Source organism: Martes martes (assembly GCF_963455335.1).
Source record: "Martes martes genome assembly, chromosome: 1".
Taxonomy (NCBI): domain Eukaryota; kingdom Metazoa; phylum Chordata; class Mammalia; order Carnivora; family Mustelidae; genus Martes; species Martes martes.
The window spans coordinates 116,725,218-116,865,639 of record NC_137888.1 but is presented as its reverse complement, the minus strand read 5'-3'; the positions used below and the strand labels follow the sequence as shown (position 1 = coordinate 116,865,639).

Below are 140,422 nucleotides of genomic sequence, written 5' to 3'. Positions count from 1 at the left end.
ATGTGTTGGTGCTGACACAGGAGGAGTTTGGGCAAGGAACTGCAGGAAGGACTGAACTGCAAATTTTAGCTTTTATTCTTAGAACACTGGAAAGCCATCGAAGAGTTCTAGTCAGAGGAGTGACTCAGCTGGTTAAAATGTCAGTGTGTACTTTCCAGAGAATAAATAGAGTAAAGCAAGAGTAGAAGCAGTGGGATCTTCTAGATCTAGAGGGTTGGCTGTAGTGACTCAAGAGAGAAATTATGTTGATAATTTCAACATAATTGAGGGTTGTGGAATATTTTCATCACTGTCCGCTCATTACCCCAGACCTCTGAAAACAAGACGCATTCCAAATGTTCTACAATGACTCAGGCATTTTAAATCAGTGAACGAAAGGCTGAGGATCAAGAGATTGGAAAGATACTGGGAGAAATGACAGAACCCATGAAAATTAGCAACTAAGTCTCAGAAAGCACAGAGACCAGGACAACCCTAGGAACCTCTGCTGCAGGATTTGCAAACTACTTGAGCCTGGCTGCCTGTGAGGCAGGCCAAAGGGTAACGACTGTGCTGGGGACTCACTCCTGAGTATTAGGACACACCCCAAAGAAAGGGGAGCTGTGAGTTGGGGAGTCATCCACTGGGGCCTTGACTATGTTATTCATCAATCCCTGTGGCCCCAGGAGTGTGTACGTTTGCTCTATCCTCTGATGGTATAGAATAGGCATAGTTTTTATCGCATTTTGGTTAAAGTGAGGCCCAAGCCTGCTTCCTTTTTCCTATGAACTTCTGGCTTAGAGTACGGGGAAAAGGGATCACTCTGCCCATCCCATCCTGCTGACTCTTCTGCCCTGGTCAGCTACTGTCTTCTCCCATATTCTGTCTCCAGGATATCCAACTGCTTGCTTAAAATATTAGGGATAGCAGCTGCCAGATGGCCTACGCTTACCCATTGCAAGCTTGATGTTCTCAGGATCAAAGATGAATGTGAGTAACAAGGAAAGAGAATCTGCTTAGCACTACTTTAGGAGTATGGAGAACATGAGGCTGTGTTTTACCTTTACCCTTGCCTCCTTCTTTTCTGTGAACTACTTCTGGAGGCTTTGGAGGGACATCAGAGACTTAGTCATTAATTTTCCATGGATTCTGTCATTTATCCCAATATCATGACCGTGTCTTCATACCAGACCAGCGAGGTGAGGGTTAGTAGGTTAAAATAAGTCTTGAGTGGTGGGAGGGCTCTTAGGTAGGTGGGAGTTTTAGGGATCAGCCTTCTGAGGGGCTGCGGCAGGCCAGTAAGATGCAAGACTGCGACCCAGCAGTGCAGCCCAGATGACCTAGAATCTTTTGGCCACTTTGTCACTGTAGGTCCATCCTGTCATTTTTTCTCACTGCCCTGGGGATATCTCACTTGTTTTCCTTTTAAACAGTGATGCTTGTAGTTCTCGACTTGCTTTATCTCCCCACTGGCCCACGGCAGGAACAGAAGCTAGCCTCCCAGCTTCTCCCCCAAACCCCTGTTTCCACAGCCAGCCCCCAACGGCGGGGGTTGGGGGGACAAGCAAGTAGAAGGTTCTTTCTCTCCTTTCCCTCCTTACCTCCTAGCCTTTGCCACTTAAAATCTGAGGAAAGAAATTCAGCCTAGATGCCAGCCATAGGTCTCCCTGTGCCATGGACTGAAAGAAGATTTGTAATCTCTGCCTTAACCACTGGAAACCCCACAACCACAGATCTACCTAAAAGAAAGTCCTGACACAGAGAAAAGCAGGAATGAGCCTACAGAGGAAAAGGGAATGAAAGAGAGCTGCTTCTCTCTCTTTCTCTTTTGTTTGTTCAATAGTTATTTAATTTCCAATACATTCACATGCTTAAAGTACACAAAAAAGTATACAGTGAAAAGCCTCCCATGTCTGTAGCCATCCATGTGCCCAGTTTTTGCCTCACCCCCTTTAGTAGCCCCTCATTACTTTTCCATTTATTCTTAGGGAGTTTCTTTATGGAAAAATAAGCAAATAATATATTCTTTTTATTCTGGGGCTCCTGGGTGGCTCAGTTAGTTAAGCGTCCGACTCTTGTTTTCGGCCCAGGTTATGATCTCAGGATGCTGAGATCAAGCCCCATGTTGGGCTCTGTGCTCAGTGGGGAGTCTGCTTGAAGATTCTCTCCCTCTGCCCCTCCCCCTAATAAATAAATCTTTTAAAACCCCAAAATATATACTTTTTAAAAAAAGTTTTATTTATTTGAGAGAAAGAGAATGAGGGAGAGAGAGCATGAGTGAAGTTGGGGGAGGGAAGGGGGGGAAGAGGGAGAGGGAGAAGCAGACTTCTGGCTGAGCAGGGATCCAGGCTTGGGGCTTGATCCCAGAACCCTGACATCATGGCCTGAGCTGAAGGCAGACACTTAACTGACTGAGCCACCCAGGTGCCCCCAAAATATATACTCCTTAATCTTCACCCTTTAAAAAAAATTGGCCTATTATATATACATTTAGGTACCTTGCTTTTTTTAAAAACAGTATCTTAAATAATTTTCTGTATGAGTACCTGAAGAGGTTTCACAACTATGCCTTGATCCTTCTTCCTTTGAAGAGCTAATTCAGCTATATCCTGGCTTTCTCTGATTTATTCTCTACCCATCCTCCGAGAGCCCTTAGCACTCTCTCTGGGCCTCTGTTAGAACCCTTCTCATGCGGTCTTGTCATTTAGCATTTTCTCTAAGAGCACAACAGACAAGTGAATGAACAGGATGAATGCATGAATGGCCAGGTGGCCATCGGAATGTAAGGAACTGCCTGTTCTACATGGGAACAAGAATGGTCAGAAGTACACTGTGGGACAAAGGACAGGAATGTTCTGACTTTGCCTCTGACTACCACCCCTCTTAGCTCTTTTATTTCTTTCCGTGGGACCAAATCTTTGCGGTGGTTACTTTCCTAAATCTTAAAGTGATTAAAAATAAACTCATCTCCCTTCTCTTCCCTCAGCTGCTTTGCAACTGTTCATGTGTTGTTTTGTCCAGCAGCCATTATCAGGGAACATAACATTCCAAATGCCCTTTACTCACCTTATTATTAAACAGCCAGCCTTTCCTTGCCAGGAACTAAACTGGGAGACAGGATGATATTTAGATGCCCTAAAAACACTCTAGGGATTTAAAAATCTTCATGTCTACACGGTAAGCTGAGAGAATGATAAAGCCACATGAAAAACTACTGAAGCTGTTAAAATGTCCAAACATTTTCCACCTAGAGATAGAAAAATAGCTTATAGTACAAAATCTTACTTGTTCTAAGAAGCATAGTTTATTGTTACAAAGTAGTTGTGGTTCACACAAAGTCAAAGCCTGATTCCCAGCAAGTTCTCAAGCTTCTCTTCTCAACATTTAACTTAGACTTGAGATCTGCATAGGCTAAGCTCAAGAACACTGTTCAAAAGGTGGGGGGAACACCAGACCAGCAACCAACCAACCAACCAACCATCCATCCATCCATCCATCATGCTGGACATGGAGCCTGCTGGAGACTCTCTCTCTTTCCCTCTGCCCCTCACCGCCCACTCCCAACCCCACTTGCACTCTCTTTCTCTCTCTCTCTCAAAAAAAAAAAAAAAAAAAAAAAAATGGCAATAGAAAAGAGCAAGTTTACAATGGAGAAACCTAGCCAATACTACCTTAACTGATTGAGGTTAATACCACCAGTGACATCATATGGATATTATGCATAATGTGAGGGTAAGGGCACATCACTTCTACGGTATTCTTTCCCAAAACCCATAACCTCAATCTAGTCATGAGGGAAACATAAGACAAAGCCAATTTGAATACTTTCTACAAAATAGCTGACCTGTACTCCTCAAAACTGGCAAGGTCAGGAAAAACAAGACTGAGAAACTGCTGCACACCAGAAGAGCCTAAGGAGACATGATTAAATACGGTGTTCCGTCCTGAATTAGATCCTGGAACAGGAAAAGGACATTAGCAGTAAAACTGGTTAAATCTGAGTAAAATCTGAAGTTTGATTAAATGTAATGTAAAAATGTTGGTTTCTTAGTGTTAAAAAATGTAAGATGGTAACATTAGCGAAAACAGAAATTTTCAAGAACTCTCACGCTATCTTTGAAACCTTCCTGTAAGTCTAAAATTATTCAAAAATAAATTCATATATAAAAAATATATATATAAGGAGGCAGGTGGTGTATGGAAGTATTGAATCACTAAATTGTACACGTGAAACAAATATTACACTGTTAACTAACTGGAATTTGAATAAAATTTAAAATATATATATATATATATCATTATTACAACTATGAAAAAATATCCCTGGAAGGAAAAAATACATAAAGGAAGAGAAGGAAAGAAATAAAAAAAATACTAAAATAAATGAGTTTCTATTGAAATGATGGGATTATGCAGTAATTTTTTCCCTCTTTGTGTACATATTGAAATATTCGCAAAGTGGTCATTTTATGTTTTAGGATGTAAAGAGCTAATTTGGGTTTGGTTTGGTTTGATTTTAAGTAAAAAAAAATTCTTTCCTGTGAAATGCAAAGGGAATGTACAAAAAGTTTATAGATATTAAAGGGCAGTGAAGACAGCTATTGCTTTAAAATACTGCCTAAACATTCTTTAGCACAGGATAGGGTGACCCAAATTGGCCCAGAAAATATCCAGGCCTCCTCCTTTCTTGATCTTCCAGCCTCTTGCCCAGTCCCTCTGAGAACTGGTGTCTCTCTCTAGGCTTTCTGACACGAGAGCACACCAGGAAGAGGACACCTTGGAGTTTCCAAAAACGATTTGCACATCCAGACTTAGAAATCTTGGTTTCTATCCTTGATAGTTTGTAGAGTACCCATCATTACCTTAATCCTGGAGGAACTTTGGCTTCTGGGTTCATTCCAACTAATTAGGGTCCCTGTGAAGGCTGGGACAGGATGAGGTAGGGGCAGAGACAGGACTAGTGGGATGCAAGAAAAGTTCCCCTTACTGCCAAGTTTTAGAGGGGAAGGCCTGGGCAATTACATAACCAGTTTTCCACAGACTTCTCAGATTCTAGCTATTTCAGACTACAAACAGCACTATTTGACTCTGGCATGGGGCTCCCATCATAAGCAGAAACTAATATGGGCAGAAACTACTCCTTCATTTGCACTTACTTGCCCTTACCATGCCCCCTTTGGACTCCAACAGAAGTAAAATCTTTAAACTCAGGATGAAGAGTTTACCAGTCAAACAAATATTTATGCAGTCTGCGTTCTTTCCACAACATACCAGTCAACTCAGGAGCCCCAGAGAAAAGCTAGACAGAGCAAGTCTTCTTTTTAATCCTTAGTTAATGTCTCTCCCCACAAAAACCTTACCAGATTTTTGTTTTTAACCCTCTGACCAAGGGGTGGGTACCTGGATCAATCTGGATTGCCTGAACGCTTTCCCTAGACTATGAACCTTAACAAGTTAACCAAAGACCAAAAAAATGGTGGGCACTTATTCAGTCTAGCATGACCATGAGACTGTCTGCCTGCCTCTCAAACTCGGGGGCTGCCAGGTTCTTATCCTGTTCTGAGTCTAGTTCTTTAGCCTTCCCTTCAAATCTTTTTAGTATATTTCTTTGTTTCTTAAGTTAGCAGGAATAGGCTTCTGTTTCTGACCAAGAATCCTGGTATTGACAATGAACAGGTGAAAGAGAAGGCAATGATAGGAATAATCCACAAATTATGCAATCAAATGCTGACTTTGTCTGATTTAAACTGTTCCAAATCGAAGATGGTGGAGAAGTAGCAGGCTGAGACGACATTAGGTAGCAGGAGATCAGCTAGACAGCTTATCAAACCATTCCAAACACCTACAAATCCAACAGGAGATCGAAGAGAAGAAGAGCAACAATTCTAGAAACAGAAAATCTACCACTTTCTGAAAGGTAGGATCGGCGGAGAAGTGAATCCAAAGCGACGGGAAGACAGACCGCGGAGTGGGGGAGGTGGGCGGCTCCTGGCAAGTGGCACAACGGAGCACAAAATCAGGACTTTTAAAAGTCTGCTCCACTGAGGGACATCGCTCCAGAGGCTAAACTGGGGTGAAGCGCATGTGGGGTCAGCCTGGCCCCAGGTCCCGCAGGGTCACCTTGTCGGCTCCCTGCCCAGCAGGAAGCCTGCTTCTCCCTCTCCCACTCCCCAGGCTTATGTTCCCTCTCTCACTGTCTCTCTCTGTCAATTAAATAAATAAAATCTTTAAAAAAAAAATAGGACTGCAAATGAAACCATTGGATATGGAATATTTACTATGTTTGAGAACTCTGCTGAGTTCTTTATATGTATGACCCATTTCATCCTCCCAACCACCCTATAAAGTCAATACCATCAGCATTTCCATTGGGAGAAGTAATCAAGGCACAAAGAGTTTGTTGGGTCCCCCAATAATGGGTCCGTGATTTAAGGAGTGAGACTGATACAAAGCGAAAGTCAAGCAAAGCTTTATTTCGTGCCAAGCATCAAGAATCAAACCAACCATCAAACAGACCGGTTGGGACCACTCCTTACAGAGAGGGCAATCCCTCCCTGCTTTCCAGACTAACTTTTATAGAGCAAAGGCCATGTGGTTGGGCCTGGCCACACACAGGTGGCCAATGAAATTATAACAGACAGAGAAAACTGCACAGTCATGCTAGGTGACCAATTGAATTACAATTTACCCTAGTAGACATTTGAACCAGCCTATCACCTAGTTCAGAATTGGCACCCAAAAGGTGCCCAAAGGGCAGGGCCCATACTCCTTGGTAGCTAGGAGACAGTATGTGCCCCCACTGATTGAATACCACCACCTGGCCTGACCCACCCTTGTACTTGGACTTTTTACCTGGGACTGGTTTCCGGGACTTGTTTTTAAGTAAGTTCCACTGGGGGGAGGTGTCAATTTAAGTTTTACTGCAAAAACAACAAAATGGCAGTTCAACCGGGGTGGGGCCACTCTGGCTAAATAGGCCCTTACAAGTTTAAGTAACCTGCTCAAAGTGACACTGTTAGCAAACAGTGGAGATGGAGCCCAAATACAGGCAGCCTGGCTTCATAAATCCCACTCTTCACCACTCCCTTACGCTGCAATGAACGATCATGATGGAGTTCTGGAAGGTCAGAAAGGGGGAGATGAATGTGGCCAGAGTGACTAGGGGAGGCCTCGAGGACTTCTTGGTTCTGGAGCTGACTCCCTTAGGCTGAGTGGGATTTCATGTTAAGAGGAGAGGGAAGAGCCTCTTGGGGAAGAGAGGAGTCAGCACAGCAGGAGCGAAAACACAGAGCTGGGACTAAAAATAGCCTTTAGACAACTAGGAAAGTACAGAGAGAGGTTCCTTTGTTAATTGTTCAAGGAACAATTGGATAATGATGGGAGGGGGTCAGATCATCAACGGTCTTGAATGACCTGTAAACCATTACGACTTTACCCTGCAGCGTTTATAGGGAGTGACAGCAAACAACTTTTTTTTTATGATAGAAAATTGCAAACATGCACAAAGATATTGAGAGTAGTATACTAAACCCCTGTGTGCCTGTTATCCAGATTTAGCAATTGTCAAGATACAATTGTATTTCATCTATATCCCTAACCACTACTCCTACCAAGGTTATTTTGAAGCAAATCTCAGACATCATATTACTTCATCTGTACATATTTCAGTGTTATGTAGAAAATTCCAAGAAATCTATTTTTAAAACCCTGTTAGAAATAATAAGTGAGTTAGTTTAAGGGCCCTGGGTGGCTCAGTTGGTTAAGTGTCTGCCTTTGGCTCAGGTCATCTTCCTAGGGTCCTGGGATTGAGCCCCACATCAGACTTCCTGCTCAGCGGGGAGCCTGCTCTCCCTACCCCTGCTCTTGTCCGCTTCCTCTCTCTCCCCTTCTCAAATAAATTTTAAAAAAATAAAAGAAAGAAAAGTAGTAATAAGTGAGTTTAGCAATATTGCAGGATATAAAATAATCATACAAAACCCAATTGCCTTTCTATATTCTAGCAATGAACATGAAAATTACAAATTTATAACCACACACAAAAAAAACAAACCACTTGCGTGTAGATCAAACAAAATATGTACAGGATTGGGGTGCCTGGGTGGCTCAGTCATTAAGCATCTGCCTTTGGCTCAGGTCATGATCCCAGGGTCCCACATCGGGTTCCCTCTCCCACTTCCCCTGCTTGTGTTCCCTCTCTTGCTGTGTCTATAAATGTTTACAAATAAATAAACTTTTAAAAAATATATACAGGATTTGTATGCTGCAAGTACAAATTGCTGATGAAAGAAAGATCTAAATGAATGGAAAGATATATTATGTTTGTGGATTGGAAGACTCAACATTGTGAAGATGTCAGTTCTCTCCAAATTTATATACAGATTTGAGGCAACTCCAATCAAAACGCCAGCAAGATTTTTTGTCTATATGAACAAGACTATACGAAATTTTATATGAAAAGACAGAGAAACAAGAATAACTAAAATAATTTTGAAAAAGAATAAAGTAGGAATCAGTCTATCCATTTCAAGACTTATTATGTAGCTATAGTAATCAAGGACTGTGTGGTATTGTTGGAGGGACAGACACGTAGAATTAATGGAACAGAATAGAGAACCCAGAAATAGACCCACACAATTCTGCCTACCTGATTTTTGACAAAGATGCCAAAGCAATTCAATGGAAGAAAGATAGTCTTTTCATAAATGGTGCTGAAGCAATTGGAAATCCATAGGCCAAAACAATGAACCTTGACTTCACACCTATACAAAAATTAATTGAAAATAGATCACATACTTAGATGTAAAATTATAAAACTTTTAGGAAAAAAAATCTCAGGATCTCTGGTTAGGCAAAGAATTCTTATATTTGACACCAAAAGCACGATTTATAAAGGGAAAAACTGATAAACTGGACTTCATCAAAATAAAAACTTTTTTTTTTAAAGACTTTATTTATTTATTTGACAGACAGAGATCACAAGTAGGCAGAGAGGCAGGCAGAGAGAGAGGAGGAAGCAGGCTCCCCGCTGAGCAGAAAGCCCGATGGGGGATCGATCCCAGGACCCTGGGATCATGACCTGAGCCGAAGGCAGATGCTTTAACCCACTGAGCCACCCAGGCGCCCCCAAAATAAAAACTTTTGATCTACAAAAGACCTTGTTAAAAAGGATGAAAAAGCAAAGCTACAAATCGGGAGAAAATATTTGCAAACGACACATTGGACAAAGAGCTGCTATCTAGAAAGTACTCTCAAAACTCCACAGTAAATGTTGTATGTCCATTACATCTCCATGGCAAAAGAATTAAAGATAAAACTCAACATAATAAAATAAACAATCCAATTAGAATATAAACAAAAGATAAGAAGAAACATTTCACTGGAAAAGGTATACAGATGACAAAAACAAGCACATGGAAAGATAGGCAATATAATTAATCATTAGGGAAATGAAAATTTAAGCCACAAGATATCACTGCATATCTATCAGAATCACTAAAATAGAAAATAATAAAAATTCCAAAGGTTGGCAAGGATGCAAACTATCACTCATTCATTGCTGGTGGGAATATAAAATAGTATAGCCAATCTGGAAAACATTTTGTCAGTTTCTTGTAAGACTAAATGCGCAACTATTACACAACCCACCAATTTCAAACTTGCACATTTATCCCAAAGAAGCAAAAGCATATATTCACTCAAAAACATGTGCGTGAATGCTGATGGTGACATTATTAGTCAAAAACTGGAAACAACCCAGACATCCTTTTATAGCAGAATGGTAAAACAAACTATACTATTATCGATATTTCAGAATACTACTTAGAATTAAAAGGAATACATTACTGATACACACAACAACTGGATGAATCTCCAGAGAATTATTATGCTGAGGGAAAAAAGCCAATCCCAGGAGCGCCTAGGTGGCTCAGTTGGTTGAACAACCACCTCTTGATTTCAGCTCAGGTCATGATCTCGGGGTCCTGGGATCAAGCTCCCGTGGGGCTCCTTCCTCAAGGGTGAGTCTGCTCAAGGATTCTCTCTATCCCTCTGCCCCTCCTCCTCCTTACACATGCTCTTTCTTTCTAAAATAAATAAATAAATCTTTAAAAGAAAATAAAGGAAAAAAAACAATTTCCAAAGGTTACATTCTACAGGAGTCCATTTATATAACATTCTTGAAAATGACAAAATTATAGAAATGGAGAACAGATTAGTGGTTGCCAGAGGTTAAGGAGAGGTGGGGGTAGGAGGGAAGTGAATGTGGCTATAAAAGGACATGCAGGATCTTTGCCATGGCAATGCTCAGTTAATATCCTGTTTGTGCTATTGTATTAAAATTTTCACAAGATGTTATCCTTGAGGAAACTAGGTAAAAGTATGTGGACTGTCTCTGTATTCTTTCTTAACAATTACATGTACATTTATAATAATCTCAAAATAAAAAAATTAATTGAAGAAAATTAACATTATAAATGACTATGAGAAAGAATCAGCAGATGCAGTGGGAAAATTCGTACCCCAGCTACGGAGAATAGAGCAATATGAAAGAGAATTCAAAATTAATTTACATGCAAGTGTAAAGAACCAAAATTAGCCAAGGAAATTCCAATAAGTTGCTGTAACAGATATCAAAATGTATTCTAAACCTATCATGGGGCGCCTGGGTGGCTCAGTGGGTTAAAGCCTCCACAGCCACTTTGGAGAACAGTGTGGAGATTCCTCAAGAAATTAAAAATAGAGCTTCCCTATGACCCTGCAATTGCACTACTGGGTATTTATCCCAAAGATACAGTTGTAGTGAAAAGAAGGGCCATCTGTACCCCAATATTTATAGCAGCAATGGCCACGGTTGCCAAACTGTGGAAAGAACCAAGATGACCTTCAACGGACGAATGGATAAGGAAGATGTGGTCCATATACACTATGGAGTATTATGCCGCCATCAGAAAGGACGAATACCCAACTTTTGTAGCAACATGGACGGGACTGGAAGAGATTATGCTAAGTGAAATAAGTCAAGCAGAGAGAGTCAAGTATCATATGGTTTCACTTATTTGTGGAGCATAACAAATAACATGGAGGACATAGGGAGATGGAGAGGAGAAGGGAGTTGAGGGAAATTGGAAGGGGAGGTGAACCATGAGAGACTATGGACTCTGAAAAACAATCTGAGGGTTTTGAAGGGGCGGGGAGTGGGAGGTTGGGGGAGCCAGGTGGTGGGTATTAAGGAGGACACGTATTGCATGGAGCACTGGGTGTGGTGCTAAAACAATGAATTCTGTTACGCTGAAAAGAAAGAAAAAAAAAAAAAAGCCTCTGCCTTCAGCTCAGGTCGTGATCTCGGGATCCTGGGATCAAGCCCCACATCCAGCTCTCTGCTCAGGAGGGAGTCTGCTTCCCTGCCCCCCTGCCTGCATCTCTGCCTACTTGTGATCTCTCTCTGTCAAATAAATAAATAAAATCTTTAAAAAAAATAAACCTATTGTAATTAAGATAGTGTGGCACTTGTACAGGGAAGACAAATTAGAACAATGAAACACAATGGAAAGTTCGTAAGTGGATCCATACATGTAAGGAAATTTGATATATGACAAAGGTGGTATCACAAATTAATGGGAAAGGGATGCGTTATTTGGTACATGACTGTGTCATGCTGGTTACGCATATGAAAAAATTATTTTAGATCCATACCTCAAATCAACACAAAAGTTAATTCTAGACAGATTAAAGACCTAAATTTGGAAAATAAAATTTTAATACTGGTGTGGCTTAAACTGTGTCCCCCAGAAAGGTATTTGAGCTCAAGTCCTAACCCCTGGTATCTATGAATATGATCTTTTTGAGAACAGGGTTTTTGCAGATACAGTCCAATTGAGTTTGCACTAGAGTGGAGTGGGCCCTAAGTCCAATATGACAGATATCCTTATGAGAAGAGAAGAGCCAGAGACCCACCAGGAGAACCCCATGTGACAGCAGAAGCAGAAACTGGAATGATGAACCTGTAAACCGTGGAAGGCCAGGGACAGCCACCAACCAGGAAGAGGCAAAGAAGGATCTTTCCCTAGAAACTTCAGACAGTTTGGCCCTCTCAGGACCTGATTTCAGACTGGAACTTCCAGAACTGAGAGAACATAGTTTTCTTGTTCTCAGCCATCCAACTTTGTGGTAATTTGTTACAGCAGCTTTAGGTAATGAATACAAATACTTTTATTTATTTATTTATTTATTTATTTAAAGTAATTCTTTTTTTAAAAGATTTTATTTATTTATTTATTTATTTATTTATTTATTTTTGAGAGAGAGTTAGAGAGAGACAGGTAGTGACAGAGACAGCAAGAGAGAGCACAAGGGGGGAGGAGAGGGAGAAGCAGGCTCCCCACTGAGCAGGGAGCCCGACATGGAGCTCGATCCCAGGACCCTGAGATCATGACCCAGCCGAAGGCAGACACTTAAATGACTGAGCCACCCAGGCACCCCTACAAATACTTTTAGTAGAAAGCACAGTTTTATAAACAAAAATTAGAGGTAAAGAAAGTTTTTTTTTTTTTCACTAAGAACACTTTTAATAATGCACATAAAAGTAAAAGTCTTCATCTTACAGATTTTCTGCACTCCAAAAAAACAATAGCTTGGGAAAGAACATTGAGAAAACAAAAGCCAGTGTCAAAAGATGGTTTGAAAAAACTAAAACCGTACAGGTTTTATGTAACCGATTTTATATTTTTCCTACTGTATCATCAATGTCAGAAGTCTGTTCCTTCAGCGGGCTCCATTGCTTGGGGTTTAAAGAAATACCTTTTCCTCCAGGTTTCATTTCACCTTCTGGATCCATCCAATATTCTCTCCTGTCAATCAGGACTCTCCCTCTAAAGTCCCGATCACTGATGTCCCTTATTTCCCCCGATTGGAAGCATGCTGGCATCGCCATTGCTGTTGCTCTTCTCAGGGAACGACAGGGTCCTTGAAGTTTCACCAATCTCTTGCTTCTTCACAGGTTTTTCTGGAACTTGCTTTTTCCTCTTTTTTGTCCGCCCCACCGTCAGAATGGCTCTCAGAATAGCTTGAAGGAACAGCGTCCCTTGATCGAGGCACCGGCCCGCTTTTGCCTTCAAGGGGCCTTCTGCTCGCTTGCTTGCCCCTGACGGAGAACCAAAGGGATGGAAGCCTTCGAGACAAAGATTTCTTAAAACAACTCGCAGAAAGCACAAGCCACAAAAGAAAAGACTGATAGATTGGCCTTCAGTTAAAATATAAAGCTTCTGCATGGCAAAGAAACAAGAGGAAAAGGCAAGCCAGACACAGGGAGGAAGATATTTACAACACCTTTAACCTGCTGAGGGCTAGTAACTGGAATTTATGGAAGAGTTTCTTACCCTCTGTAAGAAAAAGATAGCCTCATAAAACTCATAAAAACAAAGTGATAGAAATGAGCAAAGGCTACAGATAGACAATTTGAAGAAGAGACACCTCGATGGTCAGTAATCTCAAACTTGGTAGTAGTCATGGGAATGCAAATTAAGGCTAGAATTAGTTGCGATGTCACACCCATCCGATTGCAGGGAGGGGAAGTGAGATTATCAAGTGTTGATGACAATATAGAGAAGAGCAACAAGAAATTCTTCTGCACTGCCTGTGGGAGATAGAGCCTTGTAACCACTTGGAAGATCTTTGATCGCATTTAGGTATTGAAGACGTGTACCCGCTATGACTGAACAATTCCATTTCTAGATGGTGGAGGAGAGGAAATGTCTAGGAATGTTTATAGCATCATTGCTTATAATTATGGAAAACTGGAACCAGACCAAATGTCTATCAATAACAGAATGGCTAAATGTTGAAAACTCATAATGCAGAGTCACGTGGGTGGCTCAGTCAGGTAAGTGTCTGACTCGTGGTTTTGGCCGAGGTGGTGATAATGGGTTCATGAGATCAAGTCCTGTGTTGGGCTCTGTGCTAGGCATGAGTCTGCTGGAGATGCTCTCTCTCCATCTCCCTTTGCCCCTCCCCCCAGTCACTCTATCTCTAAAATAAATAAAATCTTAAAAAAAACCCCTCATAACGCAATAGATTTTATTGTGATAACATATACGTAACAAAAAATTCTATTTTATTCATTATGTTTTAATTGAAATATGTTGGCATACAATATCATATTGGTTTCAAGCCTACAACATAATGATTCAACATGTATATACATGACAAAATGCTCACCACAATTAAGTTTAGTCACCATCTGTCGCCTTCAACACATTTGACTATATTCCCTGTGCTAAGTATATTCACGTTGTTCTGGAGCCTTCATCACTATCCATTCCTGGAACTTTGTCATCACGCCATACTGAAACCCTGTACCCACTAAACAGTAGCTCTCTGTTCCCTTGCCCCCAGCCCCTCATAACTGTGGCTCTACCTTCTTTCTCATTAATTTGACCATTCCTTGTACCTCATGTAAGTGGAGTCATACAGTATTTGTCTTTTTGTATGTGGTTATTTCACATAGCATGTCTTCTTTTTCTTTTAGTTGTCATATCTTTTATTTTATTTTTAATTTAAATTCATGTAATTAACATATAGTGTGTTATTAGTTTCAGAAGTAGAGTTCAGTGATTCATTAGTTGCTTCTAACACCCAGTACTTGTTATATCACATGCCCTCCTTAATGCTCATCACTCAGTTACCCCACCCCTCTACCCCCTGACCCCCCAGCAACCCTCAGTTTGTTTTCTATGAATAAGAGTCCCTTATGGTTTGTATCCCTCTCTGGTTTTGTCTTGTTTTATTTTTTTCTTCTCTTCCTCTATGATCTGGTTTTGTTTCTTAAATTCCATATATGAGTGAAATCATATAACTGTCTTCTCTGACTGACTTATTTTGCTTAGCATGATATCCTCTAGTCTCATCCATGTCATTTCAAATGGCAAGATTTCTTTTTTTTGATAGCTGAGTAATATTCCATTGTATATATATACCACACCATCTTTATCCATTCATCTGTTGATGGACATCTAGGTTCTTTCCATAGTTTGGCTATTGTGGACATTGCTGCTATAAACATTCAGGTGCACGTGCCCCTTCTGATCCCTACATTTGTATCTTTAGGGTAAATACCCAGTAGTGTGATTGCTGGGTCATAGGGTAGCTCTATTTTCAACTTTTTGAGGAACCTCCATACTCTTTTCCAGAGTGGCTACACCATCTTGCATTCCCACCAACAGTGTAGAAGGATTCCCTTCTCTGCATCCTCGCCAACATCTGTAGTTTCCTGACTTGTTAATTTTAGCCGTTCTGACTGGTGTGAGGTGGTATCTCACTGTGGTTTTGATTTGTGCTTTCCTGATAGCGTGATGTTTTCAAGGTCCATCCGTGTCGTAGTATGCATCAGAATTTCCATCCTTTTTAAGACTGATCCACTGTGTGCAACTAGCACATTTTGTTTATTCAGTCACTATTGATGAATATTTGGCTATTGTGAATGATGCTGTTGTGAGCATTATTGTACAAATATCTGTTCGAGTCCCTGCCTTCCATTCTTATGGTATAGACTTAAAAGTGAAATTGCATCATATGGTAATTCTATTTTTATTTTTTGAAAAACCACAGTATTGTTTTGTACCATGGCTGTACTATTTTACATTCCTCTCATAATGCCATTCTGTAAAGTAACCGAAATGAATGATAAGAATTAATTATATAGCATGAATTCTTCTACACACATCATTCCCTCTGCTTAGAATGTTCTCCCTTTCTGTTCAGAGCTCCACCTGAATAAATCCTAGTCGTCTTCTGAGTTTTGGGATAAGCAGTATCCTAAGGTAGTCTTTGCAGCACCCTCCCTTCCATCCCCACTTCCCAGGCCCCCTTAGGTCCTCCTCCTCTGCTTCTCCCTCTCACGGTAATGTTGTGTTGTAATTGCCCATTTGTGTGTCTCTTACCACTAGGCCGCTGAAGCTTCTTGAAGGCAGAACCATGTCTGTCTTGTTCATTGTTGGATCCTCAGTGTCGGCTGAGTATAGGTGTTTAAACAGTACTATTAAATCAACTGACGAGTTTTAAGAATATGACGAAGTGACAGCATTTAGAGTACTGAGAACTCTAGAGACTTTCTGTGTTCCCTGCAGCAACTATTCGGAGGCTGGTAGAAAGGGAAGTGGTGTTCTCCATTTCCCAGCGTCCAGAATCTCTAAGATGGAAGGAACTTCTGCCGGGCATTGTATCTGGCCTCCCACCAGGGCCAGTCTCCACCAGACCTTCCCTTCCAGCCTGGTCTGAGCTCTTCTAAAGATGATAACTACATGGTTATGCTTTCAGTTACGTGTTACAGAAACTCCAGCTAAGAGTGACCGGCAAATGGAGGGTTATCGTCCTCAAATACCAAGAAGCCCTGAGGTCGGCAGTGGCTGACTCTGGCTCGGGGTTATCTTTGGGGCCCAGGCTTCTTCCATCCACAGCATGTTGCCTTTTCATCCTGGTGCAACTGTTGTCTCATGACTGTGCAATGGCCTCACATGCCACTGGGGACAGGCAGAAGCGAGAGGGGGAGCGCCAGCAAGTTCCCTTGCCCCTTTTGTAAGAAAGCTAAGCTCCGGAAGTTCTCCAGCATATTTCCGTCTCTGTCTACGTCTTACTGGCCAAAACTAGATCACTGATGACCAAGGGAAGGGAGGTTTGGAAAGTAAGATGTAAACGTTCCTGTCCCTACAGTGCAAGGTGACAGGGTGTGGTCAGGAATGGCTGCTGAGTCTGTCTTAGGCACTCACCGGCTCTTACAGCAGACCCTGGGCCACTTGCAAGGAATCAACAGACGCCTGGTTGGGCCAACGGTAGTGACAGGTTCCAGACTTCAGTAAGGCCTTCCCAGCGGGCCTATTGGGTCACCTTACTTTTCTCATCTTCCTGCAATAGGCAGTCCCCGTGAACGCCTATCCCTCAAACTTCTGTTCTTTTTTGTTCTGTTTTGTTTTTGAGAGAGAGAGAGAAGGGGAAGGAGTGCTCGAATGAGGGGAAGGGCCGAGAGAGAGGGACAGAGAGAATCCCAATACGACTCAGTGCTAAGCTCACTTGCCCGGAGCCCGACACAGAGCCTATCTCACAACCCTGGGATCATGACCTGAGCCAAAATCAAGAGTTGTCCGCTTAACTGACTGAGCCTCCTGGGTGCCAATTAAATTTAGAATTTTAGCGCCAACCTTTGGTTCTGTCAGCATTCTAGTAGCTCTGCGGTGTAGACAACTTACACCAACTCTGGGGAATAGGGCTATTCAGCTGGATTTCCTGGCGGATGGGTCCTCCCAGGCGGGCATCTCCGAATACCTCCACTATAGTCTGGTTGAAAGAACACTGTGGCAGGAGCCAGGAGGTCAAGATTCTTACCTCAACTCTACGAAAGCCGAGCTGTGTAAACTTGTGGTGTTTCTTGCCTTCTCTGGGCCTCAGTATCCTTATCTATAAAATGGGGACAGAGGGTGTGCGATTTAGATTAGATGATCACCAACATCCTTGAGAGCAATATCATTCTGTTTTCTCTGATTCTTCTCCTCCCACAGGTCTGGAAGCCCCAGGAGATGGGAAAAATATTTTTTTTTTCTTGCCTGTGTTACCTCTGCTTGTACAAACTAGTCTGAGCAGCTGGGACGCCTGTGCCACTGTCTTGGTGCCATAGGCCTGCCTTCTGCCAGTGACTGCCCAGGTGTGAGCTGGCCCCTCCCCAGGATGCAGACACCAAATGAGCTTCCTGGGATGGGTGAGTATTAAAAGTCCGGGCCTTGGTCCTTGGAACACTCTGTCTCTGCTCAATGCCTGCGGCCATGTGTCTGGTTCTCCTCCTCCTGCTGTGGCTGAGCCCTGTGGCCCCAAACCAGGAGACAGGTGAGAGCAAAGGAAGCTGGCCTCTAGTCTCTTTCACTCATTCATTCAATAGTTTTTGTTCCTGGCATGATTCATCTCCTAGGGGACTAATGTTCACTAATTCATTAATTAAATAATTCATTTACTCAGCACCTACTTGGGCTTAATGTGGCTTCTCTGTGGATCCATCCACCTTTGTATGTATAAGATGTCCTTGGGTGATTAGCTTGGGAAGGTCTGTTTTGGCTGGGGAGCCCAGAGGAGTGTCCAAAAGAGGTTCCTGTGAGCAGAGGCAGCATGGGGCTCTAGAATGTGCACTGTGGGGGAGCTGGGCAGGAAGGTGTTGTGACAAGCCTACATCTAGAAATAGGCAGACTCAAGAAGCGACTGCCAGGCACCAACCTATTTGCTTGGCTAAAATATCCCTGGAAATGGGGTGGGATGGTAAAGTTGTAGTCATTAGATGGCCTCTTGTGAGAAAACTAAATGCTATTGGTAGGAATACTTTTTGTGGGAAAGGGAGCCTCCAGGGGCATGCTAAGTAGTAACAACAGTAGGTTATTAAATTGCTTTGTGGAAAGGACTTCTGGGGACCCTTCAGTTTTGCTGAGTGGGATTCGTAAGTCTGGGGCTGGAGCAGGATCACTGGGAACTGCAGAGGGGAGGAAGAGGCTGCCCAGTGTCCCCTGGCCACACCCTTTGCCAGCACACTTGCTCTCTTCTCTATGACATTGTCAAAGATGTTTCAGGAGTATTGCTCTGGAAGGGCACAAACTCTTCACAGATTCAATTATTAGGATCTTCATCCACTCCTGTCTGGGCCCCACAGCTTGTCACTTTCACTAGCTTCTTGGTCTGAAGCCAGTAGGATGGTCACAGAGCCACTTGCACTTCTGCCTCCTCACTAGGAGGCCATTTCCTGATGGGCTCACTGCCTCTCCACCAAATCCTGTGGCTCTCTCCTCTTACCTGAGGTAGAGCACAAATTGTACAGCACAGCAGTGTTCTGGTGACTCAGAGTTTGATGACTGAGATCATCAAGAGTTTGATGACTGAGATCCTGGGAGGTGTTTTCTTTTGCAGGGTCTCATGGGGCAGGGCACTAGAATATATGTCCATGATCCACCATGGTACCTGGCTCAGAGAGTCACTCAACAGAATAAAACGGATGAATGAATGAATGAATAAATGGGTACTTGGTGTCTTCCTATACTGTCATTGTTGTGATAGAACCAGTCAGCACTGGTTACGAGCTACTACTGTGTCCTGACCTTGGACACTGTGGGAGCCCAAGTTCAATTCACAGTTTTAAATTAAATTAAATTTAAATTATTTGACATCAGCACTATAGTGATGCATTTCTTACCTTGGATGAGCTGGTAGAGAAGGCAGATACGCACCTCCAGAAAGAAGTCTGTAATAACAGATAAGGATTAATGCTATGTTAAAAGCTAGAATCAATGGGTTTTAAGAGTAAAAGGAATAAGTTAATCCCAGTAAATGTAACTAATCCCTTCCCTCCCAGTTGGGGGAATGTAGGAAGGTCTTTGGGAATAGATCAAATTTCTTTAAAAATTTTTTTTTATTATGGAAATTTTCAAATACAAACAAAAAGAGAGAGAATAGTGTAATGAAACCAGTGTTCTTATTGGCTAGTTTCAAAATTATCAATGTTTTGACCAAATTCTTATCCACCATATTAAAAAATATAATCAAATACCATATGAAAACTGAAGTAAAGTAATTACTTACTACCATTTTAAAAAAGATTTTATTTATTTATTTGAGAGAGGGAGAGCATGAACACAAGCAGGGGGAACAGCAGAGGGAAAGGGAGAAGCAGGCTTCCTATTGAGCAGGGAGCCTGATGCAGGACCCCAGGATCATGACCTGAGCTGAAGGCAGGCGCTTAACCGGCTGAGCCGCCCAGATACCCCACTTCATACCAATATTTCTCCAATTCTCAAAAAGACCTTTTTGCAATCAGCTTATTCAATCAGGATCCAAAGGTTACATTTAACTGGTCTATCTCTTAAGCCTCTTCAAATCTCTCAGTCCCTTTTTTCTTTTTCTCATGCTATTTTTTTATTGAAGAAACCAGGTCATTTGTCCTATAGAATGTCCCACGCTCTAGATTAATCTGATTGAACCCATGTGGATGTGCCTCCGTCCCCTGCATTTCCCGGAACCTGGTAATTAAGGTTCATTTCTTCAGTCAAGAACACACTGTACGTGGGGCTGTGTACTTCCTCTTGCATCCTGAAGGAGACACACAAAGCTTAGTGGTCCCATTTTCCTGTATTCAACTTGATCAGCCAGATGCATCTGGTGTAGGTCCATTATCAACCTTCCCCCTCAACCTTTCTCTAATGGCTTTAACCCCAGTGACAATTGTTGCATAGATCCATTTTTTTTTAAAATTAGGGGTTGCCACATGCTGGCTTTCTAATTCTATCGCTCCTCCTGCATTTACTAGCTGGAGTTCTATAAATGCTTTTCCCTTGTCAGCTCCTTGGTTTGTATGGAAAGGCTGGATAAATGTTTAATTCTTCATTTCTCATTTTCAGAATAATGAGATTGTTCCTTAGCAACCCAGGGAAGACTGAATTTAAACATGGCCTTGAAGGATAAGAATGTTTTCTTTTAGTGGCTATGGGAGGGAAGGGCGTTTCACGCAGAGGAAATAGCTTTATCACAGGCTCCAAAGCAGTGGCGTGCGGGGTGTTTAGAAATGGGCAGAGATTGCTAGCAAGTTCGTTTTGAATGAAAAGCTTGGTATGGTGGGAAAAGCAGGGAAGAAGTCAGGAATCCTGGGTCTACCCCCAGTTCTGTCACCCACTCAAGCGTGACCTTTGGAAAGTTTCCATTTCTAGATCAGTGGCTTTCAAACTTTTGTGGCCACAACCTACATTAATAAATACATTTTCTGTGGTGATTTAGTACATACATACATGTATACAAAAACAAACAAAATTTTCAAAAAGAAATTCGAACAACTTACACTTATATATACAATGTATGTGGATATTTTCTATTCTGTTCTGTTCTGTCCTATTCCATTCCTGTTCCATTCCATTCCTTTCCATTCCACTCCACTCCATTCCATCTCATTAAAATCAATGCTGGTCATGACCACTAAGTTGATTTCTGACTCACAAATGGACTACAACTCTTGTTTGGAAAGTCCCTGGGGCTTTTTTCCACCTCCAGCCCTCTTTGAACCACCCCTGGTATTGGTGACAACCTGACACTGAACCAGGCACTCGGAAAGAGGGGATGTGAAAAGGGGAACTAATCATTTACAGGAGGCTTCTAGCTCATCAAGAGGCAGAAGCCAGGCCACTCTCGGAGGCCGCCACCCCAGCCTAGCCCGCCATCACCTTGAGAGGTCTGACCTCCCAGGTCGCTGCTCCCCTTTCACCGGACACCTGCTGGGGACTGTTTTCATAACAGGCTGGGTTGGCCACAGCCAGCCCCCCATCCTCTCAGGGTCCTGCTCCATGTTGATCTTGTCAACTTTGGAAGGCCCTCAAGTTTATCCCTAAACAAAGCCCCACGCAGATACTAACCTAACAGGAGGTGATTGGGTAGGTCAAGGTAAAATAGGGGGAGAACAGCATTGAGAGTCCTTTTGATGAAGTTCTAGAACCTGGGTGAGGTTCGGTGGGCTGAGGTCCGGAGCCTGTGACCAAGAAAGAATTCTTGAGACATCTTTGGTGCAAAATGGTGGTTTATTAAAGCACGGGGATAGGACCCGTGGGCAGGAAGAGCTGCTGCCCTGGGTTGTGAGGGATGGCGGGTTATGTACCCTGCGGTTGGGGGAAGGTGAGGGAAGGGGAGGTTTCAACGGAGCTTTCATATGTTAAAGGAGGCCTCCAAGGTGCAGGGATACCGGAGGCTTGATCAATGCTGTCGTTTGGCAAGCCATTAACATCAAGATGGTTGGGAGATTCCTGGTGGGATGTCACAATCCTGCTATCAAGCGTCTTTGTTAGTGAGATTTAGGTGTAGAAGAAACTTAACTTCACTTACATTTCCTTCTACCCCAGCCTCCTTCAGTTTTGTTTATGGAGGGGAGGGTGACATTAAGGCTTAAGGTACTGAGTCATTTGCCTCTGGAAATTGTGCTATTGATAATGTAACTTCTTTGTTAAACCAAGGGAGACTCCTGTCTTGCGGGATTGTGATCTCAGCAAGTTAACTATTTGTTTTGGCAGTCAGGGGTACCTGAGGAATGCCACACACATCACCGAGGGGAGCGGATGGAGATGGGGTGCAAGGTGCCAGCTTTTGCTTTGTCCTCAGCCAGCCTCCTGCTCCCTCATCACTTTGAGTCCATTGAGAACTCCTGGGGCTCATTCCCACCTGATCCACTGACTCAGCAGATGACCTGGGTCACGTCCTTACCTGCCAACGCCTTGCTTTCCCTTTCCTTTAAAGAAGATAAGCCCCCTCGCTTTGTAATGGATAGGCGATGGTCAGATATAATTGAATTGATCAACCTGAGAGAATGGACGGAATTAGGGTTGATGAAACTGTTTTGTGAATAGGGACCCTGGAGACCTTCCTCCAGCTCTGTGGGGTTTTTCTCTGTCCCTCTTGTCACTCTTCTGTCTGTTGTTTCCTCCATCGCTTCTCTTTCTTCCTTGCTGCCCCACCCCTGCCAACCTCCTCCTCTTGTCTCTCTCTTCTCTCTCGTTCTTCTCTCTTTCTCTCAGCTCAGTCTCATTTCTGTGGCTCTCTTTTTAATAACAGCTTTCCTGAGGCATAATGAATGTAACATAAAATTCAGCCTTTTAAGGTGTACACTTCAGTGGTTTTAGTGTATTCAGAGTCGTGCAAACAACACCATTGTCTAATTTCAGAACATTTCTTCACTCCTCAAAGTGGCCCCTACCCATCAGCAGTCACTCCCTGTTCCCCATACCGCCTGGCTCCGGGGAGCCATTACTCTACTTCCTGTCTCTATGGACTTTCCTGTTGTAGACACTTCACATCAATGGAGTCATACAATATGTGGCCGTTTGTGACTGACTTCTTCCATGTTGTAGTGTGTATCAGTACTTGATTCCTGTGTATGGCTGAATACTGTCCCATCGTGTAGGTGGACGACAGTTTGTTTCATCCACTCATCCATTGATGGACATTTTATTTGTTTCCACTTTGGGGTTCTTACAAATAATGTTCCTATGAACATTCATGTACAGGTTTTTAGGGGAACATGTATTTTCAGTTCTCTTAAGTATATATCCAGAAATGGGATTGCTGCATTTTATGGTTTTCACTCTACGTTAAACATTCTGAGGAACTGCCAAACTGTTTTTCTCTGGTTTTCAGAGTGGCTGCACCATTCTTCAATTCCACCAGCAATGTCGGGGGGAGGAGGGGAGTGTTCAATTTCTCCACATTCTCACCAACACTTGTTTCTTAACGGGTGTGAAGCGGTATCTCACTGGGGTTTTGATTTGCGTATTCTTGCTAACAAATGTTATGAGCATCCTTTCCTGTGCCTATCAGCTATTGGTATTGTCTTTGGATATATCCTTTGCCCATTTAAAATTGGATTATTTGTCTTTTTTCTGTCGAGTTATAAGAGTTCTTTACATATTCTGGGTAAAATTCTCATATTTGCAAGTGTGTGACTTGCAGATATTTTCTCTCATTCCATGGATTGTCTTTTCACCTTCTTGATACTATCCTTAGAAGCACAAAACTTTAAAATTTCAATCAAGTCCCAGTATATTTTTTCTTCTGTTGCTTGTGCTTTTGGTGTCATATCTGGGAAATTGCTTAGTCCAAGGCCATGATGATATACATGTACATTTGTCCCTAAGACTTTTGTAGTTTTAACTCTTATGTTCAGGTCTGTAATCCATTTTGAATTAATTTTTTTAAAGGTTTATTTATTTATTTGAGAGTGAGAGTGAGCAAGAGAGCAGGTGGAGGGGCAGAGGGAGGGGGAGAGAGAATCTTCAAGCAGACTTCCTGCTCAGTGAGTAGCCCAATGTGGGGGTCGATCCCACAACCCTGGGATCATGACCTGAGCTAAAACCAAGAGTCGGGCGCTCAACTGACCGAGCCATCCAGGAGCCCTTACATTGGTCTCTTTTTAATGTCCCTTTTTCTCTAGGCAGCTGCTCCCAACCACAACCCCTCTGCTGCCTTGGAACAGACCAACACTGCAAGAGAGGAAGCTGCTACTGTGATGATTTCTGCCATGTGGCATCAGACTGCTGCCCAGACCACCATGCCCTCTGCAACCCAGGTAACTCACATCACAGGGGAGCTGGCTGCTGTGATGGGCGGAGGCAAGCCCTCTCCGTGTACCTTGGGCCAAGACCAAAGAGGTCCTTGACAATCCTGAGTATTTTGTCCATTTCATATCAAAAGCGCCCACACATTCCTCCCAACTTTGTTTCCCTCCTCCTCCTCACCACCCGCTGCTCCCCTCTTAGCTACTTTACCAGATCCCCACAGGGAGAGGTTAAGCTGTTGGTGGTTGGGGATCAGGGTGGAGAGTGGGGTGATTGGGTTCCACCTAAATGCCCTTACATCTCTTGCCATATAGATGCCTTTTGATCTGACCCATGTAGACTTTTGAGGCAACACAGGGGTCTACAGAGAGGGGCTAAGGATGTTAGGCAGCAGGAGGGGGTGTGGGAGTCAGGAATGAGGACAGGAGCTTTCATCTTGTGTTTCTCAGCTTCTCAGAATACCAAGATGGCGCTGCAGATGGTTCTGAGGATGGAGAAGCCCCCACGCCCTGCGAGATACAATCTAGACAGGATGCAGAGCATAGTGAGTGCCCTAGAGGTTCTCTCAGAAGGGGTGGTGACAGCCTGCTCCTGCCTCCCTGGTCTCCAGGTCCCAAAGACAAGCACCAACTACCAAATGAGAAAAGAGACCTGAACTGGGGCAGAGCTCCATGGCAACCATGATTTTCGGGCTAGGAGCCATGGTTCCTGAACATGGACACTGACACTTGAATTTCGTATCATTTTCATGTGTCATGAAATATTCTTTTGACTTTTTTCAACCACTTAAAAATGTAAAAAACATTCTTAACTTGTGATCTGAATCAAAAAATCTGTAGTAAGTCAGATTTGGCCTACGGATTATGGTTGGCGGCCCTCAGCATCATCTCTAAATCACCCTTCATTCTCTGTTTTTCTTCTGTGCCCTGGCTTTAGCCCTGACTTGTCCAGAGCTTTCTCCCCAGCACTGGAGCATATTGTGAGCCTTGGGCAGAAAGGAAGGCAGCATGGTACAATGGAAGGGGCATGGACTCAAGAGCCAGAAACACCTGGGTTCAAACCCTGTCTCCACCACTTAGGACCTGGGTGACCTGAAGTACCTCCTTCCCACTACCCTGTCCTCATCTGTGTCCTAGAGCTTGCCTTATAGAGCTGTTGCAAAAGGGCCTTGGTCCATATACATCAAGATATTAGCTGTTATTTGGGTCCTTGCAAAGAAGCTGAAAAGGGTATGGGCCTTTTCTTCCTGCTCACTTAGGTCCAACAGCTTCGTCAAACCAGTTTTCCAGGGATGCCTTTCTCCATCTCCGTGAAGGGAATCAAGAAGAGAGTCTGATATCCCTGGTGAAGCCCCTCCCGAGCCCCCCGACCTTCCCACCGCCAGGCCTGCTGGGGCCTCATCACTGGACACAGTGTGCTTGGCTTCTATCCTGCATGTTTCCACATTGGCTCACCCAGAGGAAAACAGAAATCTGCGATTGTTGTAAACACATTTAAATCAGCCCTACAGAGTATAAAACATAAATTTGGCTCATGGAATTCATTGTTTGTGGTGGTTACAATGAATATAGCAAACATTTCTTGAAAGTGGCAAATGACAAACTAGCACTCCTTTGGCTAAGCGATATCTGCCTCCTTCTTCAATATTCCTTCCCGGGCACCGTGTCATTGCCTTTAAGTCCCTGGATAGCCTGGTCTGTGCCCTGTGACCTCATGCCCACCCACTTGTCTTCCCAGGGTGAAAAGAGAAGCAGGGGGAGCTTCCTCTGGTGGGTTGGCACTGGCCTCCCGGGAGTTCCCTTATGTGAGGATTTCAAAGCTCCAGGAGGGTGATGTGACACCAGGGGCGTTGGGATCTGCTGAGCCTTTCGCCTTCTCTCAGACCTCGTCCTCCTACTATTCCGTGAATAGAGCCCTACACTTCAGCTGCCTGCACTCTAGGCCTCAGGATCTTCTTTTAATTCTCTCTGCCCCTGCTTTCCTCTGCAAGGGGCCAAGTCTTCCTACTTCTACTTCACATACAGTTTATGTCTTTTCCTTCTATAGTCTCACTGCCAAAGGTCACAGCATCCTAACTGGTCCTCTTGCCCTGGGTTCTCCCCTGACTGGTCTCTGCCCACATCGTACTGCTCAGAGCGGAGTTCTGGAGTTGCCAACCGTCACTGGCTTCCCATTGTCTCCAGAACAAAGGCTAGTCTCCCACATGTGGCTGCAGAGTCCTCCATAGGGGGGGGCCCAAGGCACATTTCTGGCTTTATCTCCTGTTAGTCCCCTTCCCCAATTCTATGTTCCAACTAAATGGAATGACCCATTGTCCCTGTCCTTGCCTCCCTCCAGGCTTTTGCTCATTCTTTACACTGGTTTCTAAGTAAATGCTTATGGCAAAGGATGTCCTGTCAGAGCCCAGTTATCCACCAATGGTTCTGTTTTAGCTTAGTTTCTCTGAAAGCAGAAACTGAATAATTTATTTGGGAACAGAATTCCAAAGAGCAGGGGTGAGGGAAACGGGAAGTGACACAGAGAATAAGGGAGAGCCAGCACAAAGACACATTATCCATGGCTGACTGCTTGATCCTGTGGGGACTTCTAAACAGCCTTATGAAAAGTTTTTGGAGAATCATCTGTTCTGGGGATGAAATAGGAAACGTCTATCCATCACCTCCCATTCTCGTGGTTTAAAGGTTGCTTCACCGGCTGCTAATTCTCTTGGTTCTTTGTTGCTGGTGTGTGAGAGCAGAGCAGCTCCCAGAAACGTCCCAAGGCTTGGTGTCAGGGAAAACCTGGGAGAGAGCAAATGGAACGTGGCAAGGCACTTCGTGGAAAGCTGGTCGCTGTAGCAGAGGCTGGAGTAGGAAGCAAGGCCAAAAGGATTTGAATGGTGCACAAAAGGTGTTCCACCCCCTGGCTTTTGGGGACACAGGCTTTATTGCTCCAGCTCTTCCAACCACAGATTTTTTTTCTCCTGCCCAGGGACGGAGGAGCCTGGGGGAAGGGACAGCTCTGGGCCCTGTCTGAAGAACGCACCGCATACAACCAGAACCTGGGATCTCCCTTCCTTGTTAGGAAGTGCTTTTCTGGTGAGGTTCTGTGGGATGTGGCATCTCCCATTGGGATCATCCCGTGGGCCTCATAGAGAGCCCAAATATGCTGATTTGTGGGTTCTTTCTTCTCTCTTCACTCAGTGCTTACTTTCCTTCCAAGGGTCCAAAAACTCCATCTCCTCTTGTCGCTCCTATATCATCCCTTTATCCCAGATAGGGTGCCCATAGTTAAGTTTATCCAACTGAAGGGACAGTTTCTGAGATATTCTAACCCTGGCACAGATTTCGCTCTAGTTGTGTGTGTGTGTGTGTGTGTGCATGTGCATATGTGTGTGCATATTTCATTTCTATCTGGCCCTCCATCCTCCCTCTCTGTGTCTTCCAGACACCTTCCCTGTGAAAGTCAAGTCCCTGGCAGCAGCCTATCATCTGGGAAAAGCCCTGTGAAAACAGAGGCCTTGCATTATAAGCCAAGCTAGTGATGTAGCTTAAAATTACAACTCATATTCCACATTCATCCACATTCATAAGAATTTCTAAAATTACAAGAACTGATGATATCAGGTGTTGTGGAGAGTATGGGGCAATTGGAACTCTCACACGTCGCTGGTATAGTGGAAGCTGGCACAATTAATACGGAAAACTGTTGGATACGATACACAAAATCTAAACACATGTATGCCCAATGACTCAGCAATTCCACTCCTAGGTATGTATACACAAAACATATGCAAGACTGTTCACAGCAGCTTCCTTCAGAATAGTGAAAAGCTGGGACACCAGGGTGGCTCAGCTGGTTAAGCATCTGCCTTCGGCTCAGGTCATGACCCTGAGGTCCTGGGATCAAGACCCACATTGGGATCTCTGCTCAGTGGCTAGTCTGCTTCTCCCTCTACCCTTCCCCCCTGCTCATTATTTCTCTCTTTCTCAAATAAATAAATAAAATCTAAAAAAAATATATATATATAGTGAAAAACTGGAAACAATCCAAATGTCCATCAGTAGAAAGTAGATAAATAAATTGTGGTATACTTTATACAATGGAATACTATCTAACAACAAACAAGAATGGACTATTATTACACACAACAACACAGCTGAGTTTCACAGGCATAATGTTAAGAACAAGAAGCCAGACACAAAAGAGTGTGTATTCATAACTCCATTTGTATGAAGTTCAAAAATAGGCAGAACTAATCTATGGTGATAGAGGTAAGAATGATTTGGGGGGAAGATATTGACTGGAAGGGAACATAAAGGTGCCTATTGAGATGCTGAAAATATCTTCTATCTCTGAGTGGTGGATACCTCCTGAGTGTATTCATATGTAAAAATTCATTAAGTTGTAGGATTGATGCAGTTTACACCATGTGGGTTATTCCCTAATAAAGAGATGAATGAACAAGAGGACAGAGGGCTCCCTGGAGTTTCCTGTATGATAGCCCAAGGAATAGGGGTTAGGGTGGTGGGCCCATTCTCAGGTTCTTGCAAATTTAGATGATTCTCATCACCTTTTCTGTGGTAAATCCGCCTGACAGGATCTCATCTAAACAATCTGTGCATACTCCATGTTTTGAACTTGTAGGGACACATTTGGACCCCCAGAGTTGATATAAAGATACTTTAAAGTTGAAACATTGGAGCTTCAGAAGATGTAGAAAGAAATGTTATCTGAACTTCTCTTAACTGACTAAAGCAGAACTTTCCAAAAATACAGCTGCCATTAATCTCCCTCTGAGTGATTTCCTAGACCATTCAGCTGCCATGGAGACAGGCCGCCTAATAGAACTTTCCATAACTTCCCAGGGAAGCCCTAAACCCCACCCCCACCTCTTTCACTCCTACTCCTTCATTATGTTTGGTATATAAATCTTGATCTCTAGTTATTCAATGAGTTACTCAATACTGAGCAACTTCCTGGGGCCCATGTCAATAAACTTGGACTTTTTTCCTGTTCATCTGCCTGTTCTCAATTAATATGTGGGTCCTCCATCACGGGACCCAAGTTGGAGGAGTAAAAGTCTTTTCCTCCCAACAAATCCAGAACAACTTAGCTGTGGCCTATAATTCAGTGGTTGAGCAGGTTTACAACCTTGTATTTCAAGGATATTTGGCCAAGCTGACTCTTTTATCAGACTCTTGGCAGACTGGTGCTTAGCACTTGACTTGATAACACTTGTCCTGAAACAGATTCATCCCTACAATATGCATTGGTTTCATTGTGGGAGGAAGAGTTCTAAATACTCTGATGAAAAAGCCAGACCCAAAAGGTCTGACAGCTCTATCCTTCCAGTTGTTCAAGCTGAAAAGTTTGTACTTTTTTTTCTTTTCTTTCTCTCTTTCTTCTCTCTCTTTCTCTCTTCCTTTTTTTTAAAGTAGGCTCCACACCCAGGGTGGGTCTTGAACTCACAACCCTGAGATCAAGACCTGAGCTGAGATCAAGAATCAGACACTTAACCGACTGAGCTACCCAGGCAGCCTGAAAAGTTTGTACTTATTCTTGACTTTTGTTTCTTTGACATTCCACATCAATCTGGCAGGAAATCATGTGGACAGTATTTTTAAAATATATCCAGAATCTGACCAACTCCCACCATGTCCTCTGCTACCTCCACAGTCAGAGCCACCTCATCTCTTGCCTGGACTAGGGAAAAAGCATCCCATTCTTAGCCCAGCTGCCAGAGTGATCCTTCTGAACTGAGATCCCATCACTCCTCTGCTAAAAAACTCCCCAGGGGTGGTTCCCACCTCACTCAGAGTTATCAACCCCAAGGCTGACAAGGCCCTTTTTCACCTACCCCCCCATCACTCTGTCCCCCCTTTACCCCCACTTTGGCCCCTAGTATGGCTCCAGTCCAAGGCCCTTTGGTGCTCCTTGGACCTGATCCTGCCTTAGGCCTCTGGACCTTTCTCTAGCAGCTCCCACTGCTTGGAATGCTCTTTCTGAGGTATCCACCTGGCTAACCTTCTCACCCATTTCAGATCATCACTTAGATCTCACTGTGCTATTTAACACAGCAAACTGCACTTCCCCCCTGCCTCCCCAATACCAGATTCTTCTTTTTCCCATAGTATTCATTCCCACGTAGTTCACTTATTTATTGTGTTTATTGTTTGCCATCTCTTCCCATTAGGAAGTTGGTTCCATGAGGTCAGGGATCTGTTTTACTCCGTGGCATATTCTAAATGCCTAGAATAGTGGCTGGCAAATAGTGGGTGCTCCATATATGTTCGTTAAATTAATGAAATCAGCCTCCAATGCTCATTCAGGGTGAGAGCTGAATTTGGATGGGAAGAAAAAAAAGGTCCAGAAACTTTCTGGATTTGATTATTATGGTCCCAGGGTCAGTAGTCATGTGCTCAGGTTTGGAAATCCCCCCAGACATAGAGGAAGATGGACCAGACAAAATTCAGCAAACTCAGGGAAGTATTCAATGAGGCTTCCCTGCCAGTGGGTTCCTGGTTAGATCCCATCATAGGCAACTGGGCTGGAGATGAGTTGTTGGTTTAAATGATAGCAAGAGAAAGGAAGTGGTGAGAAGTCTGTGATGGGCATGAGAAAGGCACCTGAAATGCTTCAGTCTGTGGGTTAAGGCACTGGCTGCTGGAATGAGGAAGTCCTTCTCCCAGCCGGGGTGGGGCAGAGAGACTGCCCAGGAGCTGAGGGAAGTAGCAGAAAGGAGCTATGCATTCTTTCTTTTTTCTTTTTTTTTTTTCCCTTCCTTTCTTCCTTCCTTCCTCTTGCTTTCTTCATTCCAATGAGTTATTTATTTGTAACTGGAGGGGTGTTCTTTTTATTCCCTTCTTTACCCACACCCCTATCTGCCTGTCCTCTGGCCACCACAGGATTGTACTCTGTATTTATTTAAGAGTTCTCTGTTTTTGCTGGAGTTTCTTCCGTCTTCTCTAAGGGGAAGCCCCACACTGGATTGCACACACGCACGCATGCTACTAGACCGGCCAAACAGAATTCAGGTCATTGCTGTGGCCAGGGGCCTCCCCTCCTCACCAGAAACCCCCAAAGGGGAAATCCATCCTCCCATTTGATAAAGTGAAGGATTTAGGTTGAATGGGAGGGTAGAAGGGCTCAGCCTGTCAGGAGTACTCTGCAGATCAATGGTGTAGTTGGAACTGGGTTTCAAGATCTCAGACTCTGCATGCTGGGCGGTGTCCTGGGTGGAAACCCTCAGCCTCTTCTCGCACAGTCTTCCTCCCCCCATGTTCTGGGATGACTCCCTCCTTCTTCCAGGCATCAGAGTTCTTTATCCCAGTTCAGGGTGAAGTTCTAGAAGACAGAGTCTCACACCCAAATGCAGAACCTCAGACTGCGTGGCCAAGAGGACCTTATTGATGGAAGCCCAGTGAAGGCAAATAACTTTTCCAAAATCACACGGTTCTGGACCACAGTTAAGGATGGAGCCAGAAACAGAACTTAGGTTTTCTGATTGCATTTCGAAGTTACTTCCAGCGGTGGGATTTTGTGATTTCTTGATGCTGAGCCACTCTACTCTAGAGTGGCTTTCATCACAAAACTCTGACCCCCTCTGAAATCCCCAAGGTACCTTATCTGCCACTGGTCGTGGCCATGACAGCTCATTCCTTGACCCCTGGAAGGGCTAAAATTCTTTTCTAGGGTATTTGGAAATATATTCTTCAGCCTCACTCCCCTTCCTGTGACCAAATCCCGTAAGCTTCCCTAAGTCATCACCCTCACATTTCCATCCTCCCGGGCTCTGTACTCTGACCTGCACACCTACGCTTTCCCTTCTCCCGGCTAGTGCCTTCCCCATCCCACACTCCAGTCTGGCTCTGAACGTGGTCCTGACTCTGACAGGGATGCAGAATCACAGGAGTCATCGGAAAGACATTAGAGGTCAGAGTCCTGCTCCGCCCTGTCCCCTGCAGACCTTGGGGGGCTGTCCATTCTCTCTGTTGCTTGAGGATCATGGTAGATGCCAGAGTTCTCACTTATTTACTTATTTTAAGATTTTATTTATTTATTTTTTCAGTGGGGTGGGGAGGGAGAGCCAGTCCTAAGCAGACACTGTGCCAAACACAGAGCTTAACATGGGGCTCTATCTTATGACCTGAGAGCTCTCATACTGAGCAGCTCAGGTGCATGTGTGCTCCATGAGCCACAAGTATGCAGCAGGAGCAGTGTAAGAACTTTACTTTCTCGTGTAATCCTCACAAAACAACCCAGCAAGGTAAGGACGATGCCCATTTTATAGATCAGGAAGTTGAGCCTCAGAAAGGTTCATTCATTTGCCCTAGATCACAGAGCTAATAAAGGCTAGGATTAGAAATGATGCCCAGGTCTACTGAACTAAAAGACTAAGTCCCATGCACAGGGGTGGGGGGAGGAGGAAGGGTTGTAGAAAAGGGGGAAACGTGAAACACCATCTTCCCTGGCCTCCCTGGCTGCAGGACCGAGGCGGTGAATATCACTGTGGAAATGATTCCGTATCTCACAATCAAACTCCTCCAAGTGTCCAGAGAGGAGAGGTCACTGGGCCGGGGGTGGGCGGGAGGGTTAGCTTGCTGACAGCCCGTGACATGCACCCTGCCAGTTCTCCACCGGGGCATTTGTGATTACCTGGTTGCATTCTGGAAACTACCCAGCCACACCAAGGCAGGTGACCCGCCCTCCTCCCCAGATTGAGGAAGCAGGAAAAGGTGGCAGTGCGAGGCGGTGGGCAGACGTGTTGGGCGATGGTGGCCAGAGCTCCCTTGAAGATGGGCTTTTTCTGGGGCTTGGCTTTGTCCCTTTTCTTCTGCTGGGAGGCTGGGGCCCCCAGGAGCTCTGCAGGTAAGGAGGCGGGGTCTTCTCTCCCAATAGAGCTCTCTGGGTGTGAGTTTCTGTACCAGCAGCCCTCTTGGGTTAATTACAATTAACCATAAAGCTGCATCTGAAGTATTCCTTGATAAACAGGATGTTAGCTGACGCACGTCTGACACTGCAGTCCATAGAATGAGTGACGTCCTCGTGCTGTGACTGTGGGTTTGTTTTTCTGCGTGGGAGTTGGGGGGCAAGTGAGGCAGAGTGGTGGAAGGGGGTAAATCTGACTAAAGCCAAAGAAAGTGGCTTGACCAGGTTCTAACTCCTCCAAGTTTATTTCCCAGCCCAGATTTCCTTTAAAAACTAGTTTTTGTGTGTGAAAAGTCTGTCACCAACTGCTTGGGGAGGGTGAATTCTGAGGGGGGCAGAGCTGTTATGGAAGAAGAGAACTAACCTAAAGGTGTAATAAGAACCTTGCTAAGGTTGTTGCATGCCTTGTCTTTTTTTTTTTTAATAGACTTTTATGGGAGAGCAGTTTTGGTTTTACAACAAAATTGAGCAGAAAGTACCGAGATTCCCATGTCACCTCTGTATACCCCCTAGACATGGTTTCTCCTTCTATCAGCATCCTGCGTTATCTTTTCTTTTCAGATTTTATTTACTCACCTGGCAGAGGGAGACACTGTAAGAGAGGGAACACAAGCAGGAGAAGTGGGAGAGGGAGAAACAGGCTTCTTGCCAAGCAGGGAGCCTGATCGGGTCTTGATCCCAGGACCCTGGGATCATGACCTGAGCCGAAGGCAGACACTTAACGACTGAGCCACCCAGGAGCCCTCTGCATTATCTTTTTAAAAAAAGATTATTTTTTAAAGCAGTTTTAGTTTCATGGCAAAATTGAGAAGAAGGTGCAGCTCTGTCCCATATGCCCCGTGCTCTTTTTGATCTTCACGATGACCCCGAGAGAGAAACACGAGTCTTATAACTACTCACCCCTGCCCCCAGAGGTGATGGGACTGAGGCTTCCCAGGATTCAACAAATCACCTGCAAAGCCACCTTATTCTGCAAGCACCTAGCCTCTAGACCACTTCGTCTCGTGTACGCCTTTACGATCTCCCTGGCTTGTGCTACACGTTTTATGTTTTAATTTAATCTAATCTTCACAACCTATGAAATATGTACTCTTAGTTCCATTTTACAGATGAGAAGATGAAGGTTTGGAGCCCGGAGACTTGATCAGGGTCCCATGGCTGGTAAGAAGCAGAGCAGGGACTCAAACTCAGGGTCCCAGTACACACACCATCCTCTCTGCCAGTTTGAGGCACAACCGGGAAAGCAGCAACAGGAGCACAGGGCCGGGTCTGCTTTGCTGTGCTTGAGCAGATCTCTGGTGGGTCGGAGACTTGGGTGGGGTGTGTAAGGGTCCCAGTGGGTGTGAAGTGGCTGTGGGTTGGGAAGCACAAGGAGGTTTCAAAGCAGGATGATATCACAGGGCTCCTGGAAAAGGAAGAAAATACTTCAGAGGAGGTCAGAGGTCAGACCCCAAGAGGACTCCGTGGGTTGACACAGAAAGGCTTTGATTCCACCGTGCGGAGACCGAGGAAGCTCAGAGAAATATCTTGGGCTTTGAAGTGGGGAGAAGAAAGTATATTCCTGTAAAAGCATGATTTGTGAACAACTAATGAGAGTGGATATGTCATGACTCTCGTAATCTGTGCATGGGGACAGCCTGACATTCTCACCGAATTAAAGAAGGTTGTGTGCTCTCAAGTGGCTCTTGGAGAGGACAAGGCTGGGGAGGGATGCTTAGTGACCCTTGCAGGCTTTGGTATATAAGACTTTCCCATTCCTCTTCTCCTCTGGTCCTCACTACCACCAGCAAGGCAGGTAGGGTAACCCTCGTTCCCAAGGGAGGCTTGGAGAGGTCTAGTGATGGGCTTGGCTAGTAAGAGGCAGAGTCAGGATTTAACCAGTCAATCATGGGACTCCAGAGCTAGTAGGCAGTAGGCCTGGGGCTGGAGTCCAGTCTTTGGTCTCCTGGCCCAGTGCTCTTTTATCGTTCAGGGAGAGACACAAGAGGACAAGCTGAGGACCTGGGGCCCAGTCCTGACAGGGTAGAGACACAGGGTAGAGGTGACCAAATGGTCCTGTAATTCCATGGGGTGCTTGGGTACTTTTGGGCCAGTAGACCTCAGTAAAGACCATCTCAAATCATCAGAACCCTGAAAAGGGAGGCCTATATTTTGATTCTTGTCCTTCCAAGAGTAGGGTTACTGGAAAACCACAGGGCATCCCCTTACCTTTGAATTTCAAGAAACAAAGATATTTCTGTAAGTATGTCTCAAATATTACATGAGAAATACACATATTAAGACATAATTTGTCATTAAAATTATTCCTTGTTTATTGAAATTCAAATTTGAATTTAATTGGGCATCTTGTATTTTTATTTGCTAAATCTGGCAACCCTCCCCTGAAAGGGTCCTTAGCCCACTTACAGAGAGCGCGCTTCCCCCTCCGTAGATGGGAGAGGCATGCTTATAGGTGCGTGAAAAGATCCTGCTGTAGCCTCTCCAGGCAAGGAGTGCCACCCACCGCTCACACAACCTCTGAGGGTCTGTCGAGTGGCCAGAGATGTTCTGGCCTGTGAAGAAACGCTAGCAGCATCTCTTTAAAGGTGAAGTTTTCCCGCCTTGGCTCACTGTTACCTGTGGAACATGGCTAGTGCATCATTTCAGTAGTTCTGGGGTCCCCCACCATGTCAGATGAGTAGAGATGGGAAGCTTGCCCCTTTCCCAAGGACTCTGCCTGCTCCCTTCCCTTTTGCAGAAACCATCACCTACTCTCTTTCTGGAGGTTCCTCTTCCCCCGTCCTCCCAGGTACCTCTAAATATAAAACCACAGTTGTTTTCTGGGTTTGAAGGGTTTTTACTTCCATGGGGAAACATCTGCGGGATGAGAAAAGTATCAATGGGAAAGTCACAAGGATTCTTTCAGAAGGTTCTGAGAGTTGTGGTCCCTGCTCTGTAGTTCTTGGCTCACTTGGACCTCTGCCTTCTTTGCTCCCCCTTGAAGCTGGAGTCTGGCCCCATGCACGCCCTCTGATGGCTTCAGACCAATAATCAACTAGATTCTGAGGCTTGCTTGCCTCAGAAGCACTTAGGGTCACCAGAAGACGTTAGACAGGCTGGGGTGCCTGGGTGGCTTGGTGGGTTGAGGCCTCTGCCTTCAGCTCAGGTCATGATCCCAGGATCCTGGGATCGAGCCCCACATCTGGCTCTTTGCTCAGCGGGGAGCCTGCTTCCTTCTCTCTCTGCCTGCCTCTCTGTCTACTTGTAATCTCTGTCTGTCAAATCAATGAATAAAATCTTTAAAAAAAAAAAAAAAGAAGGCATTAGACAGGCAACCCCAGTTACATGGCTGACACATGGGACTGGTCTTCCTGATGATACTGCTTCCTTCTTCCCTGTATGTCTAGATGAAAAATGCCATAAAAGCAACTTCCCCTCCCCACCCTCCTCCCAGGGTACCCAGGGAACCCAGGGCATAAACACAAGAACATGTGTGAAATTAGTCCAACGGAACTCATGGCTTACAAAGTTGGTCTTACCTAACACAGGCCCCAGCACCAACAGACCAGGTCCTTTGGTGACAACAAACCACTTAGAAGAGCCTGCCATGACTCCAGGAATCAGGACAAATTCAGAGAGAGACTTCCAGACCACTGACCTTGTCGAGACCTCTGTGCCAAGCCACAACCCTTTGGAAACTCAAACCCTGAGTGCCCAGACCTTTGATAGGAACTTAAACCTGGCCAGCGCCATTTCAGAAGCAGAGACCAGGAAAACCGAGACCGCTTTTCGTGGAACAGAGACCAGGGTCTTCACACAAATGACACCGTCCAAGTTCACGGTTATGATCACCACTCCTATGGAGGCATCAGCCACAAGTGGCAGCCCCATGGCAACTGGAAGGACCACAGTGGAGACTGTCATAGGCAGTGATCTTGTGGAAGCTGTCCTTGACACCCTTTGTACTGATGACAGCTCAGAAGAGGTGAAGAGGCTCATAATTGATGTCTTGACATCAGCTCACACCTCTGCAGAAGACGAGGGCCTGGCCTCGGACAGCAGCGCTTTCTCGGACCACTCAGTTCTGGCCATCACCGTCTCACAGGCCCTGGCACCCAACCAGAACGCTTCGGCTAAAGACTGGCTTGCCTACAGCCTCACTGACATGGAGATTACCAACTGCAGTGTCACAGAAATACTAACAACTGCCACCAGCCCTGGGACCTCGGATGTAGCTCTTGACCCCACAGGAGGAAAGACCCCATCTTCCTCTGATGTGTCAGCTTTGCTTCATTCCACCGAAGCAGAACCACACCTCACCAAGACCATGACCTCCACAGAGATTTTGTCAGCAGCCAGTGCCACAGAACCAGCCACACCTGATACCCCAGTTGAGACTCCGCTACCCGCTAACAGCACCATAGAAGGAGGAACAACAGCAGCTGAGCCCATGACCCCCAGCACAACTTTGGTGACAGTCAGCATTGGACCCTGGGAAGAGGACCCTGCAGTCCTCTCTGTGGAGACGACAAGCCACACCGAGGTCTCGGGAGTGATTACGATCTCCACAGAGACCGGGTCAACGGTAGGTAAAGTGGCTTCCCTTGCTACAGCTGACAGCCACAGCCACGGAGCCACTAGCAAGAACTCCAGCCCCTCACAGCCTCGTACCACAGACAGCACAATCGATGGGTCTGTCCCCATCAGCAGGAGCACTTTTCCTTCTGCCCACCTGATTATGGCCAATAGCAGCCTCGAGGCAAACGTCACCTCAGTGAAGACCACAGCCTTAGCCAAGACCTTGAAGACAACCAGCAGGGCGGGAGAGAAGGCCCCAACTGCTCTGCCCACCACTGCTCAGCCAAGGGGGACCACAGAAGCTACTGCAGGTCAGAGGCTCCTACAGCTAGGATCTGGGGGATATGGGGTTTGGAGTTTCCAGGGTGTCTGTGTGCTTAATAAGGGGTAGGGAGGAAGGAAGGCTCTGGGGCTTATTCTGAGCCCAGTCTCTGATGGCAGCTCTTCATGATCTTCTAGCAATTCTTGCCAAAGTCAGAAATAAAGCAGAGTTAGAGAGGTGTATGGAAAAACTGTGGGGCTAGAACTCTGGAGAAATGGCGTGCCTGGTTTTGCCCTTAACAGCCTAGTGACCTAGGACAGGTCCTTTCCCTCTCTGCTCTCTGGCCTCAGTTTCTCCACCAGTACATGGGGTTGTGATGGGTGAACAATGAGGTCCTTTCCGGCTCTATCCTTCCATGACATTAATAGTTGAGTGACTACTATGCACCAGGCGAGGCCCCAAATTTTATTCAAAAGCCACAGTCCATATACTCTTGAAGCTTCTGAAACAGCTAGAGCCACACAGAGGGGCACCATGTGAACATCTGGCCCAAGCTGCGGCCCTCTGAGCAGCTGGGACCCCATGAAAGTGGGACTTACTGGTTGTGCCTGCTGGGGTTGGAGCCACAGTGACTTGAAGCAAACAAACAAACAAACAAATTGGGTGAAGGTTTGGGGTTTAAAGCTTCATGTCTAAGAAAACATACTTTTTAGAGAAGAAGCCACTTGTGAGAGGCTGCTTGGTCAGCCCAGCTCCGGGTCAGCCTGGAGCCTCCACCTCGTCTTCCTAACACTGTCCTCGTGCCTCACCCCCATGGTGGCCTCAGCCTGTCCTGCCTTTGTGGGGAGGTGAAATAAAAATATTAATCACAACCCCCTTACCAAACATCATGTGTATTCCAGCAGAGGTGATAGAAACATATTGCCCCACCGGTCAGCGCAGGTCCCAGAATGTTCTCCCTGACGTCAGGCAGTGAACTAAGAGCTTTGTGTGTGTTCTTTCTTCTAGTTAAACCTTCAAAACCACCTTCTGAGGTGGATGTTAGTAGCCCACCTGACGGGTGAGGAAACAGATTTAAAGACAGTGAAAAGACAGCAGTGGACTCCAAATGGAAGTCTGGTTCCATCTCACAGTCTCCTACTGTGCTTTTATTTTTTTTAAGCACAACTGATTAATGTATTTTTCTTTTAAAATGCTTTTCTTAGGGGTGCCTGGGTGGCTCAGTGGGCTAAAGCCTCTGCCTTTGGCTCAGGTCATAATCCCAGAGTCCTGGGATCAAGGCCCGAATCGGGCTCTCTGCTCAGCAGGGAGCCTGTTTTCCCCTTTCTCTCTGCCTGCCTCTCTGCCTGCCTCTGCTTGCTTGTTATATCTCTCTCTCTCTCTCTCTGTCAAATAAATAAACAAAATCTTTTAAAAAATAAAATAAAATGCTCTTCTTTATTATTTGTCGATTAGATGATACATTGACACGATTTAAAATTCAATAGGTACAAAAGGGATCAGCATAAAATGTTTCTGTCCCACTGCTGTTCCCCAACTCCCCAGCTACCTTCATACACATGACCGACAGAGTCACTTTCTTATGAATAGTCCAGCCATGAAATATGGATATGGCAGCCAAAACAAGGAGGAAAGAGATATATATTGATATCGATACAGTATCAGTACTGGTATCTATCTCTATCTCTGTAAATATAGAAGTGCAATCTAACAGTATTCTGGTAGGAAGAAATGACTCCACGGTGGCTGGGGAAGGCAAGGGGGTTAGGGCCCCACAGAAGGCAGAACTTGCCCCCAGAGTGGCTAGATTGGGAAGGCTGGATTGAAGCTTCTGCCAACTTAGAGCTGGACGAATTGGCTGAGGCTTCCCCTCTGAGAGCTGGCCTCTCACTGGTGCTCTCCCTGTCTGGATCCTTTCCCAACAGTCCATCCAGAACTTCCAGGCCTTGAGAACATTGTAGATTTCACTTTCATTTCTCGTTCTTTGCACTATTCTTTTGACTTCTCCAAATGTGGATGGGGCCTTTAGACATCCTTTCCTTCACTCTTGTTGGGAAGACACTACAAGGAGCCTAGTTATTGGAAAGAGGGAATCCTTTTTCTCTTTGCGGTGAATAAATGTAAGATCCCATGTGAGCACGGACACTTTTACACATGACAGTGAGCCCAGAGGTGCAGAGTGGGGGACAGAGGCTGGGTAGCACAGGTCATGTCCCCATTCCTGAACTGACTTACCGATAGGTTCATCTCCTGCTTTTCTAAATTTTCAGGTGGGGATGGAGGCTTTCTCCTCCTGCAGCTGAGAGTGGCCTCCCCAGAAGACCTCACTGACCCCAGAGTGGCAGAGAGGCTGATGCAGCAGGTGAGTGGGAACTTTCTGGGCCAGGAAAGTAGAGGAGAGTTACAGGAACTAAATCTAATCTGCTTGGCTTAGCTTCTGCCTGTTTTTTCCTGAGTTGGGAATTCCCCTTCTGTGTTATGTAAAAAAATGATTTCCCTCACCCCCAATTTCCTCAGGCCTTAGGAACGCCAGGGCTTCTAGCCCTTGGAAGGTCAGTTATATGAATGGGCAGGACTTTGGGTTACAAGTAGCAGAAATCCTACTCATTGGAGCTTACACAGAAAAGGCAAGGTATTGACTGAGAAACCTAGTAGTGACTTGTCCATCTTTAGTTATGGCTAGATCCAGCAGTTTAGCTATGATCATCAAGATTTTCTTTCTCGACTTCTCTTAGCTCTTTGTTCTTCAGAATCTCTCTCCATATGTAAGGAAAGGTGGCTGTGACGGCCCCAGAGTCACAGGTACTTTCCTCTCCCAATACCTGCATATTATACTAGGAAAAGACTAGTCTTATGGCCCTGCAAGGTCCACCATAACTGGCAGCTCAAACTGAACCACATGGAATGAGAAGGGCCGGCCCTAGAGAAACTAGGAATGCTAGGCAGAAAATACCCCATAGATGTATATTCTAGATGGGGACCAAGACTGGGATATTTTTATATAAGTTGGGAAAATTCCCCTAAGACCCAAATCACTAGACAAAGCTTCCAGTGGTGGAATTCTGGGGTCAGAGCTTTTGGGGATGGTGTGAATCATTGGAAGGTTAGACTAAGTCAGCTCAGCTTAGCTCTTGTGCCCACATCTTGATGCCAGGAGATAAGAAGAGGGAATATCTGGACCCTTGAAGTTCCCTTAGCAGAAAGGGACCCATCAGGGCTCCATAGGAAGGAGTTCCCTGGGGTGGGTGCAGGGTTGAAACGGGCCAGCCAGAGAAATGACGAATGCCTACAGCACATGATAATCAAAGTAGCAAGTGTGAATCCCAGTCAAAGAGGGAAGCCAGAGGGGCACCTGGCTTAGTTGGTTAAGACTCTTGGTTTCAGCTCGGGTCACGATCTCAGCGTTGTGAGATCGAGCCGCTCATTGGGGTCTGTGTTCATCATGGAGTCGGCTGGAGATTCTCTCTCTCTCCCTTCTTCCTCTGCCCCTCCCACCCTCTTTCTGTTTCTATAAAATAAATAAATCTTAAAACAACAACAAAAAAAGAGGGAACCCAGAATGGTGTCAGATATGAGCTCCCAAACTGATAACTATTTCCGCGATCAGAAAGAGGCCTGGGAGAAAGGAGCAGGTCCAGAGCTGAGGGGCAGGAAGCAGGCTGTGCTGGTGTTGGGTATGAGTTCTTGCTGGGAACGGGGCACAGACACAGAGTTCTGGGCTCAGACAAAGAGCAAACTTTGCAGCCATATAGATCAAGGGGTGAACTTCAGTTCCTAGCTGCATGACCTTGGGTAAGCTATTCTATATTGTTTTCCTCCCTTATAAAATGAAGTTACTACTACTTGCTTTATAAGGTTGTTGTGAGGTCCAATGACATATTGTGCATGCAGCATCTAGTCCATGCCCAGTCTGTGGGCGGCTCGGGAAGGGTTGCTGGGTTGCTCCTTGTACATCCTGTCCCACTGTCCCTTCCCGTCTTTGCCCTGTGGTGAGCTCATGGGCCAGATTTGGGCTGGAAGGATCCCTGCTTCTTTTGCCCTCCAGCTCTTTCAGGAACTGCATACCCATGGACCTCCCATCCACGTCTCTCTGCTGCACATCAGGAGGGGCTAAGGAACATCTGCTGTGCCAGAGGGGCCAGTGCTGCCTGCCTGCAGCCTGGAACACCCCCTCACCCCATACACAGACTGGAGCTACCGCACTAAGATATACCTGGAAGATTCCCAAGAGGTCAGCTAACCTAAGGCCTTACCCAGCCATGGCAGCGGAATCCTGGCTCACGTATGCCTCAATGTGTGTGTGTGTGTGTGTGTGTGTGTGTGTGTGTGTGTGTGTGTGTGTGATGGTGGGGGTGGGGTGGGAGTGGAGCTTTCCCTGTTCCAAAGATGTCCTTGGACTTCCTTTGCCACATGTGTTACGTTTCAGTAAAGAGTGATCTGATCACCCATCTGTCCACCCTCTTGGTGCTCCCATCAGCCATTAAAATTGCACACAGTGTGGCCCAGAGGCGATCTATTTGATCAATATGAGATTTTTTTGTTGTTGACATTTTTATGATATGGGGATTTTATGCATCCTCCTTTCTCCCTCCCTCCTTCATTCTCCCCTGGTTCTTGGTTGGGACCTCGATTACAGCACTTACTGAGGCTGGCCCCAGAGCCCGTTGAACTCTGAGCTCCTTCAGAGCCAGGCCCATATTTATCTCAGCATCCCCTGAACCTGAGCAGAGTGCCTGGTCTGTAGTAGGATCACAGAGAATGTTTTTTGGATTGCCTTGACTTTCAAGTTCTGGATACAAGCAGATCACAAGAAGGTCTGCAGTCTTCGATTATTCCTCCCCTCTAGCTCATAAGTCAAGTTATTATTATTATTTTTAAGAAATTAAATGCAGCTACGGGGCACCTGGGTGGCTTAGATGGTTAAGTGTGCGACTTTTGATTTGGGCTCAGGTCACGATCTCAGGGTTGTGAAGTCAAGCCCTGCTTCAGGCTCTGTGCTGGGCATGGAGCCTGCTAAAGATTCTCTCTCTCTCTCTCCCTCTGCCCCTACCCTACCCCTAAAAAAAATTACATGTAGCAAATCTTTTTTCCATTGTAAAAAAAACAAAAAACAAAAAAAAACTTGCTTATGATTTTGTGATTTTGAAAAATTCAAAAGGACCGAGAAAAGAAGACAAATGGCAAGAGGAGTGGTAAAGAAAGAAAAACATTTCTAAAATCCCACTTCTTATGCACAACTATTGTTAGTGTCTACACTCAACCTCTCTACTTGGTCTGAGATGTTTTATGTTCAATATTTGCAAAGTCAGAGTCTTTTTTTTTTTAAGATTTTATTTATTTACTTGACAGATAGAGACCACAAGTAGGCAGAGAAGCAGGCAGAGGGAGAGGGAGAAGCAGCCCTCCTGTTGAGCAGAGAGCCCGATGCAGGGCTCCATCCCAGGACCCTGGGATCATGACCTGAGCTGAAGGCAGTGGCTTTAACCCACTGAGTCACCCAGGCACCCCGCAAAGTCAGTCTTCATCTTGTCAAAATACACCCGGAATCTGACCCTTCCTCACCATCGCTGCTGCTCTCACCCGGTGCAAGGTGCCATGGCCTCTCGCCAGGATTTCTCAGACCCTCTTAGCAGGTCTCTCTGTTTCTACCTTTGCCCCTCCACCCACACTGTAGTCCCAGCACACCAGCCAGGGCTGTCGCTCTGCACTGTAAGGCAGACAACGCCACTTCTTGGCTCCAAACACTCCCGTCCCATTCAGACAGAGAGCCAAGTTCCTACAAGGGCCTGCAAAGAGGTGTGCGTCCAGCGCCCCTCCCCCAGCCTCTTTAACTTGCTCCCTGTGCTCCAGCAAGTCTGACCTTCTTGCTGTTCCAGGAATCCATCAGGCTTTGCATGCATTCTCCTGCCTGGGGACCTTTGCACGTGTTGGTCACTTTGCTCAGAGGGCAAATATCCTGGATACAGATATCCACCCGGTAACACCTCCACCTCTTTCGCCATCTCGGTGGGTCCCCCTTGGCACCCCCTCTGTTTTGATCTTCTTCCTAATGCTGATTACAACCTAACATAATACATATTTTGTTGAGTTATCCTTTTATCTGTCTCCCTCAACTAGAATGGAAGAGTTTGCTCACTCCCGTATCCCTAGCATCTAGCACAATGCCTGGCACATAAAAAGGGCTCAGTAGCAGCGCCTGGGTGGCTTAGTCCTTAAGCATCTGCCTTCGGCTCAGGTCATGATCCCAGGATCCTGAGATCGAGTCCCGCATCAGGCTCCCTGCTCAGCGAGAAGCCTGCTTCTCCGTCTCCCACTCTCCCTGCTTGTCTTCCCTCTCTCACTGTCAATTAAATAACTAAATAAAAAAAGAAATTCTAAAAAAAGAGTGCCCAGTGGGGTTATGGACACTGGGGAGGGTATGTGCAATGGTGAGTGCTATGAAGTCTATAAACCTGGTGATTCACAGACCTGTACCCCTAGGGCTAATAATACATTATATGTTTATAAAAAAATTAAAAATTTAAAAATTTAAAAAAAAGTGCCCAGGAAATATTTGTTGAATGGAGGAAACAAGACAACTTCAAATATTGCTATGAATAAGGGGAATATGTGTATTCAACCGATCCCCTGCCTCTTGCAGAGGGAGGCAGAACAGGTTTTATAAAGGAGGCTGAACAAAAATAATGCAAATATTCTTCCCAGCATATTTGCTGAGCACCCATAACAGAAGAGAGACATGTTGTGTGCCATGGGGGATGCAAAGCCATCTCTTCCCTACAGGCTAAACTTAGTAGGGGAGGGTAGACAGGTACACAATTACAAATTGAAAGAACTTATTTACACCATATTCTGGCAAAACCAGAACCTCCTTAATATACAAAGAGCTCTTACGAAGGAATAAAATGGCAAACATGCCCACACGAAGATCAGTGTACAAATGTCTTCCAGAAGCAGGAATATAAGTGCCTGTTTTCCATGAATAAGAAACTTCTCTAGCAAAAAAAAAAAGAGGGGGAGGGAATTCATACAGTGAGATATTGCTAATTGTGTGTTAATAGTGTTAGGTCCGTTATTAAACAAAATGAGACTGAGACAAAGTGAAAATTATTTAAAGCTTTATTTTATGCCAAGTATTAGCAATCAGACTGATAGGCCAGGGGAACGAGACTGATACAAAGTTAAAGTTATGCAAAGCTCTATTAAAAAAAAAAAAAAAAAAAAAAAAAAAAAAGCTCTATTCTATGCTAAGCATTAGAAGTTAGACTGACCGGCCAGGGCTGCCTCTGAAGAGAGCGACCACCCCCAGCTTACAGACTACCTTTTATAGAGCAAAAGTCTGGCCGCACATAGGTGGCCAATGAGATTGTAGTCATGTTAGGTCACACGCAGGTGGCCAATTGAATTACAATTTACCCTATAGTAGCTGTTTGAACTAACCTATTACTCTGGTCAGAATTGTTGCTCAAGATTGGCGCCCAAATGGCGGGGTTTACATTCTTTGGTGGTTAGGGGGAAAGTATGTGTGTTTCTTACTGATTGGATGTCTCCACCTGGCCCGACTCGTCCTTGTATTCAGGGCTCTGTTATTAGGAACTAGCTGACCATATTTCACTGGTTTCCCAGACTTGCTTCTAAGTAAGTTTCTCTGGGTGGGAGTCAGCAGGGTCAGTTTAAGTTTTACTGCACAAACAACAAAATGGCTTTTAACCAAGATGGAGTCGCTCTGGCTAAATAGGTCCTTACAATAGGTAAGGACTTATAAAAATCATAATTTCCATGAGGAGGGTGTGGGGGAAAGAACACTCTAAAATACTGTTGGTGTGAATGAAACTGGTATAGCCTTTCTGGAGGGCATTTTGATTCTCTAAAGCCTTAAAAATGTGCATCCCTTTCCCTGAGCAATTCCATTCCAAATGGTTTATCTTAAGGAAATAATTAAGAATCTGTACAAAGACCAATAAATAATCTGTTCATTACAGAACCATTTATAACAGCCAATAAAGGAAAAAGACAAGACAAAACACAGGATATCCCAGTGTAGTCATTTGGTTAATAATAGTGGGGTGTGTGTGTGTGTGTGTGTGTGTGTGTGTGTGTTTGCTCCCAAACACTTTTCACACTGTCTCTAGAGGTTCCCTTTCCAAATTCAAAGTTAGTCCTGTTCTTACCAAAGGAATAAAACTCCCAGCTTTGTATATTAGGGTCTTTGTGATATGGACTTGGCCAACTTTCTCTACTCCATGTCCTACAGACCCATCTCCTATGTCCCATGTTCCTTCCACAGGAAATTTCTCAGTACTTTGCAGTCACGCCGCCTTTGATCCAGAGAGTTTGCATATCATGATTCTTGCCCCCAGAAGGATCCCCCTCTCTCTGGTGCCTTCATCTGGAAAACTTCCATTCATGCTCCAAAGCCCAGTTCATTCAGTGGCTCCTTGTGGTGGCTCTCCGAAAATCCCCTAAAGAGGATCTAGTTTCTTAGCCTCTTTATGTTTCTTTTACAACACTTAACACGTTACATCCTGGTTTATCTGCTTCCAAGCTTGTTAAGTCATAGATATTTCAGGACAAGCGCCGCAAGGGAGTCATCGCTGTGGCCACAGAACCTCTCGCAGAGCCCTGCACGCCGATAGCACTCGGCTGTCTGCCGAACCACGGAGAGGAGTGGCCGCAGGAGCAGTTGACCCGGAAATATGGGCGCTGGGCTCTGAAAGTCGGGAAAATGGAATTTTTTGAAGTCAAACAAAATATAAATCTAATGATATCGTTACGAATAAGCCACACTATAAACAGGCATGGGTGGAGAGCAGTTTGCGTAAGTATGTAACACCCATTACATAATTCCAATTCTTAAATAGCTTTTCTTTTTTTGCTTGGCATTTATTTGTATCAGAGATACCTGATAAAGTGGATAATTCATCTTAAATACCTGCATATAAGGACATACATGTAAGTTCAAAACTGATGGCTGTTCTTGGAAGCCAAAAAGTATGTAAAATACAGGCTCTACCAGTTAGAAGCATTTGGGAATTAAAGTGTGTAATACGTATGCACGCCTGCACTCACACACATGCGTGTGGGGAGGGCGTGAAAGAGAGAGAGAGGAGAGAATTACTGGAGATGACCAGAATTAGCAGAAGTCACGTTACCAAACCAGCAAGAACCAGAAGGTCTGGGGAAAATTCTCCAGTTATTTAAGACTCAAAGCTGTGTATGTCTATGAGGTGGAAATGCCACATATTTCATGCAGACAAAGGTGGGTGTGGACCCAAACAAGAGAGCCTGTCTAAAGTCACCGGTGACTCACAGGCCGTGATGAGGACAACGTGAGGGGGATCTATTCCAAAGAGACTTGGGCTGAAGCTCCTGCCATAGCCAGTCCTTCCTTCAGCCTCTGTAGGGGAGTTGGCCACCAGTGAGTGGAAAGCAGGGAATGGCAACTGATCCCATGGGTGTACCCCAAATTCAGATGAGTGGACATCACTTTTTGGTATCAATGTACATTTGCATATCATGCCAGTTATCTATTTTTTGCCATCAGTTCTTTATTCCAGTCGTATAAGTGACCAAATCCAAATCACACAGATCCAGCAGGTGGGCTGATGAACACTCGTGTTGTGTCCTTGATCTGACTGCACCACTTCACCAAGTGACCTTTTCTTGCCACACAGACACCGCCTTACTTTTTCTTTTCTTTTTTTTTTTTGATATTTTAAAATTTATTTTAGAGAGAGAGGGAGGGGGCAGAGAAAGAGGGAATGGAAGAGAAGCAGATGCCCCACTGAGTGGGGAGCCCTACGTGGAGCCCAGCCTCATGACCCTGAGATCATGACCTGAGCTTAATTGAGAGTCAGATGCCTAACCGACTGAGACACCCAAGTTCTCCAGCCTCCTTCCTTTTTTATGACACCCTTTCTCTACACGCTCAGTGCCTCAGCCATTTTGACCAGGTTGCCAGGTAAAATATAGGATACACAGTTAAATGAGAATTTCAGATAAACAATGAATACTTTTATTTTTTTATTTTTTTTAAATTTTTTTATTTTAATAAACATATAATGTATTTTTATCCCCAGGGGTACAGGTCTGTGAATCGCCAGGTTTACACATTTCACAGCACTCATCATAGCACATACCCTCCCCAATGTCCATTTCCCCACCACCCTCTCCCGTCCCCCCTCCCCCCAGCAACCCTCAGTCTGTTTCTTGAGATTGAGTCTTTTATGGTTTGTCTCCCTCCCAATCCCATCTTTTCATTTTTTCTTTTCCTACCTCCCCCCAACCCTCCCCCCCACCTTGCATCTCCACTTCCTCATATCAAAGAGATCATATGATAGTTGTCTTTCTCCGATTGACTTATTTCGCTAAGCATGATACCCTCTAGTTCCATCCACGTCGTCGCAAATGGCAAGATTTCATGTCTTTTGATGGCTGCATAGTATTCCATTGTGTATATATACCACATCTTCTTTATCCATTCATCTGTTGATGGAAAAATGAATACTTTTAAAAACATATGGGTGTCCCAAATACTTCACGGGACATCTTGTACTAAAAAATTCATTGTGATTTTTCTGAAATTAATTTTGCTAAATCTGAAACTAAATTCTGAAACTAAATTTGCTAAATTTGACAGCCTTACTTGGAAGGTCTCCTCTTCAACAAGTGTCCCTACTCCTCTTTTTCCTAGTCTGTGGGCTTCCTTCTCTGTAGCAAGCCCCTGAGCTTCTCTTAGGCTTCGGATATCTTTTTCTGTCCTCCAACACTTCTTCTGTCCCCCTGCACCTTCACCCCTCCACCATTGCCCAATGAGAGGAGAAGAAGCTTAATGACTGAAGACAGATGAGGGGAAGGATTTTGGGTTGGGGTGGACTTGCTCCCCATTTGCCACCTTGCTTTTGTTCTTTTAGGCTTCCTCTTCCCGTGCTTGAGGACACACAGTATCTATACCAAACATGTCTTGCACAGCATGGATCAATCCCTTGCCGAGAGTCCACACTGGGTTGAGGATGAGATGCAATTTTTGGACTTCGTGCTTAAAGCGAGCCTTCCTTTCCCTGACCTGGAGCCACACTACAAAGTCCTCATTGCATAACTTAGTTTTGGGATTACAATGGTCCCAGTAAAGTCTGTCTCACCAGTCCACCATGCTTATGTGGCCCCTCCTTCCTCATTTTATACCTCCTTTTTTCTAAGTGCTGGACACTGCCCTCTAGCCCAACCCTCTCTCTCTAGTGACATATGTCCTTAATTCATTTTATTTAAGTGTTTACAATCTTTTGAATTAATAAACCTAGTTTTTTGGAGTACTTTTATGTGCACAGTGAAACTGAATTAGAAGTACAAACTTCCCATATCTCCCCTTCCTTCCCCACCCTTACAACCTCCCCTGCTACCAACACCCCCCACTGGAGTGCACTGTTATAATCCATGAACCCACACTGACACATCATTATCACCCAAAGTCATAAGTTTATACTAGGATTCATTCTTTTCTTTTGAATGTGAAGTATAATTGACATACAATATTATATTAATTTCATGTATAAAACATAGTGATTTGGCATTTATACATATTATGAAATGATCACCATAATAAGTCTAGTTACCATCTGTCACCATATAGTTAATATAATATTATTATCTATATTCCCTGTGCTGTACATTACAACGCTTGAGTTATTTTATAACTGGAAGTTTCTACCTCTTCATCTTCACCATTTTGCCCACCCCTCAGTACCACTTTCCTCTGGTGTGTGATAGCTATAGGTTTTAAAATTTTAATTTAGTTTAATTTTATTTTTAGAGAGAGAGAGAGATTGTCTGTGTGCACACGCAAGCATGGTCAGAGAGGGGGCAGGCAGAGGGAGAGGGAGAGAGAGAATCCTAAACAGACTCCATGCCCAGTGTGGAGTCCAGTGTGGGGCTCGATCCCATGATCCTGAGATCATGACCTGGGCCGAAATCAAGAGTCCGGTGTTTAACAGACTGAGCCACCCAGGAGACCTAGGATTTAAAAAAAAAATCAAGCTGAGGAAGTTTCTGTCTATTCTAAGAATTTGGGTGTTTGAATTTGTCAAGTTTCTTCTGCAACTATTGGTATAATCATATGATTTTTCTTCTTTATTCTGTTGATGTGATAGATTACATTAATTGATTTTTGAGTGTTGAATCAGTCTTGCATACCTGGAATAAATGCCACTTGGCCATGGTGTGTAATTCCTTTTATTCATTGTCGGATTTTATTTGCTAATGTTTTGTTGAAGATTTTTGCCTCTATGTTCATGAGAGATCTTGCTGTATAATTTTTTTCTTTATTTTTTTTTCTGGTTTTGGTTTTAGGGTAATGCTGGCCTCCTAGAATGAGTTAGGAGGTATTCCTTCTGCTTCAGTCTTCTGAAAGAGATTATAGAGAACTGGTAGAATTTCTTCCTGAAATGTTTGGTAGAATTCACCTGTGAATCCATTTGGGCTGTGTGCTTAATTCTTGTTAAATGAATGTTAGGATTAGGGATGCCTGGGTCAGTTAAGCATCCCAGGGTCCTGCATGGAGCTCCTTGCTCAGCAGGGAGTCTGCTTCTCCCCTGCTTGAGCTCTCCTGCTCTCTCTCTGACAAATAAATATAACCTGTAAGAAGAACTTTAAAAAAAAAAATGAACGCTAGGATTAAATAAATGTGCGTGTGTGTGTGTGTGTGTGTGTGTGATTTAAGTAGGCTCCACACCCAACATGGGGCTTGAACTCATGACCCAAAATCAAGAGTTTCATGCTCTACCAACTTAGCCAGCCAGGCGCCCTAAATAAATGTGGTTTTCTATGGAGACTTGATTATCCTTTGGGACAGCTGAGGGTAAAGCCACAACCTTACACATATGGGAGGGTCTTTGTCTACTGGGAGTAGTCATTCTCTCTGAAATCCAGACAGTTAGGAGTCTCTGCTCAGGTCAGAGATCATGTTTCTCCTGAGCTTCCTCCCACACCACCTGCTCACCTTCGAGAGTGAGGCTGAGCACCGGGTTCTTATCATGGGACCTGCTTTCCAACCCTATGGCCACACTTGTTTGGACCAGTGATGAACAGTTGACATAAGCTGGGCTAATCAGAGTCCCCCTTCAGGCAGTTGGGACTTAGGACCAAGAGCCAGCTACTCAGTTTCTGCATAGAGTTGGAATTAAGTTATTCTAGACCCAGGAGTTGTGGACCAGTTTTTTGTTGGACTTGTTAACACCAGAGAGGTGTCAAGTTCTGTAGGCTAGGAGAGAAGATGAGGTGGAAACTGGTCAGGTTGCTGGGAATGGGCAGAGTGGGGCCAACGGACTGCGGGGTAGAGAGGCTCAGAAGACTCTAGTGGGTTTCTGGAAGGGACAGAGAAAATATATTAGGGATTGGGTACTCCAGGTCAAAGGAAGGGGTGGGTGGCATGCTTCTCAGATTGGTTCTTGGAAAAGAAGCTGGAATGGTTTAATCCCTCCTCTGGGGAGCACAGACAGTGGGGACAAGAACCAGATAGGTAAAGGCACTGTGTATTTATCCTTTTGGAACTGAGGGACAGAGACCAGCAAAGCAGCGAGGGTTCCTGGGTGAGTCTAGGCTACTCCATATGGGGGCCTCAGAAGACCAGGCTTTGGCTTGTGTTTCTTTCCCTGGGAAGGGGAAGAAAATGATGTGTGGAGGCTGAAGCAAGGATCCGCCTGGGTTGGAGCAAAAAGCCTCCCCACAGAGAGTAACTGTGGGCTGAAGGGGGCCTGGGTTGAACCCACCTTGGCTCCTCCACTCCCCGTGCCTAACCGTTCAGCCACCAGAGGAAAATCCCAAGTGGACCCCATGGCTTTGGGAACACAAAAAGTCTGAAGGATTTTACTGTAATAGACTTTAATTAGAAGTAAACTGGAGGGTTGGTTTTTTGGTTTTTTTTTTTTAATACAAATGGTTTTTAACTTAGAGTCATCACTCCATTCTTAACTCTGATGTGTGTGTGTTTGTGCATCAGCGTCCTTCTTGTGGGTACATTTGTGAGAGAATCCATCCTTTAACTAGGTGATCTTTATGACCCCTTCCTGTCTGTCCCAGGGTCTACTGACAAGGTGTGGTCGTATCTTTATTATTATTCATTCCCTTGAAGAATCCCGAGTCACCTTCAAGCACCTTCTTCTTTCCAGTCTCCACAAAGGAACAGCGTGGCCGGCAGGTGTGGGGGTGAGGCTGGGTGGGTCCTGAGGTATCCTAGGCCGCTGCTGCCCCTTTGGGGCCAGGCCTCAACTTTCTGAGTCCAGGGGGTAGGAGTAGTGGTTCCCGCCGTAGCACCAGAAGCGCAGGACCACAAACACCACGGCCCCAAGCAGCAGGAGGAAGCCCAGGGCTCCAAAGAGGATTCCAAAGAAGGCATGGAGCTTCATGCCCAGGTGCTCACAGCGCTCTCCCCAGGGCGTGTAGATGGAGAAGGGCACACAGCTGCGGACAGAGACAGGGACTCAGCGGCAGCGGGGAGACCCCAGGAGGTTTCCCCACAACACTCCAGGCTCCCCCCTAGGGAAGGTGGCAGGCCTGCAGGGTGGCTACCGGGTAGCGGGGGGTGGCGCGGGCCATCGCACCTGGGCGCAGCTGCACCTGGCTGGCGGGGTGGGGCCGGCTGCTGGTGAGCAGGTGCAGATAGGACCCCAGCTCCTCCCAGCCCTCCTTGGACCTGGGAGGGGAGAAGGCTTGGGGTGGGGGGATCTGGGGTTGTAGTGGACACGAGCAAAGACCCCGGGCACCGATGCGCCTCGAGGGCCCCAGGATGGCACTGCCCTTCTCCTCCTTAGCTGGCCTGTAGACTCAGTGCGCTCCCCTCACAGGAGGCCCTCAGCTGATGAATCATGGGGTCCTAAGACGCCTGTTTGAGAGGGCCTCCCCCGATGGGTGTTCCTAACGAATGGCAGGGCCGGGCCTCGACACAAAGCAGTGTGTGCCTTTCCCACAAGGAGACAGCAGAATGTTCACTCCAGAAGCCAAATCGGGTGGAAGAGTTTGCCTTTGGAACCCACATCCCCCTACCGAACTTGCCAGCTACGTGGGGCAGGTTCTTCACCTGTTTTTTTTCTCTAAAATGGCGCTAATGCCTACCCAGTGGCTAAGTTTGAGTTTCAGAGATAATGTAGCATCTTTATTCTCCACACAGAGTAAGCACTCACCTGTCTTTTCCATGATCCCGTCTCTCTCTGTTGTAAAGGAAGCTCTGCCCTAACTTTGAGACCCCACAAGGGACCGTCTCATTTTGGGGCCCCTTGCAGTATCTCTGCCCGGCTGGAGTCCACCAGCTCGGCTCCTCCTGCCCTCTCCCTGACTCACGTGCAGCGGGGCCCTTGGGGCAGGTGCTGGCACTGGCCTCCATGCTCACAGTAGCCGTCACTGCACGGGGACACACAGGTGAGGCCACTCTGGGGACTGTAGACCAGTTTGTAGTCCTTGTAGCTGCTGCAGTTGAAGTAATTCTTCAGCACGCTCACATTCACTGCCAGGAAGGACACGGGTGAGTGGGCAGAGCAATTGGTAACCCCAAATCGATACCTCTCTCATCAAGGTTTCTATTCTCGGGCATTTACCCTGAGGAACCACTGGAAAAGCACACCAATGCATACGTTTATGGAAGTCCGGAGAAGCACGGTGTATAGTAGTACGGGTCTAATAGGCGGGATTGCGTTAAATAAGGGATATTTTACAACCGGTAAGCACCATGGGGTGGAAAATGCATTGGTTAAGAGCATGTGCTTTGAAGTAAACCAGACCCAAGCTGAAATTCAAACTCTACTACTAACTAGTTGTGTGCTTTGGGGGAAATTCCTTAACTCCTTCAGCTTCAGTTTCCTTATCTTTAAAAGGAAATGATAATCTTAGGACCTACCTTGCTGTGAATTCTAAAGGACGGAATATATACTAGTGTATTCATTACATTGCCTAACACAGTGAGCACTCAATACACGGTCACTATGGGTATAACATTCTGTTTAAAATACAGCACACTAGGGGCGCCTGAGTGGTGCAGTTGGCTAAGCGTCCGACTCTCGATTTTGGATCAGGTCATGATCTCAGGGTCCTGAGATCGAGCCCCTCATCAAGCTCAGTGCACAACCTGCTTGAGATTCTCTCCCTCTCCCTCTGTTGCTCCCCACTCTTGCTCACTCTCTAAAATAAATAAATAAATCTTAAAATAAAATATAACACACTATATTAAAATGTATGATAAAATAGTATATCAAATGGGAATACATACACAATACAAAAAATAATATGTTCACAATTGCTTAAGTAATGAGGTTATCAAACAATAGATACTACTGATCCCCTCCCCCTTTTTTTGGTGGGCAACAAAGCAGTTTGTTGAGCCTTAGTACAAAGCTCCTGAAGAGGGAGGGGACCCAAGAGGGTTGCCCTACTTGATCCCTTTATTATAAAAAATATTGGTATGTGTGGAGATTCCTATGCATAGAAGAACATTCAGAAGGCTATGTGCAAAAATGGACTTGCCTTTGGGGATTGGAAATACAGGTGATTTTTTCTTTTCTTTTTGTTAATTTGTGTTTCCTCAAGTTTATACAAGAAACATATTGTGCTTATATAATAAAAATTATTGGGGGGTTTTGGGTTGTTTTCTTTAACAAAAGGCATAGTCAGGTCTGGCTTGGTTGTTCCCTTATCCCCACCCCTAACGCCTTACCGCACATACACAAAGTAGTTGGAGGATTGTACATTGTTGCCCCGAGGAGGGAGGAGGCACAGCCTAGGTCTGAGCAGAAGCTCTTGCTTGGTCCCACCCTCCAGTCACACAGCGGCTTCTGTTGGGTTTGGCGTGGTCACTGACCTATTCTCTGCCTCACTCCCCAAATAGGGTAGTCTATTCCCTTCCTTCTCTGGTGTGCTTACCAACTGATCTCATTCTTGTTCCAGGATAATCAGGGACCATCCCAGCTAAAGGGGACCTCAGAAATCCCATCTCATTTTCCAGATGTGGGGGTGTTAAGTCTTGGGTTGGGGATGACTTTTGCCCAGGGTTGTACCTTTCAAGGAGAGGAAATCTCTTGGCCAGGTCCCTTGGCCAGGTCTCCAGCCTTCTACTTAATATCCTCTAGCTGGAGGGCAAAGGCAAAAGGGATGTCCCTGTTTATGTTTATAAAGTGCAGTGGTATTTTAACAAAATCATTAACAATTTTATTAAAAGAAAGAAAGCCATCAGCAGTGATGGTCAGGAAGGTGGCCATTAGAGTCACAGCTCAGTGAAACTGTCTCCCTGGGCATTCATCAAGCAGGATTTCGTGCTCCCGCTCTTGAACCTAGAAAGCTGGTGGGCTCAAATATTTAACAATCTCTCTCAAAAATCACCAACAGAAAACCTAAATTACTTCCTTCTGGCTTATCTGAAAACCATTCCACCATGGGTTGCATGGGCTGAAGATCTGTGATAGCCTTCCCCGTGTACCTCCTCCTTCAGTTCTCCCTGTGACCATCCCCCAGGACAGCGACTCACAAGCTAACAAACTCTCCACATCTTCCCTGGAGATGGGGTGGAAGTTCACATCGGTCCTGGGCCCCTTGCTTCTGTTCCGCAGCCTCCACGAGGCCTGGGGTAAGAACGCCACCGCCACTGCCTCCAGCAGCTGGGTGTTGAGGAAGTCGATGACAGGACCGTGAGGGAGGTACTGGAACTCCGAGATGACCCTCCAGCGTCTGAGTAAACTTCCGGATGCTGGCACTGTCTCAGAATCACTGTGTGGGAGGGGTACAGTGAGGCACGAAGGGTGGAAGTGGAGGGATGAGACCTGGGGACCCGGTGGGGACAGTCCCACTTACCTTGGTACCACTTCACTGTTCCGGAGAAAGGCCCGCACATTCAGGTTGCGCAATCTATAGGCCACCTAGGGCAGAGGATAGGGGTGGGGAAGCAGGAGTGAGGCCCAGTCCAAGGAGGAGACCCCTTCCAATGTACTGTGGTTATTTATCCCCTCCTGGCTCCTTCTTTGCACATGAGCACCAGGACCAGTAGAATGCTTCTCATCCCGTTCTGCAGCCCCACACCCCAGCCTAGCCTGCTGACCAGCATGGGTCCCTGCTCAGTCAGAGTTCATTGGTGAGTGAAGGACTTGGCCTACCTTCCTGTGTCCCGTGACAAGGGGGGAATCTGAAATGAATGGTCCCTACATTTGCCCCTGTTCCCTGGTTCACCCACTCATTCTCTCCCCACACGGATAGTGAGGACTGATTATGTGTAGCCAGACCCTGGGGATGGTCAGGAGCTGGGGGGCGGGGTCAATAGGCGAGCGACAGCAGACTTTACCTCATGGAGTGTAGAGTGCTGTGACAAAAGCAGTAGTAATAATACTTCTTATTATAATTTTTGAACACTTGTATTTTAGACACTGTGGTGAGTTCTTTACATACATTATCATTTAAACCTTGACACAGCCCACAGACATAGGTACTATTATTATTTCTGCTTTGTGGATGAGACAGCAAATTATGTGTCTCGTGATTACATCTGCTCTAAGGAATGGTAGAGCAAGGATTTGAACCTGGGTGTGTAGGATTCAAGAGCCTCAGTAATTCAACTACTGTGTGACTTTGCCTGTGGTTGAGGAATGGACAAGGGCCTAGGAACCAAGAAGAGAGAGCTGCTGGTTCCCTCTGGGAAGTCTGGGAAGGCTTTCTGGAAGTGAAATGCCTTTTTGTGTTTCTACCATACGATACCCCAGTGCAGGTCTCTAAGAACACTTAGAAGGAGAGGCTGGGGGTACTTGGCCCCCCTAGACCCTAGTCTGGTTATTCCAGTCCTCTTGGAGATCTCTGTCCTGGGGCTTCCTGCTTTCCTCACCCCCAGGCTTCACCAGGGCAGGAAGATCCGGCCTCCTCTGGCAACTGAATCTAGAGGGATGGCTAGCTGCAGAACACATCAGTGAGGGCTAAGACTCTGCCCTCAACTGGCCGAGAGCCCCCTCCCCCATCCAGAGCCGGCCTGCACACTGACCGAGGCATTGACATCTGTCACAGAGGCATTTTCTTCTTCACTGACCCAGAGCTGGATGATTCTTAAGGGAAGGTCTGGAAATGGGAGAAGCAGATTCACAATAACCTCACGGTTTACATAGACTCACCCGAGAAGGTCATTGGGCCAAGTTAGGGAGACGGACCCATCCTATGGTGACAGAAAGTCACCAGAGGAATCAGGAGAAAGGGCTGAGTCTGCTGACCCTCACCCTAGGGCCCTTCCGACTGTGGTCAAGGTTTCTGACTCTTGACTCTCTGGGCCATGAGGCCACCTCCAGTCTTTCCTAAAGTGCACTGCTGAGGCCTGGGACTCGTGCTGTGGCAGCTGCCCCCCTCCTGACTCCCCTTCTCCTCCCACTGCCACCCGCTTCCAGAGCTGGAAACTTTGGCCCACCTGAGAGAGATCTGAGGTTCTGCCCTGTGAGCTGGAGGAACCGAGCTCTGCTCCCCCACCCAGGTCCCTCGTCTCCCCTCAGGGTGAGAGAATTGTAGAGGCAGAAGGCATCTAGAGGTACCTTGATGGAGGGTTGGAGTGAAGTTGTTCCCGGCCACGAAGCAACGGGTGTCTGTGAATGCCGGGGGGCAGGTGCAAACGGGCTGGCAGCCCAGTGCCTGGGAGACATAGCAGTGTCCCTGATTGTAACAGTAATTCACAGGGCAGGACTTGTCCTGACAGAGGGGAGAGGTCTCCAGAGCTGTGGAGGGAGCAAGGGGTGGGGTCAGCAGACCAGGTGAGGCAGCTGTTGGGGGGCCCCAGCCCACAGAAACTCCTTCTAGGATGGGCTTGGTTTCTTTCTCCCCAAAGCTCACTCAGTCCACATTCTGCTTCTGAGTTGCTCTGAACCCCGAACTATCCTTCCCCCTTTTCCAGAAAGTTCCTCGGCTGAGAGAACGGCACATCTGCTTTCTGAACTTCCATTCCTTCTTCTGCCTTATATTCTACCCGCTCTGGCCTCTCAGAAGACACGGGAGCCTCTAGAATTCCTCCTAGCACTGTAGGGGGCTTAGTGAAGGTCTCCCAGTGATTACCCTCAGCAGGACTCCAGTGGCTCAGAGGTCAAGGAACAGGGGATGGGAGGAAGACTCAAAAAGAGGACTCACCCTTGCCACCAGATGCCCGTGGCAGCCCCCTAGATGTCCCAACTGAGATGTGGAGATGCTGAGCTTTGTGTCTCTGAAGATACACAAGGACCCTGAGAGCCCCAGCTTGCCTCTGGCTCCCGGGCTGCTGCTGGAAGTCTGCTTTGCCCTCCCCCGCCCCCCACCAGCCCATCTTCAGTCTCTTGCCCTGGGTTTCCCCCATCAGGACCTCAGCTTGCCCCACCCTCGCCACTCCCCCGGGGAGTGCACAATCTCTTCTCCTTCAGGCTCACACCTCCCTGGACATCCTGACCTCCTTACCATAGCCAACTGTATTGAGTATTCTAAACACTTGCCGGAAAAGGGAGAGAAATGGTTTGCCCCATGCCCCAGGCCCTGCTGGCATCCACTGTCACCAGAGCCTCCTCCTGCCGGAGCCCTGTCCCCAGCTCACCTGCACAGTGACGTCCATCCCCAGTCAGGTGTGGAGGGCAGGCCTCGCAGCCCTTCCCAGGAATGCACTGCACACTCTCGAAGCAAGGCTCCTCACAGAGGTTCTTGGAGCGTTCGCAGTAGTGGCCAAAGGTGTTCCTGTCACACTTGCAGCTGGCCACCTGGAACGGGTTGCTGATTACCGGGTAGCCAGGAGGCTGGACCACTGAAGGCTTCTGGGTGTTTCTGTACTGACCCCTCTGGTCTGAGAACCCACAGACCTCGAGTCCTTGTCTTAATTCTACCAACATCTACTGAGCACCTTCTTGACCAGGCTGTGGTCCTGTATATCCTTGCCAAGCCCACTGGGCCTCCCCCGGCCTTTCCTCCCTCCACACCCCTACCCCCGGCCCCTCCACCTGGTGCCAGCCCTGGGATCTCAGCCACACCATATCTCCTTGCCGGAAGCCCTTTTTAGAGTAGGACAGGGGTTAAATAAATACTCTACCATCCCTTGAAAACTGGATCTTACAGAAGCTCAGTTTCCTGCTCCATCTTCCCTTGCTGCCTCCTCAACCAAGAAGGCAGAACCACACTGCTAAGCACTGTGAGAACACACAGTAACCGGAAGAATGGCGCAGGCAGGTACCGAGTCCCCAAACCTTGTCCAGCCCCCTGGCCTCTCTATTCTGACACCCCTATGGAGATGACTCTAGAAATCTCCCTGAAATGCAACCCACCCCCAACACTTTCTACTTCCAAGACCGGATATTTTGGGATACTTAAAATGATATATTGATTTTAATCTGTTTCTCACAGTTAGAACCTTAATTCCCATCTTCTACCCCCGGGCTTCTCTACCTCTACCCCATTCAAGTAGGAATTCTTTGCTCATTCTTGAGGAGAAGGCTGTGTGTAAGGGCTGAAGGGGATGGTGGGGTACTGCCAGGCAGACACTTTCCTTTATGGCTCCTGCTTTACAATCCAAACAAAATAAGAAAAACAAAACAAAATTTTAAAAAAAGAAAGGGGGCAAGATTCATAGACTGAGGCCAGCTGTCTTGGTTAAGACTTGTATAAATAAAGATTTTCTCCAAAATGAAGAGATCCTTCTTTTGGCTGGAAGGAGACAGTAAAAGAGAAAACAAAGGGGTTTGGGCTCGTCATGCCCCTCTCTTCCCAACACCATAATGAAGAGACCCCAGAGAGAAATGGCTGTGTGGTACTTCTGGGCAGATGGGAACTTGGGTTTTCTGTGTCTGAGCGGGGCACAGAAGCCAGAGAGCACCTCCCTGGGACCAAAGAGGAGGGAACATGGAACCTGTGACCTGTGTAGTCTCATGCCCAGGGACCACAACGATGCCTTTCTGCCCCTACCTCTCCATGCCTTGTTCTAGAACCATGGAACTGTCTGGGGTGGGGGGAGGAGGGGCAGTGCCTGAGTGACTCAGTCGATTAAGCACCCAGCGCTTGATTTCGGTTCAGGTCATGATCTCAGGGTTGTGAGATCGAGGCCCCGGTTGGACTCCCTGATCAGCAGGGAGTCTGCTTGAGTTTCTTTTTCTGTCCCTCTGCTCCTCCGCCAACTTGCTTTCTCTCTCTCTCAAATAAATAAATGAGTCTTTAGAACTGTGAAGCTGGGAACCCCTGGGGAGTTTTAAAGGATACTGAGGTAGATGTTTCCTGTAAACCTGGCAGAATGGGAGCTAGGAGATAAAAAACCTGAAATTGGTGTTGACACTCCTTGCCTACCACAGCTCCCAACACACCCGTTACCACAGTGGGACTGAAGTATGACATCCCTTCAGTTCCCACTGCCTTTCCCCTCAACAAGGAGACCTCCCTCCCCTGCTCCTCCCAACACTCACCTCCAGGGAGGAACCGCCCACCCGGCTGGTCAGATTGTATACACACTGGCTCTCTTTCCAGCAGGCACAGACCACTGTCTTTGGCTGGAGTACAGATGACAAGTTGTCTTCGACGTTTCTTGCTAGAATTTCCAGAGCAAATGGTTCCAACGACTTTGGCGTCCATAGCAATGTCCCATTCTCTGCCCCAGGGAAGACAAGACCATGGAGAGCTGGGAGCCTTGACTGTTGTGCGGTCTGACACATCCTGGCATCTGACAGCCCGAGTGCTGATGCTGGCCTTCCCACACCTCTCTCAGATCACCCCTCAAATGTCATCAGGCTTTTCCTCAAGCTAGGCTGGTTTCCTGGAATGATCCCGGTCATGCGCCAAGCTGGAGGTAGCATGAGCCCCACTAAGTGATTGTAGGGTGGGACTCCATACGGAGGAAGGCAGTTGCCCCCTGAAGAAACCCCAAAGGGCAACCATGCCTGTGCCTGCCTCAGGCTGGGACATCCAGGAGGGACAGAGAATAAGGCCATAAACCTAGGATCTTCCTGCCCCTGCTCCAGGCTACACTGCACATGAAACTGGTTTCCCCTTCCCGGCAGCCCCATCCCTTGCCCTGATTTCTTGCCCACCCATCGCACTTTGTAGACCTTTGACACCAGACTACAGTGAAAACATTGCTACATATCAGTAAGGACTCTTCTGATCCAAACCTGTCTTACTTACAGTGTCCAAGAAAATAAGCAAGTGTCCTTAACACAGAGGTTTGAGAGTTGTTGGTAGTAGGGGACAGATAAGAGTAACTTCCGGGCTGTCCCTCTGCAGGAGAGGAGCCCAGGGGAGAAGGAAAATCTCCTGATGCCATTGGTTAGCACCGGGGAGGGTGCCCACAAAGAAGTCCTTCTAACTCACAAAGAGAATGAGGCAGAGGGGGGTGCTCTGAGCTTTAAGTAAGGTCCCCGATGGCTTTGGTTTAGCAAAGATCAGTCACTAGCATAATCGGTGCTCGCCACAGAAGTTAGTTGCATCCTGTGGGCTTTGACTTTTTGACCCAGATCGTGGTTATAGGACTGGGGGTCGCCACACCATTACTGACAGGGAGAATGAGGCTTTGCTTGGTCCCAGCTCGGAAAAGCCACAAGGACAGATAAAGTTAGGCAAACATGGTTGGCCAACATAAAAATAATGAGAAACATACCGGATGAAGGTATTTGTATCTTTAAACCCTGTTCCACTTTATATCCTTCTTTTAAGAGATTTGAAAATGCTGTAGATTAGTATTTTTTAAATTGTTATACTTTATTCTAATAATTTGGTGATTGCATAAAGCTGGCTAAAGATGATTGCATGTCATTGGATTTGAGGTGAAATGACCTTTGAATCACTTGTATGGGCCCCGAAGCAGCATAGCTAGCTGGCCAGATTGCCAGAAGGCCGTCACTGTGATTCACTGGGGACACCTATCTGAATCAGAGGGCTTGTTCTCAGAAATGCTGGTCCTGGTTATAACGATGGAAAAGTGCCATGAAGTTCCCCAGCGTGTAATGATGCCAAATTACCTCCAGCTTGACTCTGACCTCGTCCCTTCCTCCTGCAGCCAAGAGCTCTTACCAAAGATCCTGAAGTCAGTGCTGCTGTTCCTCAGAGTGAATGTGACGTTCTTAGAGTGGCTGGTGTACTGAATCCGCGTGGTCTGCCCCATGTGGGCTTCCACCACATGTTGACCCTTGATAGAGGGTGGGTACTTATCTGAAACACAAAGAGGGGATTCGGGGTTTGGGGCAAGACACTTTCTTGCCTCACAGGCCTCCTCTCTCTTTGTCTAGTCTTTGGTCTGTGTGAGGCGTTCTCAGGGCTCTGATCCACCTCTGGAAGCAGGAATTATTCTGTGTACCTGCCTTCAGATCTCTGTAGAGGGGGACAGGGTTCTATTTAGCTTCTCTTTCTCTTCCCCCCCAAGATGGGGTCAGGTCAAGTTCCTTCCTAATCAGAGTGCTATGCTGGGCATGGTATAATGTGAATCAGAGACTAGGGCCATTCAGACCACCACAGAGTTTTCCCATTGGGAGAGGGCTGGAAATGGTCAGGCTAATCTCCAGATGGGCTAATTTCCAGATGTCAGGAAATAGAGGAATACAGTGGAAATGCTATTTCCATGTCATTATTCATTCATTCGTTCAGTCACTTAACACCTTTATTGAGCGCCTACTATATATGGCTGTCTCTGTTCTAGGTAGTGAGGACACAGCAGGAAACAAATAATAAAAATAGATACCTGTGAAAGTTAGAAAATACGCTAGATAGTTGTAAGTGCTAAGGAGGAAAAACAAAGCAGGGAAGGTGAACAGGAAGTATGGGTGAATGTGAAATTTTAGACAGGCTAGCCAAGAAAGGCATTGCTGAGAAGCGATTCGATTTGCACAGAGCCTTGAAGGGGGTGAGGGGTGAGCGTGGGGCTGGTCTGGAGGAAGGGTGTTGGGCAGAGAACAGCGTGTGTAGAGTCTGGAGTCAGGAGTGAGCCTGGTGGGTTTGAAGAACGCAGAGAAGCCAGTGGGGCTGAAGTAGAGGAAGAGTTTGACTGCTACTGGGGTCATGTTGGAAAGGGCTTTGAAAGTCATCACAGAGTGAGCTGGGGAGTCGTGGGAGGAATAACAGAGCGAAAGAATCTGTTAATTTTTTTGAATGTGCAGCTTGAAGGAATGTCATGAAGGGGGGGTGCTCCTCATCTGCCAGCTGACCCCGCCAACGCCTCCCTCCGCTTCATGCCACTTACTGAGGGTGGTGTTCATCTGCTGGTATCTTCTGAAGAGCGTCTTCGTGCTCAGGCCGGTGCTTGTGTTTCTTGTGGCCAGGCTGTCGTAGATGCACTGTTCGTCTCCACCACACTCGGAGACCAGCTTGTTATCCGAGGTTTCGTTTCCCCTCCATTGGGAAAAGAAGACAGGGGTGAAGTTGGAAGGCAGGTGGTCATCTCTCTTGCCAAGGAGACTTGTGTCACTGATTTCCCCTATAACATATGGAGGCAATGGCAGGGGGAGCAGGGATGGGTCTCCAGTTATGATTTTGGCCGTGTCCACACCTTACCCTCACTCTACACGCCTTGGGGTGAGGGAGGGGGATGCGGAGGGAGGGAGTGACTTCTGGCTTTTGAGGCTGCAAATCCCTACTCTAGTGAGTGAGGGCCACCACTGCCCTTGTCTTCTCTTCCAGGAAAAGAAACACAGCTGAGATGGGGTTGGAGGGGAAAAATCTGGGGGGCCCCAGAATCCTCAGCATTTCCTTCCGGCCTTTCCACCTCTCCCTCACAAAGGATGGAGGTCTGGTTCCCACAGGCTGAGGGAGGCAATGCTTCCTTCATCCCAGCTCGGCCGCATCTGCCCCGAGGACTCTGAGGCCCAGACTTACAGGTCATTCCGTATTGAAAAAGCAACTCCTCGGTGCTATTGCAGGGAATGGTGGAGCCGTTGGGCATCCTGAAGTCATCATCTGGATTGTCATTCCAGACTCCTGAGGGTCAGAGTAGGAGGTCGGCCACCCAGGGTCTGTGGCTCTCCCCTTCCCTGGGGAGCATCCAGTGGGGGCACACTCAGGGTATGACGGGGAGGAGGGGGCCTGGGAAGCCTCTTCCAGTTGTGCTTGTTCTCGGTTCGGTCCTTTTGGCGGGGGGCAGGGAAGACAGTACCTCATAGCCCGTCCCTCTGTCTCAGAGATGGAGGAGGGGGAAATGGAGGAAGAAGGGAGGGGAAGTAGGGCTGGAGGCAGGGAACGGGCAGCTGCTGGCTCTACCTTCCTCAGAGCCCATCCTCAAAGCCCCCTCAGCTGTCCTGGAACCGGAGATTTATGATGACAAAAAGTGAGGCTGAAAGCAAGCTAAAGAGAGCCCTCGTCCCTCCCCACCTCTGCACAGCCTCAGGGTTCTGTTCCCAGGAGGCCGAGGAAGAGCAGCTCAGCCTGGGACACCCACAGGCCAACTGGACTGGCAGCTGCCTGTGGTCTGGGGCCCCCGCTCTTTCTGCTGCCGCTGCCTCAGACTCGGAATCCTGCCTGCTTCTCACCCAGGAGGCCTTCTGTGCGGTTTCGATACTCCTCCGGGAGACCGCAGGAGGCATGGAGGATGTTGGAGAGGGCAATCACTGAGATGGTCACGGTCCCATCGAAGGTGGCTGACACCAGCGAGCCATTGCGGGTCACAATGATGCCAGTGGTGTTGAACATCTCCCGGTCTGGAAGGTTGGGAGACAGAAGAGGAAGAAACCAGCATTGGAACCCTGTGGGCCCAAGACTTGGCAGTAGTGAAGGGTCAAGGTGCAGAGGGGAGACTCCAAGAGCAGTGAGGGGGGTGGCCTTGGGATACCTTCTCCGGTGGCCCAGAGCCAAACTCACAGGACACCCCCTCCTTCCTGGGGACTAGAGATGGGCACGAGGCTATCACTGCCCTGGAGGAAGGAGAGATGTGAGGAGGGAAAGCCCAATGCCTGACTCCTAGGTGAAGAAGCCACCCAGGCCCAGCTGCTGAAAGAAGAGAGGGTGAAGCGGGGTTGCTGACCTCCTCCCTGCCCTCCCCGCCCCATGCCCCTGCCTCTGTGCTGCTCCCGGGCACTGGGCGCCCCGGGCAAAAGGGGGCTGACGGCTGCTCCCAGCCTACCTTCTGGGTCTTCATGGTTAGTCTCAAATGTCACAGTCTGGTTATTGACCTGCACGTGGATTGTGTCATTGGGCTCAAGGAGCCATCGGACCTGGATGGGAATTGGAGGGGGTCTAAGCCTGACCTGCAGGTGGGCCCAGAAGCTGAGAAAGAAGGCTGCGAGAGTTTGGACTCGAGCCCCGGAGGAAGAGGGAGGTAGAGGGATCACGAGGTTGTGCTAGCTCAGGGCTTAGAGGGCTCAGCAGGGGCCGGGCTGGAGCTCCCTGGTGTCAGCTACCTTTGAAGGGACTGTGACCATCTCAGTGACAGCCCTCTCCAACATTTCTCAGATAATCTCATTTAAATCTCACAAGAGCCCTGTGAGGTAGGTAATTTTACTCTCCCCATTTTGCTACAAGAAAACTGAGTCACTGCGAGTTCCGTCATTTCTTCGGGATCACATGACTGACGGAGCTCTGACCCGAATCCCACTGTCTCTAGGGTTGACTCTTGAACCACTGCACTGGCCAGACATGTCCTCCCTCCCTACTGTCCTATCCCCTTCCTCCTTCTTCCTCTCCTCCTTGGGGCCCCTGCCTCACTTACTGTGATGGGGTTCAGTTGGCTGGTGTCATATTTAGCTGCAAAGGCAACGAAGTTGGTGGCCTGGGCAGAGCCGGTCTGGGCGGTGCGGCCCTGCAGCAGAAACGAGGAGTTTCCATCCCAGGCCCGGACCAGCTGGAAGTCCCCCAGCCCATTGAAGGTGAAGTTGGCACCATCCAAGGTGCTGATGTGAGGGTCCCCAAACATCCAGGCTGGAAGAAAGGAAGAGACCACAATGGCACGACTGGCCAGGGAAGAGTCTGGGATTCCCCCACTGCGTCCAGACTGACTGAAGCCTGGGAGATGTTCATGGAGTAGAGAACCATCCCCAGAGGCCCTCTTTCACTTTTGTGCCTCTGCCAAATTCACATCATTATCCCCGCCCCCCGACCCCTTCCCCAACGCCAGGTACAAAGCCCCTGCTTGCCTCCGGCCACACACTAGACCGTTTCCACTTGGTGGCCATGGCCCTGCCCCAGGAAGCTTGCTGTCCCTCCCCAGTGACCCGGGCTCAGCCCTGTGGGGCCCCAGCAGCCTCACCGGGCCGCGGGGGCCGGTACCCAGCACAGCCGATGCGTGGCCGCCTTTGGTGGTACAGGGCACAGAAGGATGGCTTGTCGTTCCAGCGGCAGCACCAGTCCCATGGCTCCAGCTCCTGGTCTGGGGGAAAGAGTGGCATGTGGGAGGGAGACAGAGCCTGGTGGAAGGTTTGGCGAGGCAGGATGACACGGGAATCGAGCACAACTTGGAGCAGATCCTGCCCTGCTCCATGGCCTTGGACCATTGACCATCACTGTCTCCCTTGTAGGCTTGCCAGAGCTGTGTGTTCAGCAGAGCCCCAGAGGTGTACCCGGGGGGCTCGGGGTTGTGTCCCAAGGGCTTTCTCTTCCGAAGGGTGGGGCTGAGTGCCCCTGGGAGGCCGTGACTGATGGTCTGGGGAACCATGGGAGCTGCTGTGATTGTCAGAGGTAGCAGGGTGGCTGGGGACAGAGGGGGGAGCCACAGTACCCTAGTCCCCCAACCCTGTGCTCTCTAGCTCCTCTGGAGGGTCTCTGTGGGAGGTGACAGTCAGCGGATCTGGACCCAGAGGGACAAGGTCAGACTCGGTCCCCTCTCCTTCCCTGGAGAGAAGTCTCCACTCTTGTCTGGGGCTAGGGAGCCAAGTGAAGATGGGGCGAGAGGCACTGCATCATAAATCCCCAGGAGGTCAGCTGGAAGGGATGTTGGAATCTTCCCAACCTTACAAGATCAGGAAATTAGTGGCCAGAGAGGGGAGGCAGCTGGGAGGGAATGGGGACAAAAGGCTTCTTTCTTCAGGTCCCACTGCTTGGCTGGGAGCCCAGGCCTGGTCTCTGACGGAGAAGAGTAGAGAGAGCTTCAGAGAAGGCGGGGGATGAGATCTCTGCAGACACACGTACCAAATTGCCAAGGAGCATGCACTGTCCAGCCCTGGAGGAGCTCGCCCCAGGGCCCGTAGCGGCAGCACACGCCCCCGCGCCAGGAAGAGAAGCTGCACAGCTGCCTGCCGCCGAGGCCCCACCAGCCTGTGACAAGGACAGACGTGCTCAGGCCCAGAGGTCTGGAGAGAGGGGTAGGGGCGGGTATGGGGTGGGGGGTTCGGGTGGGGGGGCGAAGGGGTCCTAGAAAGGATAGGTCAGGTACGAGCAGAGGGTTGGTGGGTGGGCTTATGGGATTCTTGGGATGACCCAGGAGACAGGAAGGGGGCATCACCCGTGCTGATGGGCTGGAATCGTAAGTCCCATAGTCCCTGCTGCCAAGAGCAAGGGCAGGAGATCTGGTTCCAGCCCCATGTGGGCCCCCGAGGCTGTCTCTTCAACCACTGCAGGCACCGGAGACGGTAGTTGGGCCTTTCTTCCCCGTGTAGGCTATAGACCTGCAGGCCCCGGACGCCTAGAGCAGCAAAGGAAGGAGGGGTTATCCCAGGGCCTCGGGCCACAAGCTCTCTGCTTTAGCAGCCTAACTCATCAATACACCTTCCTCATGCCACCACCGCGGCACCCCCCCGACTCTGGACAGCAACTCCAAGGAAGGGACACAGTTCAGACTGGCCCCTTTTATGAGACATCCAGAGGCCCTTAAAACTTGGATCTTAGAGGGAAACCCTGGGACGAGTGCTGGGCAGAGCGGACTCACCTGCATGCACTCAGAGCCAAACCCCAGCCCTGAGCTTCCGTCCACCAATCTTCCAACCCTCCCATCTGCCCTCTGAACTCCAGTGCCTTCCCATCTCCCCAAAAAAGTCCTTCCTCATGCATCCTTTATCTCACTAAGGGGTGCCACCAGCCACCAGCTCAGACCTTGGCTTTCATCCCCGACCCTCCCCCTCCCCCAGCACAGACTGCCAAAGTAGCCAGAACAGCAGCCAGCTGGGGGCTTGCTCCAGCACCATGAGGCTGAGGAAGCATCCTCTGGGCCCGGAAGCCATCCTCAGAAGGGACAAGTAACTGGGAGAAGAAACCCTGCCAGGGGCTTGAATTTAAGCTTTAACTGTAGGTTACATACTGCCCACCCCAAAAGCCAGGAATGAGAAGGGGCCTCCAGAGTCCAATAAGACACAACATGATATAATGTATTAGATTTTTGACCCTGTTCCCACACAAAAGAAGAAATTGTCAAGATAACTACAATTTGTTAAGGTTTTGAAAAAATAATTATTTTATCTTCTCTACAATGTCCTGATATCATGGGAAACAAATCAGATATTCTTCCCCAACACACACACACACACACACACACACACACACACAATTGTACTGTGCCCTCTAGGTCACAAGAAGATGCATCTTGATAGAATGGCCCAGAATCTGACAGGGATGTTCTCTCCACAAGATGGCACCCACGGTTTGACATAGCTTCCATGTACCAAAAGTTCTTGTCCCAGAGCAAAGAGAAGTAGATTTATGCTTCACAATCTACATGGCTGATTTCCAATGCTAAACTGTCCTACATTCAACTCACATTTTGGGAACTATAATCTCTGTCCTGTTGGGGCCTCTGGACAACAGATTGAGTCATGTCCCATGGAGCCTCCTGATACAGAAGCCCTGGCCTTCTTAACAGAGTGAGAGCTCCTTGAGAGCAAACATAGTCAGTCTTTTTCCTTTTTTTTCTCTGCCTCCTTCCTATTCCTGCACTCTTAGCACACAGCAGGTGCTCAATAAATGATGACTGGCTGAATGCCAGATTTCTGTATCTCCCCCCAGTAGATTGCCTGCGGGGCTCTCATCTGGGTTCTTATTCCAGCCCTGGGACAGGACACTTGGACCTAACGGCCTATTCATATCCCCACCTCCTGGCACAGCCCTGTCCCCACTTCCAGGATCTGGTCCCCCACTGAGAGACCTGGCTTTGGCTCATCCCAGGGAGGAGACATAGTCCCGGCTGGGACTGCGCTGTGTGACGGCACAGAAGGTACCAGATGCACTTGGGTAGTGCCAAGTCCTGATTGCACTTGTGGGTCAGATTGTGTGGGGGATGCCCTGGGGCAGTGGAGATGCTAGAGGGCTGCCTCTCTAGGACTCTCATAACTCCTGGAGTTGAGGACAGAGAGGATTGGAGTCCAGCTCGTGTGTGAAGAAGTGACGCTTTTACCTGAGTTGGAATTCAGGAATTGGTCTGGTAGATACTTCTGCCACAGTGGCTGGGATGTCAGTGGGCTGTTTTCAAAATGCCCGTCTCCACTGCAGGCAAAGGGAAAAAATCGCATGCCTCCGTCACACATGGGGTCTTTCCTCTGGGTCTAGTTGTACATTTATGCCACCAGTGGGACAGATCGTCACTCAGTGTGGGTAGTCATTAGATACCAGTCATTACACAGTCAGTTCATCAGGCAGCCGGCATCTCTGACTCCCAGCAACAAGCCGGAGAGGGCAGAGATGGGGGGGCGCAAAGGGAAGGAAGGCTCTGATTTATTCTATAGCTGACCGCTGACTTCGAGAAGTGTGCATAAGGCGGGGTGTGCACACAACAGGGTTCAGGCCTTCTGATGAGTTTCCCTTCAATGGGGGGATTGGACAGAGGGCTGGGGAGGGGACCGGACGTCGTGATGCTAAGAGCCAGTCTCTGCCTCTGAGCAGTGACTCCTGACTTTCCTCCTCTCTGCCACAGGATAGGTGAGGCACACGGGTGGGACACCCTCCGTGCGCTACTCAGGAGGGTGGGCAATCCCTAGCTGGTGGAATAATTCTACTTCTTCTTTCTCTTTCACAGCACATCAAAAAGCAAGGGAAAGCAATGGAATTATAGGGGAAACCCTGAACACCATCCAAGAGAATTTGCATCAATGACCAATAACACATCATGTGACCTTTACAACTGATTGCACACATCAGCATCTGGAAATAGTGGTTGAGAACTGTTGTCAGAGACCGAGTCACCTTCACACACAGGAATCCATGGCCCCGTCCATGGCTCCCTCCCTCTACTCTCTGTCTTTCCCACTGACCCCACATAAGCTGTTGGTTCCCCTAGATGAGGGACTAATGCTCAGCCCAACAGAATTCAGGAAGGCAGATTTCAGCCTCAAATATCTGGGTGCAAGTTCCTGCTTTGCCACTTCCAACTCTGTGACTTTGGGCAAATTACTGAACTATTTTTACCTCCGTTTTCTTACCTGTAGAATGGGTAGTAAAGAGTATCTCCTTCATGGGTTGTGATAATTAGATAAAATAATGCATATTAAGTAGTTTGTGTAATAAATGTTGGCTGGTATTACTATGATACTTGAGAGGTCAAGAGGGGTTGGCTAATGTCAGTAGAAATCAGAGAGGTCAAAGCTCTGGGAATTATCATGAAGCCTGGGGATTGGGTTGGGAAAGAGAATGGCAGGTGAATGGGCATCTTTTAATTTGAAACAGCAAGAAGTGGGAGCTGGAGTTGGTGTGAGTCAGAAACATCAGCAAGAAGGATTCACAGCCTGTACTGGGAGGATTAGAAGTGGGTGTGCAGCCAAAATCCTGCCCTGGACCACTTCCTGTATCTGCTCAGTGCTGACTGCCCATCCCCGTCCTACCTGGAGAAGCCCATGAGGACCAGGTTGCCTGGGCGCTGGCTCACATCCCACTGCATGCCGCCATTTTGGTAAAGAAACAGGGCATAGGACCTGCTCCCATCCGTGGAAAGGATGGCCTGGTAGGTGTTGGTCTGGAGGTCGGTTGGAGACAAACATAGGGTTGCCTGCAAGAGATCTGGGGTCTCCTCCCTGGTGTCCCATCACCCTCCGCACCACCCTACCCGGACACACACATCATCTTTTCCTGACCTCCCCAGAAAATGTTTGGGATGGTGCAGGACAGCTTTCACCCTGGGGATCAAAGTGCCTGTCGTAGTGCATCTGCCTTCTTTGTGACTTCTCTCCAGGGAGGGGTGATAAAAGGCTCTGGTTTAGGATCCATTGAGAAGAGAGTTTGTGTAGAAAAGCTTCAGGACTCAGAAAGGTTAGCCACCACCCCAGAGAGCCAAGGGAGGCCTATTTAGCTTCCTCTGGGATATTTTTAAGCACATTGTTCAAATGTCCACAAAGGTCCTCCAGATACTGGAGGTCTTCTGGAAGCAGATGCCAAGAACTGCTTGAACGAAGTAGGTAACCAATGAACTCATTGAACCAATGAAGAAGTGGGTGACTAGACCATGCAAGGGCTGTAAGAGCTGAATCCCTGGGGGAAGACTGAGGACACCGTGTAGGCTGACCATTGCCCTTGGATGGCTCTGCCACTGAGAGCCAGAGTTGGAAGTCAGAAAGCCTCAGTTCCAAGCCTGGCTTTGTCATTTGCCAGCTGGGTGACCTTGAGCAGATTGCTTAACCTCTCTAACCATCGTCTTCTAAAATGTGGATAATAATATCAGGTTGAGTCATATATATACAATTGCCAATAGCCAGCCATTTTTGACTTACAAAAATTCTATTTCCTATGTTTCAACCCAATGAGTACTAGGTGAGTGCTCAGCAAACAGGGTGGGGGTGATCTGTCCCTGAGTTAGAGCACATGTTAGAAGAGTGGCTCCTGCCTAGGGTTCTAGGATGTCTGACTTCCAGATGGTTCACAGGGAGCTGTCCATTGTTTCACTCACCCCAAAGGTCCACTGGGCAGGATAGGCAGGGGCTTTGACCCACGTGACCTTTAGGGTCCACCTTGCTTTGTAGTTCCAGGTGTAGGTGAACTTTCTAATCCAAGACTCCACCTGCCAGACTAGCAGGTTGTGTTCATTACAGAGTGTCTCATATTCCTAGGAAAGGAAAGCAGATAAGACAAGGAAATGAGGGTCCTACCTGCAGGTATTTTCATGGTTGTGAAAGGGTATTCCCAAGTCTATGTAACAGTCCTGCTCTGTTTCCTCCCCACCCTCATATTTAAACATCATCCCCTGCCCACACAGAGCCCAGGCTTGGACAACAATAACACGTGCACACACACACACACACCGCCACATAGCCCTTTGTCTCTCTTTGCTGGCTGCTGGGGGATCCTGAATTCTGGACTTGGACAGTCTCACCTGGTAAAATATGGTTCCCAGGCCACTGGAAAAATCAGCATCATCCCAGAATGGAGCCACCAGGGCCACGGGGTCCCAGCCTGTGAAGCCTCTACGAGGGGGATTGGGGTAGGAGAAAACCTGGTACTCTGACTCCGGGAAGATGATCTGCCCATTATCTGTGAACTGGGCACAAAAGTTCTTCTGGTTAGTGTTTAGGGAGGGAGGAGGAAGGACAAAATATCCCAGCATAGGGCCAGCTCCTCAGAAGTGTGACCCCCAAAGACCTCTCTGGGTAGAACTGCAGAGATGTCAACAACTTCCACAAGATCATTTCATTCATCTCCCTGCCTGCTGGGAAAGCCCCCTTTACAAAGTTCTCACACAATGCTCTTCATCTACGGGACACTCCTCAGTTTTAAGTCCTTCCTGACATGGTAGGTTTTTCCCTGCTTCCATGGCCAACCCCATCTACAAACAGGCCCACCACAGAGCAGAGCCCTCTGGGTGAGTCCCCACAGAGCCATCCTGAGGCTCCATCCACATCAGAGGGGGCTAGACGATTGCCACACTCAGTCCCCTCTCTGGGTTGCCTTATCTTAGTGTGTCCTGCCCCAGCCCCCATGCCCACCACTGAGGCCCATGGGGACCACGACCACCATTCCGTCTCTCCTCCAGGAGACATGGCGTCCTTGGACTGAGGAGCCAGGAAATATTCATAGAAGATGTAAACAGCATTAAAAGGCAGCTTCCCAAGTAGAGATTCAAACTCATTAAAAAGGCTCTGAAAACAGTGGAGAGCTTAGTGGGCTCCCAGACCTCTCTATTGAGGTAAAGACACTTCTGTCCATGAGGGGAGGAGGGCCTTGCCTAGCTCAGTCTTCCTCAGTCAGCACCCAGGCATTAAAGAGTATAAATGCAAACTGTGCCAGAGGCAGGGACACAGGAGGTGTCTAACAAGTGTTGTTTGTTGCATTCTTCCTTCCTCTGGACCATAGTCATGGTCACAGGGTCATCTCCAAGCCCTGGATAGAGAAGCAGAGTCTGGGGAACACAGGTCACGGGTCCTGTCCTTTGGGCTGCAGCTGAGGACTCACATAGAGGTAATCCCGGAGAGAGAAGCCAAGAGGGAAGCCAATCTGGGGCTTGAAGAGTGGCGAGTTGAAGTCCAAGATCCTCTTGACAAACTCCTGATCTCCAACACTTGGCCCATAGGGGAAGAGGGGAACACCTGGGCCAGCACAAAGAAGGGCAGGAAATTCTCACAGGTCCTGACTACTTTAGGGCTGACAGAGAGCTTTCCCCAAGATGCCCCTCCACCCAACTTGGAATCCTCAAGGACTCTTCTGTCCCCCTCTCTGCTTGTATTTAACCCATCTCTTCATTTTACCCCTTCAGTGGGTACTCTCATCCTTTACCATTTTGAAGAAAAACAGGTCTTACTGTCAGAACACCAAGAAGTCATTCTGCATCTATTATGATTCTAGTAATTCTTTCAAGGGTTCAAAGACAAAGCTCCAATGTGAAGATCAGTAATCGAAATAACCATTTCCTAGAATGAGACTTATCTCCTAAGATGGTATTTCTCTAGATGCAGTGGGTGGACCCACCAGAATTTGTCCTTGGACCCCTTAGAAGTCTTTGGGCTCCAGTTCAAGAAAGCTTGTCCTAAATATTTCTCAAATGGGTCTCCTCCTTTCTTTCCTGGCGGCCTTCCCCTGGTTTGCTTGGAATACCACAGTATCTGTATACAACTCTCCTGGCCTCCTGCAAATTCATCCAACACCCCAAACACCATAGCACCATTCATAAACACAGATCCTACCATGTCCTCCCTGGTTCCCTCACATAACAGCCTCATTTCTCAATACTCTTCCCATTGTTTCCAGCACCCCCAAGTGCTTTGGATATCCTCCTCATGCAATATTGGGACTATTGTTCATATCTAGATCTTTATTCCAGCTCTTCAAGCCCTCCTGCCTGCTTGGGATGCTTCCTCTTCCCCAACTCCTATTCATTCTTTCCAGAAAGCCTCCTCTTCACCATGAGCACACCCCTACATCCCCTAGGGACCTTCCATTGTGCATGTCCAACACCCTACATTTATTCCTCTAATTGCACCTATCAAGGCAGGAGATCTTTCTCCTACTAAACTGCACCTTCATCATTTCTTAACTCCCCCTCCTAGCCCAGTGCCATGTACAAAGCCAGCCCTCAGTACTCAACTCTCGTACTGTCTCAAAATCCCCTGTGAGAGCCTGTGATCCAAGAGAGCAGTCCATGAGCAAGCAGGCTGAGGTGGAGTTACAGCACCCCCTCTAAAGGGGATATGGGAGCACCTGGACTTCCCATGGCCCAGAGGAGGCAGTTCCATGGAACCAGCTCCCCCAGCTACCCAAAAGGGCTCTCACTGGTAGATCTTACCAAGTTGCCATAACTTCAGCACCCACACCAACTCAATTCTCGCCATCGCAATGTGGAGAGCCCCCAGACCTACAGAATCACTAACCTTTCTTGGGCTTGACAGGGACTGGAGCAGGTGTTGAGTGTGTGCCTATGGATGTTCTAGGAGACAAGGCTGTACGGGTCTGGGAGGTTGTTGAGGGTGGTGATGGTGTTGTCCTTCTCTGGCTGCCTATCCTCACTGAGGTGGTGATGGTTCCTGGGCATGCAGAGACAGAAAGCTGGAGTCGGTCTTACAGTCAGAAAGTAGCAGAGTCAAAGATAGTGATACACTTCAGGAGCTGGGAGAGACAGCTAGAAACTCTCCTGTATCTTCTGCCCACACCCAAATTGATCCCTGCACATAAGCAACTGTCTTCTGGGGTAGAGGGAATAGTGACACATCACTCACCACATTCCCACTAGCTTCATCCTGTGGCCCTGCGCTCAATGCTAGCCTGGTAATGCTAGATCACCATCCTCTCACAAGCACTTAACTAGGCTGACCTGAGCCAAATGAGCCACCCTGAGAGACCAAGAACCTGGAGACCCCACCTACCTGATGTCTGGGTCCTCACAGTGGAGCTTGACGATGCTGTGGATGGTGGGAAAGTGCTGGTAAGAGACAAAGGAGTAGAAGGACCTGTGAATGGGATGGTGGAACTCCAGGTGATGGGAAAACCAGGGGCTGACAGAGAGAATGAAGAATTACTGGTTGAACTATAGAAATTGAATATGGTCTGAGCTGTGCCCATATCACTAGACGTAATAGATTCAGAGAAAGCACGGTCTGTGGATGGATGAGTGATATCTGACCAAGATGAAGGTCTGCGGCTCACACTGGAAGGCAATGAAGAGATTGTTGTCCCAGATGTGCCTGTGTCCAGGGAAATGCCCTCTTTACCAGTGTGCTCACTTAGGAAAGAAAAAGGATTTGATGTGTACACTGTTGAGATGGTGCTGGGGTGAGGTTCTCTGCCAGTCCCCGTGGTCTGACTCGTGTGGTCCTGAGATGATGCTGCTGTGTCTGGAGCAGTACTGAAGGAAGAGTGTGGTGCCAAGGTTCCCCCAGGTGCACTTGTGCTTGTGACACTTGAGGGGACCGGAGTTGCACTTGTCCCATCAGATGGCGACACGTGTGTTGTGATTTCTTGCGGGGTGTGTCTTGACACTACTGTCGTGGGGGTCTCTGAGATCATGGCAGGTGTGTTGCTAACAGTAGAAGAGGATGAAATGTCAGCGGTAGCGGCTGATGACGTGGGCATTACTGACCGTGTGGAAGTCTTGTCACCGACACTGGAAGGACTGGAAGTGCCTGCTGTCCCAGAGGTGGCTGTGTCGTGGGAAGTCGTGTCCGTGGGAGTGGATCCACGTGTGGAGGATGAAGGAGTTGATGTGATCACCGTTGAGATGGTGCTGGTGTGAGGTTCTCTGCCAGTCCCCGTGGTCTGACTCGTGTGGTCCTGAGATGATGCTGTTGTGTCTGGAGCAGTACTGAAGGAAGAGTGTGGTGCCGAGGTTCCCCCAGGTGCACTTGTGCTTGTGACACCTGAGGGGACCGGAGTTGCACTTGTCCCATCAGATGGCGACACGTGTGTTGTGATTTCTTGCGTGGTGTCTCTTGACACTGGTGTCGTGGGGGTCTCTGAGATCATGGCAGGTGTGTTGCTAACAGTAGAAGAGGATGAAATGTCAGCGGTAGCGGCTGATGTCGTGGGCACTCCTGACCGTGTGGAAGTCTTGTCGCCGACACTGGAAGGACTGGTAGTGCCTGCTGTCCCAGAGGTGGCTGTGTCGTGGGAAGTCGTGTCCGTGGGAGTGGATCCACGTGTGGAGGATGAAGGAGTTGATGTGATCACCGTTGAGATGGTGCTGGTGTGAGGTTCTCTGCCAGTCCCCGTGGTCTGACTCGTGTGGTCCTGAGATGATGCTGTTGTGTCTGGAGCAGTACTGAAGGAAGAGTGTGGTGCCGAGGTTCCCCCAGGTGCACTTGTGCTTGTGACACTTGAGGGGACTGGAGTTGCACTTGTCCGATCAGATGGCGACACGTGTGTTGTGATTCCTCGCGGGGTGTCTCTTGACACTGGTGTCGTGGGGGTCTCTGAGATCATGGCAGGTGTGTTGCTAACAGTAGAAGAGGATGAAGTGTCAGCGGTAGCGGCTGATGACGTGGGCATTACTGACCGTGTGGAAGTCTTGTCGCCGACACTGGGAGGACTGGAAGTGCCTGCTGTCCCAGAGGTGGCTGTGTCGTGGGAAGTCGTGTCCGTGGGAGTGGATCCACGTGTGGAGGATGAAGGAGTTGATGTGATCACCGTTGAGATGGTGCTGGTGTGAGGTTCTCTGCCAGTCCCCGTGGTCTGACTCGTGTGGTCCTGAGATGATGCTGTTGTGTCTGGAGCAGTACTGAAGGAAGAGTGTGGTGCCGAGGTTCCCCCAGGTGCACTTGTGCTTGTGACACCTGAGGGGACCGGAGTTGCACTTGTCCCATCAGATGGCGACACGTGTGTTGTGATTTCTTGCGTGGTGTCTCTTGACACTGGTGTCGTGGGGGTCTCTGAGATCATGGCAGGTGTGTTGCTAACAGTAGAAGAGGATGAAATGTCAGCGGTAGCGGCTGATGTCGTGGGCACTCCTGACCGTGTGGAAGTCTTGTCGCCGACACTGGAAGGACTGGTAGTGCCTGCTGTCCCAGAGGTGGCTGTGTCGTGGGAAGTCGTGTCCGTGGGAGTGGATCCACGTGTGGAGGATGAAGGAGTTGATGTGATCACCGTTGAGATGGTGCTGGTGTGAGGTTCTCTGCCAGTCCCCGTGGTCTGACTCGTGTGGTCCTGAGATGATGCTGTTGTGTCTGGAGCAGTACTGAAGGAAGAGTGTGGTGCCGAGGTTCCCCCAGGTGCACTTGTGCTTGTGACACTTGAGGGGACCGGAGTTGCACTTGTCCCATCAGATGGCGACACGTGTGTTGTGATTCCTCGCAGGGTGTCTCTTGACACTTGTGTCGTGGGGGTCTCTGAGATCATGGCAGGTGTGTTGCTAACAGTAGAAGAGGATGAAATGTCAGCGGTAGCGGCTGATGACGTGGGCATTACTGACCGTGTGGAAGTCTTGTCGCCTACACTGGAAGGACTGGTAGTGCCTGCTGTCCCAGAGGTGGCTGTGTCGTGGGAAGTCGTGTCCGTGGGAGTGGATCCACGTGTGGAGGATGAAGGAGTTGATGTGATCACCGTTGAGATGGTGCTGGTGTGAGGTTCTCTGCCAGTCCCCGTGGTCTGACTCGTGTGGTCCTGAGATGATGCTGTTGTGTCTGGAGCAGTACTGAAGGAAGAGTGTGGTGCCGAGGTTCCCCCAGGTGCACTTGTGCTTGTGACACCTGAGGGGACCGGAGTTGCACTTGTCCCATCAGATGGCGACACGTGTGTTGTGATTTCTTGCGTGGTGTCTCTTGACACTGGTGTCGTGGGGGTCTCTGAGATCATGGCAGGTGTGTTGCTAACAGTAGAAGAGGATGAAATGTCAGCGGTAGCGGCTGATGTCGTGGGCACTCCTGACCGTGTGGAAGTCTTGTCGCCGACACTGGAAGGACTGGTAGTGCCTGCTGTCCCAGAGGTGGCTGTGTCGTGGGAAGTCGTGTCCGTGGGAGTGGATCCACGTGTGGAGGATGAAGGAGTTGATGTGATCACCGTTGAGATGGTGCTGGTGTGAGGTTCTCTGCCAGTCCCCGTGGTCTGACTCGTGTGGTCCTGAGATGATGCTGTTGTGTCTGGAGCAGTACTGAAGGAAGAGTGTGGTGCCGAGGTTCCCCCAGGTGCACTTGTGCTTGTGACACTTGAGGGGACCGGAGTTGCACTTGTCCCATCAGATGGCGACACGTGTGTTGTGATTCCTCGCAGGGTGTCTCTTGACACTTGTGTCGTGGGGGTCTCTGAGATCATGGCAGGTGTGTTGCTAACAGTAGAAGAGGATGAAATGTCAGCGGTAGCGGCTGATGACGTGGGCATTACTGACCGTGTGGAAGTCTTGTCGCCTACACTGGAAGGACTGGTAGTGCCTGCTGTCCCAGAGGTGGCTGTGTCGTGGGAAGTCGTGTCCGTGGGAGTGGATCCACGTGTGGAGGATGAAGGAGTTGATGTGATCACCGTTGAGATGGTGCTGGTGTGAGGTTCTCTGCCAGTCCCCGTGGTCTGACTCGTGTGGTCCTGAGATGATGCTGTTGTGTCTGGAGCAGTACTGAAGGAAGAGTGTGGTGCCGAGGTTCCCCCAGGTGCACTTGTGCTTGTGACACTTGAGGGGACCGGAGTTGCACTTGTCCCATCAGATGGCGACACGTGTGTTGTGATTTCTTGCGTGGTGTCTCTTGACACTGGTGTCGTGGGGGTCTCTGAGATAATGGCAGGTGTGTTGCTAACAGTAGAAGAGGATGAAATGTCAGCGGTAGCGGCTGATGACGTGGGCACTCCTGTCCGTGTGGAAGTCTTGTCGCCGACACTGGAAGGACTGGTAGTGCCTGCTGTCCCAGAGGTGGCTGTGTCGTGGGAAGTCGTGTCCGTGGGAGTGGATCCACGTGTGGAGGATGAAGGAGTTGATGTGATCACCGTTGAGATGGTGCTGGTGTGAGGTTCTCTGCCAGTCCCCGTGGTCTGACTCGTGTGGTCCTGAGATGATGCTGTTGTGTCTGGAGCAGTACTGAAGGAAGAGTGTGGTGCCAAGGTTCCCCCAGGTGCACTTGTGGTTGTGACACTTGAGGGGACTGGAGTTGCACTTGTCCCATCAGATGGCGACACGTGTGTTGTGATTTCTTGCGGGGTGTGTCTTGACACTACTGTCGTGGGGGTCTCTGAGATCATGGCAGGTGTGTTGCTAACAGTAGAAGAGGATGAAATGTCAGCGGTAGCGGCTGATGACGTGGGCATTACTGACCGTGTGGAAGTCTTGTCACCGACACTGGAAGGACTGGTAGTGCCTGCTGTCCCAGAGGTGGCTGTGTCGTGGGAAGTCGTGTCCGTGGGAGTGGATCCACGTGTGGAGGATGAAGGAGTTGATGTGATCACCGTTGAGATGGTGCTGGTGTGAGGTTCTCTGCCAGTCCCCGTGGTCTGACTCGTGTGGTCCTGAGATGATGCTGTTGTGTCTGGAGCAGTACTGAAGGAAGAGTGTGGTGCCGAGGTTCCCCCAGGTGCACTTGTGCTTGTGACACTTGAGGGGACTGGAGTTGCACTTGTCCCATCAGATGGCGACACGTGTGTTGTGATTTCTTGCGGGGTGTGTCTTGACACTACTGTCGTGGGGGTCTCTGAGATCATGGCAGGTGTGTTGCTAACAGTAGAAGAGGATGAAATGTCAGCGGTAGCGGCTGATGACGTGGGCATTACTGACCATGTGGAAGTCTTGTCACCGACACTGGAAGGACTGGAAGTGCCTGCTGTCCCAGAGGTGGCTCTGTCGTGGGAAGTCGTGTCCGTGGGAGTGGATCCACGTGTGGAGGATGAAGGAGTTGATGTGATCACCGTTGAGATGGTGCTGGTGTGAGGTTCTCTGCCAGTCCCCGTGGTCTGACTCGTGTGGTCCTGAGATGATGCTGTTGTGTCTGGAGCAGTACTGAAGGAAGAGTGTGGTGCGGAGGTTCCCCCAGGTGCACTTGTGCTTGTGACACTTGAGGGGACCGGAGTTGCACTTGTCCCATCAGATGGCGACACGTGTGTTGTGATTCCTTGCGGGGTGTCTCTTGACACTGGTGTCGTGGGGGTCTCTGAGATCATGGCAGGTGTGTTGCTAACAGTAGAAGAGGATGAAATGTCAGCGGTAGCGGCTGATGACATGGGCATTACTGACCGTGTGGAAGTCTTGTCACCGACACTGGAAGGACTGGAAGTGCCTGCTGTCCCAGAGGTGGCTCTGTCGTGGGAAGTCGTGTCCGTGGGAGTGGATCCACGTGTGGAGGATGAAGGAGTTGATGTGATCACCGTTGAGATGGTGCTGGTGTGAGGTTCTCTGCCAGTCCCCGTGGTCTGACTCGTGTGGTCCTGAGATGATGCTGTTGTGTCTGGAGCAGTACTGAAGGAAGAGTGTGGTGCCGAGGTTCCCCCAGGTGCACTTGTGCTTGTGACACTTGAGGGGACTGGAGTTGCACTTGTCCCATCAGATGGCGACACGTGTGTTGTGATTCCTCGCAGGGTGTCTCTTGACACTGGTGTCGTGGGGGTCTCTGAGATCATGGCAGGTGTGTTGCTAACAGTAGAAGAGGATGAAACGTCAGCGGTAGCGGCTGATGACGTGGGCACTCCCGACCATGTGGAAGTCTTGTCGCCGACACTGGAAGGACTGGAAGTGCCTGCTGTCCCAGAGGTGGCTGTGTCGTGGGAAGTCGTGTCCGTGGGAGTGGATCCACGTGTGGAGGATGAAGGAGTTGATGTGATCACCGTTGAGATGGTGCTGGTGTGAGGTTCTCTGCCAGTCCCCGTGGTCTGACTCGTGTGGTCCTGAGATGATGCTGTTGTGTCTGGAGCAGTACTGAAGGAAGAGTGTGGTGCCGAGGTTCCCCCAGGTGCACTTGTGCTTGTGACACTTGAGGGGACTGGAGTTGCACTTGTCTGATCAGATGGCGACACGTGTGTTGTGATTCCTCGTGGGGTGTCTCTTGACACTGGTGTCGTGGGGGTCTCTGAGATCATGGCAGGTGTGTTGCTAACAGTAGAAGAGGATGAAATGTCAGCGGTAGCGGCTGATGACGTGGGCACTCCTGACCGTGTGGAAGTCTTGTCGCCGACACTGGAAGGACTGGTAGTGCCTGCTGTCCCAGAGGTGGCTGTGTCGTGGGAAGTCGTGTCCATTGGAGTGGATCCACGTGTGGAGGATGAAGGAGTAGATGTGATCACCGTTGAGTTGGTGCTGGTGTGAAGTTCTCTGCTGGTCTCTGCGTTCCGTCTTGTTTCATTCTGAATAGTTGTCAAAATTCCTGGAATAGAAGAAGGAACAGGTACTGTTGAGGCTCCTTCTAATTCAATTATCATTGAGACTTTTGAGGTGATTGGAGTAAGATTGCCCGTTTCCTGTTGTAATTTGTGTTTTGTGTTTCTTACAGTGGTATTTTTTGAGCTGTTGCCTTCCACTCTTCTGACATTTTCATAGTTTTGTGATTGGCATTTCAGTACAATTTTTCACAAGGGGTTCTACTTGGTAAAGTCCATTCAGTTGTGAGGTGTTGAGGATTATTCACTTTACATAAGAATGAGTGTCTTATGAGACATGGGATTCTACTTCTGTGAAACTGTTGAGTTTTTACCTATTTTTGTACATGTCCATATCCATATCATAATGCCCCGGGCTAAATGGCTGTAAGGATTTATTTTTTTAACGATGGCTAATATTTTTACTCACATGTTTATGTAACAATTAGTCTTAAATTATATGGTAACAAATGCTTGTGGTAGCAATTTGTCTCCATTAGCAGTTAGTTTAGAAGATAGTAATGGAAAATGGTGGAGTTGACCTCCTACTTTCCCCATACCCGGGTTACAAGTCATCACCCATGTACTTCAGTTTCAGATGAATGTTTTATTTAAAATACACCCACAGTTCATGTACTCAACAAATTTCAAATTTTCACCCATCCTATACACGTATTTCTCAAGCACTGCAAAGGCGTTAGGTAGCCTTCTCTTCTTTTCCCAGCCTCTCTTTATTCTCCTTAATCCAGTGTTTATCCCTTCAGTTTCCTTCCCAATTTGTGTCTTCATCCCATCAAAACTTTTTCAGTTTTAACACCTACTGTTATTCTTGTGATCTTGTTTTACTCCTTCATTTCTTTCTATTAGTCCATCTGAACCATGCAAAAAATTTACTGGCCTATCAGAAACTTCTCTGGAGAGCAAGAATTGGTAAATAGTTGTGATCTTGTATGTTTGAATCCGGACGTGCCTAAATACATTTCCTATTGACAGCAAACATGTCGACCACTTGTACTGTCTTAAACAACTTGTTTATTCAGTGTTAAGCATTTGGAAGTACACCCAATAATACAGCAGAATGTGAGGACTCAAGTTTGAAGTGACTCCTTCTTCTGTGGAATAGTGTGGGTTTCTGTCATGGGGGTGGGAATCCTATCTTCTATTCAGGTAGTTATATTTATTTCATCTCACTCTTCCTGAGGACCTTCCTTGTGGGTGATTCCTCTACCTACAATCCAGAACTTTTCTTCCCTACTTTACCTTTTCTTCTTAAGTAGAAGTCAAATTAATTCTATTTGGTTTTCAAAATCATGTGGGTTCTGGGCTCAGGTCATCCCCATTTCTACAAACCTAAGCCAGCTATTTCTAAAGATCCAGTCACTTTAAATTGTCATATGGGCCATGACCTGTGCCCCAAACTACTTTTAAGACCAACAAAACTGTTTTTATGTTCATTTTTTATGTTCATTTCTTACAATCAGAAGGGAAAAAAATCAATGTGATAATAGTGAATATATAATAATTAATCTATCCTTGGCCACATTTTTCTTTAGTCCAACACAGCTGTAAAGTAATTTTTTTAATTTTTTATTTATTTTCAGCGAAACAGTATTCATTGTTTTTTCACCACACCCAGTGCTCCATGCAATACGTGCCCTCCCTAATACCCACCACCTGGTTCCTCCGACCTCCCACCCCCCGCCCCTTCAAAACCCTCCGGTTGTTTTTCAGAGTCCATAGTCTCTCATGGTTCACCTCCCCTTCCATTTCCCTCAACTCCCTTCTCCTCTCCATCTCCCTATGTCCTCCATGTTATTTGTTATGCTCCACAAATAAGTGAAACCATATGATAATTGACTCTCTCTGCTTGACTTATTTCACTCAGCATAATCTCTTCCAGTCCCGTCCATGTTGCTAAAAAGTTGGGTATTCGTCCTTTCTGATGGCGGCATAATACTCCATAGTGTATATGGACCACATCTTCCTTATCCATTCGTCCGTTGAAGGTCATCTTGGTTCTTTCCACAGTTTGGAGACCGTGGCCATTGCTGCTATAAACACTGGGGTACAGATAGCCTTTCTTTTCACTACATCTGTATCTTTGGGGTAAATACCCAGTTAGTGCAATTGCAGGGTCATAGGGAAGCTCTATTTTTAATTTCTTGAGGAATCTCCACACTGTTCTCCAAAGTGACTGCACCAACTTGCATTCCCACCAACAGTGTAAAAGGGTTCCCCTTTCTCCACATCCTCTCCAACACATGTTGTTTCCTGTCTTGCTGATTTTGGCCATTCTAACTGGTATAAGGTGGTATCTCAATGTGGTTTTAATTTGAACCTCCCTGATGGCCAGTGATGATGAACATTTTTTCATGTGTCTGATAGCCATTTGTATGTCTTCATTGGAGAAGTGTCTGTTAATATCTTCTGCCCATTTTTTCATATGATTGTTTGTTTTGTGAGTGTTGAGTTTGAGAAGTTCTTTATAGATCCTGGATATCAACCTTTTGTCTGTACTGTCATTTGCAAATATCTTCTCCCATTCCGTGGGTTGCCTCTTTGTTTTGTTGACTGTTTCCTTTGCTGTGCAGAAGCTTTTGATCTTGATGAAGTCCCAAAAGTTCATTTTTGCTTTTGTTTCCTTCGCCTTTGGAGACATGTCTTGAAAGAAGTTGCTGTGGCTGATATCAAAGAGGTTACTGCCTATGTTCTCCTTTAGGATTCTGATGGATTCCTGTCTCATGTTGAGGTCTTTTATTCATTTCGAGTTTATCTTTGTGTACGGTGTAAGAGAATGGTCGAGTTTCATTCTTCTACATATAGCTGTCCAGTTTTCCCAGCACCATTTATTGAAGAGACTGTCTTTTTTCCACTGGATATTTTTTCCTGTTTTGTCAAAGATTATTTGACCATAGAGTTGAAAGTATAGGGATAGAGGGAACATTCCTGAACTTCATAAAATCTATCTATGAAAGACCCACAGCAAATATCATCCTCAATGGGAAAAAGATTGCAGCCTTCCCGTTGAGATCAGGAACACGACAAGGATGCCCACTCTCACCACTCTTGTTCAACATAGTATTAGAAGTCCTAGCAACAGCAATCAGACAACAAAGAGAAATAAAAGGTATCCAAATCGGCAATGAAGTCAAACTCTCTCTCTTTGCAGATGACATGATTCTTTATATGGAAAACCCGAAAGACTCCACCCCTAAACTTCTAGAACTCATACAGCAATTCAGTAACGTGGCAGGATACAAAGTCAATGTACAGAAATCAGTAGCTTTCTTATACACTAACAGTGAAAATACAGAAAGGGAAATTAGAGAATCGATTCCATTTACTATAGCACCAAGAACCATAAGATACCTGGGAATAAACCTAACCAAAGAGATAAAGGATCTGTACGCGAGGAACTACAGAACACTCATGAAAGAAATTGAAGAAGACACAAAAAGATGGAAGACCATTCCATGCTCTTGGATCGGAAGAATAAACATTGTTACAATGTCTATACTGCCTAGAGCAATCTATACTTTTAATGCCATTCCGATCAAAATTCCACTGGTATTTTTCAAAGAGCTGGAGCAAATAATCCTAAAATTTGTATGGAATCAGAAGAGACCCCGAATTGCTAAGGAAATGTTGAAAAACAAAAATAAAACTGGCGGCATCACGTTACCTGATTTTAAGCTTTACTAAAGTAATTTTTTTTAACAATGTGAGGACCCCAGGAGGGCAACAGTGCCTAGGGTCCATGAAAGTCATTGTATGGCCCTTTATCTAGACCACCTGAACAAAAGCATGGACCCATCGGTAAAGAGATAGGCATCATAGTAGAAGTTCATTTATGACAATCTAACTTCATTTAATATTTTGCATTAGTTCAGTAACTTAAATTGGTTTTTTTCTCCAAAAATCATCTTTGGTTCCCCTGAAAAACATTTTCCCCCTTGCAGTTATTGAGATACAACAACAAATCCAGTTTCAACAAACTTGAAGTATTTAGGTCTTTCCTGAAAACCCTTTTCCATTTACCAAGAGATGTTGTTCTCTTAAGTATTATGAACATCAAGACCAAGATACTGCTCCTTCTTTGAAGAGAGTTCTTTTCTCCAAGGTGACAATAGCCAATTTCAATATACTTACTGGAAGAAGGAGATTTTTCATGATTAGCCAAATTCAAAATACTCAAAGGATGATTAATATTTAGAAGAAAGGGGGTGGGGAGAGGGTGGTTGGGTTATGGACACTGGGGAGAGTATGTGCTATGGTGAGTGCTGTGAAATGTGTAAGCCTGATGAGTCACAGACCTGTACCCCTGGGGCAAATAATATATTATATGTTAATAAAAATGATTTTAAATAAATAAATAGAAGAAGGGGCTTCTCTAGATGATTGAGGGCTCTGACATATATAGTCAGGGCCCCAACAGTAAATTTCTCAACTACATGTGCTAACTTTTAAAAAACCCTATAATGTGAATGTCCCTTTTAAAAGAAAAAGACACAGTCAATTTTTCAAGAAATTTGGAATAAAATTAAGTTTTCATCTTTTTTATTTGACTTGAAGTGGCCAGTCTTTCTTGCTGAAGTTGCCAAATATTTCTTCCCTTAAGACAGCCCTGAGAGGTCCAAAGAGATGAAGACAAGTTCCTTCCCTATGGACAATAAAAAGTGTCTATGTGGAAGGAAGACATTCAGTTGCACAGCACGGCACGCATCCCTGACTAACTAGCTGGCACTGAGCCTAAATGAGCCCAAGGTTGAGTCAGGACAATAAAACCTGCTCCAGGTCGGAGATTTAGATATGCCTACAAGTAAACTTGAAGGAAAAATTCTGCAACAAGAGCTCAGTGTCCAGGGGCAAGAGTCCTATAGAGTGACTATCTCAGGACTCTAACAACCCACAGCAGTCTTCCTTATGAAGAGGGGGGCAAAGTTAGACTAGAACGGTTACCAGACCGTTTTAAGTGCCCCAGTGGGAGAAAATGTTAGCTCTTGCAACCTGAACGATAACTTTTTTAAACAAACAAACAAACAAACAAATCAAAGGTCTACTTTCCCCCTTCATTTCTAACATTTGTTCCAATCTAGCAGAAGCCTAAGGAGTGAGAGTACGTACTCTACATTTTTCATTTTATAACACCTTGTTAATTTAACTGATCATGCCTATTTTTTTTTCCATTTACTTGCTAGGCAGAATATTTAAATACCAGCCTGTTTGGTTTAAAATATTTGACTGTCCTCCCACTAGTCACAGACAAATTCTCAGTCAACCAGTAGAGCAGACTATCCTCCTGAATTTTATCTTTAAGGGTCTTGGGTCTTTTAGAGCAAAGAAGAAACCAAGAAACAGTGAGTCTCTTTTGTTTTGTTTTGTTTCTTTCAGGAACTTATTCTTTTTTGTTTTCATTGGCTCCCTAGGTATACTCAAACTTTTTTTTAACCTTGGTGTTCCTAACTAGTTGGAGGGATGATGTTGGTGAACATCGTCAAAAAGACATGACACACTCCCCACCCCCCATTGACCCAAGAGCTGGACCCTGGGCACTTGCAGGCTCCTTGCCCCTCCCTTTATCCTGGGAATGTGGGTTCCATGTCCATTTCCTACTCCCAGAGGCTGCTCCAAGGACAGCCTTAGGATAGTGACGTAGTGTTGGAAACACCTGCGGGACATATGTGACTGAGCCCAGTTAGGGCCTCTCTATAACCTTGTAAGATTTGGCAGGCAGGTGCCAGGATCTATTCATCTTGGTGCTGCCCAAGACAAGCCTGTACTTAAGTTTCCTTTGCTATTATTAAAACTGTCACCTACCAACCTGGAGTGGCCCACCTCTTTCTTGGGTCTCTCTCGACCCTCTGAGCACAGGGGTCAGTTTCAGATTACACCTGGGAAGTTCACAGGAGGGTCACAAATGAGCAGATGAAGTTCACAGAGAGACGAAGAAGAAGGTTCAAAAGCAGTTCCTGGAGTTGACTATAATTCCACCACTTTCTCTTCTTAAAGAAAGCAATTTGGATGGGGTGCCTGGGTGGCTCAGTGGGTTGAGCCTCTGCCTTTGGCTCAAGTCATGATTTCAGGGTTCTGGGTCCTGGGAGCAAGCCCTGTAGCAAGCTCTGCTCAGCAGGGAGCCTACTTCCCCTCTCTCTCCTCCCCCCTCCCCCCCCCCCCCCCGTCTGCCTCTCTGCCTACTTGTGGTCTCTCTCTGTCAAAGAAATAAATAAAATCTTAAAAAAAAAAAAGAAGAAAACAATTTGGGCATTCAGGTTAGTGCGAATGATTATGAGTCAGCTTTAATTTATTAAAATATAAGTGACTCAAAAAAATATAAGTGACTCACTTGCCAGCTTCTGTGCCTTTTTTTGTTTGTTTGTTTGTTTGTTTTAATTTAAGACTTTATTTATTTATTTGACACAGAAAGAGAGTACAAACAGGGGAAGCAGTACGGAGATGGAGAAGTAAGCTCCCCGCTGAGCAGGGAGCCCGACACAGGACTCGATCCCAGGACCCCAGGATCATGACCTAAGCTGAAGGCAGGTGCTTAACTGACTGAGCCACACAGGCACCCCTGTGCTTTGTTAATAGTAGTTAATGAAAGGTGACATACTTCTAAGCTGGCATGGACAGACACATGGAATGAGCTGCAGACTGAGCTTGGAGGTCCTTGGGTCCCTTTTTAACCCTCAAATGAGTCTGCTTCAACTTTAAAAGGAGACTTCCTATATTCAGAATGATGAGTAGATTTGCTTATAGGACTTCCAATTTTATGCCTGAACTCTCTTCAGTAAAGTTGCAAAACTTGTTTTCTCCAGATAAGGTTTAGATTAGAAAACATCCCCTACACAATTATTATCAACTTTATTTCATTTTCCTAAGAACATAAATAAGAGCATTGCTCTATTACCTGACTTTGAGTCACCAGACAGAAGTTACAGACATGACAGAATTACTAAATTTATTATAAATTCTTGGCAATTAATATATTTTCAGAACCTGCATCACCTCTGTTACAATCAATATCAGCAGCAAAAGTTTCATGATAGCATAGCCCAATTTTTTTTAAGTAAATATTTTTGTTTGTCTATAACTGTAGTACAACTCCGTTTCCAGCAATATGGAAGAAGAGATAAGCCTTTAAGGGCAAAACCTGCAAATACCAGATAATGTGTGCAGAGCTGACTGAGATCAGAAGAAAGGAAAGAAATACTCAGGAGTGAAAGAGCTGAAACCTGAGATGGTAAGTCAGTCTCCCACAGGATCTGCAGCTCTTTGAGATCTAGAGCGTTGAGTTTTAAAGGCTCCATGGGAAAAGGAGACACATTCTCAGATCAGGACACTGTAAATTGAATATCTCCTGCATAAATCTGGAACCCTCAGAGAGAAGGTGAACAAAAAATTCAGAAAGAGGGGCACATAGGTGGCTCAGGGGGTTAAGCCTCTGCCTTTGGCTCAGGTCATGGTCTCAGGGTCCTGGGATCAAACCCCATATCAGGCTCTCTGCTCAGCGGGGAGCCTGTTTCTTCCTCTCTCTCTCTGCCTGCCTCTCTGCCTACTTGTGATCTCTGTCTGTCAAATAAATAAATAAAATCTTTTTTAAAAAATCAGAAAGAAAAAGGAAAAGAAAACTGAATGGGGGATATAATTAAGAGAAGAATAGAACATACTGAAACAGAAACAATTGAAAATAGAATCAACAAAGCCGAAAGTTGGTTCTTTGAAGATACAGTAGACAAACTTCTGGCAAGGTGAATTAAGACAAAGAAAGAAAGAAAGAAAAGAAGATAACAGAAAGGAAGAATATTAGAAATGAACTTAACTTTGCATCTTAAGGACCTAGAAAAAGAAGAAAAAACTAAGCTCAAAGCCAGAAGAAGGAAAAAGTAATAAAGATTAGAGCAGAGATATGTGAAATAGAGAACAGAAAAATAGAGAAAATCGATAAAACCAAAAGTTGCTTCTTTGAGAAGACCAGCGAAATGGATAAAACTGTAGCTAGGTGGACTAAGAAAAAAAGAGAGAAGATTCCAATTACTGACATGAGAAATGAAAGTGGGGATATTACCACCAATTCTACAGAAAGAAAAGATCATAAGCGAGCACTGTGAACAGTTCTACACCAACAAATTAGATAACCTCCACGAAATGATCAGTGTGTTTCTGAGAAACACAAAACCTGTCAAGACTAAATCATAAAGAAATAGAAAATCTGAATAGATCTATAACTTGTAAGGAGACTGAATCAGTGATCAAAAATCTCCCAACAAAGAGAAGCCCTGGACCTAATAGCTTCTGGGGAATTCTACCAAACACTCAAAGAAGAGCTAACACCATCCTTTTCCAACTTTTCCAATAAACTGAAGAGGAAGGAACACTCCCTAACTCATTCTTTTTTTTTTTTTTTTTAGATTTTATTTATTTATTTGAGAGAGAGAGGGAGTGAGGGCGAGAGCAGGAGCAGAGGGAGAAGAAGAAGCAGATTCTCCACTGAGCAGAGAGCCAGATGTGGGGCTCAATCCCAGGACCCTGGGATCACAACCTGAGCTGAAGGTAGGCACCCAACTGACTGAGCCACCCAGGCGCCCCACCCTAACTCATTCTTTTAGGCCAACATTACCCTGATAACAAACCCAAATACACTACAAGGGGGAAAAAATACATCCCTTAGGACCAGTATTTCTTACGAACACTGATGCAAAATTTTTCCACAAAATAGAAGCAAGCTGGATTTAGCAGCATATTAAAAAGATTATACACCATGACTAAATGAGATTTATTCCTGGAATGCAAGGATGATTCAACATACAAAACTTGATCAATGCAATACACCACATTGATAGAATGAAGGTGGGAAACAACATGGTCATCTCAATTGATATAGAAAAAACATTTGACAAAATTCAACACTCTTTCATGATAAAAATGCTCTCCAAACTAGGAGCAAAAGGAAACTACCTCAATATAATGCAAATTATATATTGAATTCTCACAATGAACATGAACATCATACTCAAGGTGAAAGACTGAAAGCTGTTTCTCTTAAGATCAGAAACAAAGTAAAGATGCTTGCTTTCACCATTTGTATTCAACATAGTAGTGGAAGTTCTAGCCAGATCAATTATGAAGAAAAAAAAAAAGGAGAAAGAAAAGGAAAAGAAAAAAAAGGAAATAAAAAGGCATCCAAATTAGAAAGGAAAAAGTACAATTATCTCTGTTTATAGATGATATGATCTTATATGTACAAAACTCTAAAGTTTCCACACTAAAAACTTACAAAACTAATAAGTGAATTCAGCAAAGTAGTAGGATTCAAGATCAACACACCTTGAATCAAAAATCAGTTGTATTTCTAAACACTAATAATGAACAATCCAAAAAGGAAATTAAAAAAAAAAAACAATTGTTTACAATAGCATCAAAAAGAAAAAAAATACTTAGGAATTAACTAAGAAGGTGAAAGCCTTGTACAATAAAAATTACAGGGCGCCTGGGTGGCTCAGTGGGTTAAGCCTTTGCCTTCCACTCAGGTCATGATCCCAGGGTCCTGGGATCAAGCCCCGCATCGGGCTCTCTGCTCAGCAGGGAGCCTGCTTCTCTCTCTCTCCCTGCCTGCCTCTCTGCCTACTTGTGATCTCTCTGTCAAATAAATAAATAAAATCTTTAAACAAATAAAAATAAAAATTACAAAATATTGCTGAAAGTCATTAAAGAAGGCACAAATAAATAAAAATAAACCCCAAGTTTAATAGACTTAATGTTGTTAGGATGTCAGTACTATCCAATGTGACCTACAAATTCAATGCTGCCATCCCTGTCAAAATCCCAATGACATTTTTTGCAGAAACAGAAAAACTTATCCTAAAATTCATATAGAATCTCAAAGGACCCTAAACAGCCAAAGCAATCATGAAAAAGAAGAGCAAAGTTGGAGGGCTCACACTTCTGATTTCAAAACTTACTACAAACCTATAGTAAACAAAACTCTGTAGTACTGACATAAAGACAGACTTATAGACCAGTGGGATAGAATCGAGACCCAGAAATAAACCCTCATATATATAGTCAAATGATTTTTGACAAGGAAACCAAGACTATTCAACGAGAAAAGTACAGTTTGTTTTTAAATAAACAGAGTGCTGAGAAAACCGGATATCCATGGGGCGCCTGGGTGGCTCAGTGGGTTGAAGCCTCTGCCTCCGGCTCAGGTCATGGTCTCAGGGTCCTGGGATGGAGCCCCACATTGGGCTCTCTGCTCAGCGGGGGGCCTGCTTCCCTCTCTCTCTCTGCCTGCCTCTCTGCCTGCTTGTGATCTCTCTCTCTCTCTGTCAAATAAATAAATAAAATCTTTAAACAAACAAACAAACCAAAATGGACATCCACTTGCAAAAGAATGAAGCCAGGCCCTTGAAGAAGTGTTTGTATACCGATGTTCACAGCAGCATGATTTATAATAACTAAAAACATAAAAGAAACCCAAGTGTTCTTTGATAAGTATCCACTGAACAGATAAGAAAAATGTGGGAAATACATACAATGGGATGTGATACAGCCTTAAAGAAGGAATGCAATTCAGACATATGCTGTAACATGCATGAATATTGAGAAAATCATGTCCAGTGATATAAGCCAGTCACAAAAAGACAAACATTGTACAACCTCCACTTAAATGAATCACTTAGAGTAGTCAAAATCATAGAGACAGAAAGTACAATGGTGATTGGCAGAGGCTGAGAGAAAAAGGGAAATAAGGAGTAATTATTTTAATGGATATGAAGTTTCAATTTCACAGGTGAAGAGTTCTGGAAATGTGTGGTGGTGACAATAGCAAAACATTGTGAATGTATTTAACGTCATAGGATTGTTACTTAAAAATGGTTAGGACGGTAAATATCATGTATGTGTATTTTACCGTAATTTAAAAATAAGATGAATTGAGAAAAAATAGAAATCTGATAGAAAATATTTTAAATTGAATCAACAGTTAAAAAATAAACCTACCCACAAAAGGTAGGTTAAGATGATATTATAGGCAATTAGATAATTCCAATTTTATACAAACTCTTCCAGAGCTTAGTAGAAGAGGGAATGCCCTACAACTAATTTTGTAAGGTTATTATAACTTTAATACCAAAACCAAAGTATAAGACAGGAAAACTAGCCTGGGTGGCTCAGCCCCACCACATTAATAGAGCCTTCAGCTCAGGTCATGATCCCATCATGGGGCTCCTTGCTCACTGGGGAGCCTGATTCTCCCTCATTCGGCTTCTCCCTCTGCCTGCCATTCCTGCTGCTTGTTCTCTCTCTCTCTCTCTGGTCAATAAATAAATAAAATCTTTTTAAAAAGAAGAAAGGAAAACTATACATGAATAAATCTCAACAGTAATATAGATGGAAATGTCCAAAACAAAATATTAGCAAACCAAGTTCAACATTGGATTTATTTTAAAAAAAAAAATCATCATGATCAAGCTGGGTTTAAGCCAGAAATGCAAAAATATGGAATTTTATTAATGTAAGTCACAAGATAAACAGAATGGAAGGGAAAACATAATCATCCCAACAGTTGAAGGAAAAGCATATGACCAAATTCAACACTCATTCCTGTTAAAACTCCAAGCAAACTAAAAAAAAAAGTGAACTCTTAATCTGACAAATGATGTCAATAAAAAGCCATTAGCAAACATCATACTTAAAGATAAAATATTGGAAACATTTTCTTTAAAATTTGGAAAGAATCCATGTCAATTACTTATTTGACGTTATGCTGAAGGTCTAGCTAGTGCAATAAAACAAAAAAATAAAAATAAACAAGGATATGAAGTAATAGAGAAGTTCTTTTTGGTATGGAAAGGAAGAAACACCCTGTGATCACTTGTAGATGCTATAATTGTTTACATATAAGGCCCCCCGAATTTCAAATTATTAGCAAAGTTCTACATATATGATTAAAAATGTAAAAGTAACTATTTCCATATATCAGCAAAAGAAAATATTTTTAAATGATAGTGTTTATGATAGTGACAAATATAAAATACCTAAGACTAAATCTAACAAAAGAGGTGCTTAATCTCTGTGGACAAATTTACACCACTTCACTGCAATATATTAAAGAAGATCTATTCATCATTTCAAAATTGCAAAAGAGAGATAATTGAAAGATCCATACCCCACAATGTCACTACCCAAACAAACGCATTATTTTATTTTATTTAAAGTCAATTAATTAACATAGAGTGTATTTTAGTTTCAGGGTAGAATTTAGTAATTCTAATTCACTTGCATACAACACCCAGTGCTCATTGCATCACGTGTCCTCCTTAATGCCCATCACCCAGTTACTCCATCCCCCCACCGCCCTCCCCTCCAGCAACCCTCAGTCTGTTTCCTATAGTTAAGAGTCTGTTATGGTTTGTCCCCCTCTCTGATTTCATTTTATTTTATTTTTCCCCTCCCTTCCCCTATGATCCTCTGTTATATTACTCCGCCATCAAAAAAATGAAACCTTGCCATTTGCAACGACGTGAATGGAACTAGAGGGTATTATGCTAAGCGAAGTAAGTCAATCAGAGAAAGACAATTATCATGATTTCACTCATATGTGGAATTTAAGAAATAGAAAACCACATTAATGTGTGTCCTTCCAGCACTTTTTTGTTTTAAAAAAAAATATATATATATATAGTTTAACTTAGCCAACATATATAACTTTGCATCCATTTTTTAAAACTTTATCTGATATTATGAGCATCTCTTTGTGTATTTATTCTTTCTAAACATAGCCTGAGGAGACAAATCTTTTATGCCTTGGGTGGTATAGTTCCTTCTCTCCTCCCTTTTGGAGGCAAGGAAGTGCTGGCCAGGGGCCGGGGCAGCAGGGTGGGGGCGACTGGGAGGGAGGGACTGGTTCAACTAAGCCCAACAGCAAGATCCTGGGTGTTGTATGCAAAGTTCCCTTGCTGAGCTCTGGGGGCCCCTTTTCCCAACAAAATCATTCCCTCCACTGAAAGCTTTCTTTGCCACCATTCCCATTTCCATTTCCCTGCAACAGTGCAGCACGAGGGCAAGTGTCTCTCCCGGAACACTGAATTCCGTGGGCTTAGCTAGCTCTAACCACCCCTCTGGAGACAATGAGAGCCCAAGAACCATGTACACTCTACTGGTTCTTTGCTTTGCTTGTAAGGTTTTCCCTAATAAACCTTATTTAATGCTTATTCCATGTGTCGCTAGTAGGTCTGTGTAAGCGTGTGTGTGTGTGTGTGTGCATGCGTGTGTGTCCATGCCCCTATGGAACATTGGATGTCGCCTTTATACTTTAAATGATATTCCATCATAGGGACAGCCCCTATTTAACTTACTGGTGGATGCTTAGGCTGTTTCCAATGTGTTGCTATCATAAATAAATCTTTGATGACTATCTTTGGGTATAATATTTTGTTTTGTTTTCATTATTTCAGCTCATTTCCTTAACAGAAATTTCTGTAAGTAGACTTACTGGTTAATGCTGTCATTAACAACTTTCATGTCATTAATTCATACCGCCAAATTTCTTGACAGAGAAGTCATGCTGATTTACAGCCCCATTAGCTATTTCCCAATCCTCTTTCCCTTTGTGTTTTTTTTTTTAAGATTTTATTTATTTATTTGAGAGAGAGAGAGAGCATGGGGGGAGGGAAAAGGAGGGGCAATGCGGGGCTTGATCCCAGGACCCTGAGATCGTGACCTGAGTTGAAGGCAGATAGTAACCAACTGAGCCACTCAGGTGCCCCTACTCTCCCCCTTTGGAAAACATTTGTACTTGGCAGTACCAGTTCTAAATCTTGTCCAACAGGGCTGTGTCCTGCTTTTGAACCTTTGTTTAAAAGATGTGCCTGTCCTGGGCTGAGTTGACTAGACTCTCCTGCTCCAATGAATAAGAAAACAAGTGAGCCCCTTCAGGTTGATAACTCTTGTTTACTCCTGGAGGGGAGAAGGCACAGCCTTAACAAGTCTTTAAATCTGTTGGGCTTGTCTTTAGGAGGAAGAGATTAGCATTAGTTATATCAAAACTACACTACCATATCTGTCTTTCACCACCATTTAAACAAGTCTTAAGCCACTCCTTCCATGGATTAGTCAGCAATGTAGGAAAACAGTTTGCTAACCTCAAGTGAGTTATTCCTCCGCAAGAAATCCTGGTAGGGGAGAGAGGCATAAAGGAGCTCTTCTTGGTAAGAAAGTGGTTCTCAGAAGATAGGGTGCCTCCAAATCCCTGGGGTAACTTGTAGAAGTGGATTCTGGGGCCCGCCACCAGAATCTGATTCCCTACATGGAGGGGGGTCCAGGAATCTGCCCTTCACACATGTGCAGGGTGATTTTGATACCCGCGATCTATGGGCCACATTTTAAGGAACACTGTCCTTAAAACAAAATAATAGTATCTGCTCTTAAGAATTTTTGGTAAGGGGCACCTGGGCGGCTCAGGCGGTTAAGTGTCCACCCTCAGCTCGGGTCATAATCCCAGGGTCCTGGGATCAAGCCCCGCATTGGGCTCCCTGCTCAGTGGGAGCCTGCTTTTCCCTCCCCATTTCCCTCCGCTTGTGCTCTCTCTCGAAAACAAATAAATAAAATTGTAAAAAGAAGGAGGAGGAGGAGGAGGAGGACGAGTAGAAGCTTTTTTTGTAAGCTAAAACCACCTCACTGAAGTTGTAAGGCAATGAAATCTGGGGGCTTGATCAAGCATGATTCTCAAGAATATCCCCAGCCTTATTCTTGGTGCTCAAGTTTTGCTGGAATGAATAGACCTCATTTTTTAACAGCATGCAAGCCCAGCTCTTCAGCTCCTATCAGATTCTTAGACAACTGAAATATGTCGTTCTTGACCTGGCCAAATGCATAATGTATTTGCAGAGCTGAGAGCTAGGGATTTGAGTGTGCAGAGTTGATATTTGAGAGAAACATTTTTTCTCTCTTCTCCTCTCCCTCCTTCTCTATGAGAGTCCCTCTTCTACTTCACTGAAAAGACCATCTAACTTGATCTCCTATGTCCTAGAAACTTCTTCACCAGGAAACGTCTCTGCCTTCACCTGGTCCCTCATCCTGGCCCCCAAAATGGGCTGACTCTCTACCAAAAGGCTACACAGAGAGAGACACACACAGACAGACCCGGTGCCCACTCTGCTCCCCTCTTCCCTCCTCGGGTGGCTCAGCCCATCACCTCTCTGTCTGAGAGTCTCCCTCTCTTCTGCTTACAAATGCGTTTCAGTCTCTCTCTCTCTCTCTCTCTCTCTCTCTAAGATTTTATTTATTTATTTGATGGACAGAGATCACAAGTAGGCAGAGAGGCAGGCAGAGAGGGCGGAGGGGGGAGGCAGGCTCCCCGCTGAGCAGAGAGCCCGATGCGGGGCTCAATCCCAGGACCCTGAGATCATGACCTGAGCCGAAGGCAGAGTCTCAACCCACTGAGCCACCCAGGCGCCCCTGTTTCAGTCTCTCTTGACCTAAACTAAGTCTTTCCTCCATCCTTATCCCTTATCTTTTGTTTCAGCCACGAGCATCCTGAAAGTCAGGTCTATACTCTCCACCTCTTTTTTACCATCTATCTACTCCTTATACTCTACCCTCCACCCCAGTCACCTCACCAAAACCACATTCCCGAAAAGTTATAAAAACCCTCCTTCCTAATCATCAAAACCAATTTTCTTCAGTTCTCATTAGTCTCTGAAATCCAGCACCAACATCTATTCATCCTGTCAACAAAAGATTTACTGAGCACCCACATTAAGATTCTCCTCAGCCAGTGTCTCCTCACTATCGGCACGGCCTCCTCCATTGGAAGGACTCTGCTCATCCAGTGCTCTCCCCATTACTTCTGCAACCTGGGCCATTTCTCTTCTCTTCTCAGCTTCCAGAGGAAGTCAGTCTTCTGGGTGTCATCTCCAGCTTTTGCCTTTCTTCCTACAGCTTCTCTCTGGCTAGACTACATCGACTTTCACACCTTACAAATCTATAATTCTACTTTGGCTTCACACCCATTTTTCCAGACTCACCTTTCCAGTGATTACCTGGCTGGCCTGTCAAATGCAACATGTCCAAGCCAAACTTCCTCAGACTGTTTCTTCTGTCTTCCTATGTTAACTGTAACATCAGCCCCCAGGTACTCAGGACAGAAACTCCCTGAGTCCTCTTCGATTCCTTTGTTTTCCTTGTCCCCAACATCACAGTTTGGCACCAACTATTATTCCTCCGAGTTATTGCTCCCATCATGGTCTCTCGTTCACTTTGCTATGTGAGCCTCATTACTCTGAATACTGAACAGCAGCCGCTAACTGCTCTTCCCGGTTGCCCTACTCCCTGCCTTCACCCACTGCTGGCTTCATCTTCAGCTATGGGAACTGCAAAGGAGAGTGTCTCATCGTCTCCTTAGCAGGGATCTTTGAGAAAATGCCTGTATTGCCCTCTGTGGAAGGCAGCTGTTTGGATCCTAAGGGCATGGGTCTAGTTGTCTTATCAGGGCCACCGAGACGGGTGACTGGAATTGCTCCTGTCATCCTCTTACAACTGTGATAAGGAAATCAGGATCCTGAAACATGTGTCCTTAGAGGGAGGCCATTTGGTTCTGGCTGAGCCTGTGGTTGAGAAGAGTGTTCAGTAGTCTTGTCCATAGTTCTGTCTGTACCGCAGAGTGGTTTCTGTAAGGAATGCCCATTACCAAGATGTTTCTGTTGCCCACATTGTCTCCTCTTTGAGGTTTTGAATGTCAGCTGACTTGTGGTTAATTGGTCAATACAGTTGGGAATAGCGATTTCTTTTGTACTTCTCTCACTAGGTACATTTTGACTCTATAAACAGTAAAAATGTTGATACTGCATATTTGTATAGAACTTTATAACTTCTTTTAATTAATAATACCCCCATTTCACAGATGAGGAAACGGAGATTTGGAGAGGCTGAGTGACTTGCCCAACCCCGCATGCCTTGTAAGTGACAGGGTAGGGGCTCACAATAAGAGTCAAGGCTTGGAAACTGTGAGGTATTGCTTGGCTGTGGGACTGTCACTGAGAACATGGCCTCTCCACAGTTTGGGCTCTTCCAACCCTTCCTCAGGAGAGCTGAAGTAAAGGGTGGAGAAAAGGAGACTGACCTTCCCTGACTTCTTAGTCGGCCACGAGCAGAGGGTTCTGAGCCTGGTTCAGCACATTTTCAGAGACAAATGATGTGATACCAGGCTATTTCTGCCAATTTTCCTGGTGTCTCCTTTTCTGTGATGATGCCAGTGAGCTACAATGGTTGTTGACCCCTTGGGGTGACAAAAAGAAAACTTCTTAAAAGAAGTTTTCTCAGAGGAGTTTCCATCAAGGGCTAATGAGGGCACCAGGGCTGGCCAGGAGGTGGGGCATTCCTCCCTCAGAGTCCCGGAACCCTCCATGGGTTTCTTGGCTACCATGGCAGTGAGAGAGCGCTCAGCAAGGCAGTTACTAAACTCTATCTGTTAGGAGGTATCTAACACTTGTATGAGTCCTCTCAGGGCAACAGGGATGCAGAGGTTGATGGTATTGATAAGCATCGTTTCTTTTTTGCAGCCCTCTGGTGATTCCACAGGTAGGAGGAGGTGATGGGTGTGTTGTTGACTTAGCTGAAGGAGCAGTGGCAGCAGTGGTGATGCTGGGGGGAGAAAACATTCTCACAGCTGGTGAATCACTCCTTGAGGAGAAACAAAGCCTCCATCTTACATGTGTGCATTGTGGGCAGAGGTTTATTCTTAGTGCCTGGTCTGTTTGTCTTGAGTTATTCCTGGAACTGGATGTGAGGAACCCAAGAGCCAAATCACCACAAAGTTTCAATTTTCTGATGCTATTTCCTGATTGGTGGGGCTCTTTGCTACGCTGTGCCTGGGGCAGTAGAGAGCTAAGGAAGCACCCACCTGTGAAGATAGCCGTGAAGAGAAAATGGACTCATGGATGGGAAGCAGGTCCCCTGGAAGTTATAAAGAGGTTGGCAGAGGGTGGCAGGACTACCTGTCTGGCCTCCCTATTTGGGAGCCAAGGGCAATCTATGTGTGTGTCAGCCTCAGAATTGGCACAGCTCTCACCCTAAAGTTGGTAACTGGGTTCTGGGTGCTACCTCAGCCCCTCTCACAGAAGAAGAACTAGGTCATGGAAACTGTTGCTCACACACAGCTGGGTCGGTGCTTCTCAGGATTGAAGACTGTCATTCCCTCAGAAATTCTTGACCAAGGAATGAGATTTCTGAGCTGTTCCTGGGCTGTGGGTGATTTCAGGATGCCGCCCCTCTATGGTCAGAGTTTGGGAGCAGAAGAGTTCCCAGAAATACCCCTTAGGGACCTTCTGTGGGTGTGAGATGATAGCTACAATGGCTATTGGAGCCACAGCTGTAGGGGCTGACAGGTAACAATGGAGGTGGTAGCTATGGTTTGTGTTTCTACTTTCACCTTAGAGGAAACAGGAACTGTGACTAGTTTTGTGTCCATTGGGTATTTTTCCTCCATTGTTCTTAGAATTCAAGATGAGTAAAGTCGCTAACTCGGAATGTCCTTGGGATTACTGATCTTGAGATATTTTCAGCGCCGAGAATGGCGGCTGGCATACAAGGATCTCTTCATGGATGTCTGTTGAATAAACAGATTCATGTGGCCCCATATCCTGGTCTTTGGTTCCTTCAGCTGAGGTTTGGAGAGAGTGTGAGGCTGCACCTGTTTCTCCTGTCACTGTTGCAGCGGCCCCGGGGCCAGGAGGAGGCCAACCCGATGGCTGCTGCCTGGGAAGTACAACCACCACTACAGCAGAAGGTAGCCAAACTCCTGAAGGCAACCCTAGGCTAGGAGGGTATGACTGCCTCAGATGGGAGCCAGGGAGAGATGAGCTCCAAAACCAAAGGGTGGAGGCTAGAGATCAAACTTCTGAGGAGAGGAAGGGGTGGGGAAAAGAAGGTTGTGAACATGTCGTGGAAGCTGGATTTTGGCATTTCTTGACTAGGTTCTGGAACTTCTGGGGTTTTCACCAGGGTAACCTTGGTGCTGCTGCCTAATGCTGGAGAGGTTCAGTCAGATGACCTGTGACAGTCTGCAAGGTGAAGAAACACCTAGTGGATAGGCATATCCACTAGTCACAAACTGCTGTGACTTCAGTGGGTATAGTTGGAAAAGAAAGACAAAGTTCTTGCCTTGGAGCCAACTGTGAAGGGCAGTCTAAATTTTTTTTCACAGTGCTTCTGACCTAAATGTTTGAGATCAGCTTAAAGGAGGTGGCTCCGTTTACTAATGAGGAAAAGGAAGGAGATGCTTGAAGAAGCAAATTATGAAAGAGGCTTTTTCAATACCTCAGTTCCGTCAGCACATAGTCGGCTGGTCTCTGACTCGGGGAAGAAAGACATGAAGCAAGAAAGCAAGACTGTAGTCACTACTGTAATTTAGTGGTTGCTTGGTTGTTTTAGCTGTGATTCCTCACAGACATGGCGCTTCTGACCCCCCCAACTAGGTCCTTTCTGAGCCTGACAGGAACAATGAACAGCAGAATCCAACATGGCCACAGAGTGGCTAAAAGCATGGGTTCTAGAGTCAAAGTGACCAACATTCACTGTGTGAGTTGGACAAGTTACTTGACCTCTCTGAGGCTCGAGGTCCTTAGCTGTAAGAGTGGGATGATGGTAGATAACAGTAACACCAATGCGTGTGCTGCACGTGAAGTGCTTAGCTCAGTACTTCAGTTCAATAAACGGCACTTAGTGCTGCCCGTTATCTTGGTCATTACAAACGTCTGGGATCTCGGTGAAGGCAGCTGCCCTTGTGACCTGTTGCTGTTTTCACTTTTCCGTTCCCTTCTCCGATCTCCTCAGCTACCATCGGGCCAGCCATAGTGTCTTCTGCCTGGACTCCTACAGCCAGCAGCTAGCCAGTCTCCCACTTCACCCTTGGCCACTTCCAATCCATTTTCCTCCACTGTATCCAGGAATCACTCCAAAATTCAAATCTGACTATGTCACTCCTCTACCTGAAACCCCTCACTCTCTGCCCCTTCTAGTTCCTTAAAACCCATAAGCCATTCCATGGTTTACCAGACCCTGTGTGATCTAAACCGGGCCTACCTCTTTCAAGTCCTTCCCAGTCAAGTTCTTTCCTGCCTCTGCACGTCTTCCTCTGCCTGGCTTGTGCTCCTTCCCCCCACTGCCTCCCCTGACTTAATACTCTGCCTTCTCGTCTCAGCTCAGAGGGCAGCCCTTGGTCAGAGAGGCCTTCCTGGACTTAACTAATCTAAATGAAGTCTCCCTACTTTGCTCTCACCAGAACATTCGTTCAACATAATACCACAGTTGTGGCTGGGAATTTTTCTGTAACTATTTTCTTTCTTTCTGCATACTAGATCTTCGCTCCAGGAGGCTGGGCCCTGTCTGTTCCATCTCTCACAGTGTACACACAGTTCTGCCCTAGAACAATGTCAGGCACTCCTTAAATAGTTGTCTAATTAACACACGTATGAACAGATGAACGAATGAACGAACAAATGAATATCTCAGCAGGGGTTGTGAGTGCTTCTGTTTGTCCTCATTGGTGGGCTGGGCTGGGCTGGGCTGGAGATTCCTCTGTAAAATGTTTCGTTATGCAGTGCAAACCCAGGAAACGAGGAGGAGTCAGGAAATTTGGATTCTAGTCCCACCTGCCCTACTTACTGGCTGTGTGACCTTTAAAAATTTTGGAGGCAGGAACCACATGCGACTTATTTGTCTTTGTATCTAGAGCGCTTGGCATGAGTAGAGGTTCAACAAGTGAATGAAGAACTCCAAGCTCAAAGCCCATCGCCAACAGGCCTTTTGGGACTCAAGTTGCTATTGTAGTTGGGGGCGTTTACGAAGAGAGTAAATGTCCATGCAGACCTTAAAAATGCACACCGAGCTGCCTGCAGAGGAAGCTAGCGCCCTCTGTTGGAGCAGCGCCGTGATGGTGGAGGCCTCGGGCACAAGCACCCACACCAAGTTCCTGGGGCCTCTTCAGGGTCTCAAGGAAGATGCTGACCATTTGGACCTCTACAAAGTGCCAGAAGCTCCCTGGAGCACAACGTGACTTCGTTTCGGCCCCACACCTCAGCGCTGTGCTGGGGAACAGGTATATGGTGACAACTAAGGGTCTGCTTGCCATGAATTCAGCTCAGTGGAAGGAAAGACGAGCATTCTAGGAGGACATTTGGAAGAAGGAGGAGAGACGCCTATAAAGTCTTCCATCTTGCCCTTCAAAGAAGTGGCCCCAAGAGCGGCAGGAGGCACCTATCTGAAGCATTTAGGGTGCCAGCATTTCAGAGTGCCATGAAACCAGGGGATAGACAGCAAAAGCACTTGTTTGGAGCACATAAAAATTCAACTGCTTCTTGGCCTCTCCTGGTCACAAAGACATAAATCACTCTCCGGTCAGACACTGCCAGGACAGCCTCAGCCTCCAGAGTCGAGCCCAGAAATCAAGGGTGGGAAGGAGGTCAATGGGCAACGCCCCAAGAAGCCGTGGGCTCAGCTCTAGTGGGGTGCGGGGGAGCTGCCTGACAGCAGAGCCAGCCTTCAGGGGCAGCTCAGGCCAGAAGCCACATTCTAAATAAGCCAAGCCAGCCCTTGCAAGCCCACAGGAAGGACAAGGGTGGCCTTTTGGAGGTTTGAGAATGCCTGCTTGAATGAACACACCTTTGCCCGTAGAGATGTCCATTCCATTCCTGGCTTCACCCTCCTCACCCCCAATCTCCCCAGCTCTAAAAGGGAGCAGTCCCTTCTCTCAAACAAGATTTTATGGTTCTTCTACTTTACACCAGAGACGACCTCCTTTTATGCTCACCACGACCCTATGAAATAGTCGCTTGGCATTTAACTCATTCTGCTAATAAAGACACCAAGCTAAAGGGACTCTTCTCATGCCCCTGGGGCTGGCTAGGAGGCAACACTCACTCAAGGTTTTCTGACTTGAAGTTTCTGCTCTTTGCTGTACATGTGGCTGAGCCGCCAGCCTAAATTTGACCTGTTTTCTTATTAGGACCTCTTGTTCAGGGGCTCTCTCCTTGGTGTCTCCAAGCGTAGCGAGAGTCTCCTGGGGCAGAGCGTGAGGGTGGGGGCAGATGTCCCGTGGCCTTGGTGGCAAGTTGGGTAGGCCTACCCCAGACAGACTGGAGGTTCTCTGAGAGAGGGACAGCAGGAGACCCAGCCCCGTGGGGCCCTCCGTGATGCTGTCTCCTCTGGCCTGCGCTTGTGGCAGCCTGTAACCTCCCAGTGGTGGCCTTGGGCAAGGCAGCAGTCCCTCAGTTACAGGGACACTGATAGGATTGGAGACTGGGTTTGATTTTGACCCAGTTTCCTTGCTGTGGGGCGTGGAATCAGGGGTGCCAGGCTTCTTTCCGAGTCAGAATGAAGCCTGGCCTGAAGCCACTGGTCACTCTGACTTCCATTGGCTCTCTGTCCAGCCCACCTCTGTCCACCTTCCTTTACCCCTTTGACTTTTGACAGCCAGAGCTTTTCCCTAAGAAAGCCCTTACCACTGCAGCATCTTCATGGGAACCCCAGGGCTTTCCCTCTAGCCGCACGCAGGGGCTCTGCCTGGGTGAGGATGCCTGCAGCAAGTGTGGAAACAGACCCCAGATTCTGCCAGATGGTTCACCCTCAGTGATCCAAGGGAAGAGGACTGACCAGTTTCTGCTCGCCTGGAAGCTCCCTGATGGAGTACATGATGGGGGTTAACTACCTGTCCTGTGGAGACTGTCTTTCCTTCCATGTTCTCCAAATGCTCAGTCAGGTGCTTGGGGCAGCACTTCCCACCCCACACCCACCTCCTTTCCAGGCCAGGCTCCATCTTGTCCCCTCAACAGTGCACGGGCCCCAACACTCCAGAAGATCACTGTACTTCTTCTAGGCCCTCACCCTCATGGTCCTTTCCTCCTTCTCTCGTTCATACCCCGTGGCTCCCCATGGCTTTTCCTGGCCACCCGCACCCCCTCTGGGCTCTTCTCCTACCAACTCCCTGACTCCCCCTGAGCAAGAGAACCCTAAGGCAGGGCGAAGGGCAGAGTTGGTACTGAATCCTTTTCTGTTGACTTTATGTCACAGAATATCAAAACTTGAGAACGTGGGAATCCAGAGGTCATGCCACCCACCACCCCACTTTTTATATAGGGGAACCAAGGCCTAGAGAGAGAGAAAAGACAACAGGACCTGGACATAGTGACCACATCAGTTAGTGCCAAAGCCAAGACTGGGCCCCAGGTCCCCTAAATTCAAGTCACCTCCTCCCCACTCCCACCGTGATGACTCCCACACTCCTTCTTCCACAGCCCTCTCTTTTGCTCCTAAGTGGCTAACCACCAGAGGCTCTGGAGGCTTCTTCTGGCCTCTGTTTCCTTAACACGTGATGGGTAGGTTGGGTGGAGGGGAGGGGGGTGTGTGCGGTGGGAGGGTTAGACCGTTGGGGAGATGGTAGTTGTTTCATTTGCTCTTAGCCAAACCCTTACACATTTCAAGGAAGGCAGAACATTCTACTTCCCTGTTCTGGGTCTCTTACTACCTGTAAGAGAGTAAATTCCTTCTGACCCCCTCCCAAGAAATGATCCCTTGCCTGAAAGCTGCCCCAGGCCTGTCGAAGAGGGGAAAGAGCTGTGAATTATTTCTCTGGTTTGGGATTCTGACCCCTCATCCTCTCCTGGCCCCCAGAGCCCCTCGGAAGACGCAGACACCCGGAAACACAGAATGAAACCCGGTCCTGGAGCCAGAGAGGGGCAGCTTGGAAGGGGGAGGACGGCGGGATGTCAAGCGGACTTCCCCAACAGGCCTTGCTTCCGCCCCCTACACCGGTTCCATTCAGAGAAGGGAAGTGGGGGTGTGTGGAGAAGGCCAAGATCAACACCAGGCCTATGAGCCTGGCCCTGAGGGCATTAGCCCAGTAAGAGTCTTTTCAGTCCCAGGTCAGAGGCAAGAAGCCAACAGCCAGGCACCTGGGGTGCCCTCTGGTCCCCTCCTGTTTCTAAACCAGTCTGCCTGTCCTCTTCCTCAGCCCCTTCCTTTCAGGTCTGCGTGTCTCCTCCGGTTTTCCCTTTCCCTCTCTCTCTCTCTCTCTCTCTCTCTCTCGCTCGCTCAGTTTGATGCACCTGTTTCTCACCTGTCTTTTCCTCTGACTCTGCATCTTTATGTCAGTTTTCCCTCAGGTCCTGTCACCCAGCTTTTCCGTTTTAACCATCAGCCTCTCTCCTCAACTCTCTCTCCCTCTTTCTACAGTTCCACCGACTGTCTCTTTCTCCCCATAAAATAAAACCCTGTTTCCCCTCCATGGGTTTCCCCAAACCAGGCCACTCCTGCCCCCTACACACCTCTCTGCTTTGCACTGTCTCTGTCTCCTCTTCTCTCTCTAGTGTTCTCCCACCTCTCCCCCCACCTTGGCCCATCCCTTCTCTCTCATCCCTCTCCCTCCCTCCTTGTCTCCCTCTCCCCCTCTCATCCTCCTCCCCCTTCCTTCCCCCCACCTCTCTCACCCTCTCTTCATGACAGCCCCAGCTCCCTGAATTCAGCTTTTCCATGCCCCAGGTGCATCACTTACCCAGGATCATTGGCCAAAGGAGGCAGAAACATAAGCAGCTCAGGAACACCCAGGGGACCCTTCTCCATTGGGCCCCCCTCATGGCTCCGGAAAGTCCCTCAGGCTCCCCCAGGGAAGCTCCTTGGCACAGAAGCTGCGGTGTGAGGAAGAGAGGTGAACTTGTCCCCACCGGCTGCTGGCCTGAGACAGGTGTATTTCCCTGAGGGGCCAGAGTACCGAGGGAGTAGGACAAAAGAAGGCGGGGCGCCATGCCAATCATCCTTGCCCCGTCCTTTCTTTCCTCAATCTCCACCTCTTTCCCCCACCAGGAAAAAAAGAAAATACTGATACACCTATTGCTCTGCCCTGGTCAGCCTGAGCCAGTTAGGGGTAGGGATGGAAAGGGGATGTGGGGGGCTAGAAACCAGGGTGCACTGGGAATGAGTGGGCCACTGTTCTGCCTGGAATCGTGGGCTGCCCCGTCCTGCCAGAGCTCTGGATGGCCACCGTGGAAGGCAGCTGGGTGGTTTCAGGAGACAGGGGAGGGGAGAATGGAGAACAAAGGGGCCAAGAGGGAGGGAGTTTGGGGCTGCATGAATGGGAGAAGAGTGAGATTTAAGAAGCCCCTAAGAAACACAGGGAGGGGGGGAACAGTGGGGTGAGAGGTAGGAGTCAGAAATACCCTGTATATAGGGGACCTAGGTGCCTCTGACTCCCGGTTTCAGCTCAGGTTATGATCTCAGGGTCACGAGATCAAGTCCAACAACGAGCCCCACTTTGAGCCCCGTGCCTGATCAGCACAGAGTCTGCTTGAGATTCTTTCCCTCTCTCTCTCCCTCCCCCTCGGCTCCCCCACACTTGCGCGTGCTCTCTCTCTCTCTCTCTCTCTCTCGAATAAATAAATATATAAAATCAAGAAAGAAAGAGAGGAAGAGAGGGAGAGAGAAGGAAGGAAGGAAGGGAGAGAGAGATTACAAAGGAAAGAAGGAAGGAAGGAACCTGTGTGCAACTTTTGGAAAGGGGTGTTGGGCTCGGAATATCTGCTCAGCACCAGGCACATGGTAGACTCTCCCCGAATGCTGGGTGTCTTCTTTCCAGAGGAGGGAACACAGAGCCAAAGTCCAGAGAGCCCAAGGCAACCTGGGAAAGTGGCTTCAGGGATCTGGGATGGGTAGTGGGGTTGAGGGTAGAACCTGGGGAGAAGTTATAGTGACCCCATAAGAAACTATAGGCTTCTCCTGGAGGTCTTAGGACTCAGGTCACCCCATTTTTATTTATCAGGACTTGCCCACACCAAGAAGGGGCAGGAGCCCCAGACAGAGTGTGCTGAGCCCAGTTCTGACAGGAAAATAGTTGGTATAGCTCCACAAAAGAAAACAGTGGGGTTCTTCCCCCACCCCTTGCCACAGCATGAACGTGGGCTTCTGGTTCCTCAGGACCTGGTTCCCTGAGTTTGGGGGATGTATGGAGCGATGGGTCCCCAAGCAGGGAACTCAGGCTCGCAGACACCGCAGAGGCCAGGACGAAGAATGAGCCTTTCCCCATCCCCAGGCAGAGTGAGCCATATCCCAAGAGGAGTAAATGGCCATAGCCATAATGCCACCTCAGAGGATCATGAAGGTCTCACCACCCCGTTGGCTTCTTGCCTGCTGAAGCTGGAAGTCCAATTACAGCCAGAGCACAAAGGCCAGACCTTCCAGTTAGAACGTGGATACTGCCGAAAAGTAGCCTGGTGTCCCCCTCAGTCTTTCTACCGCTGTGTGGATGAGTTGATCCCATTCTCTCCTGGGAGCAGAAAACTCATAAAGGTAAAGGGGGATTTCGGGCAGAGAATACCTAGACAGAATAGGAGGAGGATATCACTGAAGAGAACTTACGTAAACACCAAGGCCCAACTTGGCCTTCTTCATCACTTTTTTGGGCCAGGACTTGCCCAAAAGTTTTCCCATTAACTTGCTGTGTGTTTTGTTTGGTGATGCTCTCTGGACTACACTGTCCATCTACGGTGTAGAAAAAAGCATTACAGGTTAGACCAAAGTAAGAGTCGGACATATCACTGACCTGACCTCACAGATAACCTACCACCTTCCAATACAGGGAAGATCAGAGACACAGAATGTTCTTTGGAGGCCATGTGGTGGCCAAGGTTCCACAGGGCATTAGGACGCCTGGGCTTGAAGCCCAGCTCTGCTGCCCAAGGTAAGCCACGGCCTCCTGAACCATATTTTCCTAATCTATGAAACAGGGGTAATATGTCAAAGAAAAATGAGAGCTGGACAGTAGTTAAAGCAGTAAAAGCAGATTTTATTCAGGACTCTTAGAGCAGGGGTAAGAACTTCAGGATAGAGCCAGGCTCAACTCCAGATACAGCATAGACGAGTGGGAAATTACAGCCAAGGAGCAGGGCACAGAAGGGGGTCAGTGGATGGAAAACCAGGGAGAGAAAACATCAGGGGTAAGTGGGGTTCTGGCTAAACCAACCTAACTGGGCTCTTGCTGAAGACAGGCCAGGCAGTCAGACATCTCCTGGGGGGCAGCGGGGGGTGAGGAACCAGATCAGACATTGAGGGAATCAGATATTGAGGAAGGAGCACCATTGCTGAACTGAATTAGCAGGGTTCTTGCTAAAACTGGATTTTACAAGGAAGTGCATAGATGGGCCTGGAAGGTTCAGGAGCTTAAGATCTAATCAAGTCAAGAATCTTTGTCAAGTATACCTGCTTCAAAGGTTGTGAGCTCATACATGTTAAAGTGCTTTAGAAATGTTAAGACACCTGGAAAAGGCACTTGGCTCTTCATTCCATCCTAAAATTCTATCATTCTATCCCTAAAGGTAGAGACAAATGAGGGCAGCTGGGGGACAAGGAGGAATTTGGAAGAGAATTTCCAGGTCCATCTACCTGCATGCCAGGGTCTTTGCTATGTCTGCGTAGGGTTTTAGACATTGGTGTGTGCACATCTCATTCATTTTTTTCCCTGGCTACCTCTGGTTCTCCTCCTGGTTAGCCTCTGACTCTTGGTTTCAGCTCAAGAAAGAGTCTTTCTGCCTGGCTCCTTCTCAACTTGCCCTTTTTCCGGAGCTGCGATGCTTCTGTCTCTGCAACAAATGCCTCTGTCTGTCTTTCCTTCTCCCCTCCCAGGGCATCTGATGGGGACACAGAGGGGTGGGTAAGAGGGGAGGCAATGAGTGGATTCTCTCCATCCTGTCTGGTGGAGACCTCCTGGGCTGCAGACCATAGGGTTTACTCACTGGGAGGAACCTGAAACTAACTTTATTTATTTTTTTAAAGATTTTATTTATTTATTTGAGATTGAGAGGGAGAGCACAAGCCAGGGGTAGAGGCAGAGGGAGAAGCAGACTCCCCACTGAGCAGAGAGCCCAATGGGGGGCTCAATCCCAGCACCTGGGGACCACGACCTGAGCCGAAGGCAGATGCTTAACCAACTGAGCCACCCAGGTGCCCCGTTGAAACCAACTTTAAGCTGATATTTTATGGAGGCACCTAGAGACCTCAGTCTGGATTTGGGGTATAAGTAAATTGGAGCAAGAATAAGATCTTCACATGGAAGAAAGAAGATACAGATTTGGCTTGGGTTCTGGTCAGTGAAGTCAAGATCCTAAAGGGCGATTTCTCTTCTAAGCTAATCAGAGTGGAAGGTCCTAGGTTTTTTTTGGGTGGGGGTGCTAAAATTGCTTGCACCCTTTTAATATATGCCCTAATAGACCCTCATGCTGCTAATAAAGTTCCTTCTGGTCAGACTTACTGCACCTGGACCGAGATGGGGCAGAAAGTCAGATATTTATTAAATCTGATTTATGAAGTCCTGAACAAAAAAAGTGTCAGGCCCCGTGTATGACCCCATTACCCTGTGAGGTACGTATCATCCCCTATCTCACGTGGGTGGGGACCCAGGTTCAGGAAGAGGCGCGTCCTCCTGTCATCACTGAGTCATGGTCCAGGTTGGGCGATCAGGTGAAGCTGGAGAATGTTGCGCCCCTGATCGCACCTGGCGCAGAGCACACAGGAAGTCACAAAGCTGTAGCTTCAGCCTGGGCGGCCTGCCTCTGAGTGAAAGAAGGGATCGAACACGGGCTCAGGGCTCACTCGGTGCCGAACCGTTTGTTCAGTCCCCCAGGCAGACATGGAAACGTGCCTTTCAGGAAGGACAGTTGTCCCAGCTGCATGGGGTGAGGCGAGTGGGCAGGTTCCAGCTGCTAGCCCCTTCCTGGGGCACCCCAGCTTTCAAGCTTACCTCACGTTCTTCTGAGCAATGCAGTGGGGCAGGTCCTGGCCCTTTCCACCCCTCCTGCGGGACTTCTCTAATGGGTGTCAGGTCACTACGGAGGTCACCGAGGTGATGACGGGGAAACTCTACTTCCCAGGCTTTGGCTTCCAGACCCCCTTGAAAGCGGGGGTCCAGGAGCTTGGGCCCCATAAACGTCCCCGTCATACTCCCAAAACTGGGTTTCTCGGCCCATGTCTTTAAAAGTGCCGAGTCTTTTCACACCAATTAGCTCATTTCCCTTCTCATTTTCCTTCTGAGGCAGAGGGGGGCATAATGTTTACCCAAACAGCACCTTCCTTCCTGGGGTCCCTGTGAAGGAGGAGCCATCCTGAGTGTGTACGAAGAGGCAGAAGGGAAGCACTGGCTTGAGGCCCAGAATTCTCTTTTTACCCATTCACTCAACTTTAAAGAAAAGAAAACGGAGGCCAGGAAGTTAGCCTCAGGGCTGAATCAAACGCTCACCCCCAGGGGCCCGGATTTGCTCTCTGTGTCCTACAGTTAGGTTTCCCTTTCTAAATTCTGAAAGAGAAGGAGAACTCAACATAACTTTGGAACTGGCAGAGAACTTGGCAATCGTGTAGTCACACTCCCCGTTCTACCAGGGAAGAGGTGCAGGCCCAGAGAGAGGGTCCGAGTTCACGGAGTCAGTGAACGGCAGATATGGGCCTTGGCCCCATGTCTCCAGGGATCATTCTGCATTGCTGTCCTGCCTGCCATGTTTATTCTGTTGTTCTCAAACATTCCTGGCCCCTCAACCGGAACCCCTACCTTAGTGTAAACCCAGGTTTACAGACAGCCCTCAGAACGTGTTGTCATTATGGTGACAGAATGATGGCAGACCATCACCTCAGCCTGGACAGCCAACAAACAGACATCTCCAACTCCATGTGCTGACAGAGTCCAGACCAGGCCTAAAGTAGCCTTTTAAAATAAAGCTTATGGGGCGCCTGGGTGGCTCAGTGGGTTAAAGCCTCTGCCTTCGGCTCAGGTCATGATCCCAGGGTCCTGGGATCGAGCCCCGCATCGGGCTCTCCGCTCCGTGGAGAGCCTGCTTTCTCCTCTCTCTCTGCCTGCCTCTCTGCCTACTTGTGAGCTCTGTCAAATAAATAAATAAAATCTTTTTTAAAAAAATAAATAAAATAAAATAAAGCTTACTAGTTGTTTTTTTTCCCATTATAAAAGTAATGCATGCCCATTATAGCAACTATGGAAAATATTTTAAAGTAGAGAGAAAAGAAAACCATCACCAATGATTCACCAACAAGAAAAACCTCGTATATTGATAGTTTTCTAGCCTCTTCTCCATGAATAGCTCATATACATAGTTTTAATCTATCCTATCATAGATAAAATTCGGATTCCTACTTTGCCGTTTAACTTTAAAGATTTTATTTATTTATTTATTTATTTATTTGACACAGAGAGAGAGACCACAAGCAGGGGAAGAGGCAGAGGAAGAAGCAGGCTTCCTGCTAAGCAGGGAACCTGACATGGGGCTCGATCCCAGGACCCTAGGATCATGACCTGAACCAAAGGCAGATGCTTAACCAACTGAGCCACCCAGGCGCCCCTACCGTGTAACTTTAAACCCAAGTATTTCTTCCTGTCACTATGAACACTTCATTCATATAGTTTTCATAAAATTTCATGGACTGCTACCATATCTTATTTAATTATGTTGGACACGGGTTATTTACAGTCGTCCTTACTACAAGTAATGAAGAGTTGAGAGTCTTGTGCCTAAAGCTCCTTGCATATTTAAGCTCATTTCCTTAGGCTAGAATCAGGCCTTGTGTGTTTTTCTAGACTGCTCTGACCTTCCTTCTAGAGCAGGAAGTCAACTACCATTAATTAGCTGTGACTACAGGATGTGGGGTGTATTCTTAGACACTTGGAGTACATGAAGTCTCTAATGCTAACAGTCTAATGGTAGAGGTGAAACCAACAAAACAAGACAAATACTCAGGTGCGCTTAGAAGGACAGGTGGATTAAGGACTACAGATGGGTTGAGGAACAGGTAGAGTCCCTTAAGGATGCCTTCCTGGGTGGTTTCCCAGCCATGATCCATGACCAATTGCCAGTCTTCTCATTTGAATACCCGAGGCTTGATACATAGCCCAGGAAAATAGTCTAGAGAAAGTGATTCAGAACGAATTGGAAAGAGAAACGTGTGTTGGGGGTGAGGGGAGGGAGGTTGGTACTAAGCCAAGGGGTTAGAGCAGAAGAAGATGGGAATGGTCCTGCAAAAAAATCTAGCTGAATGAGGCCAGTGCTCCCCTAGAGAAAGGAACCAGCTGGCAGGGAAGGCCAAGGGGAGCTAAGGGGAGCAGGGCCAGGGAGCCCCAGCAAGCCCCGCTCCCCAGTGTGCAATGGAGGCAACAGAACTCAGACGGAGCATTAGCCTGGCACTCCAGCAGCCGAGTTAATCTGTGAGCCTGTGTGCCAGGCACTGTGTCTGACACAGGGGATGCTGGGATGAACAGGCCACAGCCCCTGCCTTCGCAGGGTCACAGTCTAGAAAGATCTAGATGTGGGCAGAGGGGCGTGTAGTGACAGGCCCTCTGGGCCCATGGCCCTGAGCTCTGGGGGTACGTGGGGCAATGGAGGAAGCTCACTGACAGCAATCCCAGAGCATCTGAGTATCAGTTTCCTAGGACTCCCATAACAAGGCACCACAGACTGAATACCTGAAAGCGACGGGAGTATATTTTCTCACAGTTCTGGAAGCCAGAAGTCCTCAGTCAAGGCACTGATAGGAACATGCTTTTCCAAAGTCTCCAGGGGATTCTCCTTGCCTCTTCTTTTTTTTTTTTTTTTCCCCCACCCTACCCCACCCCACAATGCAGCTCTTCCTCTCCTTGCCTCTTCTAACTGGTGGTCACTGGCAGCTCTGGTGTTCCCTGGCTGGCAGCTTCCCCCCTCAAACAACTGTCTTCTCCCCTGTGTGTCTGTGTCTGTTCACTCTTCTTGTAAGGACATGAGTCATTGGAATAGTAGTGCCCAAGCTCAGCCAGTATGATCTCCATTTATCGTAACTCATTATATCTGCGAAGACTCCATCTCCAGGGCTGCCTGGGTGGCTCATTCTGCTGAACATCTCCCTTTGGCTCAGGTTGTGATACTGGGGTCCTGGGATGGAGCCCCGTGTTGGGCTCCCCACTCAGTGGGGAGTCTGCTTCTTCCTCAGCCCCTCCCCCATGCTCGTGCACCTTCTCTCTCTCACAAAAATAAATGAATAAAATCTTAAAAAAAAAGTCAATCTCCAGATAAGGTCACAATGAGATTCTTGGTGACATGAATCTTGCGAGGACACTAATCCAACCCAGCACAACCTCTGAAGAAGGTTTGGGGAGGGTAAATGTATGAGTCATTACAATGGAGGACCTCTACAGGGAGGCCGAGCAGGTGGGCCCCGTCACCCTGCGCTGGCTCTGGAAGTCCCAAACACCTGCCTCTGTCACCGCTGAACTAGCAAGCCGGTCTGGGTGACCAAAGGAAATGTTCTTACTTGATCCCTTGATCAAACTTCCAGGAGTAGGAGGCTGGGCAGGCAGCAGACCCAGGAGCTCCCAACACTGCCTCCTTATGGCTGTTCTGAGCCCACCCCCCACTGCCCAGGAGGGCTGGAAAGAAGTGATGGAGACAACAGGGCAGGGCCCAGCTGGAGCTGACCACCCCTGCCCGTGCTCCGTGATTTCAACCCGCTCTTTCAAAGGTGGACTGACGATAGCTGAGTGAAGGCCTCAGACTTCTGGTTTCCTTCTCAATCCGGAGAGGAGAATAAGGGTAGGCAAGGGGAGAGGGACAGGACAGTAAAAAACATAAATGAAACCTACCCTGTCCCCTGGGGAATCCCACAGTCGGTATGGCAGCCAACTCCCCACCCCCCACACCAGACGCCTCCCTGCTCCCCAAGGGTAGGGAACAGCCTAAGCATTTCCTCCTTTTCCTCACACAATCCCAGACTCTCCCTTCATGGGAAAAAAGTGACTTCTCACCTTGCTCTGCCCCCTTGATATTACTTCTTCAGGTGCGCCTAGAATGTTGTCTCCCCCAACCCTCATTTGCTGCCCACACTTCTTGGAGTCCTGGAGAGCTGGGGCTCAGGTGAGGGGAGGAGGCAGGAGGATAGTGATCACTAAGCCTGTGTCCCATGTCGCAGGTGGGGTTGCAGTACTGTAAGAGGAGGTTTGCTCTGAGATGAGCATGAGGTCCTGGGGTCTAGAGACTGCGTTAGCCAGTGAGATCCCAGGTCCCAGGGTGCGAGCCTGCAAGAGGGGTCACCAGCTGGCTTTCCTTCCAAGGAAGGGGGATGTGAGAGGGACTATGGTCAAGCCCCAGAAGACCGAGCGAGTGCTCCAGGGGAAAGAACAGGGGCTTTGGAATCACCATAGACAAGCTGTTTCCCAGCTGAACCTCAGTTTCCCCATCTGCACAATGGGAATAGTAACAATTTCTATGAGCTTAACACATAGAAAGTTCTTGACAAATGTCAATGTTCCCTCCCCCGACCCCTACCCCTGGGGAAGGTGGACACAGAAAAAGAGCCAAAGAGTTGTTTGCAGCAAGAGCCTGGGGTTGTTCTGGGGGACAGGGTCAGCTCTTTAAGGGGTTATGGTATAATTTGTGTGGAGTGGCTAGCTTGGGAAGGGAAACAGGTTGGGGGGGCCCGGCTATAGGGCTTAGGAGGCTGGTGTCTCCAGCCGGCTCCTGGTAAACTGGGAGAGGATCAGCTTGGCTACATCAGGGGAGTTGATGTTAATCTTATGCTGATTAGCTTATTTTATGCAATGATCATGCAAGCCGGTAAGTTCTTCAAGAACTATGGTTTAGTGGCTGGGGAAGAGGAGCCTGCTTGAAAGAATGAGGTTTGGAGAGCCAGAGCCAGTGGTACAGAATCAATCTGCTAAAAAGATAATATGCAAAGGCAAGGACAAGGTAGGTCCTTGTGGAAGGACCTGTGGAAGGATATTTTTCTAGAAGGATACTTACAACTTAAAGGGTTTCTTTTAATTCTGATACTAGACCATCTCACAGAAAGCCTGCAGGCCCTAGATGCCACCTGACTCTGCTGGGAGTTCAAATGTAGGCTCCAATATCTTATAATTAATATGTAGTATAATAAATATTGTGATATGTGATATAATAGTATCTATTAGATAGAATTATTACATAAGCCTAAGTTAAATGGGAGATTGGTTTTTTAAAAATGTTTCAAAAGTTTTCATGGCTGGGGGCACCTGAGTGGCTCAGTCAGTTAAGTGTCTGCCTTTGGCTCGGGTCCTGATCCCAGGGTCCTGGGATCGAGCCCTGCATCGGGCTCCCTCCTCCGCAGGAAGCCTGCTCCTCCCGCTCCCTCTCCCATTCCCCCTGCTTGTGTTCCCTCTCTCACTGTATCTCTCTATCAAATAAATAAATTTTTTTAAAAAGTTTTCATGGCTGCTATTTTCTGAAGAGCCCCTGAATGTGTGATTCCCTTTAGCGTATCTGCACAGCCAAACCCCAAATCCCCATCCCTCTGAGACAATCAGTCCCGCCCTTCCTTAGTCTGTCCCTGTGCCAAGAGGTAGGCACCCACTGCCAGGACCTGGCTTTCTGAAGATCCTCGCTGTGGGAAAGCCTACCCCCCACCCACCTCATGCCATCAGAGTAAAGATCATCTCAGTTTGCTCAAAGTATTAAGAACCTGAACCCAGCCCTGTTGTTTGGTTTGAGCTTCTTCTTCCTTCCCACCAGTCCTATGTAGGAGAAAGACGCAAGATTAAAATTCTCAAAAATTTAATTTGTATCTGTGAGTCTATGTTTCTGTATAAATGACCAATGCATTAAAAAAAAAAAAAAAAGCGGGGCGCCTGGGTGGCTCAGTGGGTTAAAGCCTCTGCCTTCAGCTCAGGTCATGATCCCAGGGTCCTGGGATCGAGCCCTTCATCAGGCTCTCTGTTCAGTGGGCAGCCTGCTTCCTCCTCTCTCTCTCTCTGCCTGCCTCTCTGCCTACTTGTGAGCTCTGTCTGTCAAATAAATAAATAAAGTCTTTTTTTTTTAAAGAAAAAAACAAAAACTGACTTCTTATACCCTTCTCAGGGTCTAACATACGGCCTTTAATCAGACGAATACAGGGCATGAGGAAGGCAAAAAGAAAACGGGAGGCCCAGGAGGGGTGCGCCGAGCAAACTTACAGCTCCCATTCAGGCCTCCGTTCAAAGCCAGACTGGTCAAGGCTGGGAAAGGGCTGCTTGGCCAGGGTCTCTGGGACACTGGAGGATGGGCATTCTGATTGAGGCAGATGGGGAGTCCAGTCCCTGGGGATTGCAACCCTGGTGTGCGGGTGGAAGAAAGGTTAAGAATAAACCAGCCTCTTCCTCAGCTCGTTAGTGGCTTAATGTTGCCAACCTGAGAGGCCCATGAACAATGCGAGAAGTACCAGTGGCTGACTCACCCCAGTTCCTTCTGTATCTGTAGGTACCTGGTTGGAATCCAGAATAACTGCCTGGGGTAGAAGAGCCCCAGGAAAGAGGAAATTGCCTAGAAGAGCCCGAGGGGCCAACGGAGCCTCCCAGGGGCCTGCCTTGTAAGAAGCAACAGCACCTGTCTTGCTGTGCTGGGAGGTGGGTGGGGGTGCTTTGTGCAAAGGGGCGCTTGTGTTTAGGGGTTCTGTAGGGGTGGATTTCTCTGTTTCCTACCCAGGCTGGAGGACTTTGAGTCCATGGAGGGGAGTGAGAGAGAGAAGGTAGGTAGGAACGAGAATGTGAAAGTCCTCATGTTGGGAAGGGGCTTTCTGCAGGAATAGCTTTGGCCAGAGACTTCTGGCTTCTCTCTGGTGCCCAAAGATGCTTCAAACGTTCAGGCCCTTTTTTTCTGGTTTTGTGCCCACCTCCCACCCACCTCAGAAAGCTCTGATGAGGCCCCCAGAAAGCCTCCACCTACTTGCTGGGAGGAGGCCAGCCTTCATGTTGTCTCAGGGATTCCTGCCCCGACTTGCTTCTCCGTGCAGCAGCTCTTCCGTCTCCCACTCTCCCTGGCTGGTCCTCACAGTGCCTCAGGTTTGCTGAAGCTTTTTCTATTCCCCAGGAAACCTTTGCTTCCTTACTTGCCCTGCTGCTCAGTTACTGCCTGAGGCCCCCCAGGTGCCCAGAGTCCCAACTTTGTCTTTCCTCTTGCTTCCCTCCTGGACTGTCCTGAGCACCGTCATGCCACAATCCATTTACTGAGCTGAAAAGCTAAACCTACCTGATGTCAAGAACTGTGAAGGGCCCACCCCAGTGTCATGGACTCTGGCATAAGACAGGAGACTCCGGGGTCAGAGACAAAGGACTTTACTACTCCAGACACACCAGAGAGCATGAACTTCATGTTCACATTGGCTTCCCTTGACCCCTGAGTCCCAGAGGGGCAAAAAAGAGGCAGGTGCAAATGGGTTCTGTGACACAATAGGCTTGTGTCCCTGCTGAAAAATGCTGATCTTAGGAAACCCCGATCTTTTTAAGAGGCTGCCTGCAAACCTACCCACCCTCCCCCCAGAGGTAAACATTATCTTTATTACATTGGACAGCAACCAGATTTGCTTCTGTTCCAGAGAGAGAGACGCTATCTCTACCTCTCAAGGCTCTTGACCATATAAATACCCTTGAAAAGATAGCCTAGAACAAAAGGCCATCTGTATTTCCACTCCCGAGACTTGCAAAAAAACACGAGAGACTCATGGAGAATTGTCTCCTGATCTCTGAGACCTGGAGAGTCCCCTGGCCTAAGTTGTTGGCTCTTTCCACTGCCTTAGGTTGACTGGGGTGACTCATTCAGCACCATATACCCCCTTCCCCCAGGACTCCATGTCCAGCACAGGGCCCAGTCCCCAGTAGATTCTCAATAAACGTTTGTCAAATGGATGGATGAATAAATGAGTCTTTACAGAATTTTTGCTTTATAGCCTAAAAACAGCTAAAACATTTTTTAAAACCACAAAAGGAACGACAACTAACATTTGTTGAGTTTTTGCCACGTACTGGTATGGTCAGTTCCACTGTAACCAAAGCTGGCTTGACTCCCTCTCTATCTAAAATAAACAAAACCTTTTTTTAAAAATATATTTTTATATTTTTTATAAACATATAATGTATTATTAGCCCCAGGGGTACAGGTCTGTGAATCACCAGGTTTACACACTTCACAGCACTCACCATAGTACATACCCTCCCCAATGTCCATAACCCCACCCCCCTCTCCCGACCCCCTCCCCCCAGCAACCCTCAGTTTGTTTTGTGAGATTAAGAGTCTCTTATGGTTTGTCTCCCTCCCGATCCCATCTTGTTTCATTTATTCTTTTCCTACCCCCCAAACCCACCACGTTGCATCTCCACTTCCTCATATCAGGGAAATCATATGATAGTTGTCTTTCTTCAACTGACTTATTTCGCTAAGTATAATACCCTCTAGTTCCATCCACGTCGTCACAAATGGCAAGATTTCATTTCTTTTGATGGCTGCATAGTATTCCATTGTATATATACACCACATCTCCTTTATCCATTCATCTGTTGATGGACACCTAGGTTCTTTCCATAGTTTGGCTATTATGGACATTGCTGCTATAAACATTTGGGTGCATGTGCCCCTTCGGACCACTACATTTGTATCTTTAGGGTAAATACCCAGTAGTGCAATTGCTGGGTGGTAGGGTAGCTCTATTTTCAACTTTTTGAGGAACCTCCATGCTGTTTTCCAGAGTGGTTGCACCAGCTTGCATTCCCACCAACAGTGTAGGAGGGTTCCCCTTTCTCCGCATCCTCACCAGCATCTGTCATTTCCTGACTTGTTAATTTTTGCCATTCTGACTGGTGTGAGGTGGTATCTCATTGTAGTTTTGATTTGTATTTCCCTGATGCCGAGTGATGTGGAACACTTTTTCATGTGTCTGTTGGCCATTTGGACATCTTCTTTGCGGAAATGTCTGTTCATGTCCTCTGCCCATTTCTTGATTGGATTATTTGTTCTTTGGGTGTTGAGTTTGATAAGCTCTTTATAGATTTTGGATACTAGCCCTTTATCTGATATGTCATTTGCAAATACCTTCTCCCATTCTGTCAGTTGTCTTTCAGTTTTGTTAACTGTTTCCTTTGCTGTGCAAAAGCTTTTGATCTTGATGAAGTCCCAACAGTTCATTTTTGCCCTTGCTTCCCTTGCCTTTGGCGATGTTCCTAGGAAGAAGTTGCTGCAGCTGAGGTCGAAGAGGTTGCTGCCTGTGTTCTCCTCAAGGATTTTGATGGATTCATTTCTCACATTGAGGTCCCTCATCCATTTTGAGTCTATTTTCGTGTGTGGTGTAAGGAAATGGTCCAGTTTCATTTTTCTGCATATGGCTGTTCAATTTTCCCAACACAATTTTAAACAAAACCTTTTAAAAACAAAACAGCTTGTCTTAAAAAAATAAAATCTACTTCTAGGAATCCATCCAAAGGAAATCACAGGCCAAGTACACACAGATGTACATACATAGCAAGTACTGGGGGCTGCCTAATGGATCAGTACTGGAATTTGCTGAAGTTCTTATGATGCATTAGTACATGGAATATAATGCACTCATCACAAATGATCATGTGGAAAAATACACAGCAATCAGGGAAAAGTCAATAAAACATTGTGAAGTAAAATGTTTATAAAATGGTTTGTATGTTTATAATAGTTTCTATGTGATCCCAAAAGTTTTTAAAAGAGCCAAATACAATGGAAAAAAAAAAAGAAGAAGAAGAAGAACCTAGAATGAAATACTTCCAAATGCTAATAACACTGGAGTTAGCTCTGAGTGGTGGGTACATTTTATTCCTCTTGCTGAAGGTATTTTCCACAAGTATTGTTTCTAATAAAAGAGTAAACATTTTGTGCATTTTTTCAATGAAGATTGGTCTTCCTACATGAGTTGTTCTCAGGCGAGCACTGATAGGAGTCTGAATCCTTGAGCAGACAGCCGCAGGATTCCAGGCCTGAGGGGGCCTGCGGGCCAGCTAGCGCAGTGCTGTCTCCAGGCTTACACTGAGCACGGGACAGCAGGACCTCAAACCAGTGGAGTGGGTCAGCAGCAGCACTTGAAAAAATTGCAATGCCTGGGTGGCTCAGTAGGTTAAGCCTCTGCCTTTGGCTCAGGTCATGATCTCAGGGTCCTGGGATCCAGCCCCTCATCGGGCTCTCTGCTCAGCAGGGAGCCTGCTTCCCCTTGTCTCTGCCTCCCTCTCTGCCTACTTGTGATCTCTCTCTATCTCTCTCTCTGTGTCAAATATATAAATAAAATCTTTAAAAAAAAAAGTAGTGAGAATCAGTTTTTGAAAAAAAATTATGTGTGTGCCTGTGTAGATACGACTACAACATGAACTATATTCTTATATAGGTTGTAGTTTGAAAAAAAATTTTGAGGGGTGCCTAGGTGGCTCAGTCAGTTAAGCGTCTGACTCTTGATATCTGCTCAGGTCATGATCTCAGGATTGTGAGATCAAGTCCCACACCAGGCTCTGTGCTGGGCATGGAACCTGCTTAAGATTCTCTCCCTCTTCTTCTATCCCAACCCCCACCCCTGCTTGTTCTCTAAAAAAAAAAAAAAAAAAAAAGGAAAAAAAGTGAAACATAGTACTCTATAGTAACACCACCAAGGGCTGCCCAGCCCTAGCTGAGCCTAATGATGGGGAACTCACTACCTTTGTGCTAGTTTCTGGCAATACAAACTATTAGACAGATTTCCTTGTACTTAACAAACTCTGGCTTCTCTTCATGCCCAGTCATGGCCAACCCCCTCCCTCCGGGCAGCACCTGAGGCCTTGAGGGCAGCTCCAGGTCACGCCTGAGTCCAGGCCGGCTGCCCCCTCCTCAGCTCCTTAACCACTCTCTACTTCCAGGTTTTGAGGTCCTTGTTTCCACTGCCTCTTCTGAAGTCATTGTCTCTCCAGCCCCCTGGTTCATGAAAGCGTGACACACACAACCCTCTCCCGGATGGAGGCCATCTTGCTCATTAACTGGTCCATGAATTCCTTCAGTGACCACTCAGTGAGCACCGCTGTGTGCTGGGCTCTGTACTGGGAACAGGAGGGACACCCAGAGAGTAAGCCCCAGCTGCCCCCACAGGGACACCCCGTCTGGTGGAAGAGGAGCAGTGATTACGCTATGATCCCCATGAGGGCAGGCTGAGGGCCAGCCGGGCTCACATTCACAGAAGGCCCTCAGCCCGCAGCGTCCATTCAGCTGAGCGGAGGGAGGCCAGCCTCTGGGCCCGAGCAGGCCTCGCCTGCCCCCTGCCCTCTTGCTCCTCTGGGCCTCAGCCAGCTCCTAATGGGGCCGGTCTCTCCAGCAGGCAGCCCCAGGCCACACAAACCTCTCCCTTCCCTGTCTCCCACCAGCAGGCACCCAAAGGCTCAGGTGAGTGAATAAACAGGAACCATCCCCACCAGAGAAAATGGACTTGCTGCTTGCCCTAAAGCTCTATGCCCGCTCTTTTGTGCTGCTTGTCTCATTTGTCTTGTCATTTTTCTAGGCTACCATTTACTGAACATCTACTGTGTTTGGCATTTTGATATATTATCCTTAATCACTGGCCTTTTTTTTTTTTTAAGATCTTTATTTATTTATTTATTTCATAGACAGAGATCAAAGTAGACAGAGAGGAAGGCAGAGAGAGAGAGGAGGAAGCAGGCTCCCCGCTGAGCAGAGAGCCCGACGCAGGGCTTGATCCCAGGGCCCCGAGACCATGACCCGAGCTGAAGGCAGAGGCTTTAACCCACCGAGCCACCCAGGCGTCCCTGGACTTTTTTTTTTTTTTTAAGATTTTATTTATTTGTCAGAGAGAGCACAAGCAGGGAATGCGGCAGGCCGAGGGAGAAGCAGGTCCCCCGCTGAGCAGGGAGCCTGACGCAGAACTCAATCCCAGGACTCTGGGATTGTGAGCTGGGCTGAAGGTAGACGCTTAATGACTGAGCCACCCAGGCATCCATTTTGGACCTTTTTCGAATGTGCGTGATTATCCTGTTTTACAGAAGAGAACATTTAACACGGAGGTTAGGTTTTTCTACAAATATTTATCAAGTGCCGATCTGTGGCAGGTGTGGGGCTGACAGCAGAGGGCAGCACGGGCTCCTCTCCCCCTCCCCCTGCAGGGGCTTCGCAGTCCTGCCCCAAGTGCTTGCGCATCTGAGTTCTATTTTGACTTCACAAGACCAGTGTGAAGAAGAATCTATTGGGGTCATTCTCCCCCTTGCCCTGGGGAATCCACTGAGGCCCAGCTAGGGGAAGCCGGAACACGATGGCTTCTGGTAGCTCAGTGTGTAAAACTGTGGCTCTGGGGCAGGAGAGGGCACTGGGCTGGATTTGTCCACAGGCGGCCGGGGTGGTCCTTGCATGCCCCAGAGGTCATGGGATAGCAGCGACTCCAGTTGTCATCAACCCCTTGGAGTCAGGAGGCTGGACAGAGTGACCTCTGAATTTTGATCACAGGGGCTCCCTTGTGGATTTTTGGTTCAGGGAGGCCACAAAGTTTCCAAAAGCTGGATAACCTCCCCGCTGTGTGACCTTGGGCAGCCACTCCCCACTCTGTGCCTTCCTTGGTTTCCTCATGTGTGAAATGAGGTTGGACAAGTCAGCCACTAAAGTCCCTTCCAGTTCTGACACTGTCAGACTCTGAGTCTGCCTGGGTGGGTCCCTGATTCCAGAGGGTGCTGGCCCAATGGGCGTTTTGGGGGCCAGGACGACAGTAATCTACGTGCCAAGAGGAACAAGGAAGTAAGGGAATGTTTCAAATTCAGTTTCAATTTGGGCTGCCATGGGAACTGCAGAGGGAAGTCACAGACTGCCCCAGGTCTTGTCCCCAGAGCAGTAAGGAGGTGGCGGTGAGCTCAGGCCCCTGGGCCAAGTGGAGGAAATAGAATTGGCTGCCACAGGATCCTGGCTCAGGTGGGTAAGAGGATCCCCTAGAGCAGGGGTCTGTCCAGTCTCCACAGGCCTACAGGCAACTCCCTCTCCTCTCATGACAGGATGGGCCAGGGCAGTGGCTGAACAAAGTGACATCCACTAGGAAGGGGGGACAGGGGAGTCTCAGTTTCTACAGCTTTTTGCCACCACCCAGAACCCCAGCCAGGCTTTCACCTTCTGGGGCCCCTTCTCCCCAGATGTGAGCGCTTGGAGCATTTGCCTCTGCCAGGAGGGCCTCCACGCTCTGTCCACCCTTGCAGAACTCCCCCCATGGCCCCTGCAGGCCCAAACCATCTCTCGGCCTCCCAGGCTAGAGCAGACATCTCCTCCTGGCCAGTTCTCCTGGCTTCAGCCAGAAACCACTGTGAAACCCGGTCTGCAGCAGCCTGGGTGCTCTGACCTCCCATTTCCCTGACCTCTCCTCCCTCCACTGCCCTCCGGTCCTGGGCATCTACCAAATCTCCTGTCAGCGCCTGATCTCACATGTCCCTGACTCATCTCTCCTCTCCCTTGTCATACTTCCCCCTTTTCTCACTACCTACCCCACACACTTTTTGCTAGGTGCCCCTTTGCTAAGGACACTGACCGATGATGACCCCTTCGGCCCTCAGCAAGTTTAACACTTATGAAAGATCCACATTTCCTAGGGCCCATAATTCTAGAGCTGGAAGGTGCTCAGTGGGGAGGTTGCAAGGAGCCCACTGGTCTAACTTCTAGGCCCATTACCAGGAGCGAGTGCCTGGCCTCTGGGGAGATGATTCCTGCTAACCAAATCCACGGAGGACTGCTGAGCTATAAACCAGAATGCCCATTTAGTAGCTGAAAACATAAGCTAGAACTCCCAGACTAGCAAAGCACATGATGCCTCTTGATTTCTTCTCCCCTATTCCAGTCAACTAAGCTCCAGTGGTTATTGTCCCTTTGCAAGGATTAGAACACTTGTGTCTGATGACAGGGTGTCTGACCCGTCATTCACAACTTCTGGGTATGTGGAGACTCAAACTAGCTAGCCTGGGAAGCCTGGAACCAGAATTAGGGGAGAGGGGAGGGAAAAGCTCCATTCCCCCAAAGCAGAACACTGTCCAGTGAGCCGAGTCCTTTTCCAAAACAAGGATTCTTCAAGTCTTCAAGCCAATCAGGTTTGGAGAAGGCTGCCTCCTTCTTCCCCACCCCATCCCCACCCGGAAATTCACTATGGATGTTGGCCTAATCGAGGCTCTCAGATGAACATCATTTTACAAGAAATTTTCCAAATTTCTTTGGCTGCAAAACTGTTCTCCCCCATACTCCCCGATACTCTTCTCTGGCTAATGCTGGGCTGTGGCTGCAACAGCTTCTGGAAAGTGGAGAGCTCAGCTCCCGCATCCCCAGCCTCTCCCTCCCATCAAGCTGCCCTGCCCAATTCAGCCTCCTGGGCCCCCTTTCTTTTTCTCCTTGTTGACCAACCTCTTCAGGCAAATTCTTTCTTTATCCCTGTTATTTGCATTGTTTGGCACTAACAGGCCTTCTAAACCCTACTGTCAGCGTGGGAAGCTGTTTTGTGTTTAAGATGACTTCTATACCACCAACAGAGGAGGAAAGCACTATTTAGTAGAACAAGCTAAAGGAATTCAAGACAAAATCATAAACCGTGGGTGCCCTGAGCTCACGAAGGAGCAGATGTTCTTGAGGGATTTAGAAATGCAGATGTAGTCCAGGACTGAGTTTGAGGATGAGGTCTGAGGAGACAAAGATTGCTCTGACCTACACAGTGAGCAGAATCTGGAGAGTCAGAAGAGATCTTGGAGGGACAGGGAGGGGAAGCCTTGGAAAAGGAGAGGAATCCTGCTTGAACCCATAAAAACAGAGACTATCCAGTTAAATTTGAATTTCACATAAATAACAAATAACTTCTTAGTATATCTCATGCAATGTTTGGGACATACTTATACTAGACTATTTGTTGTTTATAAGGAATTCAAATTCGGGGACAGGCATCTCTCAGTGCAGTGTGGCCAACGAGCGAGAGACCACAGTCAGGGTTCTGGGGCAGGTCGGCACCTCATGGGGATGGGGGACCAGGCCTGGGGATCAAGGAGAGAAAGGCTTTGTCTCAAATGCGGGTTGACGGAGAGAAGGAGAGAAAAGCACAACTGCTTTGTGTAAGGAGGGGGCCCAAGAAGCCAGGAGACAGGAAACTGTAGTGGTGGGGGAGGGGTGAGGTGGGGAAGGTGGGGGGGTGGGGGGGTGATCTGGCATAAGAGCATCATTGCCCCCACCACTAAAGGGCTCTCAGTGCCTTGTGGGGGCAGCACTGGACTTGACAAAGGGGGTGGTATGGGGCTTGATCCAACTTTCTCTCTAGGCTCCAAGGACAGGATGACTGGTTGACCTTTGGGTCACGTGTATTTATATATGTGTGTGTCTGATCTTTTCTATTACATGTTAGTTTTATTATTCCAACTCTCAGAAGCCCGGTGATACCTTATTGTTATCCTTAAAAGGGGCCTCAGAGACCAATTATTTCAGGGCCTCGTAGCAGACATGAAAAGCCAAGCCCCAGAGGCGTGAATTGGATTGTTCAAAGTCACACAGCCGAGCCAGAGCTCAAACCCCCAGCACGTTCTACAGCAATTTCTGCTATTCCAGCCTCTCTCTCCATAATCATGAGAGAAAACTCTGTGCCTCTGTTTCCTCATCTCTAAAATGCTGACAGTATTATGTCTCGGGATCATCGTGAGGATTAACTAAAGTGATCTGTGCTTAGAGGTGTCTACCCTGGCCACATGCTCAGTGAGGGCTGAATGCTTTTCTTGTGATCTGTTCACACCTGTGTTGTTACAAGTCCTCTGAAAAGCGGCTGCCATGACAGGATTAGACACACAGAAGCTTTAATGGAAGGAGTACTTCTGACAGGAAAACGGGACTTATCTACCGCTGAACAACAAAGTACTCCATAACTTAGTGGCTTAAAACAACATTTAATATTTCCCACAGTTTCTGAGGGTCAGGAGTCTGGAGAGGCCAACTGAGATGGGTCTGGCTCAGAGCCTCTGAGGAGGCTGTGGCTGGGCTGTCAGCAGTGGGGGCTACAGTCAGCGGCTCATGTGGCCTTTGGCTGGGGGCCTTTGGTCCTCATCTTGTCGGCTGGAACTGCTCAACAATGTGGCAGCTGGCTTCTGAGGCAGAAAGGGAGACAGACAGAGAGAGAGAGAGAAGGCAACTAGGACAGAAGCTGCAGTATCTTTTATAACTTTACCTCAGAAATGACATACTATCATTTGTGCCATGTGCTGCTGGTCACACAGACCAATCCTGGTACAATGTGGGAGGGGACTATATAAGAGCACAAATACCAGGAGGCAGGAGCCATCTTGGAGACTGGCCACCACAGGGAGGGCACCAGAAAGAGTGAGAAGAACCTTCAGATCATGATGCAGGTCTGACCCCTGTGAGAGAAAGAGGGAAGGAAGGATGGCTGAGTAGGAAGAGTCCTAGACAGGAGCCCCGTCTAAGAAGGTTTCTGTCAGGCGCTTAAGATGTCCTTATGGGAGAGTCACCCATCGGGGAAGTCCCATGTTTTGCTGGAATGTGCCTTCAGTATACATACACTCACTGTGCTCAGTCTCTGGCTGAGAGCAGCACAGGGGACACATGTTGTTTGAGTGAAGGTGGTGGAGAGGCAGAGGGACAGCACTGGGGTGTCCGTCCATTACGTTTCCTATAGCAGGACATCTGAGCAGTCCCTGTTCATGGCTGTCACAACACCAAAGTATTTTCTCCCTCCCTCTGACACAACTATTTAATCAAAGAGGCTGTTCTTCAAAAGATAGTAATTGTGGTAGGGAGACTATGGGTCCAGGGAGCTGTGAAGCCGAGGGCCAAGTCAGTCACAAGCAAGTGATTTTCTTTTCATTCAACAAATATTTTCTATATTTCAGCTCTGCCTAGGCCTGAGGACACACAGCCCAACCTGAGGCAGCCTGCCAGGGAAACTCATAAGGGCTTCCTGCAGGAGGTAATGCCTTAACTGGGTCTCTGAAGCCAAAGAGAAGAAAGTGTTCTCAAGCAGCAGGAGAAGGGTATGCAAACATCCCTAAGTCTCCTCTCCGCCCACCCTGGAGTGCTAGAGAACTGGGGCTCCAGGGGGCCCTGGACCAGCAATGGGGGAATTAATCACCAGCAGTTAGTCAGCTAAAGTTCTAGGCAAGTTCCTGGGCCTAACCCTGGCTCCCGGCCTTGTAGGGTTCCCACTGAGAGAATAATAGAGGGACAGACCCTGGCTTATCAGTTAGTCCTCAGATGTGAGCAGATACGGAAGAAGGTAGGACTGGACTAGGTGGAGGAGGAACCTGGCGGTGGAAAGAAAGGCGACTGGTACAGGGAGGGCCAGACCGCAACTCTTCCCTCCCTTCCAGGAGCTTCTACCCGCTCATCTTCCTGAGGGAGCTGGCATGCAGAACCAATTCACTGAGGAGGATTTGCAGGACTGGCACAGGGCGGGGGTAGGAAGGGAGGAGTGCTCACAACCGAAACAGTGTGTCCAAGGCACCTGCTGTCCTCTCAATGCCCCCACCCCCCCCACCTCCCTTCCTCCATCTCCGCCTTCCTTCCTTTGTTCCTTTTTTAAAAAATTCAATATACAAGTGTTATAGAAAACCTGATGTTAGAGAGTGAAAAATCAAATATAAATAAATAACCCTACTAACTATTTTTGTTCCCAATCTTCTCATCCACACATATATTTTAACACAACTGGAGTAACACTAGATATAATTTTGTATTCAGTTGTTTCATTTAATTAAGCATCTTCAATATCACATGTCTTTATAATTTTATTGAGTTTGATTAAGTAGTTCTACTATAATTTAATGAACTATTCCCTTATTATTGAATATTGAACATTTAAGTAATTTGTTTATTGGTTGGTTTGCTTGTTTAGCTATTATACATAGTGCTATGGTAAATATCCCAACAGCTTCTCCTTCTATTCACCATTTCCCTAGATAGATTCCCAGAGGTGGTATTATTGAGTCAACGTTTATAGATCTTTTATTTGTTCTTACTATATAATGCCAAATTACTTTTCAAAAATTTTGCGGTTAGCAATATATAAGGCTGCCTGTATTAGTCAGGATTCTCTAGAGAAAGAGAACCTCTTTCCCCCCAGTAATATACATTTTTTATATTATACATAATATACACATACATATATATATGGAGATAAAAAGAGAGATTTATTTTAAGGAATGACTCACACAATTGTGGAGCCTTGGTGACTCCAAAATCTAATGGAGGAGGCTGGCAAGGTGGAGATTCAGGAAGAGTTGCAGTCCAAGTCCAAAAGCTGCCTACTGGAGGATTCCCTCTTGCTCAAGACGGTCAACATCTTTCGTTCTATTCAAGCCTTCAACTGATTGGATGAGGACCACCACATTATGAAAAGCAATCTGCTTTAATCAAAATCCACGATTTTTTTAAAAGATTTTATTTATGTATTTGAGAGAGCAAGAGAGAGAGAGAGAGAGTGAGAGCATGAGAAGGGGGTAGGGGCAGAGGGAGAGGGAGAAGCAGGCTCCTGGCCAAGCTATGAGCCCAATGTGGGGCTCGATCCCAGGACCCTGGGACCACCACCTGAGCTGAAGGCAGAGGCTTTAACCCACTGAGCCACCCAGGTGCCCCTAAAATGCACCAACTTAAATGTAAATCTCATCTAAAAACACTTTCATAGAAACATCCTGGATAATTTTTGACCAACAGTCTCTCACTGGAGGGACCAAACATGGGGGAAGGTATGTGTAGGGAAAATTGTGTTGACTCTTCCTGAGTGCCCAGAGTGACAGCCTAGAGTTAAAGGAGGCTTAAAACTTAGAGAAAGGAAGAGAGAGGAAGATGGCTCCAAAGACTACCAGAAGAAGAAGGCCATGGAGATGGCAGAGCCTGTATCATGGGACAGAAGCAGAAGGGGGTGAATGGGGGAGAGAAGACACAGATGAAGATATTGCACAAGAGAAGGATTTGGGTAGGTATTAGAAATGGGATGGTGTCCAGGGGCTTCTGTGCCCAAGTTCTCTTACCTTGGTGTCACATCACATCCAACTCCGAACGTGGACTTGTAGATGGATGTGGGTCAGCAGACGTCCGGGCTTGGACAGGTGGCATCACCGCATTCTCCTGCACTGCTGTGACAAGAAGACAAAGGAAGATACCAACTGCCAGTGGATGGGCTTTCAACCCCCTTTGGGCCCGTGGCCCCTGGTGACAGGCTGACAACAAGAGGGAGGGCTCCATGCAAGGCAGAACTGTTTGAAGAGGGGAGGGGCCACCTTCATTAAAGGGAGGTTGAGGACTTCAACCTGAAATAGAGTCAGGCCAACACCAGGAAGGGAGGGATAGAGTGGCGGAAAGGAGGCGCGGTGAGCATGGAAGATAGCAGGCAGAGCAGGGATGCCTCTTGGCGGGGCCTGAGGAGCCCGTGTGAAAGCCTCTGTTTGGAGCCCACACTGTACCCAGCACTGTGCTCAGTGCCCTCCCTGGAGCACCCATTCAACTCCACCTTTTAACTAGCCTCTGGAAGAGGCTACTATCCTCACCGGCTCAGGAGGAAACTGAGTCGCAGAGAAGTCTAAATCAGTGCTTCCCAAAATGTAGTCCATAGACCCATGCTGGCCACAGGAGGTAAGGACACCAGTTGAGAGAAGGTGTCTGGAAATTTCTACAGCACTTTGACAGAGAAGTTGCGTATGTCTCGTATCTAATAATAAACGACTGGTATACAACAGCTAGGAATAAACTCTAAAAGAACTGCGAAAAAGTCATATGGTGAAAAATTTTAAACCGCTAATAAGGGACTTTAAAAAAGTCTTGAAGAAATGGGGGAGGACATGTCATGTTCCTAGGTGAAAATCTTTAATGGTGTAAAGATGTTAGTTCTCTCTATATTCATCTCTGCACTTAGAATTTTTTGGAATTTGAAATTGTGATTCTCGAGTTTATATGGAAAAATAAATTTTGAATAAATGACCAAACACCAAAACATGAAACTAAGAGTAATTTCAAGTTCCTAACTCAAGAACTGGTAAATATATCAAGGCAAGGGAATTGTATTTAGAATAAAACACATGGAAATCAAATGAAGATTTTGACAATGTTGAAACCCTGGTACTAAGTGGAATCCCAAGAAATAATATATATATTTAATGGACATGTCTCTAGGGATGTTTGTCTCACTTAGGGTCGTTGGAAACATTTCTTATTTGTGGGGCCCATTAATAAACATTCATTGGAAATTTTTAAAAATCTAATTCTACAAGGAAAAAAAGTTTGAGTAGGTTGCTTCACAAGATAGTGATTTGAAAACTAAGATACTCTTGGGGAAATTGACAAAGCTCACAAATGCTTGGCTAAAATGTGAAGGGTTGGCAAAATATGGCCCATAGCTCCAATTCAACTGCTGCTTGTCTGTGTAATTAAAGTTTTAAGGGAACGCAGCCAGGCCCATTCATTATCGGACTGTCTGTATCTGCTTTCATGCGATGATGGCAGAGTTGAGTAGTTGTGACAGAGACCATATGGCCCTTTATAGAAAAAGTTCGCCAAGTTGCTCTGTATGATCAAAGTAGAATAAATTAAAAGTGCAATGAAGGGTAGCTAACTTATGTCATCATTCACTTTTTCTCAGAAGAAATGTCCTAGGTGGGGTGCCTGGGTGGCTCAGTGGGTTAAAGCCTCTGCCTTCAGCTGAGGTCATGATCCCAGGATCCTGGGATCAGGTCCCACATCAGGCTCTCTGCTTGCGGGAGAGCCTGCTTCCTCCTCTCTCTTTGCCTGTCTCTCTGACTACATGTGATCTCTGGCTGTCAAATAAATAAATTTTTTAAAAAATCTTTAAAAAAAAAAAAAGAAATGTCCTAGGTAAGCATCGTGCTTATTTATATAGCCACGTGCTTTATAATCATAAAACAGTTGTAAATCCACCCTACAGTTGAATAATAAAAGATAAAATAAAATTTTGGAATATGATTTTTTGTAAATTTCTTTTTTTTTTTAGTAATTCATTTCTTAAAAAGATTTTATTTATTCATCTGAGAGAGAGAGAGAGGGAGAGAGCACAAAAGCAGAAGAAGGGGCAGAGGGAAAAGCGGACTCCCTGCTAAGCAGGGAGCCTGTCGCCGGGCTCGATCCCAGGACCCTTGGAATCATGACCTGAGCCAAAGGCAGATGCTTAACCAACTGAGCTACCCAGGGGCCCCAGTAATTCATTTTTAATAATATTTTTAAAGAATAATTTTAGATTTACAGAGAAATTGTAAGGGTAGTACCAGTAACCATCCACACCCATTTTCCCCTTGACATCTTATGTTAGTAAATACATTTGTCACAATGAATGAGTCAATACCGATACAGTATTAACTAAAGTTACAACTTATTTGTTTATCCACGCTTGCTCAGATTTCTCCACTTAAGGTCCTTTTACCCTTGCAGGATCCCATCCAGGAAAGTACATTACATTTCGTCATCATGTCTCCTTAGGCTCCTTTTGGCTGCGACGGTTGCTGCGATGGTTCCCCGGATTTGTTCTGGATGATCTTGACAGTTTTGAGAAGTACCAGTCAGGAACTTGGTCTTATGTCCCTTGATAGGAATTTGTCTGATGTTTTTCTCATGATTAGACTGAGGGGATGAGTTTTAGAGAGGACCATCACAGAAACATAAAGTGCCATTTTCATCGCATCCTAGCAAGGGTACACGCTCTCAGCGTGACCTGTCATCGCTGGTGTTGACCTCGATAACTTAGCTGAGGCAGTACGTCGGCTTTCCCTACTCTTCTTGGCCCCTTTCCGTACTGTACTCTCTAGAAAGAAGCCACTACGTGTAACCCACCCTTTAGTGTTGGGAATTATGTCGCCCCTCCTTGAGCGGGCGGTATCACATCAAGTATTTGGAATTCTTCTGCATAGATTTGTCTTTTCTCCCCCATTTACTTATGTGTTCATCATTTTTTTCCACCAGCATGGATCCCTGGATATTTGTTTTATACTTCAGATTATAATCCAGTACTCCTTTACTTATTTTCTTGATCAAATTGTTCCAGCTCTGGCCATTGGGAACTTTTCCAATTAGCTCCTGTGTCCCTTTGACATACCTCATCATTGTGTTTGGTTTTTATAAGCACTCCCTTACTTCCTTCACTTCTGCCAGATGCTGTTGTCCATCTTGTATATTTCTTGCCTCGGTCCTAAAATTAGTCATTCCTCCAAGGAACCCAGATTCCTTTTCATGGGAGAATGGCATTAGAAACCAAGACCTTGACGTTAGGTGTACCCACTGCCACTTCGGTGTCTCTCGGATGATTTACCCATATACTAACCTACATACATATACATATTTATAAATGTTCTTTATATGGCTTTCCGTGTCGATAGTGAGCTCAACATGAGTTCATACTGTTGTCTCCAACTCCAATCCGTTTCCACACGGATAATTCTAGCCTCCTCCTCTTACTCACCTGGAACCTCCCTCTCCCGACAGAAAGGCACCTGGCTGCCACCATCACCATTCACTTAAGGGCTCAGTCCCAGCGTGTAGAGTGTTGTCAGGATTCTAACCTGCACCTGCACGAGGAGGAACTCACACAGTGTCTTTTGCCTTTAGTCTTAGACACGTCACTCGTTTGCAAAGTTTCTTACAATGGCACCTTTTCCCCCATGCCTTCAGTAAGTTGTACATTTGCAATACAGTTAGACTGTTCTGTCGCATTCTGCCTTCCATCCTGGGATTCCTGACCTCCTAAATGATCCTTGTTTCATCTGCCTGTGTAGGTTCACTTTATGTGCTATCAAATTCTATGGGTTTTGACATGTGCGTATCGTGTATGCCCCACTACAGAATCAGAATCCTATAGCATAGTTTCACTGCCCTAAAAAACCGATGTGCCAGGGTGCCTGGTGGCTCAGTCGTTAAGCATCTGCCCTCAGCTCAGGTCATGATCCCAGGGTTGTGGGATCGAGCCCTGCATTGGGCACCCTGCTCAGTGGGAAGCCTGCTTCTCCCTCTCCCACTCCCACTGCTTGTGTTCACTTTCTCGATGTGTCTTTGTCAAATAAATAAAATCTTTAAAAACAACAACAACAACCATGTGCCTCACCTTCTCAATTCCACTCTGCCCTCCCTCTCCCCCTTCCCCTTAGCAACCACTGATCTTTTTACCCTTGCTCTAATTTTGCCTTTTGCAGAAAGTATTGTGTTGTATAAAAATATTGATCTATAATGATTTTTTAAAAAATGTTTAAACCTGATTCTTCACCACGTATGGTTTAAGAAGCAGTGGTCTTGGGTGCCTGGGTGTCTCAGTCGGTTAAGCACCTGCCTTCAGCTCAGGTCATGATCCCAGAGTCCCAGGATCAAGTCCTTACTCAGCGAGGAGTCTGCTTCTCCTTCTGCCCCTTGCCCCATTTGTGCTCGCTCTCTCTCTCTCTCTCTCTCAAATAAATAAGATCTTTTAAAAAAAAGAATAAACTGGGGTGCCTGGGTGCCTCAGTGGGTTAAAGCCTCTGCCTTCGGCTCAGGTCATGATCCCGGGGTCCTGAGATTGAGGTCCCCATCGGGCTCTCTGCTCAGCAGGAATCCTGCTTCCCCCCCCCCCTGCCTGCCTCTCTACCTACTTGTGATCTCTGTCTGTCAAATAAATATATAAAATCTTTTTTAAAAATAAAAAAAGAATAAACTATTGAAAAAAAGAAACAGTGGTCTAAATAACTTGTTCTTGGTCACTCTGCTGCCACATGGCAGAGTGAGAATGTGAAGCCACATCTGTCTGGTTCTGAGTTTTGAGCTGCTTCCCAAATCTGTCCATTGTTTCTTCCCCATTGAAGCACTAAGAGGGGACCCCTCACTCTGAATGCTATTCTGAAACAATTTAGGAGCCTGTTGGACAAGATTATGAAGGGAAAAAAAAACATAGGCAAGCCACAGTTATTAAAAGGCTTTAGTGGACTCAGGAAGTTGGAGAAAGAAGGAGGAAGAAAACTATGCCTCTGACCCTGGGCATTAGGGAAACTCCCTGAGTCTGGGGGGATTCCGTAGCCCACGTGGAGAGCCTACCTAATGCCAAGCCCTTGGCTGGGCTCTAGGACATGAGGAATACGTTCCCCAAGAATTTCCCAGCCTAGCACAGTATTTATCAATACATATACAATCTAATACATACATTATAAGAAGAAAACATTAAAAGATTCTTCCAAAAACATAAAAATATAAGACTCAGGGAAAGGAATGGGTGGTAGGATTTTTACCCACTCAACGGACAACAAAGGCAGAATCCCATGAAAAGATCAAGTATCTGTATTTATTATGCTTTCAGATACGAGGAAAATAATGGAAAGACTGTGTGAACCTTCTGCTCCATGTGGTGAGGGCCAAGAATTCTAAATGGAGATGGGAAGTGTGGGAAAGAAGTTCAGTCCGAAGGTACCAAGGCAGTCACTCTTGCTGATCACAACGAAGGTGGAAGACTTTGGGTTTAATTTGACCCCAGAGAAACCAACCCGTGAGTAACTCCAGGGGTTGACACTGGGGAAAACCAGATTCTGCGCTCCCACAGAGCTGACTCTGAGGCCATGCGTGTAACAAAAAGCGTGGTAGCTCATTTCATAAGACTGTGTGGCTATGAAGCCGACCTTACTCCTCCCATGAAAACGTAACACTGGGCACTGCGAAGAGGGCGAATAATTAATGTGAAGGGTGACTTGACGTTTGTCTCTGTGGGCACAGACGTAACGCAGCCGAGGGGTCTCTGTGGCTCTATGTGTTGATAACTGGCCTCTTCCCGGAGTCAAATATCACAACCACCACCTATAGGCCAGTTCCATTGGCTGCCTCTCACACGCTCCAAATTCACATCTCCCAAACAAACTCATCGTATCCTGAGCCTGCTCTTTTTTTGAATTGACGTTTTCATTGATACAAATTTGCATGACATAAAATTCATCGTTTAACCCATGTGAGTGTATAATTCAGTGGTTTTTGTATTTCACAGTGTTGTATGACCTTCATTACTTCCAGAATATTTTTATCACCCGCAAAACAACCCTGCCCTCAATAAGCAGTCACTCCCCATTCCTCTCTCCCCCAAGCCCCTGACAACCACTAAGCTACTATCTGTCCCTATGAATTTGCCTGTTCTGAGCCGTTCGTGTAAATGGGACCATACAACATGCGTTCTTTCGAGTCTGACTTCTCTCAGGGTACACTTTCAAGGTTCATCTGTGTGGTGGCACGTGTCCCTACTTCATTCTTTTTTAGGGCCGAATCATATTCACTGTACAGATCTAGTACAGGTTTTTATCCCAAACCTGTTCTTGTGCCGGCCTTCCTTATTTCTTGAGTGGTCCCATCCTTCCCGCAGGTTCTACACCAAAAATCAGGGTGCCTTTTTTGATCTTTTCCTCTCATTCACCTTCATAACTCATTCAGGTAAGATAGAAGTCTTGTGAATTCTATCCCTCTCTCTATCTCCACCCACCCATCCCCCTATCCATCATCAGGGACCCTACCCCAGTGCAGGACACCCTCCCCTCTCACCCAGATGACTGCCCCCTCCCCCTAGGCTGTCACCCTCCCTCCAGCCCTGTTCCTTCCATCTACCCTTTACAACATGATGGGTATGATCTTCCTTATTTTCAAAGCTGACAATGTCTGCGCCCTGCTTAAAATCCTTCACTGCCTACCCACTGTCCTTAGGATAAAGTCCAAGTTTCTCAGCACGGCTTACAAATTCCTGCTGGCCATGTGCCCTGCCTGGCTCTCAGGCTTGTCTTGTATCCCACGCTCCAGCCCACCAAACGTCTTGTCCTGAGCCAACCAGGCTGTTCCCCTGGCAAACAGCAGCTTGTTGAAAAAGACTCCTGTCAGTGGCCACTTTCCGTCTGATGCGCTTCATCTCTTGCCCAGGCTCCAGACTAGACCCCACACAAGCCTCTCCATGGCAGTTGGACACCTTGTTCACACTTCCACTGAGATGTCACCGTGTCACCTCCACAGATAGGCCTTCCTTGACCATGCCATGCCACCATCCGCCCTGATCACTCCACTTCACTTTTAGCACTTATAACTACCTGAAACCTTATTAATTTGATTGCTTCTTTGTTATCTATTTCCCTGCACTAAAATGTAAGTGCCATGAGAGCAAGAATCTTGTGTTTCTTTTTTATCTTGGAACCCAACCTCAGAACACAGCGTGTCACACGGAAGGGACTTGATAATCATATATTAAATGACTAATATATGGGGACACCTGAGTGGCTCAGGTCATGATCCCAGGGTCCTGGGATCGAATCCTGCATCTGGTTCCTTGCTCAGCAGGGAGCCTGCTTCTCCCTCTCCCTCTGTCTGCTCCCCCTGCTTGTGCGCTCACTCTCTGATAAAAAACATATATATAAAATTTTATCTCTCTGATAAAAATATATATAAAATAAATGACTAATATACATTTAATGTGAAAATAGATCCTATTTACTAAAAATCACATAATGGTTTTTTAAAATTGAGGTGAAATTGGCATAGAACATTATACAAGTTGCAGGTGTACACCAGACTCTGACCTTTGTATACGCTGTGAAAGGATTGCCACAACAGGTCTAGTTACCATGTATATACCATGTGGCCATCTTTTCAAGAATGAGACAGCTCCATATGTATTGACTTGGAATAATTTCCATAATATGTTATGTGGGTAAAAAAGATGTAGAATGTGCTGACCCCTATAGCAGCAATGTCTATAAGAGCCAAACATTGAAAGAACCCAGATGTCATCAACAGATGAATGGATAAAAAAGATGTGGTATATATATTCAGTGGAATATTATTCAGACATCAAAAAACGAAATCTTGTTATTTGCGACGACATGGATGGAACTAGAGGGTATTATGGTAAGCGAAATAAGTCAATCAGAGAAAGGCAACTATCATATGAGCTTCCTGATAGGTGGAATTTAAGAAACAAAACTGAGATGCATAGAAGAAGGGAGGGAAAAATAAAATAAGACATAATCAAAGAGGTAAACAAACCATAAGAGACCCTTAATCATAGGAAACAAACTGAGGGTTGCAGGAAGGGAGGTAGGTGGGGGGATGGGTTCACTGGGTCATGGGCATTAAGGAGGGCACGTGATGTAACGAGCACTGGATGTTATATAAGACTGATGAATTAGTGACCTCTACCTCTGAAACTAATAGTGTACTATATGTTAATTAATTGAATTTAAATAGGAATAAAAAGAAAGAATGAAAAGAGAAAGAAAGAAAGAGGAAAGGAAAAGAAAGAAAAAGAAAAGAATACTGTGCAGAGTGGTGCTGTCCAGCAGAAATGTAATGTAAGCCACACACAGAATTGTAATTCTCTAACAGCCACATTAAAAGTAAAAAGAAACAGGTGAAATTAATTTTAACAATACATTTCATTTAATCCAGTATATCCAAAATAGTATCATTTCAACATATTAATATGAAAAATTGTTAATGAGATATTTAACTTTTTTTTCATATGAAAGCTTTGAAATCCTAAGTCTTCGAGGTGTACTTTACCCTAACGACACATCTCCCTTTGGGCTGGTGGTGTGTCAGGGGCCCCACAGCCGCCAATGCTGGGGCCGACTCCGTGCATGGCAAGCAGCCAGCAGGAGACAGCTCTCAGCCTTCATGTCCCCAGTCATCTTTCCCACTTGAAGGCTTTCTGGGACACTGGTCACTGACCATGGGCCACGGGAGCAGTTGGAGGACCCCTTAAATGTACACTCTAGATCCCGCCCATAGTGCTGCTTAGATGCCTCAAAAGGTCTGTCATTCGGGGGGGACATACAGACTCCTCCTGTTTGTGCCCTGATGCTGTCTCCCCTAGGAAGAGACTAGCTCCCCTCATCCCAACCCCATTTTCCTCATCCTCTAGGTGAAATTGGTCAAAATCAAACAATCAGCCAGTCCATCAACTGCGGCCTTACTTTGTGCTAATTGCTTGCCAGGCGTGGGGGGGAGGGGTGGTGGGGGGACATGAGATACCTGCTTTTGGTCCTCCTGGAGGGCCTAGGCTAGCCCCCCTCCCCCGCTTCCTCTGTCTACCCCTCTTCTTACGCTTGATCCCCTTCCTGCCTCTCTCAGGGCCTCAGATCTCTGCCCCGGACCCACAGGCATGACAGGCGGCTCCCCAGGGTGCCAACCACACCTTTTTGGGGCTTGGTTTCCATTCCAGAGTTCAGGCGGGTCTCTGCTTTTCCTGGGGAGATTCCTGTGTATTAGTCACTGTGCTCAGGGAGCACGGGATGGCAGAGATGATACGGTCACTAGGAGGACGGGGAGGAAGTCTGGCCTGTAGACCAAGGACTTGGCTCCTGGCCTCACAGCATCTGGGCTGCTCTGGAATGACCAAGGCCAAGTTCACAGAAGTCACTTGGGGTGCCACCTGAGGAAGGAAGCCTTGGGCTGTGGTCCCATCTGCCCACCCAGGCTCTGAGGACCCAGCACAGTTCAGGGAGGCCCAGGTGCACTCAGCTTCGAGTTCCTGGCATTGCCCTGTGTCCACATAGAGGGTGGCCGTAAATGAGGTTTATTCTTTTCTGTGATAAACAAACCTGGCCACAGCCTAGCAGCCATGCAACTCGATAAACGACAAACACCCGCAAAGCAACCCATAGGGGAAACCGGAAGCCTTGGGTTCAAATCTTGCTTGTTTCCCACTTACTTAGCTGTGTGAACTTGGACAAATAACTTACCTTTTCTGAACCTGATATTCTTAGCTAAAGAGAGGTAATAGCAACACTTACCCCCTAAGCTTATTGGGAAGATTAGATGAATAACATGAAAAGTTCCAAGCACAGGGTTTTCTCCAGGGGACTGAGGGTTGGAAATGAGGACAGTGATGACCCCTAGAGGACAGTTTGGGAAGTGCTGGGGTGCTTTCCACCGTCAGCATGCCTCAGGCCACTGGTGTAAAAGGCCTGCAGTACACGGAGAGGTAAAGTACAACGAGAAAATGCCCTCTATTCTACACGGCAAAGCAGGTTTTTGCATAATTTTAAGACACACTGCATTTCCAGGAAAGCAACTACTGGGTAAAATGAGGGAATTTCATGTGTTTTGTTTGGCATTTTACCAAGAGTTGTTCAGGGATTTAGAAAATCTTACCACTGACAGTATTGTCACTTGTGGTACCTGAGCGGCCACAGAGTGAGCTTTTCATACTCTACTGTGCACATGCATCCCATGGGGACCCTGCTAAGGTTCCGACTTCATCCAGCCGGTCTGAGGTGAGAGTGAGTCTGCAGTTCTCCCAAATGCCCAGGAGGGGCCGCTGTTGCAGGGTCCGTAGCGCAGCCACACCCGGAACATCACCGAGAACGTGTTTTGTTAGAGATTACTTCTCTTTTTTCTTCCTTTATATGACAGAGCACCATCTTTGGGTGAGTTCCCCAGGAAACAGACTCTGAGAGACATTTGTGTGTCCCTGGGGTATGTTCTCGGAACCCCCCCCCACGAGGGGTGGGAAACGCAGAACCGGGCAGAGGAAGTTGTGCCATGATGGGGTCACGGGAGAGGCCTCCGCTGACCCCTGCCGAGCTCAGAGCCTACAGCTGGCCCTTCAGAGATGTCTCCCGTTGAAGCAGGAGGGGCCGGCTGTTATCCCACATCAAGGGGTCCCTGGACGTGATCGGAGCATAATCTTTGGTCTCTGCAATTCCTCGGGAGGTGTCAGCTGTGAGTGGTCCACAGCCAACACTCCTGCCGCTGGGGACGGGGAGGACCTCTCCTGCATGAGGGATCCAGGCAGGACACCTGGCATCCTGTGTGAGCATATTCAGAGTTTTTAAATAGCATTGGTGAATAAGTAGTATTACCTAGGAAATTTCATTTCACCGTAGTAAAGAGGATGTTTCAAAATATTTGTTACAGAAAGGGAGCTTTGGGTTTAATTTAGAGCCTTTGAACATGGTAATTGGTGTACGTGTCTATTAATACAAATAATAGCTCACCAAACTTGACATTGATTGGGTGCTTACCACATGCCAGGCACTGTTTTAAGCACTTGAAGATCCATCAGTGAACCAAGCAAAAAAGCCCCTGCCCCTGTGGAGGTTACATTCTAGCAAGGAGCCAAGGGGTTACAGACTGTGATCCCGGTTTTCAGTTTTGGGTCTGCATCTGCCCTCCAGGTGGTCTGCTGCCCATCCCTTAACCTGTGCCAGTCAGGGGGTACCTCGTTCACGGCGAAAGCCTCTCCTCTCTTCCTGCTCCATCCAGGCTGTCTAGGTGTAACTGTTTTTCATCCTTTTGGCTTCATCTCTCACCTCACTCAAGATCTCATTACTAGCCCTAGAAACTTCCTCTGGCTACTTTCAGCAGAAAAG

The 140,422-nt window shown here is 47.0% G+C and overlaps 2 protein-coding genes across 2 annotated transcripts; one reads left to right on the top strand and one right to left on the bottom strand.

The window, feature by feature from the left end:
- Positions 1–32,854: 32,854 nt before the first annotated feature.
- On the top strand, positions 32,855–48,737 carry MUC20 (mucin 20, cell surface associated; the record flags this gene model as incomplete). The annotated part of the gene is made up of 5 exons (XM_080806356.1): positions 32,855–32,927; positions 36,515–37,855; positions 40,077–40,168; positions 46,373–46,621; positions 48,717–48,737. The coding sequence occupies 5 exons, from the start codon at positions 32,855–32,857 to the stop codon at positions 48,735–48,737; spliced, it is 1,776 nt and encodes a 591-aa protein (XP_080662482.1).
- A 3,324-nt stretch (positions 48,738–52,061) lies between these two features.
- Positions 52,062–105,923, bottom strand: MUC4 (mucin 4, cell surface associated; the record flags this gene model as incomplete). The annotated part of the gene is made up of 23 exons (XM_080806228.1): positions 52,062–52,257; positions 53,134–53,296; positions 55,307–55,545; positions 55,630–55,694; positions 56,801–56,874; positions 57,336–57,515; positions 58,355–58,514; positions 60,201–60,382; positions 61,801–61,938; positions 62,963–63,196; positions 63,595–63,696; positions 64,245–64,412; positions 64,835–64,925; positions 65,420–65,628; positions 65,957–66,076; positions 66,835–66,960; positions 67,148–67,327; positions 69,029–69,117; positions 70,449–70,579; positions 71,507–71,662; positions 71,930–72,094; positions 73,006–73,139; positions 105,842–105,923. 23 exons carry the CDS (start codon positions 105,921–105,923, stop codon positions 52,062–52,064), a joined length of 3,384 nt encoding a protein of 1,127 aa, XP_080662354.1.
- Between the last annotated feature and the right edge of the window lie 34,499 nt (positions 105,924–140,422).